The sequence below is a fragment of the Erpetoichthys calabaricus genome, chromosome 1 (genome assembly GCF_900747795.2).
Source record: "Erpetoichthys calabaricus chromosome 1, fErpCal1.3, whole genome shotgun sequence".
In the NCBI taxonomy this organism is placed as follows: Eukaryota; Metazoa; Chordata; class Cladistia; order Polypteriformes; family Polypteridae; genus Erpetoichthys; species Erpetoichthys calabaricus.
The window spans coordinates 351,961,399-352,087,392 of NC_041394.2; the positions used below are offsets into that span (position 1 = coordinate 351,961,399).

Here is a 125,994-nt window from a genome sequence, read left to right on the forward strand (position 1 = left end):
ATTCCATGTATAATACCTCGGTACATTAGTATACAACAATGTTCTCACAAATCAAAAAAAGCAGTCAGTGTTGTGTTGGGTGGTTGCAAGGCTACATTATACATATTGTCTTCATTTAAATATACATGTTGTCCATTTTCCAAATGTACACATAGGTGTACAACCATTGGATAACGTTCGTGGATATGAAAACGAAGCAAACGCCATACTGCTTCATTGCTACTAATGTACCGTCCCATTTGGTACTGTTATTTCATCATTGGAGGAGTCATTATTAACCTGTAGGACAGCCATGTCGCTTCCTTTGTTGACATATTTGCAAATGTACTTTAACGACTTCACAGAGATACAGAACTCTACATTTATGTGCGCGTGAAACATTTTTGAGAGCAAAGGAGAGTAAGGCACAACCCATCTGTTGTCGACTTCTACATCTTGATATTGATTATCCACCTTTAATTTAATAATTTCAGTGTACCCTCCATCACATGGTTTCTGTCGTCTGTATTGAGGATAACCATCGTCGGTAGTTTCTGTTTCCTGAATCATTTCCCTTGGGTAACGTTTAGTACACTTGTTGTTCTTGATGCATGGAGACCTTATGTTGATGGCACCACAGGGCCCATGGATCATGTGCTTAGATATGATCTCAAATAATACTAGATCATCCTGAGGATTCAGAAGCTCAACCGAAATACAGTAATCCCTCCTCCATCGCGGGGGTTGCGTTCCAGAGCCACCCGCGAAATAGGAAAATCCGCGAAGTAGAAACCATATGTTTATATGGTTATTTTTAGAATGTCATGCTTGGGTCACAGATTTGCGCAGAAACACAGGAGGTTGTAGAGAGACAGGAACGTTATTCAAACACTGCAAACAAACATTTGTCTCTTTTTCAAAAGTTTAAACTGTGCTCCATGACAAGACAGAGATGACAGTTCTGTCTCACAATTAAAAGAATGCAAACATATCTTCCTTTTCAAAGGAGTGCAAAGCAAGCAGTCAAAAAAAAAATCAATAGGGCTTTTAAGTATGCGAAGCACCGCCGGTACAAAGCTGTTGAAGGCGGCAGCTCACACCCCCTCTGTCAGGAGCAGGAAGAGACAGAGAGAGAGCCACAGAAAAACAAAGTCAAAAATCAATACGTGCCCTTTGAGCTTTTAAGTATGCGAAGCACTGTGCAGCATGTCCTTCAGGAAGCAGCTGCACACAGCCCCCCTGCTCACACCCCCCTACGTCAGCGCAAGAGAGAGAGAGAGAGAGAAAGTAAGCTGGGTAGCTCCTCAGCCATCTGCCAATAGCGTCCCTTGTATGAAATCAACTGGGCAAACCAACTGAGGAAGCATGTACCCGAAATTAAAAGACCCATTGTCCGCAGAAACCCGCGAAGCAGCGAAAAATCCGTGATATATATTTAAATATGCTTACATATAAAATCCGCGATGGAGTGAAGCCGCGAAAGGCGAAGCGCGATATAGCGAGGGATCACTGTAACTCTATCAACATGTGTAGAGCATATTTTTTCCTTTAACCATACCAAGATGTGAGCATGTGGAAGACCCCATTTTTGCCACTCAATTGAGTACATCCAACAGTTTGGCTGTCCGTAGATGTGGCTTTTTGTAATCACGTCCATCAACTTGAGCAACTTTAACTTAAATACTCAGGCTGTCAAATCATGTTGATCAGCTGGTGACTGACCACTGAATAGTTCTTTTTTTAATCTCGGACCATGTTGGATTGCAGGTGAAAGTTATGAACAGGTCTGGGCATCCATATGCACGAACATATGACATAGCGTCCTATGCATATTCATGCATGTGCCTCGAACTACCTGTATATGTTGCCAGTAAAATCACCATTCTTCCGATGTTATTTGCAACTCCATCGTTAGATATAGCATCTCTTAAATGAATGTAATCGTCAACACGCAGCTTCTTCTGATTCATCCGGATGAATAAGAGTCGTTCCGATTCTACTTTGGCATACATGTCGACAATATACTGATGGAAGAGCTGTCTGCAGAGTAAAATACTGTTCAGTTGACCTGCTCGAATCATTATGCGGTATGCATAGTAGTCCATGGCTGAAATTTTTTTATTTGTAAGAGCTCCAGTCTTGACATTAATTTGCTTTAAATTAAAGTCATACCCATCTTCTCCTTTGGAAAAAATTATGGGATATTGCAGAGCATCGTATGACCTGTGCGTTTCTGAAATACGCTGCAAGTCTTCTTGACGTCTTTGAAGGACAATGTCTCTGGTGCCGACATGTTCTCCGACCAATAAAATTGCCACTTCATTAATGGTAGGTGTGTTAAATCTTCACTCATGCTCACTAACTGGAGTTTTATCTGCTCTAATGATTAATTTGTATTGATCTGTCGGCATTCTTTCGAGAGCGGTCTTGAACATTTTCACTAACTCATTATGTTCATGCATAATTTTTTGGATGTCAAGAACAATTTCTTTTTTTGGCACCAGGAATTGTATCACAACGTAATGTTGCTGCTTCGTCTTCACTCCCAAAAAAATACATTTGGAGGAATTTGTGGCTCTCATCAGGCAACGGCATTAATGACCCAATTCTGTGATAGATTTGCCCCCGTATTTTAAATGTAGGCATAAAGTCAGACTCTTTGGTAGCAGTCGTGGTGCCAAAGGATGTCATCTGAAAACACGAATTGTATTTCCTAATGTTCTGTAGAAAATGAGTTGAATGTGGATTTGCGCCAGAAATAAGAGACAACAGTGGTTCAGGTGGATGGCTTAAAGGTGTTAATTTCACCTTGCTGTCTGAACAACACATCCCACGTGATTCAAATTTAAACTTCTTTGCTTGGCAGTACTCACACACGATGTCCATTTCTTCTATTGTAACTTTTGGATGTAGGCAATAACCTTTTTCAATGTTATAATTGAATCCCTCCATATACAGACCCTGACGGCTGTGTGACGTGGTAGCCTGTGAATACTGCATCCGTCGAATTTGATTCTGTTCAGCACGTTGTTCGGGTGTTTGTGAGGCCCTCAGTTGTGATTGTCATATACGTTGATCAGTGAGCCTTCTCTCTCGATCTGCTTCTGTCTCACTTTCTCTGTGTAACCTGACATTTTATCAATGTTGATGGTTCCTCAAGTTCCCCAATAATTTTTTTTTTGGGGGGGGATTTGCCCCGGTATTTTAAATGTCGGCATAAACCCAGACTGTTCGGTAGGTGCCGTGCTGCCAAACGATGTCATCTGAAAACATGAATTGTATTTCGTAATGTTCTGTAGAAAATCAGTTGAATGTGGATTTGCACCAGAAATAAGAGACACAAACGGTACAGTTGGGTGGCTTAAAGGTGTTAATTTCACCTTGCCGTCTGAACAACATATCCCACGTGATTCAAATTTAAACCGCGCCTCCTAGTGTCCACTTTGTTCTTGCAACCTCTTACAGCTCGGCGGAGTTGACAAGTGGAAAGAAGCAAAGCAGTTTTCTTCATGTCTTCTACTATGGTACTTAGTATTACTTGTTTTTAATATCAGTAAGTCGGGGCACAATTTTCTGGGATAGATCGGCGTGTTTGTGTTTACTTCTTTTCAGTATCAGTAAGTTGGGGCGCACTTTTATGGGATAGCTCAGCGTGTTTGTGTGTACTTCTTTTCACTGAGTGATTAATAAACCGCGCCTCCCAGCGTCCACTTTGTTCTTACAACCCCTTGCCGCTGAAGGTGGTTTACAGCTCAGCGGAGTCAAAAAGTGGAAAGAAGCAAAGCTGTTTTCTTCATGTCTTCTACTATCAAGTACTGGGAATTAAAACAAAGTTACAATGTGGCAGTTTTGTCTGTCTCTCAGCACTGGTGTCCAGAGAAAAGGGCTGGGAGAGGGAGACTCGGGGCGCACTACGTAATACGTAATTTCCATATCGCGTGGTCATACATATTTTCCGTTTCAAACCCGAATAGAATTTTATATATATATATATATATATATATATATATAGATAAATATTTGGATAGGAATATGAATAACAGGCTGGTTAAGTTTTCAGGTGATACTAAGCTAGGTGGATTGGCAGTTAATTGAGAATCTGTTGAATCATTACAGAGAGACTTAGACAGCATACAATACTTGGGCAGAAATGTAGAAGACGAAATTTAATGAAACAAAATGTTAAGTACTAGGGGGTTTGCCCCCTGATTGCTTCGCTTGCTGACCCCCCCTAGCCTGCGCTACCCACCAGCCACTTGGCATCTCTGCCGCTGGCATTCTAAAGAGGGGGGCTGAACGCATCCCAAGGTGACGTGGACACTCCTCCGAAACCCCCTCTTAAACGGTGATACAATTGGAAACAAATAGTTTTTTATTATTATTTATTTTTTTTTACCTCCTGTTTGCTCGATCAGTTGCTGCTGCCGTACTGTGTGATCTGCATCTTGTGCAGCGCTTTGAACATTGAAAAGCCTGTACAGCAGCTGTCCTACTCTTTTATTTTCGGTCCCAGGTGTGGTTAAATCTCTTGGCACAAAGTCTCGTCTCACAGGATGTGAGTTCTTGATATTTATTTAGTTTATAATTTAAAAATTAAATAAGAATCTGAAAATCTAACAATGTCACATTAAAGTTCGATAAATTCTGAAAAGAATGATACCAAACATATATATGTAGGTTTTAAAATAAGCCCAATTTAAAGTGTGACATAAAAACATCACATAAAATAATTGCACAAAATCATTGCACTTTTAGGCTTAGGATTTTATATACTGTATAGAGAGTAGATTTGGATAGGAATATGAATAACAAGCTGGTTAAGTTTTCAGATGGTACCAAGACAGGTGGATTGGCAGATAATCAAGAATCTGTTGAATTATTACAGAGAGACTTGGACAGCATACAGGCTTGGATAGCGGGGCTGGCTCTATGCTGGGGCAAGAGGGGGCAATGCCCCTTTAAACAAATGGCCTGCCCGCTTAAATCAAACTTTTAGAAGTTGAGAAAGAAAATAATAGACTACCCACAAACTGAATATGTACAATATTTAGTACAGTAGCTGAAAAATCCACTGGAAAAGGCACAAATGAGATGATAGAGCGAACAAGAGGTGAAACCTTTCCCTCCGTGCTCTGTTTGTGCGCAGGCTCACACAGCACTCGGCAGAGATCCCCCACTCACCCTCTCCCCAGCTAAACATCCAATCACTGTTAGTATGCAATTGACCTGGTGTCAGGTTTCTCAGTAGGCAGGGCAGAGCAAAATGAGCTGTGCAACAGCGGAAGGCTTTGAGGAAGCTGCGAATCTCTGTCGTCAAAATCATAGTGACTCGTGAGATACTTAACAACAACTAAAAAATACATCTATATTTGTACAGTCAATGGGGGACTAGTCCATTGTTCTTCTCACAGTTTCAGTCAGGTAGAGAAGTGTTTCTTCTCGATCCCACAAGCACCACTGTGAGCCTGTCTGCTGCATAGAGCCGACTGGAGGACCTGTGTCTGTCAGACCCCGACACAAAACCCCGTCCCAGCTTTCAACTCTGCACTCAACAGTTTTCTCGTTTCATATACTTATGTAATGACAGCGATTATAGTAAAGCTTATTCACTTTCCACTCCAGATTCCAGTAGCAAACAAAGGGAAAGTTAATGTAGTGAGATGCTTCCTTTTTTCCAAGCTTATAAAAAGTGATGCTGCTGCTGTTACATAAGACAGCAGCTAGTATGTCTACTCCTGTGGCATCAACAGGCACTGCTTCTCCTGTACCTCTGCCAACAATTGCTGCCCCAAAGCAACCCGCTCAGCTACCCAGTGATTTAAATAGAAATACACCATCCTAGCCAAAACTGGGTAGTTACCCCAAACGTGTATTTGGTGGTACGACATTAAGATCATTCAGTCCTGCCTGGAACTACACACGACCATGGCTGGAGTACTCTGCAGTGCGGGACACATGCTTCTGTTTCCCCTGTTGGAAATATGGCAGCACTGTTAATGAGAGGGATGTAGTTTTTATCTTAACTGGTTTTAACAACTGGAAAGCAGCACTTGATCAAGACAAGGGGCTACAGAGGCATGTGTCCAGCCATAACCATGTGCATGCTTCAACCATCTGGACTGAGCATAAAAGCAGAGAGGCCACAGGAGGGACTGTGGATTCAATGTTGGTTGGTAAAACACAACTTGGAAAAAACAAAAACATTACTATGTCAAGAGTATTGGTAGTGCTATAAGGTTTCTCTGTGTAAATGAGTTGGGGCTCCATGGGACTGCAGAAACCTTGAGACATGATGCAGCGGGTAATGATGATGACATTGCTTCAGGTATTTTTCTAAAACTGATTGAATATACCTTAGAGAAGGATGAGAAGCTAGCAAGCATTGCTAAGGGTATCCCAAAAAAATGCAAATTATCCAAACACTGGCTGACATGGAGCTTGGAGAGGTCAGGAAAAAATATGAAAGTGCTGATTCTGCCAGGTTTTGCCTCAAAAGTGATGGGACCAGGGATAGGTGCATTGTGGAAAATTTGTCTGTGATAATACGGTTTGTCAGAAATTCCATGCAAGAGGAGCATCTTATTGGGTTGCTTGACTTGCAACAACTTGATGCAGAGTACCTCACCTCTGAGATACTGTTCCACCTTTCTGATGCTGGCTACAGTGCTGACAGTATACTTAGCCAGTGTTATGATGGGGCTTCTGTGATGAGTAGGGTTAGAGGTGGTGTACAAGCTCTGCTCCAAAAGAGGCTTGACAGATATGTCCCATACATCCACTGCTACAACCACCAACTGCACTTAGTGCTTGTGCATGCCATGCAGAGTGAGCCTTGTGCAAAAAGATTTTTTAGCCTATCTAGTTCACTCTACAACTTTTTTCACCACCACTATGTGCTCAATAAACATGATTCACCTTGTCTAAAAAGGCTGCTTGAGATCAGATGGACAAGCCACTATGAGGTGACAAGGTGCACTGTGGACAATCAAAAACAAATCCTTAGTATCCTATCTGAGATGACAGAGGATGATGATGCTACAGTTGACCTGTGCACCGAGGCATCAGGCCTGCTATGCTAAATTAAGAGGCATCACTTCTTTGAGATTGGAAAGTTGCTAGTGCGGGTGCATGGTGTCTTGAAACCAGCAAATGCTATTCTACAGTCTCAGTCAGTTGATATATGCAGTGCTTCTGAGGTTGTTAGTGCAGCACTGGACTCCTTAAAAAAAAAAAAAAAAAAACATCCGTGAGGATGACTATTGGGGAGTGTCATCTCCTGCTGAGGATGAGTCACATCCAACAAAGAGAACAATGAGCAAACACCTGGGTCAAAGTGTTGTGCTCTCAACTTTGGGCCATACAGACTCTGGTGACCCTACCATTTCCCCCCATCAGTCTCTGAAAAGATCCCTGCTCAACATCCTTGACAGGGCCATTTCAGAAATGGAAACTAGATTTTCACACAAGAATATTGACCTGATGAGAGCCATATCTAGTCTTGCACCCAAATTTAGCACATTTCTAGATCCCACCCTGTTGTACCTTCTGGCTGTGATGACTGGCACTGTAGCAGATGTAAGTCTGAAAAATGAAGTTCTTGTGGCAAAACAGATGCTGCTCAAAAAATGTTCAAAGGAAACAGACCTGTCCACTGTGTGTAAACTCCTGCAGGAGTACAAGGAAGCCTTTCCTGAGTTGCATAAATTGTATGCAACAGCCCTGGTAATTGGTGTGTCTTCAGCATCGTGTGAGAATTCCTTCCTGAGTGTTGTTCCTAACCCCCTATTGTCGCACCATGTTACATAAAATAAAGAGGAATTTGGTGATCTTGGCCCATGAGAAGTCCATAACAAATAACTTGGATATGGATGAATTTGTAAGAGTTTTTGCAAAGGGAAACAGGAGACTGTTGTTGTAGAGTGGACTGAGGAGAAAGGAGAGTGGAACTGTTCAGTTGCAAACAGAGTTCAGTTGCTTGCAAAACAAACAAGTTTAAAACAAAAAGACAAAAAAAGAAGAAAAAAATTAAAATGTTCTGTTCTAAATCTGCTGTGTTCTACAAATTAGTTTGAGAATTGTAGGAAAAGACATGGGGAATTGATTTTTTTTTTTTAATTACTATGCCAACCCTTTTTAGTTTTGTAAATATTGGCTATATTGAGAGGTCTTATTTTATTCTTACTTTATTTTGCAAATTTATTTGAAAATTAGGCCATCCAATTAAGATAAATTTTATGTTGTTGGTTGTAAAGATCTGGATGGATATTTTATTTTTTATTTTATTTTTTTCTTATTCTATTTTTCAAGACTTGGTGAATTGATTTTTTTTTTAAATTTATTTATTTATTTATTTTTATAACTTGGCCTACCCTATTTAGTTTTGTTAATATTGGAAATAGTGAGAAGTGTTATTGTTGGGTTCGAATATATTTGATATAGGCCATTCAATTAAGGTAAATGTCATGTTTTTAGTTGTTATAATCTGATGAGAAATATTTTATATTTCAGTTTTCCTCCTGAGGGATTGCCACCTTATCGTGGTCAGGGGTTTGTCTGCCTCAGTGACCCTAAGAGCTACACCAGCAAAAGCTTAGCCTTCAGGTGGGACACCCAAGTTGGACAGGTCTTGGGGTAGAGGCCTGACAAAGTGCAATCCAATTACATGACAAAAACAGTTATCCAGAGCACCCCCACCACCACCCCACCCCTTTACCACCACCTCCATCGCCACAATGTGCCCCCTTCACATTTCTGTCTGCCCCTCATATATGCCCGTCTAGAACCGGCCCAGTTGGGTAGATTTGTGGAAGACGAAATTTAATGTAAGAAAATGTAAAGTATTACACATAGGAAGTAAAAGTGTATGGTATAAATACACAATGGGCGGTCAGAAAATTCTAAGTACACTTGATGAAATGAATTTAGGAGTCATAGTGGACTCGTCTCTATCAACTTCCAGACAGTGTTCAGAAGCAATTAGGAAGGATAACCAAATGTCAGTTTATATAGCGCCTTGATGTGTGGAGTACAAGTCACAGGAGGTTATGTGGAAGCCTTATAACACACTGGTGAAACCTCATCTGGAGTCCTCTGTGCAGTTTTGGTCTCCAGTCTACAAAAAATACAAAGCAGTGCTAGAAAAAGGAAAGCTAAGTCTAGGGGTGAGAGGTAGAATTATCATAAAAGATTAAATAAGTTCAACCTTTTCAGTTTAAACACATAGAGATTAAGAGGAGGCATGACTGAAGTGTTTAACATCATTAAAGTAATTAGAGCAGTGGAGCCAGGCTGTTACTTTAAAAAGAGTTCAACAAGAACATGAGGATACAGCTGGAGACTTGTTAAGGGATAATTCCACATAAAGATCTCTAGCCGACTAAAAAACCCAGCTAAGTTTCCCACCATCGATGAGATGGTGATTGATTTATTTTTTCACTAGGGATCCCAGGAACGCACCCAGCCTTGGCCCGATTCACACACACACTCCCTCGCAGAGACAAAAAAGCAACCAGTAATAGAAATTAAAGAATATTAAATGAAAATGATCCTACCCCAGTTTCCTTTATGGCGATATACAATAAACACGAATTCAACAATAACAAACCACTAACAAAAACCACACACGATGAAGTCCATGAAAACGGCAACTGATGAAATGAAATGATGGCGGTAGGTAGTCCAGAGATGAGCACGCTGTATATGAATGTAAAGATCAGTCCTACTGGTATTTCCTGATGAGATGATGATGTGTCAATGGGATCAGGAGCACTCCTTTATTTGTAGGATGACAATAAATCCTCAGACAGTCCTCATGCAGCAGGAAGACAGCAGACAGTCCATATACCCAAAACAGGAGACAATGTCTAGGACAAAATGAGAAAATACAAGTAGCAAAACAGGAAAGCAAACAGATGGGCAACTCCAGACACCAAACACAAAAGACTTTGTCCTCTGTTAAACTGGCCTCCTTTTAAATGTTGCACCTGCCTCCTTGTCCCCAGCAGCCCCTGCATCCTCAGCAGATGACCAATCAAAGCCACTGCAGGGACTGCTGGGAGTTGAAGTTTCATTCCCCAGTAGCACCGCTACACACTGAAGAGTTTTTCTTCACAGAAAACAACAGCCACCATTACCAGGTAGTGTGTTGGAAAGTAGGATTTTTTGGGACTTTGAAAACTCAAACTGATGTTGTTTTAGAGAGGTTAGGTGGATCAGATTGGCAAGAGTTGTGGGGCTGAATGGCCTGTTCTCATCAGATTTTTTGTAATATTTCCAATTTCTGTTTAGTCAAAGGAAAATAATTTTGTAAGGCTGTAACTTTGTCCACCTTTCCTTTCTCTGTATGAAGATGGGGTCTACATCGTTTGTATGAAAATGTGCTATATAAATAAATGTTATTGTTGCTGTCCCTGGCTGTTAGACTGACGTCAAGGTGACTCACACACACTCAATTTAAGAAACTGAATAATACCCCCAGGCTACCGGCTGCAATACAACCCGAAAGATTATCGATCTTTTCCCATTGCTTAACAGTCAGAGACGTGCTCTTGTCATGGAATTAGACCACTTTTTTTTACTCCAAACCCACCTTTGCACATTGTGGCCAACAAGTTCTTTTTTGAATTCATCAGTCCACAGGACTTGTTTGCAAAATGCATCAGGCTTGTTTAGATGTTTGTCTGCAAACTTCTGATGTTGAATTTTATGGTGAGGACACAGGAGAGGTTTTCTTCTGATGGCTCTTTCGTGAAGGTCATATCTGTGGTGGTGTCGCTGCACGAGAAGAACAGCACATCACCACTCCAGAGTGTGACTACAAAACATCTTCATGAATCTTTAGGGGTTTTGAATTGCCTTTCTAGAAATCTTATGAGCAGTTCTTTTGGAAATTTGTTTTTCCAGACTGCTAACTGCCATTTCGTAACGCTACAAACTGAGGAAATGGCTCCTTGAAAACTATTTGCTGTCTTCTTGTAGCCTTTTCCTGCTTTGTGGGCGCCACTTATTTTATTCCTCAGAGTGCTAGGCAGCTGCTTAGAGGAGCCCATGGCTGCTGATGGCTGGGACAAGCTGTGAGGAGTCTGAGAATTGATACAGCTTTGAAATTTGCATCATGTTGCCATTTCTAATGATGATTGTGAACAAGCCAAAGCCCTTAAGGAGATAATTTTAAGTCTGACATTGGGGTTTGGGGGAGAGAGGGGGGTTTAGAGTTATGAGACCTCTGATCACTTGGCGTGCCCATACACTAGTGGGGTACTTCTTCCTTTTCTCATACTACAAAACAAAAATAATACACGAATCTTGTTTAAATTGCAGAAAAGAATGGTTTATCTTTAACTCTGTAGCCTTTGGAGATCAATTCATCTTCTATTGACTTAACTAGTCACAGTCACAGTTATTTTGATCCGGGGGTCCCCACACTTTCGCATGTCACTGTATATGAAATGTCACGAAAGTGTACGTCCAAAAAGACCCATCCTCTTGCCAGTGTATATTGTGCATCCAAGTTATAGGACTTAAAGGATGGAATCCTAAACTTTCTACTATATAAAATGGCCGAGTATCTAAAATGATAAATTGCAATTATTTTTGAGGGATACTGATTTTTTTTGTCCTGTCCTGATCATATTTCTGGTTCTTTTCAAACAGTGCCATTACTGACAGCTAAGACACATTTGTTTCCTTAGTGGTTTTCCTGTTTTCACTGCATTGCTGAAAGTCGATGCGCTCAGCCGAGTGTTGTACCTACAAGTGTCTCATCAAATAAGTTGCTCCAAATGTCTTTACTTTAAATCCACCACAGCTAACACCTAAATTTTTCATTTTAAACTTCACATATAACATTCCTATCACTTTTCAGGTACTTTAAAATATTTCCACACAGCAGTTATTTTCTTCACCACTTACCACTTTCCACTTTGTGCACTCTGTCAGTGCTGCGTGTGCCCTCAGATTAAAATATTCCATGTCAAGAAATCGGTAGACCAGTCAACCAGCTAGAAGCCGATTTCACAGTAAACGGCAAAAACTGGGCAATTTTAATTCAAGGCTGATTAATTTGCCTAACACAGCAATTCTCAACCTTTTTCCCTTTGTTAATCCCTTCAAACAACTGGAATAAATTGGTGAACCCCCTGTGTAGTCATTACGATATAGTAAATGAAACAATAAAATTGGATTTGTTTATTAAAATTTATTTTCCATATCGAATAATAAGTGATTCTTAATGAAAAACCTAAACATAACTATAAAACATTTACAGATAAATATTAATAAAACTAAGGTTTATCATTGTACGCTGGATGTTTTGTTTCAATGTGTCTATGAAGAAGTGATGGTTTTAAACTGCTGTTGTCAGACTTCATTACAAATTACACAAAGCAGTTTAGGTTCTGAGTCATCCCCGGTAAAATAAAAACCTATTCGTAAATAGTCGCTGTCATATTTTCGTTTCTTCTCTTTTGTCTTACTGTGTTCACCTATTTTTTCCCTTCCTTTCAGTCTGGAGAGACATTAGCTCACTACAACTTTCAGTATTGTCACCCTGTGTTGGTACCAAATCAGGAACTGAAGTAGAAGAAGAAGCAATTGATTGCTCATCCAGCTTTTTGTCAGACTTGATGAAACTACCCATTTTTAACCATCGATCCATAATAAAATTACGGTGTAATAATTATTCACTTTTGATGTGCACACGTTTAAGTAAAAAGTCTTTATCGTAATTTATTTACACACACTTTGCACTACTAACTTAATAAAATCACTCGTGGTTCTTAAGCGCGTCATATGATTCAATTCGACTCTACTCTCCCTTGTCTGATCATGGCATTTTTATATCGGCAGACATTATTCTTGTTCTTTCAAGCGCATTCGGTATTCTCAGTTCGCTGAATTGGAAGTTTCCGGATCATACATGAATGTACGCGCATCGCCAGTGGCGTAGCGTTACAGATTGTTACCTGTTGAGACTCGACAATTTTACGGAATCTTCCATTGCAATGCGTAAGTGACTGAGGTGATATTCATGAATTTGACATTTTAATTGATTTGTTGACCCATTTTTATTATTGTATTATTAATAGTACTGTGAATATATTTGCCTACATTTAATATTTCGTTTTATTTTTTACGTTTGGGATTTAAAATTCCGCCTTTACAATATTTTTTTGCGAACCCCTCTTATGAAGCACGCAAATCCCTGGTTGGGAATCATTGGTCTAACACTACTGTTTTAGTTCAGTTGTATTTATTGTTTATAGCGCTCTTCATTGAGTTTAGTCTTGGACTGCTTGATGTTTGTAGTCATAACAGAGATAATAATTCCATACATGAACACACATTGGAGCAAATAGACAGGAAAACCTGGCAAATTTTAGTTTACTCAACATAAATAAGTCCTGACAGTAGATACCCGTAAACATTATAATGGTGAGTATAAATGTCACCATTGTGTCACAAAGATGACCAGTCCTGGTGTCACCTGCCACTCCCCTATAGAGCTGAAACACCAACAGCTGCACTCTTTCTCAGTTTTCTCATCTTCTCATTTTTCTGTGAGGTCACAGCAGCTTCTGTAGGCCTGGGCACTGAGGCGTCACTCATCCATTGCTCTCTTTTCATTGGTGATTTAAAGAAGCCATTTTGATGTTTGTTTTGGTGTAAAATGGTTTTAGTTTAATTGTTTATAAATGTGAGGACACATTCTGATTACTGAAAGTGCCTTTTTCATGCTTGGCAGGGCATTCTGCTTTATACAGTACTCTCTGTAATGGCTGAAACAAAGAAACATTTTTCTTTCATTTACCCCTTTTACTCAACCGATTAAAAAATTACAAATTAAGTAATTCAGATGAGATTAAAGTCTCATTACACATTTTCATTCAAAGGGGATTTGTAAACATTTCAGTCACACCCTGTAGAAATTACAGCAGTTTTTCTACATGCCCCTCCCTCTCTATTTCAGGACACCATAATGTTTGGGCCATTTGATGTCAGAGGAGTTTGTGATTCCTCAGATGAGTTTCATTGCTTTAGTCTTGTAGTCCTAAAACACCTAAGACACCTCAGCTTGCTTCTACCCTTTGGAGTTTGTAGTGGCCATTGTTCAACATGAGGACAACAGCTGTGCCAATGATAGTCAAAGAAGCCATTATGAGGCTGAAAAACAATAATAAAACCATTAGAGACATCAGTAAAACGTTAGGATGACCTAAATCAACTGTATGGAATATAAATAAGAAGAATGCACAGGTGAGCTCAGTAATCACAAAGGGATAGATAGGCCAAGGAAGACCACCACTGCTGATGACAGATGTTGCTGCAGATTTCATTTTGATTACAACTTGCACATCCTGATAGTAAAGATATTTCATGTACAGTTGTCCCTTGACTTACAAACTCAATTCGTTCGCGAGGGCTGGTTGTAACTCAAGTTGGTTGTAAGTCAAGACTATTTTTCCCATAAGAAATAATGGAAATACCCATAATGCGTTCCGAACTTCCCACTGCAACACTTACTTAACCTTTTCATAATAAAAAAGGGTTGTATAATGTGCATAATTTACCAGAACACCAATAATTTTTCTAATGTACTAACTAAAAAGTTATAAATAGTGCCTAAGCTAGATTAAGCTAGGAGTATGGCGGCGTGCATGGTCGCAGCACCTCAGGGCTCTCCTTTTCAGTGCACATTTTTGTTGTTTTTGTACTTTTTTTTCTTGCATGTTTGTGCACGATCGGTTTGGCAAACATCCGCTACACCCATCAGAACCTTATATACATCAGTGTCCAGAGCCAGACATCTGTTTCGAGTGTTTTTCATCACACGCACAACATCCCAGACAACATAGCGAGGCCAGCGGGCTCTCCGTGGATTGTTGTCAGGTCTAGGAGACGACGCAGACGGAGGAGGGAAAAGAAGCAGAAGCTGGGCCGCAGATCCGGCGTTATGCCAAGACTAAAGAAACAACCATACAAGCACTATGCACAATTTTTTTTTTGCAACTTCTTTGCATCTTTTCGCACCATTTGTTTATTTGTTTATTTACTTGTGTTCTACACATATGTCTGCACTGAAGGCGCTGCTTTTAATCTCATTGTACATGTGTATAGTGACAATAAAAGGCATTCTATTCTATTCTAGAAACAACAATTTCATACTGTACTCACCATTTATTTTGACATTTTTGGGCTGCAGGAAAGGAAGGAGGTGGAGAATGAAACGGAAGGTGGTTGTTTAGAAGGAGCCTCCTTATGCAAATCTTTTCTTTGTAAAATTGTCGAGATGGTGGATTTTGCTGTACATATTAGTGAGATTGGTCACATGAACAGCACTCTCATATTTCCACACAATTTCCTTCTTCGTTTCAGTTGTGATCACTTTCTTTACCTTCGTTACCTTCTCTTCCTTCCTTAGCAATTATGTGTCTTGCTTGTATGGTCTTAGTGAATTGGTAGTTTGTTTATAATCACGCAAGCGGATACACGTGGCCGCATTCGGGTCGTAACGCAAGATGTTGGTCGTAAATCAAAACAAAAATTTTGGTCATAAATCAAGTTGTTCGCATGTCAGGCCGGTCGTATATCAAGGGTCGACTGTATCTCTGTAACATCTTAAATGTAGCATCCGATACAGATGGCATGATGTGGATCAGCGTGACTGAGAGATTCTTTACCGGTCAGGCAGTTCAGACTGAAAAGCCGCCATCGCCAAATAACCCACAGCTGTTAAAACCTGTAAGAGAACTGAGATTGTGTGATTTCTGTGTGATGGTCTCTGTAATGACAGCACATGTTCAGCACACACTTCAAAGAGGATGACAGTAGGGAGTCTAAATCAGCTTAGAATTCAGTCATCATCATAATCCAAAATGTCACTGTGATATATCAAAATTCACTTCTTGTGTAGCCTGTCAAGCAACAGAATGTGAAATGAAATGAGATTTTCTGTTCAGTTTGTTTGTCCACCAGGTGTTACTAAAATGCCAACACAAAGTCTGCATGGGACTTACAAATGCTCAAAACTTGCTGTAACTTTAAGCCAATTTAAACGCCAAGTTCTAGTTTTAGAAATCCGAACTTTTGTGTGAGAATTGGCTTACACATGTTGCCGAGCATAAGGAAGTTTTATACATGTGGCCCCACTAAGTGGTTGTAATAGAAAACGTAAAATTAACAAATTGAGTATGCTTTCTATGTACGACTGAAGTTTTATAATTGCTTATGCTTATCAAAGGTTGTTCCTAATTTCAGCCATCATGTATTTAATGTGAGTTAATGTTAATAATAAGGCTATGGTCTGAAAGTTAAGCTTTTTTTTCCCCTTTTCTTTTAAACTTTGTACAGGAAACAAAGATCAGTGCAGTTTGGAATCTGGAAAAGAATTCTGTGGCAGGAGTGCTCTTCAGATTCACACGGGAGAGAAGTCATATTGCTGTACTGAATGTGGTAAACAGTTTTCACATATGAAGAGTCTGAAGAACCACACTAGAGTTCACACGGGAGAGAAGCCGTATTGCTGTAATGAATGTGGTAAACATTTTACACAAATGGGCCATCTTCAGGTACACACTAGAGTTCACACTGGTGAGAAGCCATATTGCTGTAATGAATGTGGTAAACAGTTTTCAGATAAGACAAGTCTGAAGTACCACATTAGAGTTCACACTGGTGAGAAGCCATATTGCTGTAATGAATGTGGTAAACAGTTTTCACAAATGGGCCATCTTCAGACACACACTAGAGTTCACACCGGTGAGAAGCCATTTTGCTGTAATGAATGTGGTAAACAGTTTTCAGATATGAGCAGTCTGAAGTACCACACTAGAGTTCACAGAGGTGAGAAGCCATATTGCTGTAATGAATGTGGTAAACAGTTTTCAGATATGAGCAGTCTGAAGAACCACACTAGAGTTCACACGGGAGAGAAGCCATATTGCTGTACTGAATGTGGTAAACAGTTTTCATATATGAAGAGTCTGAAGAACCACACTAGAGTTCACACGGGAGAGAAGCCATATTGCTGTAATGAATGTGGTAAACAGTTTTCACAAATGGGCCATCTTCAGGTACACACTAGAGTTCACATAGGAGAGAAGCCATATTGCTGTACTGAATGTGGTAAACAGTTTTCAGTAATGGTCCATCTTCAGAGACACACTAGAGTTCACACCGGTGAGAAGCCGTATTGCTGTAATGAATGTGGTAAACATTTTTCACGATTGAGCAGTCTTCAGAGACACACTAGAGTTCACAACAGAATTAAAAGGGTAGCAGTTCAAAAATCAGTCCAGAAAATCAACCACCCTTCAGGACTCGAGAGTGAGGTTCACTCCTGTCCTAAAAATTAAGCAAACTAAACTGTTGTTGACAAATTAATCTCTGAGAGAAGCCATATTGCTGATTGGAATGTGGCAATCAAATCTGTCAGGAGGAGTTCTCTTCAGAGACCGACCAGAATTCACACCGGAGAGAAGTACAACTGAACTGTCCTGACTAAAGAATGAGGTTCACTCCTGCCTGGACAGTAAGCACATGTAACTGACTGGAATCCATCCTACTTAGTGTTGTGTCAAAAACCAATCAACACAGAGGAGAGTTTATATCCATTTTCCATTTCCAGAAACTAAATAAAGAACAGGGTTTCGTACAAACCGCTTCTCACCAAAGCCCCTACAGCTTCCACCATAGGCCTAGTTCTGTTTTCATAACATACGTATTACATATAGAACTCTTTACAATATATTATACACTTTTCATCAGAAAAGAACTCTTTACAATGTACATAACCTCACATAATAAATCATAGTTCAGCTATATAATATATATTTTTCTATAACAAAAAATAAAATAACATGCCTTTCCAAAAACTAACTGTAGCACCCCTCTGCTCTTACTGAGGGTTCTTACCCGAGTTGTTTGTTTTCTTTTTTCTTTCTTTACTAACTTTAAATATAACCTTTTACATTAGTGTTCTCAGCACAACTGTTTCAAGGAACAAACCTTTGTTACTAATGTAATTTACATTACTCTATTATTAATTGTACAATTCGTTACTAGACCCCCCCATAAGGATACTATAGCCACCTGCCAAACGTGATTTCCTTTTTCTTTCTTTCTTTATATGGCTTAGCCAGCCGTTATTAAAAAAAATAAATAAATAACACCAAAGTTCAATGGTTTGGTTTAAATAAATTAACTATTTACATATATACATAACACATCCATACAAAAGTATAAACTTAAATAATCCAAGAAATCTATATCAGTGTTGAACCAGCAGTCCTTTCTTTGAATGCAAAAATATCAATAAACAAGTACAATCCCCTTATTAAACCTAAGCTGGCAAACTAAATTAAAAGAACCAAACAAAAGATGGGTAAAAGGAACCACAGCTAAGCGTTGCAGGCCTGTTACTTGAAGGTGATTGCGACGTTACTCGGCGACGGCCTCTTATGCTGTAATAGAGCAGACGGGTCTTGTTTTCTGGTTTCCAGCAGATGTGTGTCCCCTTTTGTTTCTTTCCTAGCGAGTATCAACTATCAGCAATAGTTGGTCAGCTGTAATAATATCCGATATTGGCAATGTAATCCAATGTTTGCTGATGTCTTCCATGTTCAGCGTTTCACGGACAATGCTCTCTAGCTCACCGGTTTAGTGTTCTTGACCAATCTGTCCAAACACCATCACATTCACGTTTTCTGTCCCGACTGTTAATTCCGTGCTGGAATCCGTTCTTTTTGGGGTTTTTTTTTCTTCTCTTTTTAAACTCCACGCTGATGTTTATCATGGACTGCTTTTCAATCCTCGCTTTCAGCGCAAAAGCCCAGTTCTCTCCTTTCTTTTCTCGCCCCTTCTGGCCTCTGACCCCCGCCATTCGCTACTTTCCAAACCAATAATACCAGCATTTACTTTTTACATTTAAATCCTTAGAAATTACATAATACTTTAACAACATGTACAATAAATTTAACTGTATTAATCAAATTTATATCACACCATTGCTATTGCCACCTCATAACTTGCGTTTTAAAGGATACAGAACCAAAAAAAAATGAACAGGGTGCCATACAAACAGCTTCTCGGCAATGCTTATTAAATAATAAATCAAAACACAAACTATTAATACAATATAAATGTAAAATAAAAATGAAAATCCAAAGTATCCTTATGGTCATGTTGTACACCATGCTGAATTATATTAAAATGCTGTGGCAGCGCACTAAAAGAAGAAATGCTGTTGTTTTTTTTTTGCTTTTGATTATAAAACATACAAAGACTGTATATAAGAACTTGGGGGTTGGGGGCACATTAGTTATTTAACACTTGAGAATTACCAAATAACATTCATGTCAAATAAATAGAATAAAATTAGAAAAGGCTTGGAGAGAGCAGACTTACCTGTACAGCATCCACCATCACCTGAGGGTGCCTGCAGTCTGTGTGGAGTCACATTAATTAGCAGTTGTACTACAAAATACCATTAGTATGAAACTAAGGACACACAAACAATTGCTTTTGAGGAAATTCATAACTAAAATCTACAAACAAATTTAAAATCAGAATACACTTTGCTACACATACACATGCCAAGAAAATTTGGAGGAATTAATCTCGAGAAGCCATATTGCTGTACTGGATGTGGCCGACGAGTCTCACAAACCAGAATCTTCAGGGCCACTAAAGATTTCAGACTGGGTGCCACCTCCAGAAGTGGGCTTAGTTCGAGAAGATCTACACCGGGGGTATCAACCCCTTTGTCTTGGCGTACCACCCCAAAGAATTTCAATGTTCTGAAGTTCCCACTTTTTAGTTTGGTGTTAAATAGTTTTACATAATAACAGTTCAGGAATTAACAAACGGTGGAATTTTTTTCCCCACCCAGAATAATATTCTTTCAGAGAGCTTTCATAAGGTACTAGCAATGGTAACCTGTCAAAGGCGTGTTTTAGAATGAATTTCAAAAGGATTTGATATGTTATGACTGATAGGCACTGATAGTGTGGGACCAGGAGGAGGTCACTTCACCTGCTTGTGCGAATAGTGAAAAAACAAAAGAAATGTAAGCAATTGTGTCTCACATGTTGTAAGTCGCCTCGGCGTCAGTCAAATAATAATAATAATAATTACAAGAAAGTTTAGTAAAATAACGCCCTCGGCCAAAAGGGGTTTCCTGTTCCTTAGAGACTTTGCATTCTGCACTCTTGATTTACTTACAGTGTGCTTTCTTGTTTGTTGTTGTAAATTGTTTGTTGCTTTGAATAAATTACAAAATCCTCAAATTCTCCTGTCTGTCATCTCCAGTCATCTGACGGTGACTCCTGCACTCGGCTTTCTGTTGGCCAAACCCTGTGAATTAGCACATTTTTCAGAGGTCCATGAAGCCCCTCTTTTACATGGTCTATCGAGTCGGAAGCTGAACAGACTGACTGAAACCAAAATGGCCAAGGCAGTGTGTGCGGAGGAGCCTAACCTCATCTCTAGTGAACTGGGCATCGATGTAGAAGAGAACATCTGAGCTGATATCTCCACATTCAGCCAAACCCCAAGTCACACACTGCAGAAAACCCATCTGTGGGTGCCGCTACGGCCTTTCAGACAACGGCTCAGTGCGGTAAGCTTGAAGTGCTCGGCCGAGGCTGCTGAGAGATGAAGATTGCATCTCACCTTTCAGACTGGGATGTGAGATACTGTCCTTAGAGAGGTGACGTGTCCTCCATCGTGAGCTCCAAGGAAAGTGCTGGTAGCAAACCGAGAAGTGCAGTTAAGTAACTGATCAGTTAAATCGGCAGCAACACATGCAGTGGATGTAAAGCTTTAATCCGACTCTGTTTTTTCCCCCATCGAGAAAAGTGAGGAAAAGAAACACACTGAACTGGAGGAGATTAGGATTTTGTATTTAATGAGCAATGTAGTGAATTTAATTTAAGTAACGTTACCCAGCACTGTTTTCTTGTGAACATTTGATATTGTATTTGGGATATCATCTCTGGAATGAATGGTGGAAATAAACTCTCTGCCTAAGCAACTGGATGAATTAAGTCAGAAACGCAATAATGTCTTATTTTTCTTCTTCATGTCGTTTTAAAGACAGAATTATTGACATAACTAATCAAAGTGCCGACTAATTTTCATTGTTGTGTGGCTCAAAATGAAAAATAAATAAAAATCCTACTTTGAGCCATTGACTGATTAGTGTTTCACTGTTTGTTCATTAGTTTCTGTTACACAAAACTGTTCAATAAACAAACTAAAATGGAGGTAAAATTCAGTTACAACGAACTCCCAGGGACCTACAAAAATATTTCTTTGTAATGAGATTCTGTATTTGTTACTGTAGTGCTTTCTTTAACTTGTGTCCAGGCATCTGCAATCATTTCAGTAGCTTCTTTCTTGTTAATTTTAATCTCCTGCCTATAAGTTATGCTGATAATTTTTCTCGCCATTTCCTTGCCATAATACACTTTCAGAGTGCGAATGATGTCCAAATCCAATGGCTGAAGCACTGCTGTGCAATTGGGTGGGAGGAATTCAACGCGAACATTATCTAAATGTGGAAGCATGTTGTGTGCAGCACAGTTATCAATCAGAAGCCGAATCATCCTTTTCTTCTTCATATTGTGAGGTTTCTGAACACTTTTGGGATTCCACCCAATGACATGCTGAATTGCATCCGAAAGCGCAAGAAAGTGGAAGATTGTTTGTCTGTTGCTGGGGCAGGTCAACAGCAGGCTCACAGCACTTCAGTGAAGCGCCACAGAAGCAAATCGTAAAAGATCGGGGTCGCGCTATAAGTCCCTTCTCTTCCACCCCAAAATAACAGGCTTAGTCTCAGTACTTTAGCAAAACCGACTTTGTTCAGCTTGAAACGGGAACGGCACACTTATTTATTGTATTTATTGTCTCCTATGCACAGACTCAACAGTCAGGTAGGGTCGTGGTCAGGTCAGTGACCAAGTAATCCTGTTATCTCCATTTACAATGTACCTTCTTCTAACCTTGCATCACCCATTGAGATCTTTTCTGTTTCCTTTGGTGGAGAGACGCAGTATAGTTGTGAACCTGATGTTGCCCCATACAGACACAGAGATCACACTTCGGGACGCTCTTCGGCGTGCTGTCTAGTTGGGGGAGATCCCAAGAGAGTTTACAAACCTCACATTTTCTTGAATGAGTGCCACATTAAAAGGAATGTTTCTTGAACGAGCATCACTGAACCGCATAACGGCTTTTTCAACGTCTTCAAATGCAGCAGTTCACATGTGTTTGCAACTCAAGATTTTTCTTTTTTTTTTTACTTGGTCTTTCAAGAAAGTTGATGATGGCGAAATTCTGAATTCACTGGTAATGTCTCTTTTCTTTTTGACACAATCGAGAGCTGCAAAAATTTTTTTTTTCTTCTAATATGAACTGTTATCGTTTTTCTTGTCTGCCGTTTCTATAGGAGGGTGACGATGAGTTAAAATGCAATGGATGTTTTTCAAATGTTGACGAGCAATAAGCAAAAGGTATCACTGAAAACTGCAGGAAACAAAAACAGCAAAATTTAAAAAAAAAAAAAAAAAAAAAAACAGTACGTGGAAAGTTCGAAGAAAGAAAAAAAAATGACAATGTTTGTGTTTGGAGATCGTTATGCACAACTGAGCTGCGATCACAGAACTAATTGCTTTGTGGACGATTCATTCAGGCATTTCAAGGTCTTTTGTGCACTTCGTTGTAATGAAGTATCTGCTGAATGTACTTCATAGTAATGAGATTTTTATAGACTCGTGTCATATGGGGAAACTGTAGGGACCATAAAAATACTTTGTTGTAATGGAATTTTACCTGTAATTTAATATACATAGGCAACTAATTATTAAAACTGTTTTGAATTAGAAAATAATCAGAGTTATGTCTGCTTTACAGAAAAACATTAATTGCTTGAAGGAAATATGACAAATTGTAATTACTACACAGTGACTTTCGATTACAAATTTGAACTAAGCGATTAATTGAAATTGAATTTTTTAATCAGTTGTCCTCATGCAAACACATCATTTAGAACCATTACAAATGATGAAAATCATAAAAAAAAGTGTACAAAATACAAAGCCGTTTCTTGCTCTATGAAGAGACTACAGAATCAGAGGGCCATCGAAGCCACTAAGGGCCCCCCAAGCTGCAAGTTCAGCCTCAGTATATTTGGGGAGTCTGAACATTACCTGTCTGTTTGTAGCCAGCTCAGCCCTATCATGTGTTTAATGAAGCACTTCTATGCGTAAAAATTAAACATTTGATTTAAACAAAACTCAGCTGCAGTAGCAGGAAAGCTTTAGCTTGTGTTTGTGGGGTAATCAATTCAAAATCAATAATTATCACTAGACAGTCGTGTCGCGCAATGAGTGACGTCTACCGCCAGGTATGATGGGAAGACTCACTGAGAGTCGGGAGGAAAATAACGGAGTGAAAGTCACATTGATACCTAAGATGGCATGAAAAACAGCTTATCAGAAAAAACATGAAGGGGGAAAATGTGAACAGAATAAAGATAAAGCATTTGTTAACAATGACGCAGTGGATCAGAGGTGGGAAGTAACAAAGTAAAACAGCTTCGTTACTGTGCTTAAGTAGAATTTTTCACGTAGGTTTTCTGTATCTTTACTTGTGTGTTTTATTTGTTTGAGACTTTTTACTTGAACTCACTGCATTTCAAAGGGAAAAAATATGTGCAGCCAACAATAAAAATAAATAAATAAATAAACATCCGTAACTTACTATGTTTCCAATAATTTTCTGTGTCCGAAAAATAGGGCAATATAGGTCAGGTAATTGTAATAAATTATTCACATGCATATGGGAAATTTAGGTACTATCCCATAATATTTATTTGCACATTATATGTCTTTGATTTCTGCGTATATAAAACATTAAGCGCACGGGAGAGAAGCGAAAGGAACAGCAACTGTGGTGATTTAAACAGCGAGGATATCGTCAAACCAACGTGAAGCAACGCTGGGCTTATTAATGATATCGAAAATACAAGGAGGTCTGAAAATACGCCCCTTACAAGTGGCTGGCGCACAAACGAGCCTTGGTGAATGAGTCGCCTTTTGTCTCAGCCATAAAAACAAGAAGTGATGGCGTTGAAAATTCACCTTTCAATCTTAAAGATACACATAGAGGTGAGCGTGTGGACATGAACTGTAAGAGAGGAACAACTAAAGAGCTTCTGGTTGTGTAGGAATAGTTGGCATTCGCAGCAGGATGTCGATTTAAAACACTTTCATCAAAGTTGAGAGGGTGGGCTCTAACACACCCTCTAGTTATTGATTGGTAAATCGACTTCTGTAGATTGGCTATGCCTAATTCAACATGGCTGTGTGTGAGATGGAAGTAAACGAGATAGCACAAGAATTAATTAAAAAAAAATGCTTACCACTGCCGATTAAATTGATTCTGCCGAAGATATCATGTATTTCAGAGAGAGAATTGAAGACATATCGGAAGAAATTACAATGTTGGAGGCCCTTGTAGACTCAGATATCGATTAAACTATTTTGGAAATATCCAATACTATACACCTGCAGAGCCACGGCACCACACGTCACTGCAGTTACAGACCCGGAAGTGACGTCTCCGTCGTTTCAGGACTGACTTCGTAAAATTACTTTTGGAAGGTTTTGGCAAAGCCCGGAAAGTAACGTCGGGTCAAAGACCCGTTTAGAAACCAAATAATACTCATCATTGTGAAGTTCAGAGGGTTTCTGCCATCACGTTGTGTCACACACCAAACTAAACAATACAGATCGTTTCTGTGAAATACACTATTAACATTTACGTTGTGTTCGGGTCTGTGGGAACCATTTAACATATCGACAAAATTAAAATCATCAAGATCTGTGTTAATTGAAAATAGTTTTTCGTTTACAATCATACGAACTATACAATATAATTATAATGTTTACACCACGTTACAGTTTAGTAAAACGTTAATAATAAAAGTGATTACGTTTTTTAAAATGTACTATGCATTTCTGCAATATTGTTCTAAACCAATTTAGAATAAACATTTAAGCCAATCTAATATTTTTAAACATGTATGTGAAGAAAACGGCAATACATATTCCACACTGAATTATGCAATATATTAATTGCCTTATATAGAACTGCTCTAGTTTTTGTCACTTATTATTATAAACAATGGGCCATCAAAAGAAAAAAAAATGAAAATACTAATAAGAACACAATTTATTTATATAGCACCCTGCCCAAAATTCAAAAAGAACAACTGGACCTATATAACATTGGTTACAAATAATATCTTCACTAAATAAAGATAAATACAGGATATACAAAACATTTAAATAGAATAAAAGACATTAATGCAGACTAAAATACAACATATAATACTACAAAAAAATCTTGAGCAAATAACTTAAATTGCGATAAAAATTCAAACCCTGAGTACCTGGACAGACAGAGGGGGTAAACTGAAAGAAGGGGCAGAATGTCAGGTCTGTTTAATGTCCTCCTATACAAATGAGTTAAAACAAATGAATGGAGTGAGCTGATGTCATTAATGTCGGGAGGTCATTCCACAGTCAGGGCGCTATATACAGCTGAAGGCCCTGCTGTCGCCCACAGAGTGCAGGTTAGTGGGGGGCACAGAATGAGAGGACCTTAGTGGGCAGGTCAATAATAGAATTTGATATTCAGTCCTGTAAGACACAGGGAGCAGTGAAGTAGCAGTGACTTACAATAATCAATGCAGGATGTGATAAAAGCAGGGACAAGTTTCTCAGCATTAGAAAAGGAGAAGAAGGAGCAAACATAAGAAATGTGACACAGATGGAAGTTTCTTAATGTGGCTTACATGGTGAAATAAGAAAAGCAGGAATCAAAGTGACACCGAGATTCTTTGCAGTAAAAGAAGGTCTGATGAGATCATCACCAAGAATGGCTGAAGCGTTGCTTGTTTTCTTAAGTTACACTTTAGTGCCACTTTGCAGGAGTTCAGTTATGTTGCAATTTCATTTTAAAGAGTTTTGCTCTGTTCAGGTTTTAATTTTACTTTAATTTCATTGAGGCAAGTTGTGAGCTGAGAAAGCTGTGATGAAGTGTCACTTTTAACACTGAAACAGATCTAAGTATCATCTGCATAAAAATGATAAGCCAGTCCAAAGCTATGAATAACTTGCTCAAAGGGAAGCACAGAGACACAGAAGAGCAGAGGATGTCATTTCATTAACAAAGGGAAGTCAGATGGAGGAACTGCTATGATAAATTAAGGCATGATGGTTACCCTGGACATGACATAAGCTGCATGTCCACAACGCCGTTTGCAATAACTTTTACACAAACTGGGACAGTAGCTCCTCAATTGGAAGGTAACAATGCTCAGCACAATAAGGAAAAATAATCAGAGCTCTCATTTCAACTGCTGGCCACACAGAATAGGCCAGTGAAGACCTTCACGTTTGTCTAAACAAATGACACATCCTTGGTGAACAATGCGATCTGCACTGGGATAGGAGATGCCATGGCCAGAAATGATAATGGACTCCTACAAAAAGAGGAGTGGAGAATTTAGACAAAACATTACGCTGGATGCTGGCCACATGCAATTTTTTCAACATATTGAACATCTCATAAAAAATACTTTTGTCATCTCGACAACCTTGAACAGGGAGAAGGAGACAGAGCCTTCTTGAGGAGCAGGGTAAACCACTGGTGACACCTCACATGCTACTGGGATGACAAGTGCCAAAGACCCCAGCATGCACAGCCATTGTGTCGATTCAACAGTCCAATCCACAGGGGAACCAATGATGGCACCAGTAGTGTGTGTGTATAGTGAGTGTGTTTGTGTGTCTCACTGAGTGAATTGTACAGTTATTACAGTATGGTGTAGAAAATGAAAATATTCAGTTCTGCTTGATAAATAAATAGAATGTGATCTGAGAGTAAAGAGTAAACAGGTTATTTTTTATTTTTTATACATTGCTTGTTAAAATAAAGTGACCATCTGATTTAAAAAAAAAGTCCTTCAATAGCACATACGTAGCAAAAATGTAATCATAAATTGAGATTCAACACAATTATTTTTCATGCTTCTCAAAGAAAATTTAAAATATGATGTTTGTAAACTACTGCATTTGTGAAGTGTGAGGGGATATCCAAAACTATCATTGAGTGTATTTCAGTAATGTGTGTAGTGACTTCTAAAACCACAATATTACATTAAAATATACTGCTCAAAAAATAAAGGAACCCTTTTTAATGAGAGTATAGCATCAAGTCAGAGACACTTGTGGTCTATTGATCTGGTCAGTGAAGTAGCAGAGGGGCTTGTTCATCATTTTCAGCTGCTTTGGTGCACTAGAGGGGGGCTCAACAATGAGACGACCCCCAAAACAGGAATGAATGAATGGTTTAACAGGTGGAGGGAGCCCACTGACATTTTTCCCTCCTCATCTGTTTTGTCACTCATTTTGCATTTGGCTATGGTCAGTGTCACTACTGAGGCGATACCTGGACCCTACAGAGGTTACACAGGTAGTCCAATTTCTCCAGGACAGAACATCAACATTGCCAGAAGGTTTGCTGCGTCTCCCAGCACAGTCTCAAGGGCATTGAGGAGATTCCAAGAGACAGGCAGTTACTCTAGGAGAGCTGGACCGGGCCAGAGAAGGTCCTTAACCCATCAGCAGATCTGGAGAAACAGGATGAGCACTGTCAGAACATACAAAATGACCTCCAGCAGGCAGGCCACTGGTGTGAATGTCTCTAACAAAAAGAAACAGACTTCATGAGGGTGGCCTGAGGGCCCGACATCCTTTAGTGGGCCCTGTGGAGCTTGATTGGTATTTGCCATAGAATACCAGAATTGGCAGGTCCACCACTGGTGGGCGCCCTGTGCCTTTCACAGATGAGAGCAGGTTCACCCTAAGCACATGTGACAGATGTGAAATGGTCTGGAGAAGCCGTGGAGAACGTTATGCTGCCTGTAACATCGTTCAGTATGACCGGTTTGGTGGTGGGTCAGTGATGGTCTGGGGAGGCATATCCATGGAGGGACACACAGACCTCTACAGTTAGACAACGACACCTTGACTGCCATTAAGTATCGGAATGAAATCCTTGGACCCATTGTCAGACCCTATGTAGCTTATATCATGTCCAGGGCAACCCTGATGCCTTAATTTATAATATAATAATTAAGTTATCTTAATTTTATAATAATATAATCTTATATCACAGCTCCAGCTGATTCAAAACTCAACTGCAAGAGTTCTGACACGAACCAACAACAGCGAGCACATCCCAGCCATCCTGCTGCACCTTCACTGCTCCCTGCGTCTTACAGGACTGAATATCAAATTCTGTTCTTGACCTGCCCCCACTAACCTGCACTCTGTGGGTGACAGCAGGGCCTTCAGCTGTATATAGCGCCCTGACTGTGGAATGACCTCCCAAAATTAATGACATCAGCTGACTCCATTCATTTGTTTTAACTCATTTGTATAGGAGGACATTAAACAGACCTGACATTCTGCCCCTTCTGTCAGTTTACCCCCTCTGTCTGTCCAGGTACTCAGGGTTTGAATTTTTATCACAATTTATGTTATTTGTTCAAGATTTTTTTGTAGTATTATATGTTGTATTTTAGTCTGCATTATTGTCTTTTATTCTATTTGAATGTTTTGTATATCCTGTATTTATCTTTATTAAGTGAAGATATTATTTGTAGCCAATGTTATATAGGTCCTGTTGTTCTTTTTGAATTTTGGGCAGGGTGCTATATAAATAAATTGTGTTCTTATTAGTATTTTTATTTTTTTTTCTTTTGATGGCCCATTGTTTATAATAATAAGTGACAAAAACTAGAGCAGTTCTATATAAGACAATTAATATATTGCATAATTCAGTGTAGAATATGGATTGCCGTTTTCTTCACATACATGTTTAAAAATATTAGATTGGCTTAAATGTTTATTCTAAATTGGTTTAGAACAATATTGCACACATGCATAGTACATTTTAAAAAACGTAATCCCTTTTATTATTAACGTTTTACTAAACTCTAACGTGGTGTAAACATTATAATTATATTGTATAGTTCGTTTCATGAATGTAAACGAAAAACTATTTTCAATAAGCACAGATCTTGATGATTTTAATTTTGTCGATATGTTAAATGGTTCCCACAGACCCGAACACAACGTAAATGTTAATAGTGTATTTCACAGAAACGATCCGTATTGTTTAGTTTGATGTGTGACACGACGTGATGGCAGAAACCCTCTGAACTTCACAATGATGAGTATTATTTGGTTTCTAAACGGGTCTTTGACCCGACGTTACTTTCTGGGCTTTGCCAAGACCTGCCGAAACCTTCCAAAAGTAAGTCCTGAAACGAAGGTGACGCCACTTGCGGGTCTACAACTGCGGGTCTACACTCCAATTCAGGTGACGCAGTTCCCTGCTCTGGACGTCCACCCTTTGACATTCCAGCCGAGTCGATAGAACACTTTCTGTTATGCGGTTTAAAGGTACGACAGATTGCAGATCTATATGATGTATCGGAGAAGACAATCACAAGGGGAATGAGCCAGTTTGATATACGGTAAGCTGCACTGGCTGTATTAGTTTAGATACTTTGACATGGAATGCCTAAAGCAGTGCCAACTAATATTTTGAGCTGAATATTTGACCCTTGTTTTACGAGTATAAAGTCAGATGCATATTCGCAGCTACTTTTTCAAACAACTTTACAGCTCTGATCAGTGGCAAACACGATACTTTCTTATCTACCACACTGATCTGTGATATTTAGCATGCAGGCAGAAGGCTTTAATCACTTTTGACCATCAGACGTTCAGTAGTTTTATGATAATGAGCACCCCGATTTAACACTAACGCAACTGCAATTTAACCGAAGTGTGCTTCTTGTCAGAAAACTGTCACAAGTTAGATGGCCCAATGCGATTTAAGCAGTTTGAGCCACGTTTTGCAGATAATTTAACTAGTTTACCCACATTGAACTAAGCAAAATCTAATTTACAGAAAGGATGTCTTTTACTACAAAAATGATAAACGTTATGTGGTCAAACCCTTTAACGTGTCTGCTCTCACAGATTAGAGCTGTATAGTTGTGTGAGTAGCCAGTCAAATAACTTAAGTCTCATATTTTTTTATTTTTCAGTGTTTCAGACCTTTATTCCCAAATCTCAGATGACGTGTTGGATGCCATTATCTCTAACATTCAAAGGCATCACCCAAACATGGGATACAAGATGATACATGGCCATCTGAAATCACAAGGAGTACGAGTCCCAGGTATTTTGTATTTATTATTCAGTAGCTGTTGTTATGAGTTTAAGATTTTGCCATCAGCAAACTAGATGTAGAATTTACCCCAAAAAATGTTTTATCTATATAGATGCCAGGGTGCAAAAATCAGTGCGCGGAGTGGATCCAGAGGGGTTATGATGAGATCTTTGAGGCTGCGTACATTGAGACGGCGTCAGTATTCTGTTCCTGGACCCAATTGTCTGTGGCACATAGATGGCAACCACAAGCTGATCAGTTTAGGTTTCTTTATTTAGTCATGTTTACACAAGAAAACATGAAATTTGCCTTCTCAGTTGCATCTAATAACAGGTAACAGACAGAATGAAATAAAACAGACAAATAGAAATAAGATAGGTTAAGGTAAGGCAGTTAGATAAAACATATTTACACCAAAAAAATAAATAAATAAAAAAAAATAAAAAAAGGTAACAGGATATATATCAAAACCTTAAACATAATCTCCGATATTTCTTATTGAAAAGTCGTATGGCACTAGGAAGAAAGGAGTTTCTGGAGCGATTTGTGTGGGTTTTCAAAGCAACTATCCTTCCTGATTTACTGAAGTTTAGTTCTCCATGTAATGGATGTCTGTCATCAGTTGAGATGATTTCCAGTTTCTTTAGCATTGCCCTCTGACACACAGTAGTCAAATCATCTACATCAGCCCCAATAACTTTAGCTGCATACTTCGTAATCTGCTGGAACTTTTTTGATTTTTGGTTTGTCAGACTATTAAACCAGGCAATGAAACTGAAAGTGATCACAGACTGGATCATACTGCGATAGAAGGACAACATGAGGTCCTCGTCTACTTTAAATAGTTTGAGTTTATGGAGGAGAAATAAGCACTGGTAAGCTGCAGCGGTCATAAGTACACGTCAAATAGGGAAATATTAACCTTCCAGTTTTCTAAATCAGTTACCAATAGGCTTAAGTATAGTGATATGCTGTAACAAATCCAAATTTACAGTCAACATGCAGTTACTCTAGTTGATTTCATGTCATTATATATTGCTTTTATCATGCTTAGTATACATATCAGTCTGCTGAATCTGCTAGTATTTATCCTGAAAATGTTTTCCTCGTCCAGGTGGAGGTCTGTGGTCCATGGGGGAATAGATGGTTTTAGTCGGCTTCTTGTATACCTAACAGTGTCAGCTAATAACCGTGCTGGCACAGTCCTGAGTAGTTTTCTTTCTGCTGTGGCACAACTTGGCTTACCATCTAGAGTTCGATCAGACAAGGGTGGAGAACTTGTTGATGTAGAAGAACTCATGGTTCAAAGAAGAGGAGTCAATAGGAATTCACACATCGCAGGAAGAAGCGTACACAACCAAAGGTGTATATATATAATTTTGGATATTCTGAATATTGTTATTGTGCTGTAAGGATAGCTTGAATAGTCCAAAGGTCTTCTATAGTTGCAGCTGGCCAGAGTTAAAGAACTGGAGCTCTTGTTCCAAATCTGTCGGCCTAAAAATGAGAGACTGCCTTCTACATCTTAAGTCTCTCATTTTATCCAATAACAGCACTCCACAGGATATTACAGAGAGTGTGTGGCTGCTTAAGTGGTCTAAATTTCATAAGTTTAGACTTTTAATTCAGACTATCTCAACAGTTTTTCTTTTTCACCCATCAGAATTGAGAGGATGTGGAGAGATGTGAATGAGCATGTACTTGACATTTTCTACTCCATATTTTTCACATTGGAAAGACAGCAACGTCTTGAGCCAGACAATGAGCTTCATTTGTTCTCACTGCACTGGAATTTCCTTCCATTAATACAAGGGAACCTTAACTCCTCCTAGAATGCCTGGAACCACCATGACCTGCGAAGTGAAGGAAACCAAACTCCTTTACAGCCAGCTATGGATGGGACGCATGGCACAAGATCTAGATGACTCCACAAAGGTACTGATTGTAGTTTGCAGTATACTGAAATTTTCTGTACAATAACACATTCATGGAATCTAACAAAAGAATCTGGATTCTAGGGGGGGAATGAAATTTGATATTGTTCCCATTTCTGGGGACAACTGTAACCAGGAGATATCGTCATGATCAGTTTTCAACAAACTTCAGAATAAAAACAATGACTAACCAGTTGGGAGTTTATACTTGTGGAAAAAATATTAATACAAATACTGTATTTAACATCAGTGTTGTATATTTTCAGGTTGACATCAATTACGGAGTTGACTGGGTTGGACCTCATAGCCACCATGGCAGTGTGTCTGTGCCCTGTGATCTCACTGATGCAGAAGCTGCCTCATTGCTTGCTCCAGCAGACAGCTGTGACGATGCAGTGGCCAATTATGTTGAAACTGTGCAACTTATTAGAAGCATATTCAACTGATTAAGGTGACAGTTTTGGACTTTTCTTTTTTTTTTTTAAATACCCCCCCCCCCCCCATGTGTTGTCCTTATTTCATGCGACTGAATTATCTGTTACCAAGCATGTATATTGTCCTAGCAAGAGAACAAAGACTGATTTGTGAAGAATAAGACACTGAGAAAAGACTGTGTCCAAAGAATATTTTATACTAATATTAAGCTTCAGTAGTAACAAGGAATTGCATAGTACAGCTAACCGTTCGAAAGTTACACAACTGTCCTGTAAATGAAACACAAATCAAATGTGTGGATAAGAAGCATTTCAATGATCAGACAAGGCCAAAACCAGAATAAACACTGCTAACTGAAGCTTCACGTGAAGTCGCAAAGTCTGAGGAGCTCTGGAGGTGTGCTGGTATCCTCAGTTTATCAAAACATGTGGCTGATGTTGTACAGGTACCAGTTGATAGCTCAACATTAAGCTCCTTTGGCAGGATCTCCCATCCCACCCAGAATTTAAGGAGCTCAGCCAACTCTCTTGATGTTGCTGCAAAATATGTGAAGTGTAAGAGATGATTTTTATCAGGAGGTATTGCCTTCCTTGACACAGAGCAAAATATATAAACATACCACTTTCAATTAACATTCTCAAGAAACCTGCAACCCGGCACTTGGTTTCCACACAGAACTCTTCATCATTGTCATCGCTACAAGCATCTGTCGGCCAGTTAATTCTCTCTAGAATCATCTTTGAAGAGAATATTCACACAAATGAAAATCACAAACTGCCAAGTTGAGTAATTCGCTTGTTGCCAGACCCAGTTAATATGCCTGTTCTGAAAGATTTAAATCATCCTGAAAAACGGCTATCTGAAAGAAGTTATAAATACAGTAGTGCAAAAACTACAACTTAAAGATGGGTTACCTCTGGTGTGTAGTCCATGTCTTTTGCCCTGAGGAACATCAGGGGAACAACATCTGCCCATAGAATACTTTCCTTAAGGCCACATCTGAACTGTTTTACCTGCCGTGTGGTCCTTCTAACAACTTGCAAAAGCAACTTTAATAAAATGTATGAAATCAATAGTAGATTTTATGCAACATTAAAAAGTGGATTGATGTGGAGAGAGGAAAAGTGATGGGTCACTCGAGGGAGCATCATAAATTCACAATAATGAGAAGGAGTTTGCTGAGCTAACACTCTCTAGAGAGCAGAAAATGTATTATGTTTTTGACTTTTATAAGTAAAAGTCGTGTTGCTATGAATCACAAACTGGCTATGTAACATACTGTATACATCAACTTAAAGCATAATTTCAACCATATATATGTTTTTAAACTTACAGCATGGAGCAACATTGTATTGTGTAGCCACCTCCTGTTAGTTGTGGATACAGCTGGCAGATCCCACGACAGGGCAAGGTGTGATATTTTATCCTCCTGGTCTGCTGGAAGTGCTGTATCTCCTTGCAGCTAGATAATAAAAAAAAAAAATACAGGGAATAGTTATTGGTGATATAATGTAATATTTAGTTATTCAAATAAACAGAAAAAGAAAACAAACTTAATTTATCAATGCTTTTGAGTAAATGCAAAAAAAAAAAAAAAAGTTTGAGTTTTAGCACATACTAGTTGTATTGTGGCTCTGTAGTCCCGGGGGTATTTTTCGTACGTGGATTACTCCTTTAGCCAGATGTAATTGTTGACGATTTGGCCTGATCCTGGATCTGTCGGTTTTTCGAAACTCTTGCTGGATGTGTTGTCATAGCAGCACATCCTAATCCTCAAACCTGCTCGGAGCTTGTAAACAAGGATTAGCTCACACACTTAATCAGTGTCCGTACATGGAATTTGTTCAGTCATGGCTTTGCTGTTCAGGAATGAGTGACCAATTGATATCGGTGCGCAAATTATAAGAAGAGAATTTCATACAGAGAGAGTTTTGCGCGATCGGCAAGATCCTTTATTGCTCCAGGAAGAAATTCTTTTCGAAAGATACCGCTTTAGCCGAGGGGGAATATTGTACCTCAAAGATTTATTAGCACCTTATATTCGAAGTCAAACTAGGAGAAGTCGGGCTCTCACAACCACACAGACAGTATGCATTGCTTTGAGGTTTTTTGCAAGCGTCACTTTTTTTTATATATTGTAGGCAATGCGTAAAATCTATCTAAAAGTGCAGTTTGCCAGGCAATTCGTAAAGTCTGTTTGGCTCTGAAACATTTCCTTCAGGTTTTCATTGTGTTTCCTGGACACCTGCGTGTGCAGACAATAAAAGAGGCGTTTCATGTCATTGCAGGTAGGTAATACACAGGTAAAAACACCCACAGTTCTATAAAGAATCTCACAATCAGCCTAACATTCTCATTACCATGATTTCCAAATGTGATTGGGGCACATGGGACTGATCAGAGTGGAGTTTGATCAAACATTTGGAAAATTGACCTCTCCTCCAGCCCTAATACGCTTCCGTAATAATCAGACACAGTGTCTTCGTCAAATATTTGACCTTTGTCAATATCTTGTTGGTCAGACACAAGTTCTAGGGATATGACATTCTCTGCAACTGACTCAACAAAAAGAAAGGGCTATATGGAACATACCTATAGCACACATGGAGGACAAATATATGCAATGACCATCCTTTACCTGAAATGAAGTGACCACTGCATCCTGCCACTGGTTCTGAGGAGGAGCTTCCCCCTGGAATGCCCTCAGAAACAGGGCAATGGGCATTTTGCTGGAGAGCCAACTCTTCTGCAGGGGTTAGGTCTGGACCGCGTGGACCTCCATGTTTTTTGCTTGTCTGCCTTCTTATTAGCTTTAAAATTAATGTTTACATTATATATGATTTTTTATGTCAACAATTCTTTAAATAGTTCTATACCAAAGTTTACCAGTTTGAAGTATATTCTTGTACTTCACTTTAACCTGTTCCCATGTTCTCCTTGTGCTCACGTTTGATTTGGAATTATGACATCTTTATATATAATCTTCATTTGGATCTTGATCTTTGTTTGTCCGCGAATTCCACGAATGCGTAGACCACCTTCCAGTTTAGTACGTTGTTGTTACTCACTGATGTCAACAATGTGCCGGAATAACGAAAGGGGTGGTGGACAGTGTTACGCTGGTTAGCTCCTGAGGCCTGGTTAGAGAATGAGATTGCCGAAGATAAAAGGTACGTGCCCACGTAACATATGAATGAATGAAAGAAAGACAGTGGGTAAAATGAATGACAACGTAACAGCACGTTCCGGAAATTATTATTGTTACGTTGTAGCCGGTGAGTGCTGCGCATCTCACAGTTGTACCCTGGCTTGCTCACATGTCAGTGAAGTGATCTCTATTTATGCTTTAAAGAGCCTGGATACCTATGTGTCCCCCTTTTATAACCATTGCTCCGTGTATATTGCCTTACTCTTTGGATTGCCACAAAGCAACCTGTGAGATTGGAGAAAGGTTGAGAAGAGATCGTGAGAGGAAACGACAGCATCGTGAAAATGAGACGGACTGTGAACAGAGAGAAGCAGAAATGCTCCTCCACCACCACATAATTACTATTTGGACAGTGATTCCAAGTAGGCTGTTCCTATCAAATCAATGTCCAAGGGTTTTGTTTTCTAATTTTGTTTCCCTTATAAAAAATCATAATGCTGTGCGACGATGGGCCCAGTTCACGACTGGCAGCCGTGTTTAAACAGGGAGCCCTTCACAGACAACTTTAACACGTGCAACGTAGTTGGGCGCACATGGCTAGTATTAAATAATAATTAATCTGACACATAGGAAATGAAACGCTGCATTTAGTAAGTACAATGCACACTACTTAGCATTAAATTTGCCGGCCACTTTTTGCCAGCCGTCTTTTCTGATTTGGGCTGCTTTTGCAGTGTTACCCCTTGTGCGTATTAAATCTTGAAATTCTTCATGTCCTTCAAATAAAAGTTCCTGCACCGCTTGTGTGAAAAACAAATGTGACCGTTATTTCGTCATTTTGTTACAGCCTATCAAAGACTTGCTGATCATGTTTTCTAGACTCAATATATATGGGCTTTTCAATCAGGGCGGGCGTGCGCATTCATCTCGGATGATTAGATCCAGCTAGATTAAAGTACTACACCGCTGCGTTTGATAAACCGACTTATCCTGAATGAGTTTCACCGGCATTAACTCATCCAAGATTAGGCATCTGATCTCAGATGATTTAAGCAACGTACGAAAAATACCCCCCAGGTCTGTACAATCGTCAGTTGCCAACTCTAGTTGACCTCCAAGTAATAACATGTATGATAGCAGGACTCAGCCCAACAAGACAAAGCCTATCCTGCAAGAAAGAGGGCCCCAATATTCTTGCAGCTGCTCTCAATGAGACACTCAGAAGTGCTTGGGATCAGGTGGTCAGGCTTTTCTTCAAACAATGATGTTCCTGCTACATTTCCTGATAAAGAACAAGCACAGCAGTTTAAAATCATCCACATTATGAAGAAACAAATAACCAGGAAATAGAGAAAAACATGTGTCACACTCACCAATAATTCATATTGAAACCAAATTGAACCTTTCCCAGCAGTGTGCTAAAAAAAATGTCGCACCACACCCTCTCCAACAGCCACGTCTCTTACATTAATGCCATCATCTATATGCTACACAGATCCCTCTCTCACTTGGACAGAGGCAGTGGTGCTGTAAGAATTATGTTTCTAGACTTCTCTAGCGCCATCAACACAATCCAACCTCTGCTCCTTAGGGACAAGCTGACAGAGATAGGATTAGATTCATACCTAGTGGCATGGATCGTGGACTATCTTAAAGACAGACCTCAGTATGTGCGTCTTGGGAACTGCACGTCTGACATTGTGGTCAGCAACACAGGAGCGCCACAGGGGACTGTACTTTCTCCGGTCCTGTTCAGCCTATATACATCGGACTTCCAATACAACTCGGAGTCCTGCCATGTGCAAAAGTTCGCTGATGACACTGCTATCGTGGGCTGCATCAGGAATGGGCTGGAGGAGGAGTATAGGGACCTAATCAATGACTTTGTTAAATGGTGCGACTCAAACCACCTACACCTGAACACCAGCAAAACCAAAGAGCTGGTGGTGGATTTTAGGAGGCCCAGACCCCTCATAGACCCAGTGATCATCAAAGGTGACTGTGTGCAGATGGTGCAGACCTATAAATATCTGGGAGTGCAGCTGGATGATAAATTAGACTGGACTGCCAATACTGATGCGCTGTGCAAGAAAGGACAGAGCCGGTTATACTACCTTAGAAGGCTGGCGTCCTTCAACATCTGCAATAAGATGCTGCAGATGTTCTATCAGACAGTTGTGGCGAGTGCCCTCTTCTACGCAGTGGTGTGCTGGGGAGGCAGCATAAAGAAGAGGGACACCTCACGTCTGGACAAACTGGTGAGGAAGGCAAGCTCTATTGTTGGCATGGAGCTGGACAGTTTGACATCTGTGGCAGAGCGAAGGGCGCTTAGCAGGCTCCTATCAATTATGGAGAATCCACTGCATCCACTTAATAATGTCATCTCCAGACAGAAGAGCAGCTTCAGCGACAGACTGCTGTCACTGTCCTGCTCCACTGACAGATTGAGGAGATCGTTTCTCCCCCAAACTATGCGACTCTTTAATTCCACCCGGGGGGGTAAACGTTAACATTCAACATTATACATAGTTATTGTCTGTTTTTCACCTGCATTATTATCATTCTTTAATTTAATATTATTTATTGTATCAGTATGCTGCTGCTGAAGAATGTGAATTTCCCATTGGGATTAATAAAGTATCTATATATCTATCTATGTTATCACTCACACACAGGACAGAAAAAAACAAGATGTTCTCTAAGATGTGTTCACTGTACCAATGTCCTGATTACCGTCCAGGTAACTGGGGAGGCCCAATTTTGCTTTCTTTTATAAAAGTAAAGAAGAGATTTTTCACGATCTTCCTTGCTAACAGTTATATCCATTTTCAGAACAAGTGGTATTTCATGTTCATTATCTTTTAGCAAAGCCATTTTAAAATCCTTTGCTGCTTGCCGTGGATCACTTAGGTTTTTCCAATCTGTGGAAAAATAAACAGCATACGTCATTCTTTGCATAAATTTTTATACAATGCATCCTAAGACAAAAACTTTTGTAAAACTCAACCCAAGAACATCTGCAGTCATTAGCTCCCGTATCTATGAAACAAACCCATTTTCTCCTTCAAATCATCTCCAGTAATGTCAGGGTAAGGTTCTGCACTGTTTGCGGTACTTGCTGAGGAAGATGGTCTGACTTCAGTTGCTGTGTAGGTGAGAGTTGGGAATGGTTGACTCTGCTACCACTGGCTGTACACGCCTGATCAGAACTCCAAAACATGAACATTAATCTAATTTCAAACAACAGTTTACAGTTATAGGTTAATACATGGAAGCACTGTACAGTGGACCCTTGACTTACGAACTCAATTCGTTCGCGAGGGCTGGTTGTAACTCAAGTTGGTTGTAAGTCAAGACTATTTTTCCCATAAGAAATAATGGAAATACCCATAATGCGTTCCAAACCTCCCACTGCAACACTTACTTAACCTTTTCATAATAAAAAAAGGGTTGTATAATGTGCATAATTTACCAAAACACCAATAATTTTTCTAATGTACTAACCAAAAAGTAATAAAAAGTGCCTAGCCTACCAGAAACAATTTCATACTGTACTCACCATTTAATTTGACATCTTTGGGCTGCAGGAAGGAAGGAGGATGATAATGAAACTGAAGGCTTTTTAAAGGCTTTCTTTAACTTGCGCTCAGGCATTTGCAATCATTTCAATAGCTTCTTTTGCGTTAATTTTAATCTCCTCCTGCCTACAAGTTATTCTGACGAGAATTTTTCTCAGCATTTCCTTGCGATGATACAAGGAACTGTTTCTGAACTCTTCTGAGACCCCCCCCCCCCCCCCCCCCCTCCCCACTCAATGGGAACGACATGCTGAAGTGCGTCCTGAAGCGCGATTGCCGCGACTGTGGAAGCTTGCTTGTCCATTGCCGGGCAGGGATATCACATGCATTAACAGGAATGTTTCTGTTTGTTTACAATCGCGCAAGCGGATACACGTGACCGCATTCAGGTCGTAACGCAAGATGTTGGTCGTAAATCAAAATAAAAAATTTTGGTCGTAAATCAAGTTGTTCGCATGTCAAGCCGGTCGTATATAAAATTGAGAATGAGCTGACATACCCTTTACAATTATGCCTGTGGTCTTTAATGAGGGTGAAGGGGAATGCTTGTTGACATGTTATACATGAAACCGGGGGTCCAGGTGCATTTTGAGGATTAACATCCTAAATAATAATAATAATAATTAAAAAAAAAGCACAATCTTGTAATTTTGTGATACACAGATAACATCCCAGTGTCTAAAATGATAGGGTCCAAATATACAAGCTTTCGATGTATCTGAATTTTAAAAATGTGAAAGTTCCTAATTGATCATATTAAAGTAAATACACGACATACAGAGAGATGTCCTTTACTTATTATTTTCAAGTTATCTAAAAGTTTTCCAAGTTGAGGATCTGTAATTTTTTTCATTTTAAAAAATGCTTCACAAATTCTTAATTGCATGAGGGCCAGAGTGCTAAAATGAAACTTACAGCATTAACAGGTAGACATCTTTGCAGAGGATGAATATAAATTGTTGCTTGTCCAATCCTTGTCTCTGATGCTTTTAAATATTGCACTGTGTATCCCTCATTTGGACAGGGAATAAGTTCCAAATTTCTGCACCGTGTTGTCCCTGCAATTTTTAGGAGCTCAAACCCTCCGGCATCTGTAAGCTTGGGGAAGCTTTTTGTTAAGGACTTCTGGGTCAGCTTCATTTCCTGTGCAACAAGCAAAATAACATAACGCAGGCTAAATATGAAAGGTTCCAAAGTCCTGCTCTAAACCTGGCACTGTCACATTTGCTTTGTTGCTCTGTCTTTAACCAACTGTACAAGATGCCACTCAATTTGATGATAGTTGAACAAGAAAATCAAACATTTCTTGGTTATTCCTTGTGCAGGCAGGGTAACAATTTGTAATGTGAACAAGTATGGGTGTATTTCATCATCTACTTATCCGGTGCTTGAGACCTAAAAAGAGGTCCAGCAACCAGGTGCAGGGAAATGGAAGAATGCAAGAAGACTGACTTTCCAGTTTGAATTACATATCACACATTTTACTTACCCATGTCATTTCACATTAATGATCTTTTCACACTGCTGACATTATTCTGCAAAACCAAAATTATTTCTCTACTTCCATACTTTACATTATGTTAACTAGGCTACTTATTTGTGGTCTAATAACATTACATACCTGTGAAGGAGATCCTCTTTTCTCCAAGTCCAGAGGCAGCAAGGCTCACTTTTACAAACACACTTGGTATTTTGGTAGAAGTCTGGTCACTTAGACAACAGAAATTATGTGTGTACATTATGTGATGTACTAGGCTTGGAGAAGGCATCCTTCTGGTAGACCTAAACTGCCTCCTTGGGTTGTTTGAGCCCCCATACGGGGCAAATAGCCGTGCTACCTCTGCTGTTAATTAAAAGAAGCAACACATTTAATTTTTGACATGCAGCAATATAGTTGTTTACAAGATAAAATTGAATGTGTTCAATAAATGTGCTCATCACTGTATTTCTTTCACTGCAACACTGAAAGCCCAGTGAAATGTAGAGGGGAATCATCCTTTCTGGAATGTGGGCATCCTGTTTGGAGGATTATTAAGGAAAGCTAGAAGTAGCAACATACTACAAATAACAGATGTAAATGGACAAAGGATGAGAAGAGAAGTGTAAAACTGAATCAGGATACCAGGAAACACTATATACAAAAATATGCTCACTGAACTGCAAGGAGCCACAAGCCTTAGAAAGAGAGAGAAAGAGAAAGCAGAAATCAATATTTAAAACCTAATTTAAACAGTAATCATGGGGGGTGGTGAAAAACAAAGAAAGGTGTTGTTTAATTATGAAAAAGGAAAACAAAAAAAAAAACAGAAACCAATTGTATGAAGAATACAAACTGAAATGAAAATAAATCAAATGTTTATATATAAAAAGTGGTAGAAAAAGGCAAAGGTAGTTAACTAACAATTACATAGAATAAAAAATTAAAAATACAATTACATGAAAAATATAGACAATGTAATAAGAAAATAGAACATATTGGTAAACATTGAAAAATAATTAAGAAAAAGGTAAAAAATGAAATACTGTACAGTCACATATAGAGAAATCAAGGAAAAATACATGCATACCAACATAGGAAATTAGTAACAGAAAGCTATTTTATTGCATGAAAAATTAACTGTTTCCACAGTGTTTCTGCTGTGTACTAAAACAAACATTTGCAACAATATATGTATATGACTAACAAACCGTTAAGGGGAAAGAAAAACAACTGTCCATATTATACTGTAGTTTATTATCCTAAAAATCCACATCCTTTGCATCAGATTGAAATCTGCATTCTCAGTCTACCAAAATCACTTGACAGTCGGTGAAAACTGCTTTTTAAGATGGCCACCGCTCAATGATACTCATTGTAACAAAGTTAATGTAAAGAGGCGCGTATGTTTAAAAAATGGTGGCTCAACCCAACTATTGGGCGATATTCACAAAATATTTCTGTTCGATTTAATAGCTCTTCAGCTGATCGAGCGTAGAGGAGGTAAAAAAACACCTGTTACTTGTTTCCCAATGTATCACCATTTAAGAGGGGTTTCGGAGGAGCGACCGTGTATCCTTGGGTTGGGTTCAGCCCCCCTCTTCACAACGGCATGTAGCGCTGGCAGGAGGGGGGGGGGGTGTGTTTGGGGGAAATATGTGTGAAGGGGTAGGCGAGCGAAGTGAGCAGGGGGCAAAGGCCTCTAGTTGTTAATAAAATTAAGTGGTGGGCTGAGTGAGGAAAAGTTAACATGACATTCTTATTTCAATTAAATTGTTGGTGATCACAGTTCCCGGTGTGTGTACACGTTGGTGTACATTAACAGGCGGATATCCATTTCTTTTTTTCCCATGTGAGAGATGTTAAAAATAATAATAAAAAAAGACCCCAAAGTAAATTGAGGTGTTCCCCATTTTTTTAGTTTGTTAAGATTCTACATACCATTTTATTGTAATAACAATCACTAAAGGAATTTATTTGTAATCTAACGTAGTGGTCCCTGGTGATTTTACATTTGATCGGGTGCTGTAACATTGGAGAGGTATAGCAGAAAAAGAGATGAAAAATCCACCATCATGTTTATGATTTATATGTGCTCCGAGTGTCCCTATGTGTGACTGTATTACTTGTTTGAGACAACAAGGCATTCCTTTAAGTAGTACAATGACATAACGAAAAATTTAAAGTTTAAATAAATAAAAAAACAGGGAGTACCCCAGTTTACTCTCTGATCTTTTTTATTACCATATATACTAACGAATAAATCAGGTCTTGAAACCTGAAAAATCCATCATAAAATCAGACCCTGACTTATACGCCCGTTCATAAAATACTCTTACACAAAATACACTTAATTTTTTTTTTTTTTTCATCTTCTTGCCCAGGGCCGGATTAAGAGCTTTGGGGGCCCGTAGCACATTTCAAATTTGGGGTCCCTTTTGGTCTGCATCATCTGAAGTTTAGATTCTGAACAGTTCAAACCGGACTAAATAATTATTTTACTCTCGATTATAATAAGAATCTTATAATATTTATGTGAATTTTATGTGTTGGGCCCCTAAAGTTTTGTTGTGTAAGAAATTTACAGTTTAAAAACGTAAGGATAATATTTTTAAAGACCAGTTTTTCAATGCTACACTTTTTCATTAAATATTGGGTCCACCATTTGGCATATGCTACATGTGCCTATTGGTTAATCTGGCACTGTTCTTGCCTCCTCCAATCTCACATCAGTTTCTCAGGCGCATTGAATTTTGTCGCAGCAGTGCAGTTAACAATTTATTTCCTACTTAAATAACGTTTAATTTAAAGCCAGCTTCATATTTTCTTCTGAACGCTCCATCGTAGATACGGGATGCTCTTACGATAAAGGTGTATGAGGGTGTGAGATACAAAAAACACAAATCAGTGTAAACGTTGCTTCAGAATAGTTTGGGTATTACTGAGTGTTCACGTAGGCACGAGAGAGAGAGACAGAGGTTAGGAGCACACGCTGATACAGCGCATTGACGCACCTCCACAGAAAATAAAGGCCGAGTGCTCCGTGGTTACTCTCTCAGGTCGGCTTTAGCATATCGTAATCTCTTGTACCAACAGCGTGAGTTTTCTTCATTCGACTTGTACGACTGACATTATAAAATACCAGAAATTTTACAGTAAAATCAACTCCTGACTTATCAGTATGCACTGTCAGTTAATGAGATCGTTATATTTTCATGTGGGATATCCATCCATCCATCCATTTTCCAACCCGCTGAATCCGAACACAGGGTCACGGGGGTCTGCTGGAGCCAATCCCAGCCAGCACAGGGCACAAGGCAGGAACCAGTCCTGGGCAGGGTGCCAACCCACCGCAGGACACACACAAACACACCCACACACCAAGCACACACTAGGGCCAATTTAGAATCGCCAATCCACCTAACCTGCATGTCTTTGGACTGTGGGAGGAAACCGGAGCGCCCGGAGGAAACTCGTGTGGGATACTCGTTTTCAAATATTGTTTAACAATTGAGACTGCAATTAACATGAACAAGTGTCCTTATAACTGTTATTTTTTAGATCCATAACACACAGACAGACAGAGAGAGAAGTCACTAGTTATATAAATAAACAAGGAAGGCACTGTATAATAGATATATAAAAAACAGCTAAGGGGATAGATAGATAGGAAGGAAAGGCACTATATGATAGGTAAATAGGGAAGCTGCTATCTATATTCTTTTCGTGTTTGAAACGGAAATTACGTATGACCACAGAGGAACAGGAAAAACATTCTTAATAAACCTGATTCTTGCCAAGATACGAGTGAATAGTGACATAGCTCTGGCTGTAGCGTCATCGGGAATCGCTTCGACATTAGTAGATGGAGGCCGTACAGCGCATTCGGCATTGCAATTACCATTAAACCTCGCTCACGATGAAAATCCAATTTGCAACATACGCAAGGGCTCTGGAAAGGCAAAAGTCTTGCAACATTCAAAGATAATAGTTTGGGATGAGTGCACCACGGCACATAAAAGAGCTTATGAAGCCTTGAAACAAACAATGCAAGATCTCAGAGATCCTACCAAAATAATGGGAGGTAATGTCATTTTACTTGCAGGAAATTTTTGTCAAACATTACCAGTTATTCCACGAGGGACACCAGCAGCTGAACTCAACGCGTGTTGTTTAAAATCCATGCTTCTCCCACGGTCAGTTATATGTCGCGTGTTCTCGGGTAGGTACACCAAAAAATGTATACATTTATGCACGTAATGGGCAAACAAAAAATGAGGTATACCCGAAGGCACTGCAGTAGTACTTAATGTATCTTTACTTCTTAAACATTAATGTTTTACTGTTTAGCAATGTATACGCTTCTTATATGTTGTTCAAATTCTTTTAGCAAAATACCAGTAATGGCGCACTGCATGATAACGTGCAGTGAATACACTTGACTTGAGCATTCCTAGTATTCATCCTCTTTCTCTGTACGTTTAGTATTCATTTGCTCAGAAGTTGATGCGCTTCCTGAGCAGATCTTTTCTCCACCCTAGCGGCCCACTGCTTCTCTTTTGTCGGCATCTTTTCACGTTAAAACTGATTGTTAGTTTTTGTGTTGCAATTACTTAGTACATTTTCTTTAACCTTTCACTTAATCTGGCACTTAAGTCTTCAATCTGCCTCAAGAATGATTAGCGAAGGTGGTAAGGAATGAGAACGGCGCTCGTACGCATCCTCCGCACGGCCGCCGTGCTGCGCGCTGCCAAGAGTTGATTCTACAATAAAATAAAATAAAGATAAAAACAGTAATAAAATCATAACCCCGAAAGCGAATAGTAGACATGACGTAGTATATGTGTACCAGATTTCAAGTCAATAGGTGAAACGGTTTGCGAGCTTCAGGTGATTTAAAATCCTGGACAGACAAACGAATAGCCACGGTAGCGTATTATAGAAGAAGATTTTACTATTTAATAATTTATATTTATATGCAATGTGCTTTTATTACTTCATATTCTCATATGATAATGATGTTAATAATGTTGTTTATATTGATTTTTATGTTATTGTAAGTGCTCTTTATTTGTTGAAAAATAAAATTGGCAATTAACAAACTTATTTTATAAATACTACCCTAAGTTCTTGTCAATAAGCCGCGGCTTATCTAAGGAAAAAAGTTGTGAAAATGAAAAAATAGAATATCGGCTTATACATCCATCGCGGGGGTTGCGTTCCAGAGCCACCCGCGAAATAAGAAAATCCGCGAAGTAGAAACCATATGTTTATATGGTTATTTTTATATTGTCATGCTTGGGTCACAGATTTGCGCAGAAACACAGGAGGTTGTAGAGAGACAGGAACGTTATTCAAACACTGCAAACAAACATTTGTCTCTTTTTCAAAAGTTTAAACTGTGCTCCATGACAAGACAGAGATGACAGTTCTGTCTCACAATTAAAAGAATGCAAACATATCTTCCTCTTCAAAGGAGTGAAGCAAACAAATCAATAGGGCTGTTTGGCTTTTAAGTATGCGAAGCACCGCGGCACAAAGCTGTTGAAGGCGGCAGCTCACACCCCCTCCGTCAGGAGCAGGAAGAGAGAGAGAGACAGAGTTTTTTTTCAGTCAAAAATCAATACGTGCCCTTCGAGCTTTTAAGTATGCGAAGCACTGTGCAGCATGTCTTTTCAGGAATCAGCTTTACAAAAGATAGCAACGTGAAGATAATCTTTCAGCATTTTTAGACGAGCGTCCATATCGTCTAGGTGTGCAAACAGCCCCCCTGCTCAATCCCCATACGTCAGGATCACAGATAGTCAGCGCAAGAGAGACAGAGAAAAGTAAGCAATCTAGCTTCTCAGCCATCTGCCAATAGCGTCCCTTGTATGAAATCAACTGGGCAAACCAACTGAGGAAGCATGTACCAGAAATTAAAAGACCCATTGTCCGCAGAAATCCGCGATATATATTTAAATATGCTTACATATAAAATCACAATTTAAATGACCGCTACGCGCTCGTGTTGACTCGGCGACGCCCAGAGCAGAAAGAACACGCTCCGGCCGCTCCAACCGCGCCATGCGGGGAGTGAGAGAGACGGCAATATCTCACACTCTCTCCCCCCCTTAAAGAAATTAAATGGGCGCGAGTGAGACCACTGACCTCCCTCCCTTCTATTAGTTATAGGTTATAGTACGTTCGGCTTATCCATGAGTCCGGCTTATCTATGATACGATTTTATTTTAAAAATTCGTATGATTTTTGGTCTCCGGCTAATACATGAGTCCGGCTTATAGACAAGAACTTAGGGTACATTTTATTTTTTTCCCTTGCACTCAGTGAGCGAAGCCACCGGGTAATCGGCTAGTATAATAATAAAATTACTGTTATTACTATATAGATAGACAGGGAGTTCTCTGTCAGACCGAGAAAGCACTACTAAATGAAAAATGGTACAGCCTTTTTATTAATCAACAGATACTTTAGGAAGGCAAGCAGACAGTGAGAGTACATGTAGATGTGAAAATCACTAGACAGACAGACAGATAGATATGGAAGGCACTGTATAACAGATACAAAACTGTCAGAAAAAAAACAGGGTATACAGTAAATAATAAACAGGCAAAGAAGCCACTAGATAGGTAGATAGACAGACATGAAAGGCATTATATAAGACAGATAGATAGGAAAGGCACTATATACTAGGCAGAAAGGGAAACCAAAAAGTAATAATAATATTATTACTACATAGACAGACAGACAGGGAATTCACTGTATAATAGGCAGACAGCGAAGGCACTATATAAGAAAACAGACAGAGAAAGCACTAGACAGATATCAGCATTAGCAATATATTAGTTTTATTATATATAGTGTGTGTGTGTATCTGAGATTTATGTCAATAAAATAAATGAAAAGTGATTCAGTATGTTTATTATTCAACACACGCTGCAGGAAAGCAAGAAGGCTGTTAGAGTACATATAGATCTGAAAGGCACTAGATAGACCGATAAATAGGAAAGTCACTGTATAATAGATGTGGGATGCTGTTTTTAAAAAAAATAAAAATTGAGACTGCAGTTAGCATGAACAAGTGTCCTTATAACTGTTCTTATTTTTAAGTTCTGTAAGACATACACTGTCAGACAGATCACTGAATAATGCACAGTCAGAGAAGTTACTAGATAGATAAACTGGGAAGGCACTGTATAATAGAAGATATAAAACTGTCAGGAGAAAAAAAAAATAGCTGGATGGATAGTGTGGCACCGACGCCCAGGAAGACAGGAGGAGGGCTCATTCCTCCTCCAGACCACGAGGGGGTGTCCGCCCTGGTTGTATTGGGGGGCCACTGGTACAGGGCTTGGAAGCCCAACCCTGTAGGGGCCCATGGTCACCGCCAGGGGGTGTCCCCCTGCCTGAAGGACCCTGAACCCCAGTACTTCCGTCACACCAGGAAGTGTTGGGGGGAAGAAGAGAGGGAACACCCGGAGTGCTTCCGGGAGGACAGCTGGCATTTCCGCCACACTGGGGCGTGTCCGCGGGATTGCCGGTGCACACCTGGAACACATCCGGGTACGGATAAAAGGGGCCGCCTCCCTTCATTCGAAGCTGGAGTCGGGTGGAAGCAGGACAAGGTGCAAGAAAGAGGCGGTCTGAAGAGGCAGAGTGGCTGGCCTGGACTTTGGGGAAGATTGGGGTTTGTGGCACTTAGTGGACTTGTGGACATTTGTAAATAGTAGGTATTGTAAATAAACGTGTGTTGGATGACATGAGCGTGTCTGCCTGTCTGTGTCCGAGCCAGATGCCACAAGAGATAGATGTGAAAGGCACCATATGACAGGTGCTGCAGAAAGGCAAGCAGGCAGTGAGAGTACATTCACATGTGAAAGGCACTAGATAAATGGATAGATAGGGAAGGCACTTATATAACAGGCAGACAGAGAAGGCACTAGACAGGTACATAACAGTGTTAGCTACAGTATATAGTCGTTTATTACAGATTATCTCAGGGCACAACGTGAGCTACCACAGCTATGCTGATGACACACAGCTGTATTTATCAATAGCACCTGATGACCCCAAATCTTTTGATTCGCTAACACAATGTCTAACTTGTATCTCAGAATGGATGAATAGTAACTTTCTCAAATTAAATAAAGAAAAAAACGAAATCTTAGTGATTGGCAATAATGGATACAATGAGGCTATTAGAAATAAACTGGATGCATTAGGATTAAAAGTCAAATCGGAGGTAAAAAGCTTAGGGGTAACCGTTGATTGTAATCTGAATTTTAAATCGCATATTAATCAGATCACTAGGACAGCATTTTTTCACCTAAGAAACATAGCAAAAGTTAGACCTCTTATATCATCGAAAGATGCAGAGAAATTAGTTCATGCGTTTGTTTTCAGTCGGCTAGATTACTGTAACGCACTCCTCTCAGGACTACCCAAAAAAGACATCAATCGTTTGCAACTAGTGCAGAATGCAGCTGCTAGAATCCTTACCAGGAAAAGAAAATCCGAACACATCTCTCCAGTTTTGATGTCACTACACTGGTTACCTGTGTCATTCAGAATTGACTTTAAAATTCTGCTTATGGTTTATAAAGCCTTAAATAATCTCGCTCCATCTTATATATCGGAATGTCTGACGTCTTATATTCCAAATCGCAACCTCAGATCCTCAACTGAGTGTCTCCTTAGAATTCCAAGAGCAAAACTTAAAAGAAGTGGTGAGGCCGCCTTCTGCTGTTATGCACCGAAAATCTGGAATAGCCTGCCAGTAGGAATTCGCCAGGCTAATACAGTGGAGCACTTTAAAAAACTGCTGAAAACACATTATTTTAACATGGCCTTCTCATAACTTCACTGTAATTTAATCCTGATACTCTGTATATCCAATTCATTATAATAACTATTCATTCAAAATCTTTACTAACCCCTACACTCTCTTCTGTTTCCTTTTCCGGTGTCCTGTTGGTGGTGGCGTGTGCCACCACCATCTACCCAAAGCACCATGATGTTCCAACAATGATGGATGGATTAAAAGCCAGAAGTCTGTATGACCATCAGCATCAAGTGACTCCGTGAGAACCCTAACTACAAAGAGGACTATTTCATTTATGTTAGGTAGAATGCCCAGAGGGGACTGGGTGGTCTCGTGGCCTGGAACTCCTACATATTTTATTTTTTTCTCCAGCTTTCTGGAGTTTTTTTTTGTTTTTTCTGTCCACCCTGGCCATCGGACCTTACTCCTTTCTATGTTAACTAATGTTGTCTTATTTTAATTTCTTATTCTGTCTTTTATTTTTCTTCTCTTCATTATGTAAAGCACTTTGAGCTACTTTTTGTATGAAAATGTGCTATATAAATAAATGTTGTTGTTGTTGTTGTTTTGTTTTATATATAATGTATATGTATTTTACAACTCGGAGAATTATGACAAAAAGAAATACATTAAATCATGTATCAATCGACACATGCTGCATGCAGGCAAGCGGGCAGTGAGAGTGTAGATAGATGTGAAAGACGACAGATAGATTGTATTGAACAGGCAAAAATAGCGACCACTTGATAACAGTGTTAGCTTTTATCAATGAAAGCATGAATTAATCAACAGAAATAACCGCGATCGACATTTTAAACTTAACGATTTACTTAAGGAAAAAAAAGAAAAACGCTCCAGCACATCTATGAAGGCAGACGCTGCAGGCAGGCAGGCAGAGCGGCGAAAAGCGCAGAACAGTGCCCCCTGAAATGGAGGAAGCAGAAAATAGATCACATCGGTAGTGGTTTAGCACTACCATAGAGGATGAACGGGAGATGGTTTAGGGAGTTTTAGCTAAAGAATATGTGGCGGACACGCGGGGGCACCCATTGTGAATTGTCACCCAAAAGAGTCTGTTTTTTCTTTTTTTTTCATTTAACGGCAAATTCCACCGTGGTCTGAGAGCGAGCAAGGTGACAACACTAGTAAAGATCTATCAAAAGGAAATGGGCATCATGTTTTATGTCTATAACAAAAAAAAATATTTGAGTGACGATTTCAACTGTTGTTGTAGTTGTTAATAGCGGGTTTAGCGGTTTAAAATTTTTAAATATTAATCAGGTGGAATGTGTTCTTACTTTGAGCATTTGGGGAGGGCTACACGGTAAATGTGTTAGTAACTGGGATTGCGCCTCTATAACTGGAAGATTGCTTAGGAATGATACAGACTGGACAACTGTCATATGTGTTTAGGAAATGTTTTACTATTGCACTGTGCTGTGACTAAGACAACTTATTCCTGATCGCCTGTCCGGACCTTGAAGATGTGTTCACGAGGGAGGGATGCTGTTGTTAAAAGCAAATGCTTTTTCGGCAGCAGGTCCAGATGTGTTTATCCCGCTGCTTTTTGTTGTTGCCTCAGCACTCAAGAGGATATTTAATGCCGACCTTGATACATGCACTGCTCACTTCAAAATGTTTCTGTGACATTAGTAAGTAGTAACTTAATCATATTAAGAAAATTGGCTAAAACTCCAGGATCTAATTCTGCTTTTTTTAGACGTGGATGTACTGCAGCATGTTTAAAAAATGAGGGCACAACTCCCGAACTAATAGAATCATTGATGATGTCTAATAAGGGTGGGCCCAACACATCAAAGGCTTCCACTAAGAGACGTGGTGGTACAATATCCAGAGGACTGGGGGCTGGTTTAAGGGTGTCAATAGTTCTTTTTAGCTGTGAGAGTGAGACTAGATCAAAGGATTCTAAGACAATGTCATGATTAACAGCAGAAAGTTCATAGCCCGTTTGAACAATGCCATGGCGGATAGTATCGATTTTGCTAACAAAGAATGATAGAAACGGCTCTCATGAATGAACAATGCTATTTGATCCCATCGCAGAGTGGGGGTGATTGGCCGCATTAATTGAACTAAATAAGACCCTAGGATTCTTTGAGTGACGGGAAACTAAATCGGCAAAGAAATTTTGTTTCGTTATCTTAACTTCAGCCTGGAAATTGAAAAGAGAAGTCCTAAAAATCTGTTTAGAGACAATCAATCCATCTTTTTTCCAACGCCGTTCAGCTGTTCGACAGGCACGGCGCAGTGATCGGGTATTTTCATTTAGCCAGGGAGCAGGTCTACCCTTATTACTGCGTATCTTGGGCGGAGCAATTGAGTCTAAAATTGTTTTATAGGAGGAATTAAATTTTAAGACAGAATCATCGATATCATTATTTTGGTCATGCACATAAAGACTAGAGAAAATGGTTTTAAAATCAGATATAATAGAAGAATTTAAAAAGCGCAAGCAGCGTGGGGGACAGCTATTAGTAGGGACATCGACAGTAATATTCAGGTCTATCATTATAGAAAAATGATCAGTAAAGGAAACATCAAATAAATCAATATTATTCACTGAGATATCACGAGTTAGAACGAGATCGAGGGTGTGACCAAGAGAGTGGGTTGGCGTATTAATATGCTGTATAAAATCAAATGAGTTCAAAAGTGATAAAAAGTCGTTGACCAAAGGTTGCGATTGACAACAAACGTGAATGTTGAAATCACCAACAATAAGAACTTTATCATGAGAGAGGGTGATATCAGCCAAGAGATCAGAGAATTCAGAAATGAAAGTTTCATTAATTACAGGAGGTCTATAAACTACGGCAAACATAGAGAAGGGGAGCTGCACACTTCGAAAAGTTGGAGTTCAAAGCTACTAAACGGACCACTTGTAAGGCTCCGACACAAGAATATACTTTTAAAAATAGTGGCAATGCCCCCCCCCCCCCGACGAGTCAGGCGAGGAGAGTTTAAAAATGAGTAACCTGGTGGAGTCAAGTCAGTAAAACAAGAAGAGTCACCATGTAAAATCCAAGTCTCAGTGATGAAGAAGAAATCCAGATTATTTGAGGTAATAAAGTCTTGCAGAATAAAAGTTTTATTAGACACTGATCTCACGTTCAAGAGAGCAGCCTTGATAGATGAAGAGCTCGTTGCAGGATGAGCACGGGTGAGCGTGTGAAGATTAGCAGCGTTTACTACTCGATTGCAGGCCGAGGAAAAGTGATGCTGTCTTGAAATGGAGAGATTAAATCCGGTGTCCAGCGCCCATGAACCAGTGATGGAGTCCTGAGCAGGAGAAGATGGGTCATAAACGACTCGCAGGCATCGGGAAACAAAGCTCTGTGACTTGAGTCGGCGTTGTTTAACTGCAATTCCTGCTTTTTTCCCATGACGGCGGTGTGTGCGTTTGCGTCTCCGAGGGGCATTCAATTCACTGATACAGGTGAACACTGGTGTCCAGGTGAAGAAGTCAGGAGATGAATAAAACAAAGGTGGAGGTTCACAAAAAATCCAACCAGGAGATGAAAATTGAGAGGAAAGCAAGCCAGAAAATATGTTTAGTAAAGACTCACGATCATAGGACAGTGGCAGTTGGATTAAACTAAAACATAAAAACAAAGTTAAAACATAGACTAGAGAGACGAGCAGACGGCCAGCCACACCAGTCGGTGTCATCTTTTAATTGTCACACACACACACAAATTATATATCAAACAATTATGATATTAATATTTTTTGTGTTTGAGAAAAATATAATTAGAAAAACCCACAACTTTAAAAATAAAAATAAATTAACAAACAATGAAGACTCACTAATGTGCTTATCTTGAGGTATTGTATGTATGTTATCATCCAGTTGATGCTCAGAACCAGCCAACTGTATTTAATTTCAAAAGCAACAGGGGCGCGGTGGCACTCAAACATAAAGAATGCTGGCAGTCACCTCTAGTTCGCCCTCTGGTGGTCGTTCCGAGTGTCAACTGGATGATAACAGGCATACAAGACCACAAGATCACCTCCCACCCTACCCGGAAGGGGGGTTGGTTATGGGTGATTTCACCCTACAGTATTTTTAGTTGACCAATGAGAAACGTGTACCAAGTTTCATGAAAATCGCTCCAGCTGTTTGGACGTGATGCTGGAACATAGATAGATAGATATAAAGTCACTGTATGTATATATATATATATATATATATATCTATATATATATATATATATATATATATCTATATATATATATATATATATCTATATAAATATATATATATATCTATATAAATATCTATCTATCTATATATATATATACACTAGTCATTTAGCCCATTACAATAACGGCCGCTAGAACAGTAGTGCATAAACATTAGTAGGAACAGTCTATATTAAATGGCAAGGGACTTTGACCTCATTCTTTTTGTTGGTCGTATTTTTCTTTCTTTCAGCCTTTCTTTTGTTGATGTTTACTTGCTGAGCTGACCGTTCTTCGTGGGCTGCCGCCGTGTATTGTGTGTCTTTAATTTTCTGTGACAGTAATACTGTCTTGTACGGCTCTATTCAATAAGGGCACGCACAAAAAGGCGAGCTTCAAAAGGGCGACCTCAATTGAGTGCGGCGAATAAAGGCGTTCGTAGATAATTTAGTTCAAATGGCTCTGGAATATGTGAAGAGCAACAAAGGAGCAGATCTTTATTTACGTGCGCCTTTATTCGCCGCACTCAATTGAGGTCGTCCTTTTGAGGCTCGCCTTTTTGTGCGCGCCCTTATTGAAGGACACCGTCTTGTACGTCCGCTGGCTTGTACGTCCGTAATATACCTTTAATTTTCTCTGGCGGTAATACAGGCATGCGTGTCGGTAATATGCCTTTAATTTCCTCTCGCAGTAATACTGGTTTATATTTCCGTAAAACGCCTCTAACTTTCTCTGACAGTAATATCGTGCATTGCACCACGACCTGCGCATGCGCACTTCACCAGAAGACACCCACACACGGACACCTATATATATATATATACAGTGGTGTGAAAAACTATTTGCCCCCTTCCTGATTTCTTATTCTTTTGCATGTTGGTCACACAAAATGTTTCTGATCATCAAACACATTTAACCATTAGTCAAATATAACACAAGTAAACACAAAATGCAGTTTTTAAATGATGGTGTTTATTATTTAGGGAGAAAAAAAATCCAAACCTACATGGCCCTGTGTGAAAAAGTAATCACCCCCTTGTTAAAAAATAACCTAACTGTGGTGTATCACACCTGAGTTCAATTTCCGTAGCCACCCCCAGGCCTGATTACTGCCACACCTGTTTCAATCAAGAAATCACTTAAATAGGAGCTGCCTGACACAGAGAAGTAGACCAAAAGCACCTCAAAAGCTAGACATCATGCCAAGATCCAAAGAAATTCAGGAACAAATGAGAACAGAAGTAATTGAGATCTATCAGTCTGGTAAAGGTTATAAAGCCATTTCTAAAGCTTTGGGACTCCAGCGAACCACAGTGAGAGCCATTATCCACAAATGGCAAAAACATGGAACAGTAGTGAACCTTCCCAGGAGTGGCCGGCCGACCAAAATTACCCCAAGAGCGCAGAGACGACTCATCCGAGAGGTCACAAAAGACCCCAGGACAACGTCTAAAGAACTGCAGGCCTCACTTGCCTCAATTAAGGTCAGTGTTCACGACTCCACCATAAGAAAGAGACTGGGCAAAAACTGCCTGCATGGCAGATGTCCAAGACGCAAACCACTGTTAAGCAAAAAGAACATTAGGGCTCGTCTCAATTTTGCTAAGAAACATCTCAATGATTGCCAAGACTTTTGGGAAAATACCTTGTGGACTGATGAGACAAAAGTTGAACTTTTTGGAAGGCAAATGTCCCGTTACATCTGGCGTAAAAGGAACACAGCATTTCAGAAAAAGAACATCATACCAACAGTAAAATATGGTGGTGGTAGTGTGATGGTCTGGGGTTGTTTTGCTGCTTCAGGACCTGGAAGGCTTTCTGTGATAGATGGAACCATGAATTCTACTGTCTACCAAAAAATCCTGAAGGAGAATGTCCGGCCATCTGTTCGTCAACTCAAGCTGAAGCGATCTTGGGTGCTGCAACAGGACAATGACCCAAAACACACCAGCAAATCCACCTCTGAATGGCTGAAGAAAAACAAAATGAAGACTTTGGAGTGGCCTAGTCAAAGTCCTGACCTGAATCCAATTGAGATGCTATGGCATGACCTTAAAAAGGCGGTTCATGCTAGAAAACCCTCAAATAAAGCTGAATTACAACAATTTTGCAAAGATGAGTGGGCCAGAATTCCTCCAGAGCGCTGTAAAAGACTCATTGCAAGTTATCGCAAACGCTTGATTGCAGTTATTGCTGCTAAGGGTGGCCCAACCAGTTATTAGGTTCAGGGGGCAATTACTTTTTCACACAGGGCCATGTAGGTTTGGATTTTTTTTCTCCCTAAATAATAAAAACCACCATTTACAAACTGCATTTTGTGTTTACTTGTGTTATATTTGACTAATGGTTAAATGTGTTTGATGATCAGAAACATTTTGTGTGACAAACATGCAAAAGAATAAGAAATCAGGAAGGGGGCAAATAGTTTTTCACACCACTGTATGATAGATAGATATATCGATAAATATCTATAGAGATAGATAGATTACCTTTTAAAGGAGGGGGTGATTGTAAACCTTGTTTTCACTGCATAAATGACACTTATTTTCAAAAACGTTTATTAAAACCTGTAGAAAATAATTAAAAATTACACATCTAAAGAGGCAACTAAACATAACCATATGACACCTACAATTAAATTCTGAAATCACAAAAAACAGCAAAAATCAAACATTATCCAATAATACTTCCTAACGATCTAAACACCACAACCCACAATACAGTTCAGATGGATGAGACTCTCTGCCTTGTGTAAAAGGGCACAGGATGGCCCTCCAGCTGAATGTTATGGTGGCCCAACCCTCTGATTCTCATATTTTAAGTGGACATGGAACACAGCTAAACATGAATACATTAAAAAAAAAGAAAAAATCTGCCTTTGATCTGTAAGTTTTCAGCTTGGTTAATTTTCCTTCATTGAGTTCAACCCCTGAAACCCCCCATTGCTTGTACTTCCTGTTCTTCTCCAGGTTTTTCCTGTAAATCCAGGTACAGTCACAGAGGCCTCTTGAACGGTCCTTTACTTTATGGTTTCACATTCCATCCTTTGAACAGCATAAAGAAAAGCAAATGTCAACACACCGATACCTAAATGTAATTCTATGAGATGTCATACATTAATGTTATCCATGTGCCATGTGTGTGCCGTTTCAGTAGACAGACGTGTTCACATTACAGTGGGACACAGCAAAAGAAGAGGGGGGAGACGTATCCAGAGGCAGGACGAGAGGAGGAAGGTAAAGAGAGTGGAACTGAGGGTAGGAACTTTGAATGTTGGCAGTATGACTAGTAAGGGGAGAGAGTTAGTAGATATGATGGAGAGAAGGAAGGTTGATATTTTGTGCGTGCAAGAGACTCAATGGAAGGGGAGTAAGGCCAGGTGGATCGGAGGGGGATTCAAATTGTTCTATCATGGTGTGGATGGGAGGAGAAATGGGGCAGGAGTAATTCTGAAGGAACAGTATGTCAAGAGTGTTTAGGAGGTGAAAAGAGTGTCAGACAGAGTAATGATTATGAAGCTGGAAATTAAGTTGGGTGTGCGATGGATGAAAAAGATGATTTCTGAAGTGAGTTGGATGAAGTGATGAACAGTATACTCAAGGGACAAAGTGGTGATTGGAGCGGATTTCAATGAACATGTTGGTGAAGGGAACAGTGGAGACGAGGAGGTGATGGGTAGGTATGGTGTCAAGGAGAGGAATGAAGAAGGTCAGAGGATAGTGGATTTTGCCAAAAGGATGGAAATGGCTGTGGTGAATATGTATTTTAAGAAGAGGGAGGATCATAGAGTGACGTACAAGAGTGGAGGACGATGCACACAGGTAGATTACATCCTATGCAGAAGAGTTGATCTGAAGGAGATTGAAGACTGCAAAGTGGTGGCAGGGGAAAGTGCAGTTAAGCAGCATAGGATGGTGGTCTGTAGGATGACGTTGGAGATCAAGAAGAGGAAGAGAGTGAGGGCAGAGCCAAGGATCAAATGGTGGAAGTTGAAAAAGGAAGACTGCAAGGTTGAGTTTAGGGAGAAGGTGAGACAGGCACTGGGTGGCAGTGAAGAGTTACCAGACAGTTGGGTAACTACAGCAAATGCAGTAAGGGTGACAGCAAGAAGGGTGCTTGGCGTGACATCTGGAAAGAGGAAAAGGAAACCTGGTGGTGGAATGGGGAAGTACAGGAGAGTATACAGAGGAAGAGGATGACAAAGAAGAAGTGGGATAGAAGGGGGAGAGATACAGAAGGTAGTAAAGAGTACAAGGAGATAAGGCACAAGGTGAAGAGAGAGGTGGCGAAGGCTAAAAAAAGGTGTGTGATGAGTTGTATGAGAGGTTGGACACTAAGGAGGGAGAAATGGACTGGTGGGCTAGACAGGGGGACCGAGCTGGGAAAGACGTGCAGCAGGTTAGGGTGATAAAGGATAAAGATGGAAACGTACTCACAAGCGAGGAGAGTGTGTTGAGCAGATGGAAAGAGTACTTTGAGAGGCTGATGAATGAAGAGAACGAGAGAGAAAAGAGGTTGGATGATGTGAAGATAGTGGAGCCGTTGGTCCAGATGACATACCTATGGAAGCATGCAGGTGTTTAGGAGAGATGGCAGTGGAGTTTTTAACCAGATTGTTTAATGGAATCTTGGAAAGTGAGAGGATGCCTGAGGAGTGGAGAAGAAGTGTACTGGTGCTGATATTTAAGAATAAGGGGGATGTGCAGGACTGCAGTAACTACAGGGGGATAAAATTGATGAGCCACAGCATGAAGTTATGGGAAAGAGCAGTGGAAGCTCGGTTAAGAAGTGAGATGATGATTAGTGAGCAGCAGTATGGTTTCATGCCAAGAAAGAGCACCACAGATGTGATGTTTGCTTTGAGGATGTTGATGGAGAAGTTTAGAGAAGGCCAGAAAGAGTTGCATTGTGTCTTTGTGGACCTGGAGAAAGCATATGACAGGATGCCTCGAGAGCAGCTGTGGTATTGTATGAGGAAGTCGGGAGTGGCAGAGAAGTATGTAAGAGTTGTACAGGATATGTACGAGGGAAGGAGTGACGGATGCATTCAAGGTGGAGGTGGGATTACATCAGGGATCTGCTCTGAGACCTTTCTTATTTGCAATGGTGATGGACAGGTTGACAGATGAGAGTAGATAGGAGTCCCCGTGGACTATGATGTTTGCTGATGACATTGTGATCTGTAGAGATAGTAGGGAGCAGGTCGAGGAGACCCTGGAGAGGTGGAGATCTGCTCTAGAGAGGAGAGGAATAAAGGTCAGTAGGAACAAGACAGAATACATGTGTGTACATGAGAGGGAGGTCAGAGGAATGGTTAGGATGCAAGGTGTAGAGTTGGCGAAGGTGGAAGAGTTTAATTACTTGGGATCAACAGTACAGAGTAATGGGGGTTGTGGAAGAGAAGTGAAAAAGAGAGTGCAGGCAGGATGGAGTGGGTGGAGAAGAGTGTCAGGAGTGATTTGTGACAGACGGGTATCAGCAAGAGTGAAAGGGAAGGTCTACAGGATGGTAGTGAAACCAGCTATGTTATATGGGCTGGAAACGGTGGCATTGACCAGAAAGCAGGAGACAGAGCTGGAGGTGACAGAGTTAAAGAATGTAAGATTTGCATTGGGTGTGACGAAGATGAATAGGATTAGAAATGAGGACATTAGAGGGTCAGCTCAAGTTGGACAGTTGGGAGACAAAGTCAGAGAGGTGAGATTGCATTAGTTTGGACATGTGCAGTGGAGAGATGTTGAGTATATTGGGAGAAGGATGCTAAGGATAGAGCTGCCAGGGAAGAGGAAGACCTAAGAGGACGTTTATGGATGTGGCAAGAGAGGACATGCAGGTGATGGGTGTAACAGAACAAGATGACAAGGACAGAAAGTTATGGAAGAAGATGATCCGCTGTGGCAACCCCTAACGGGAGCAGCCGAAAGAAGAAGAAGAATGAATTCAGGGTCCCACTGTGAGGCATGCACCCACAGATGTTTTTATACTCAATCCAGGCCACATTCAGGTTTTTGCGTCTCTTGCGGCACCGAGTGATTATTTCTTTTGTTCAAAATGACATACAATATATTTTTTATTTTCCTTCTGTTTGCACACCCTGACTTACTTTTTCACTCATCCATAAACTAGTGTTGGGATGTTAAGTACTCAAATAAGAAGTCGGGTATAACATCTGCACCCAGTGGATTTTAGTGGGAGTGGAACTATTGATAGTCTTATTGATTTGAGTCATTCTGGTTGCTCTTCTACATTGACCACTGCGCTGATCTTCCCTTGATGCTTTTTTAAACTTTTGTTGTCACTTTCAGTCTACGGTACTTCCATTCCTCCATTTAACTCCTCCGTTTATTGTTTGTATTTTCCTAGCTGAAAAATCGGTTGCGTTTGAGGACATTTCACTTCCAGGTGATAATTTTCTAGTCACATATTTTTGGATTTGAGCCTTCATGTTTTAATCTGTTTATGAAAATATCAGTATTTTTCTTTAAAAATATATTCAATTTGGCTGCTGCTACATTCACGGTGGTAAAGTAAATGCTGCTTTTTTCCATATTTGTTTTTTCTCTGTTCTTTGGGGGTTTCTTCTAATTTCTACTTACTACAATCGGAGACAGTAAATTTGGGTTAGTTATCCAATTTGAAAATTGAGATTATATTTCTAAATCCCTGTTGTAAGCAAGCCAACCTAGTATACCCTTAAGTTAGAAATTTGGGATCAGTTTCATAGAAATACCAGTACATGATGTCTTCTTTATCTTCAATTGACCACTAGACTGGCGTCTAGTCCTCTTAATATCTTACTCATTATACACTTGATCCTTTCATGACTCTGAAGAGTCCACTTGTGTGGAAACTCATTCACGTTCCAAACAGCAATGTACTCCTCTCCAATTAACTTCTCCAAATTTTCTTGGTGTGCTTACTATTAAGACAGGAGGGAACCCTCACTCTTGGGTCAGGACAGTTCAGTTGTACTGCTTTATTTCTTACTTCCTTCCATAGGTTTACAGTAAGCGTTGTGTGCAGGTCACCACTGTCTTGTGTGGACATGATTAGGTGTTCACTTTTAGTCATAGTTAACCCCTTATGAACATTCCATGGGTAAATCCTTGTCCACCTGGAGATATTCCAGAAGGGCTGCATCTTTAACACTATGTTTATGGTCTTGTCAATTGTTTCTTCTCTTCCAGTGGTTTAATTTTTTTAAATTCTTGTTCCTACTATGTAGCATCCATCTGTGCACAAACTGGTGGAGTTTCTGCCATTCATTTTGTCAAAGCAGATGAGTAAGTTTGAATACGGAGGTCGTCTTCGGTTTACTTGATTTGTGTTTAAACACTTTTTCTACATTTGGTTCCTTAGAGTTTAATAGGGAAGACTGTAGTCCAGTTTGCTAACCTAGAAGTGCAGTCAATTTCAGTTAGGCCCATACCGCTTTCTGATGTTGGGATATAATCCCTAAGAATACACCGGTTCTGGTAAAATTGTAATTAGGCAAGCAGCAGCTTTCTCATCTTGTCTACTTTATAAATACCATTTTTTACCAGTTGGTTATTCCAAAACTGTTGGAGAAGACAGACTGCAAATTGATTTTTAGTTAGGACTTTGTTACAAGCAGTGAGGGAGTCCTAGTGTGAATTCTGTTGTGTTTCTGAAGATCACTACTGCTACGGAATCGTTTTTCACATTCCAAACAAAAATATGGCTTTTCGCCAGTGTGAATTCTTGTGTGTTTCTGAAGATCACTACTGCTACGGAATCGTTTGTCACATTCTGAACAGCAAAATGGCTTCTCTCCAGTGTGAATCCTTGTGTGTTTCTTAAGAGAACTGCTGTCACAGAATTGTTTGTCACATTCCGAACAGCAAAATGGCTTCTCTCCAGTATGAATTCTTGTATGGGTGTGAAGATTGCCGAGATGCGAGAATTGTTTGCCACAATCCGAACAGCAGTATGGCTTCTCTCCACTGTGAATTCTTGTGTGGGTCTGAAGATTGCTCCTTTTCAGAAACTGTTTTCCACATTCAGAACAACAATATGGCTTCTCTCCAGTGTGAATTCTGGTGTGCTTCCGAAGATCACTACTGCTACAGAATCGTTTGTCACATTCCAAACAGCAATATGGCTTTTCCCCAGTGTGAATCCTTGTGTGGATCTGAAGATTACACTTTTTTGAAAATTGTTTGCCACATTCAAAACAGCAGTGACGTTTGACTCCTGTATAAAAAGTTTAAAACGAAAAAAAGATTATTTTTCAATCCTCTGTCTCAATATTGACATTAAGACACAAAATATAATAAATGCTAGTTGAAATTATGAACAAGGTCAGATTAAAATCCACAATAAAAATGCACTCAACTTGATCATTTTGCCTGTTTTGATAATGAAGACATCAGCAGAATGACCGTTGTCAAAACGTTTCAGTAGTAAAAGAAGCTGATCACATGTGATTGATCCAACTGACAAGACTATTTGGTCACATTTTGATAGCTATATTACTGAACTGCACCTGTCATAGTCTCAATATAATATTTAAAATTATAGGACACTCATTTATCTATTGTTATCTCTGGTTATAATGATATTGAAGATCAACAATATGCCGTGCCAAGCATGTGAAATGCATGTTTAACCTCCTTAAATCTTGTCTTTCTACTGTAAAACATACAAAACACTAAAAGTACAAAGTCAGAAGTGTAGAAAGTATAACACAAGCAATAAAAATGAATAATATAAATAAGGCTAATATCATATATGCTGTCAAAATGTGTCATTTGTATGGTATATCTTGAAGCACACAATCCAACATCACAGTCAGAACAATAGTAGTGCGATTCCTTGCAGATTTTCTTTCCACACTGATCAGCTTCTGAACAGCACACTGCACAGGTGCGATTGACACGAGTGTCACTTTCAGATTCATCAGAATCACTTTTGATTTCACGGTCTGTTTCAGTTTCACTGCCTGAAAACAGATCCACCTCATTATCATTGCCAAGAGCGTGCTGCACCTGGGCTGCTGAAAAACATTTCTTACGAGACGCCATTATGAGGTTAGGAGAAGACTTGTCTGCACCGTTGCCTGGATAACACTCGGGCCTGTCGCTTACACAAGACATGCCTATATGATTTCCCGAGCAATGCTTGGCCCTAACGCTACTGGTACAGCCCAAGTGATGTTTGGGTCGAACGCTGAGGATAAATCCACTGAAATCCAAAATGAAAAAAAGTAAAATAAAAAGAATGGATAGAGTGGAATATTAGTTAATGTACAGGCAAAGATCAGGGAGAAGAATGAGAGGAAGAGAAACACAGGATCTCGGCAATCTTTCAATTGTTCTTTTTTGTCTACTGCTCCTGTTAAATGTGGTGCTCCTCAGGGATCCATTTTGGGTGCTTATTTATTTTCTACATATCTATCTTCACCTTACAGGAGCTACTTTTAGGAAGTTTAATGTTTCTTTTCACTTTTTATGCTGCTAACATGCAGGTTTATATTCCTGTGTGCAACTCTGCAGTGAAATGGTTGCATAGCCATCTTGAAGAATTAAGATCGTGGATGGCTGACAATTTTCTTGACCTCAATCAAAATAAAAACAGAAGTGCTGATAGTTGGTCCTGCAGCCAAAGTTCAAGTTGGATTTAAATTTCTTGGCACTTTCGTAAACCTCAAGTTCAGAATCTTGGGGTTATTTTTTGACAGCAGCCCCACTTTGGAGAAACAGATTCATTCCATGGTCAAGAGTTGCTTTATCTTTTAGCATAAGGTAAGCCTTTTTATCTCCTTGAGATCTTGAGAAAGCTACTCCCGGTTTGACCTTTTCTCGGTTTGATTACTGCAATTCATATTCTGGTATCAGCAAATCCCTGATACGCAAGTTGCAGTTGGTTCAGAGCAATGCTGCTTGTTTTTTTTAGTTGGGACAGGAAAGCTTGCGTCTGTAACTCCAATTTTAGCTTCTTTACACTGGCTGCCAGTTAATTTCAGAAATGACTTAAAAATTTGCTGCTGGTTTTGAAATCTTTGCACGGGCATACTCCCACCTATCTATCTGGTGTGTTTTATACCAGTCATCCAGACAACTTAGATCTACTGGTCCCTTGAACTAAATGCAGAATTAACGGGGACAAGGTTTTTTCAGCCTCTGCGCCTCGTCTGTACAATTCTTTACCTTATTACATTAAAGAGTCACCTTCAACCGATTTGTTTAATATGAGATTAAAAGCTCCATTTCTATTCTCTAGCTTTCCGTGATCTTCAGTGATAATAGTAAGTCTATCCTCTTAGTCATTGGTTTGTTTAAATTTACTGTTGGTTGGGTTATCTTTTATTGTATTTTATTCTTCTTATTTCTATTGTATGGTTACTTTTCTGCGTAAAGAACCCAGCCAGAGGGGATGCATAAACCAGTGCATTTCTTCGGGTCAATCCCAAGACTTGACAGATGGGGAGGGTTACGTGAGAAAGGGCACCTGGTGTAATTTTTTTCCAGAAAAATATACAGACAACAATACAAATTTCCATATTGGATCATTTGAGGCCTGGGTTCACAATGGCTGCCAACAGGGTGCTGGGGAAAACTGGGCTACTGTTGGATGAAGGAGAAGAAGACGGGGAAGGTGTGTCCTGAGGCAGGAGGAAGGTTGTGAGAGTGGATGTAAGAGTAGGGATTTTGAATGTTGGCAGTATGACTGGTAAAGGGAGAATTTTAGCTGATATGATGGAGAGAAAGAACGTTGATATTTTGTACATGTAAGAGACCAGATGGAAGGGGAGTATGACCAAGGGTATCAAAAGCAGGTTCAAATGGTTCTACTATGGTGTGGATGGGAGGAGAAACGCGGTAGGGGCTATCCTGAAGAAACAGTGTGTCAAGACTGTTTTGTAGGTTGTATTGATGGACAGAGTGTTGATAATGAAACTGGAAACTGAAGGTGTGATGATGAATGTTGTTAGTGCATATGCCTCGCAAGGGTGTGAGATAGATGAAAAAGATTTCTGGAGTGAGATGGGTGAAGTGGTGGAGACAGTACCAGAGGAAGAGAGAGTGGTGATTGGAGTGGATTTCAATGGGCATGTTGGTGAAGGGAACAAAGGGGATGAGGAAGTGATAGGTAGGTATGGTGACAAGGAGAAGAAGGTCAAATGATAGTGCATTTTGCGAAAGGGATGGACATGACTGTGGTAATGTAAATATGTATTTTAAGCAGAGGGAGGAACACAGGGTGACATACAAGAGTGGAAGATACATATAGGTAGATTACATTCTATGCAGGAGGGTCAGTCTAAAGGAGACTGGAGACTGCAAAGTGGTGGCAGGGAAAGGCGTAGGCAGGCAGCATAGGATGGTGGTCTTTAGGATGATGTAAGAGGTCAAAAACAGGAGAAGAGTGAAGGCAGAGTTAAAGATCAAATGGTGGAAGTTGAAAAAGGAAGACTGTAAGGTTGAGTTCAGGGAGAAGGTGAGAAAGGCACTGGGTGGCAGTGGAGAGTTACCAGACAGCAGATGTAGTAAAGATGACAGCAAGAAGGGTGCTTGGCGTGACATCTAGACAGAGAAAGGAGGACAAAAGAAACCTGGTGGTGGAATGGGGAAGTATAGGAAAGTATACAGAGGAAGAGGATGGCAAAGAAGAAGTAGGAGAGTCAGAGAGATGAAGAAAGTAGTCAGGGGATAAGGTCTAAGGTGAAGAGATAATGTGTACGAGGACTTATATGAGAGATTGGACACTAAGGAAGGAGAATAGGACCTGTACCGATTGACTAAACAGAGGGGCCGAGCTGGGAAAGATGTGCAGCAGGTTAGGGTGATAAAGGATAAAGATGGAAACATACTCACAAGTGAGGACAGTGTGTTGAGCAGATGGAAAGAGGACTTGTGAGAGGCTGATGAATGAAGAGAATGAGACAGAGAGAGAGAGAGAGAGAAGGTTGGATGATGTGGAGATAGAGAATAAGGAAGTGCAACTGATTAGCAAGGAGGAAGTAAGGACAACTAACAAGATTATGAAAAATGGAAAGACTATTGGTCTAGATGACATGCCTGTGGAAGCATAGACGTGTTTAGGAGAGATGGCAGTGCAGTTTTTAACCAGGTTATTTAATGGAATCTTGGAAAGTGAGATGATGCCTGAGGAGTGGAGAAGAAGTGTACTGGTGCTGATATTTAGAATAAGGCTGATGTGCAGGACTGTAGTAAGTACAGGGGAATAAAATTGATGAGCCACAGCATGAAGTTATGGGACAGAGTAGTGGAAGCTCAGTTAGGAAGTGAGGTGATGATTAGTGAGCAGCAGTATGGATTCATGCCAAGAAAGAGCACCACAGATGTGATGTTTGCTCTGAGGGTGTTGATGGAGAAGTTTAGAGAAGGCCAGAAGGAGTTGCATTGCGTCTTTGTGGACCTGGAGAAAGCATATGACAGGGTGCCTCAAGAGGAGCTGTGGTATTGTATGAGGAAGTCGGGAGTGGCAGAGAAGTACGTAAGAGTTGTACAGGATATGTACGAGGGAAGTGTGACAGTGGTGAGGTCTGCGGTAGGAGTGACGGATGCATTCAAGGTGGAGATGGGATTACATCAGGGATCGGCTCTGAGCCCTTTCTTATTTGCAATGGTGATGGACAGGTTGACTAATGAGATTAGACAGGAGTCCCCGTGGCCTATGATGTTTGCTGATGACATTGTGATCTGTAGTGATAGTAGGTAACAGGTTGAGGAGACCCTGGAGAGGAGGGGAATGAAAGTCAGTAGGAACAAGACAGTATACATGTGTGTAAATGATAGGGAGGTCAGTAGAATGGTGAGGATGCAAGGAGTAGAGTTGGCGAAGGTGGATGAGTTGAAATACTTGGGATGAACAGTACAGAGTAATGGGGATTATGGAAGAGAGGTGAAAAAGAGTGCAGGCAGGGTGGAATGGGTGGAGAAGAGTGTCAGGAGTGATTTGTGACAGACGGGTATCAGCAAGAGTGAAAGGGAAGGTCTGCAGGATGGTAGCGAGACCAGCTATGTTATACGAGTTGGAGAAGGTGGCACTGACCAGAAAGCAGGAGACAGAGCTGGAGGTGGCAGAGTTAAAGATTTGGCACACAAACATCTCAACCACACTAACGTTCATTTGAGACATTGAAACAGTAAAGTGGCATGAAACCATTGATCCCGTTTGTCTTTCGCTGAGTCCTACCAGGCTATGTTACTAATCTGGGTGTTTCATTGACATTGTTTGGTAAACATATGACAATCCACAGGGTATACCAGGTACTCAATCTGACAAGTCTATGTGCTGGGGATTGAGCTCCTCTGCACTGCTATGAAGTTCGCTCATTCATCCCAACTTTACTCCTCCTGATTTTTTTCTGTTCTTATCCTCCATAACTAACCTTATGCTTCTGTCATAGAGATTTGGGGATTGAATGTAGAAAGTGCAGGTATAGTCAACAATCCCTAAGTGAACAAAAACTTCTACCACTCCATCTATCTAAGGAGGATGGGCCAGGCCTTTACACAAAACTAAAGCTTTTACAAGATGGCAGGGTCTTCTCTTAAACTCGCACTCCCACGCTCACACAATGCATTTCTATACATCCCAGAAGCATTCCTTCAAACACAACACTATTTGGGAATGACGCCTTAGAACGGAGAATCTCATCCACAGTTCCGGAGGGTCGTAGCGGTTACATTCTCCAATTCCATAAAAACATTCTGGACAGTTTAATAACCAGTGGCTTGAATCCTTTCACTGTTGCATATGAGCTCTAATCTTATGAACAAATTGCTTATATTACACTTGTTAATTCAACAATTTACTAAAAGAAAGAAAACAAATCTCCACTTTTCAACATAAAAATATTAAACCTTGCGACATTTTCAAGTTTCACACTAAATATGCAAGATCACCTTTTCAGGCCAATACGCTCCCCCTAAAACCTCAAATGTATTTTTGTTTGATACTTACTTATTTCAGAACAATTTGAAGGCTTTGCTTGACCTTCCTGAGTTCCAACAGATGAAATTTCCTCAGTCTGGTTTACGTCAGACTGTAATGATTCAGACCTCATCTTGACGTCGTCACACCGCAAAATTTTATGTTTGTGCATCTCGATGCTGAAAGACATCTCTTCAGCCTCTTCTTTAATGCCCACAGTTACCAGTTCATAATCCTCATCTTTAATGCAGAGGTTCTCCTGGTTAGGGTTGAAAGGCTCCCCTTCACAGTCCTCTTCCTTAATATTGACAGTCCTTAACTCCATTGTATTTGTGTCAGCCTCACACTCCTCCTCTTTCACGTCCATTTTGATGTTCCAGTAAACAGCAGCTGCTTCTTCCTTCCTGTTGAAAGAACACAATTTAAGTTCCAGCAAAACTGCAGCATTGACCTATAAGAATATATAAAGGGTTGACATCAAGTCAGACGTTTAGAAAAACTCTGTGTTACAGCACACTGACAGTAACTCACCACTCTTTATAATGTCCTGACAGCGAGCTGGCTGGGAAACATTTAAGCAGAACTGGGAGATGAGTATAAGTCAGCAAAAACGGGTTCAAGCCAGGAAATTCTAAATAGTAATAAAGCAAAAACATCAGATAAAATTTGAGTCAAATTTGGGTCAAAAAATCAAACGAAACCTGCAAGGAGACTTTAACAGAGGCTTTCAAAATGGCTTTACTATCTGCAGATCGGATAAAGAAATGAAGCCCTAGCCAGTCGTTTATACCCATCACACAGAAAACAAACAGGTCACAACCCCTGAGGCCACGGATCTAACGACGGGTACTCAAAATGTCAGTCATCAGGAACCTTAACTCTTTTAGGGCGGATGTTGACTTTTGTCGACAGGAGGGGTTGAAGGCGAATGTCGACAAAAGTCGACATCCAGGGATAAAGGGCGACAATCAGCTGTTAATGGCGACAAATCTCACTGTCACGTCACAGGCATTCCCTCTGTGCTTGGAGGAATGCTAGACTCGTTGACTCGGCAAATAAACATTGCGTGTGCGTGAGTTGCGAAATGTAAACAAAGGCAAGATGGCACCGACATGTGAAAAGGCAGCGAAGCAAGTGCAGAAAAGAAAACACTTGGCAGACGTTGTTTTGCGCATTAGCGCGGAGTCGGACTCTTGATTTTTCAGAATCGGACTTTATTGGCAGTGATCAGGAGATCGAGCAAGAGAGTTAGAAGCAGGCATCAGCTGATCAGACACCAGCCGATGCCGCGCCAGCGGATCTGCTGCCAGTTGAGTGCCTTCGCGCAGCCGATGCATCTACGGCAAGGTTCGCGTGGGATAAATACACAGACATTGATCCGTTGAGAGCCGATATGGCTACCGGAGTTTACAAGACGGCATGGCTTGCTTTTGGACACGACAGATCACCAGCTGCTGTACTTCAGGCTGCTCTCTCCTGATGCTGCTTTTCAGCTACTGTCAGACGAGACAAACAGGTAGGCAGAGAGTTTTTTTGAATCGCGGGCTGCGTTTGCATCGCATTCTCGTTTTTCAAAGTGGAAACCCACAACGAAAGACGAGATGAAGCACGCTGTGGCATTACAAATAGAGATGGGACAGAACTGGTGATATAACTTCAGGGAGCATTGGTCCAAACGTGTTTTGTCCCCTGGTGGCTTAGGTACGTGCTGCTGCAAAGTTTTATTCACTTCTGTAATAAACAGAAGCAAATCCCATGGGGTGAGCCAGGCTATAATGCCATACATAAAGTTCATAAAGTTTCAGAAGATGAAAAGAGGTGACAATACGGTTTTCATGCAGGCAGAAAACTTGGTGGCAGTGGCATGGCACGATGGCAAATGGGTGACTTGTCTCTCTACAGTACACACTAACAATATATGTTAGAAAATGCAGCAACAGACAATTGAAAAATAGGCACCAAAACAACACATAGAGAATTCAGGTTCATACAACATGCAAGACAGTAACATTTGTCAAAAGTAAATATTTTTTGTTGATTTGATATGTTAAACAATTGCTTTGTGTTCTTTTTTAAAAAATGTTAGTTTTTGGAAAAATATTCAGCCCTGGGAGAAAAGAAACAAAAAAAAAATTAGCCCTAAAAGAGTTAAAAATGGTGTCAAGACATTACAAAAATAAAAACACAGCATCTAAGCCTTTAGGAATTTTAGGCAACTAATAGCAGAAATAACAACAATGTATTTCTTGTATAACCCAAATGTACACAAGGAATGTCTCAATGCCTTTACACACCCTATTTTTTTACAGCCTCCTCTAGCCTTGACTCTGAGACGAAAAGAAAAAAACTCCCAAAAAGGAAGACATCTTGGGAAAGGCAATTCACAGAGAGAGAGAGAGAGAGAGAGACACCCCTGTTCCATGCAGGTTGGGCATGCAATGGGTTTCCCAAAAAAAAAAGGGTAAATACAACACGCAAAACACCACAAGGAATCCTTGACTACAAGAAAACCCCAACTCTAGTACAAGAAAATACCAAATCAAATCATAAGACATAACAAATTATCAGGTGTAAAAGAAACCTAGAAGTGGGGAAGGCGGCTGGAGGAGGACCACCTCATACTCTTGTGGCCCATCAGTATAAATTACTTGGCTTACACATATTGTGGTTAAAAGTACAAGTGCTGGATGGCAGCCCACCAGATTTGCTTCACATATTCGTTTAACTTAAGATGTGTAATTACAACTTGGTGCAAACCCAGGAACACCTTGGGTCATGTGGTATTAAGGTGAATTTACAGGGCGACAATCAAGCTGTCCTTATTTTGATTGCAACAATATTTTGTCATCATTTAACTCTTTTGGAATCACCATTAATTCTACTGAATCAGCCCACAATCTGTGTTATCTTTGACTCTGTAATATGCGCTTTACATGATACACTAAAGTTGTCCAAATCATGTTTCTTCCATCATAAAAATGTTGGAAAATTAAGGTGCTTTCTAAATAAACAAGATTCTGAGAAATTAATTCATGCATTTATTTCTAGTAGAATTGACTACTGCAATGCGGTGTTCACTGGATGCTCAAACTGTTCTTTGTACAGACTCCAGTTAATCCAAAATGCTGCTGCAAGAAATATTACAAGAACAAGAAAATACGAACACATAACTCCCGTTCTTAAATCCTTACACTGGCTCCCGGTTAAGTTTAGGGCAGATTTCAAAATCCTCCTTTTTACATATAAAGCATTAAATGGCCAAGGTCCGGCTTACTTGTCTGAACTTATTATGACTTACAAACCTGAGCGCACATTAAGATCTCAAGATGCTGGTGTGCTTATGGTTCCAAGGATTAATAAAATAACAATGGGAGGTCGAGCTTTTAGTTACAGGGCCCCTAAACTGTGGAATGGTCTGCCTGCTACTATAAGAGATGCCCCCTCGGTCTCAGCTTTTAAATCCCGGCTGAAGACTCACTACTTCAGTTTAGCACACCCTGACTAGAGCTGCTGATTAACTGTGCAGACTGCATCTCTGTTGTTAGTCATTAACACTAAAACATAAGTAACATGATAGTTATAATTTGTTACTAAACTTCACCTATTCTGTTTCTCTTCTCGGTACTCAAATGTGGCACTTGGTGCCACTGCCCTCCTAAGGTAAAGTCATCTCTGATGGAGGATCACAGGAATCATCAGGTAGAGAGGTCCCTTCATCAGATTGGCTATCCCACTGCTGACTCAGCTGGAATGGCCAATTGGCTGAGGTCTCCAGGACCCTAAACAAATCCAAATCATATTATGTGATATCTTCTACTGTTCAATTCTGCTCCATACTTGTAGTATTTTTACACTGTATTGAGGATTTGTTCTGTTCTGTGTATTGTATTGTATTGACCCCCTTCTTTTTGACACCCACTGCACGCCCAACCTACCTGCAAAGGGGTCTCTCTTTGAACTGCCTTTCCCAAGGTTTCTTCCATTTTTTCCCTACAAGGTTTATTTTTGGGAGTTTTTCCTTGTCTTCTTAGAGAGTCAAAGCTGGGGAGCTGTCAAGAGGCAGGGTCTGTTAAAGCCCATTGTGGCACTTCTTGTGTGATTTTGGGGTCTACAAAAATAAATGGCATTGTATTGTACTGTATTTTAGACAGCATCATTCACAGCTACTGCCATCACAAAGATTTTAAATACAAAAATCATAGCAGCTAATGGGGTGGTGGGGGGGATGAGACAAACAACAAAAACAGATATGAAGAAGAGTTGGAATTCAACCTCACAAATTTATACAGAGAGCGACAAAATTAGTATTATAGGTCAACGGTCCAGAGCATGTACTTTGAATAATTAAAGGGTTTGACTCAGTTAAGCTAGTAGGTTAACTGCAGGGCTGGTGGCCTGCTACAATGGAGCGTGAGATCATTAGAAGGAATTAATGGGATCAGTGCTTCAGGAATCACTTCCAGGCACAGTACAAGCAACAGTCTTTTTATAGAAGCTCCGTATTTGTCATGATTTTTCTTACTGAATGTATTTGTTAGATACTAGTCTTATTTAAAATAAGAGTTGACCTGGCTTGTTCACTATTAGAAATTGGATAAATTGATTCACATGGATTGTCACACATGTGCATATGGGAGACAGCTTACGGGCTCAAATAAATGAGTTTCTCAGCCAGGTACGGGGTTGGCACTGTCCTCTAACACTTTCTCCTCTTTTCCCTCTGCAAAGCATCAGAGGAACCCATGGCCTAAAGACAACACTTTCAGCTCTGGTCTCCTTGAGCCCGACTCTTCCTGCCTACAGACTTTAGAACTTCCAGCTTGAACTCGGGTCTATTGTTACACACGTGTGCATGGAAGGCAGCTAAAGGCTTCAAAAAAGGATAATTCCATGCTGGACATGGGGATGGCAGAGTGCACTGATCCTTTCTCTCCGCTCGGGCCCAAGAACACCACTTCCGCTTCTTGCCCGGACGACATCACTTCTTGTTCCAGCCCAGATTTAAAACTGCCGTGATTTTTGCCTGCCTGTTCTGTTTTGGAGTAATGTCTGTAAAGACTTGAATTGAAAATCAAATAGCGAAAACAACTGTATTTTAACATTGGTCAATGTTTTACTAATGCTAGCTTATAATGTCATGAACCTCTCCAGAAAACGTGGTCTTTGGTTTGTGAGTCATTGCTGAACTATCATGGCTTCTCTGAAGTGTGCGTCAAAACCGCTAGTGATCAGTGAATGGTACAGGGTTATTAGGGCTCATGGAAACGAAGACTAAAGCCAGACGTAACATGTGAAAATATCATTTTAATTAAAATAAAAATTACCGTTAAAAATAAAATGACACCTTTTATTGGCTAACTAAATAGAAAGATTAAAATATGCAAGCTTTCAAGGCAACTCAGGCCTCTTCTTCAGGCAAGATGTAATACATTGTAATTAATATGCTAAAATATAATACATTATAATTAATACATTGTAAGACTTGATACATTGTAATTAATACATTGTAAGACTTGATACATAGTAATTAATACATTGTAAGATGTCAAATTGTAATTAATACACTAACACATAATACATTGTAATTAAAACACTGTAAGATGTGATACATTGTAATTAATACATTGTAAGATGTGATACATTGTAATTAATACATTGTAAGATGTGATACATTGTAATTAATACATTGTAAGATGTGATACATTGTAATTACATCTCACCTGAAGAAAGGGCCTGAGTTATCTCGAAAGCCCACATATTGTAGTCTTTTTAAGTAGCCAATCAAAGGTGTCATTTTGCTTGACTTCACACTACATCCATAATGGCTAACACGGTACAATACCCTAGTACTTCAGTTAAAAACAAAATAAAAAGACAATAATGCCAAAGTAACTAAAACAAAATAGAAGTAATGGTAAAATCAGAATAGTTTTAGTTTTCTCTTCAGTTCACACTTTTGACTTCCTGAGAGAGACACTGGCTTACTAAAAATGGCCTTGAATTAAGTAACTCATATTTGAGATCACGTACTCCGTCATTGTATGTTTTTAGAAAATACACATCAGGGGCCTCATGTATAACGCCGTGCGTAGAACTCACACTATAACATGGCGTAAGCACAAAAGCAGGAATGTGCGTACGCACAGAAAAATCCAGATGCAGGAATCTGTACGTACGCAAACTTTCACGTTCTTCCACTACATAAATCCCGATCAGCGTGAAAAGTAACGTACGTGCACGCGCCTTCTGTCCCGCCCCAACTCCTCCCAGAATTACGCCTCTTTGAATATGCAAATCGATATAAATAACCTTCTGTGAAAAGACAATGGGAAAAGCACAGGGGAAAATATAAGAATTTCAGCGAATACCAAGTGGAGGCAAAGGAAAAACGTACTATTTGTTGTTTTAAACAGTGATATAATCAACAAAAGGAAGTTGATTGGGTGACAGAGTGTCGGAGACACTCGAAAGCTCAAGTTCACAAAGTCACACAGTGCCCGAAATAAAAAAGAAATCACATATCAAAGTCGCAGTGAAAAGGCGAGTCGTAGCCCACCGTCTGAGTGTCATATGAAAGCTTATTAGGGTACAGACAAAAAAAAAAATAGGCACACAGTGGGAAAAAAGCACGAAATGTCAACTTTAATCTCGAAATTTCCACTTCAATCACGTAGTTTATTTTGCCATTAAAGTAGAACATCATAAACTTCATCTTAAAATCGTTTAATTTACTAGTTTCTCAAATCCCATTGTAACTAAAGTGGCACATTAAATCCTTTGTTCTGTATTTGATCTTCTATGTGTGTGAATCACTACCTGCTTCTTAAACGGCTTTCTCTTTCTCCGGCAGGACACAGAATCCATTACATTCATGATATTACAGCTCTCTGAATAATTAAAATACTGAGATGTATATGTGATATCTTTTTCATGATAGGAATGAAAGCATGTTATTAAACATGGAAACACGGTGGCGCAGTGCTTGTTCATATCTCACGCATGCGCGACCTTCGATGAAATAATTTATCACAGCACTACTGTCTCTTTCAAACGTACTAACCTCCAATTCCTGTCCTTACTTTTCTTTCTCCAAAAACCCAATCAGCTATATAGATGTGAAGCCATCTGTAAGCTTAGAACGCCAATTCTTCAAAACTTTTAAGGAACATTGAAATTTCTTCGTAGTACATGTTTAATTATTATATCCGTCTATCCTTCCAGTGTCGCGTCAGCACCAGCAAGAATACAACGCAATGCAGGAACAATCCCTGAATTAGCTAGAGCTGCGGCACCGTGTCCTCACGTGTTTAATTATTAATAATACAGGTTATTTAAATGAAGTTAAAGTTTTATCTGTATAATATAAATCAACATATTTTGCTGCATTTCATCTTAAAAATTATATCATCATCATATGTAAATATGCGCTTCATAAAGTGGCGCAGGTTGTGCAATATTATAACTGTAGTGCAAGTTTACAGTGAGGTGATTGTACTTATAAGTACAAACAGTTCTACAAGGAGCACTTGATGGACTGATTGAGTGCGTTTAGAGTTCTTGGGATGAAACCTTTTCTAAACCGCGAAGTCCGTACTGGGAAGTCTCTAAAGCGATTGGCCGTGGCTGAGGCAGTGCCTGCTTCATGCTGTATACCGATAATTCTCTTTCTGATCAGCTGCTGCTGTGATTCCCCACTCAGATACAGTGATATAAATACTCCGAGTGGTGCAGTGAGAGTAATATGGAAAAAGATGATCTGCTGTGGCAACACCTAACGGGAGCAGCTGAAAGAAGAAGAAGATGCAGTGAGCGTAACAATGCTAAAGCAGTTATGGTATTTGGAATACTATGGCTATTCCCTGGACCATTATATTGCAGCAGGTTAATTACAATCAGATGCATTACACTAATAAACAATATGCAGTTAGTTTCAGTGTATTTATAAAGCCGCGTCAGGAATGTGGAGCTAAGCAAGAAAGGGTGACGACACAGGAACAGTAGCACTGCTTTGACGCTGGGTGCCGCCAGTCTGCAAAACCGAGCAGAGAAATTGCGTATGCCAGGGTATGAGTTACCATGGAAATGTGTGTGGCTTTACACCAAGTTTAGGTTTTATACATCGCGATTTGAGCGTGGAAATGGGAGTACGCAACATTTCTGTGCATACACACCGTTTATACATGAGGCCCCTGGTCTTTTCTCATACACTTGAAAAACACAAAAGCTAAACTGAAACTAGACGGGCTCTTGGACCGTATCTTTATATGCACTCAATGGTCGTCCGGTGGCAACTTCTAACTTCTTCCTCATGCTACTGTCAGTCCCCTATGCTTTAAGTTCCACATATGAGCTGTGCCCCACCATTTTTCTTTTTACCGCAGATTCCCCAATCAATGACAACGACAGGTTTAGAAGTGCCAATTCAACATTGTCAAATGTACCTTCATCTCCAGGGGTTGAGGGACTGGCCATCGGTGTCAGGATCGGGAGGCTCTGCTAAGACGCTACTGGAGGAGTCAGACTGACAGACGTGTTTGTTCTCAGGTGTGAGTTTTGATCGTCTCACACAGCAATTTCAGCAGATGCACTGACAAAACTGGGCGATCCTGTGTTGTTCTTACAGCACAGCTTATCTTCTTGAGATGACATTTGAAAGGGTCACAGCAAGATTTCTGACGGAATCTAAACAACCTCTGTCTACCAAAGACATTGTGAAAATGTATGCTGCTGCTGCTGCTCCACTAAAGATGAGGCTTTTATCTCCACCAGGTAATCGACAGCATCCATTATTGATTGATTACACCTGAACGATTTGCACACCGCACTCCGTTTTGATTAAAGCAGGGCGCAGCATTGGCATTCATTAGCAGCCACATTGGGATGGGCCTTTTTCACAGCAGCCATTTTGACATGCAATAGTCTGGCAAGCACATGCGTCATACTAATGACATCAGTGTAGCATAACTGTAACCTTAATTAGTGTTCTTACTTACACCTGTGCCTGCAGTACTTGTTTACGACAATATGGCTGCTATGAAGAAGGCCCAGTAGTGACAAGAAACCACCTATAAGTAATGATAGGTCAGCAACGACTCAAAAACCAAAGACCACATTTCCTGGAGATGTTCATGACATTAGTAAAAAAAACAAAAAACAGCAATTTTCTATTCAAGTTTTAATATTATAATCACTTATAACATGGTAATTTTTCATTTCGGGGATAGCATAGTATTTAAGTAAAATATAGAGGTGGAAAAGAGCTTTGAAACAATATGAGAACCATTTCTGTGCAACTTATATTTAGGGAGATGTAGCCATAATTCCCCTACCAATAAGTTCAAACTTTGTTAGCTTAAATATCCCTTAATAGTGATCCAAGCAAGAGCGGCATTTGGGGGTGGCAAGTGGGGCGACTGGCCCAGGCATCGCTTTTGAGCGGATTAAAAAAGCGGAACTTTTAAACAATCTTCATATATAACTTTAATCACAAAAGCACCAGACATACGCGCCTCTCATCACAGCGCTACTGTTTAACTGTTATGAGCGTGAGACGCACGCGCAGTCAAAACATTACTCGAACAAAAAAAAAGAAACCATCCAACCAGAAAAGAAACCCGACAACGTTAAACCGAAAGGATTTGTGCCCACTACACAGCAATAACGCCTGCTCGTTTTCCAGTAAAATAACACCGTTTATTTCACTGGCTGCTCTGAATCCCAGGCCAGGCAGAAAGCCACCGGGAAGGTTCCCGCTGATTATAAACGTCAGTCCGGCTCTGTCTTTTATCTATACATATCTAAATAAAAAAATCACTTCGGGGATTAAAAATGAAATGATCCTACAATACATGTCTCGCACAAATACTCAGTTTGAAGAGTTCATATACACCCTACGTAACTCAATGGAAAATTAGATCTTTACTTCAGCTGGATAAAATGTGTCTTTCCGAGGAGGTGTTTGTGGAAATTTATAAGAATAAGGTTATTGTTAAACTGTTTACCGGGCATGCCGGTTGACTTTTACTGTTATTTTAATAGATGTGAGGAAATAGGCGGAGGCTTACGTTGGGCACTTAATCGCATTTTGTGTTTCACCTTAAATCGTGGAAACACAATCAGCTTTTTTGGCATATTTGCTCTGTGACGCTGATCGGAAAAGGAGGTTGTGTATGTGCTTTGTTTATCTGATTGATTTTTTTCGACGCAGCGGGCGTACTGCTTTCGCGAGTGTATCTACAAGTTAAATGTGTGCTACGGTAGGCGTTTAACTCACCAGACAGATAGATAGATGATCGACCTATCTATCTAAGGCAGTTTCTCCAAATTTCAGTCTCCTCAAAATTCGGCGATCCCACAGTAAACATGAAGTGAGGCCACCCGATTAACAGTAAATGGCGAGTACATTGGGGAACAGAGAAATGCAGTCGAAAAGAATCAACAACACTCTACTTGCCCGAGTTTCGAGTGGCGTGTTGTAACACTGGATGAGGAGAGAAACAAAATCCACAAAGTGCAGACCCGAAACTGGAACTACTTACATTCTGTGTCTGGGTGACGTGATGCCTTTAAAAAGTCTGCTCGCTTAACGGCGAGGTTCCACTGTTTTGTCCCCTTCCTTCGGTTTACTAGAAGAGACACGATGCGCGCGCCAACTTTAGTTTTCGTCGCCTTTGATGAAGTCACAAGCGAGGCTTGTCGGGTATTGTCTGCCGTTTACGTGCACGCGCGTTCGTGCACTCTTGTGTTTCCAGACGATTACGTCATTCTGGGCGACGGAAACACAAGCCACGCTGTTGTATCGCGTTAGAAAGAACCAACTCACCGAGAGGAAGAGGGTAAGTATTTGTGTTCTGGGCATAACACTTTATGATTGTGAGAGGCTTTTATCTGCTCTACTCGGTTATTACATCAGAGGCGAGCAGCGCATTCTTGTAAATGAACACCCCTGTGGCGCGCGTGTCTTTGTTGTTTATTGGTGTGTCCGACTCACTTCTCATGTTCGAGTGCTATTTCTACTTCACGTCGCCTCGACACAAACCCACACACTCTTCATTTCTTTCCGTGTCTTCTTTCAGTTGTGTCCTTCTTTAATCGCCAAAGTCGACAGAGCGGCGTTTCCCCACACAGCGCTTTGTTTTCCACTTTTCTTTCTCTTCTATCAGTCCGCGGTATTCAGTTTTTAAGTTTGTGACCTGTCGGCATTTGCAAGAGCAACGGGGGGTTAATCGGTCTTTAAACTTCTGATTAGAAAAAGAAACAGACAAACTGGAGAGAAGTCGGAGCGGATGCAAGCTGAGAACGAAAACAAATATATAAGGCGAGAGAAAAGTGTCGTGCTGGTATTCCTGCGCGGAAAAGTCTACATTGAATGTTCGTATCTGTTAAAGACTGGCGTCCAACATCAGTTTGTGTGTATTTATATACACGGCACAACATTCTGAAGCTGTTTAGTCCAATGTAGACAGCGTACATTGGATTAACAATTATGTTTTTTTTTAATCTTTTTCCCCCCACATATGATACGGGTTAAAACTGTTTTGGTGCAAAAGCCCAAAACCAGTAATGCCTCTTGATGATTAATAGAGAGGATAATAGACGATTGTTGCAGGTGTTTTAACTTCCAGCAGAATTAATTTTACGGTCTGTATGCAGCTGTGGTAATGTGCAGCATTGACATTACCAGAAAAAAAAAACAATAATTGGGGTTGTGTCCTCTGCAGGGTTATGAGAGAGGCATTTGTTAGGAAAAAAAGGACAAAAAGTATGAAGAATAAAAGCTTGCCCTTTTGTCCAATAAAAAAGTGCAGACATGAGCGTCCTGAGCAGACATGAGCGTCGCGGCGGCTCAGCCATTGACCGACCGGGGTGGCGTTATCGGTTTTCCACTTGTGCCTCCCGCGACCTCATAACGCTAGACGAGTGAGAGAAAATGTGAAGCGTCGTAGTATCTGCTTAACGCGGCTTAAAAAGGGGATTCCGTATCGGCAATAGCTCGGGGAAGGAAAGGAAAAAAAAGTGCTTTCAGTCTTAGGAGAGAAGCGCAGTCGCGTCTCAAAGGCCGGCAGAGCTATGCGCGCGTGCGCCGGCTGCTCGCACTTTTATAGTAAACTAGCCGACGCCCGCCGGCGGTGTAAGATTAGGAACGGAAAACGGTGAGAAAAGAATTCAGAAATAAATACTTCTTGAAAGACGCAGTGTGCATATAGAATTTATGGCCAAGCAGGATTACATGTGAAAGTGATAAATAAATCAGGCTTTCCCAATTTACGTACAATAGCCATGGCATCCTGATAGTTTTGTTGCATGTACTGTGAGCTGCGAAGCTAATCCATCCATCCATCCATTTTCCAACCCGCTGAATCCGAACACAGGGTCACGGGGGTCTGCTGGAGCCAATCCCAGCCAACACAGGGCACAAGGCAGGAACAAATCCCGGGCAGGGTGCCAACCCACCGCAGGACACACACAAACACACCCACACACCATGCATACACTAGGGCCAATTTAGAATCGCCAATCCACCTAACCAGCATGTCTTTGGACTGTGGGAGGAAACCGGAGCGCCCGGAGGAAACCCACGCAGACACGGGGAGAACATGCAAACTCCACGCAGGGAGGACCCGGGAAGTGAACCCGGGTCCCCAGGTCTTCCAACTGCGAGGCAGCAGTGCTACCCACTGCGCCACCGTGCCGCCCGCGAAGCTAATCGTACCCCCAAAAGATACAGACGCCCCTAGGAGACATAGACAGGCTACCTTCACATTTCTCCTTTCCCTTATGGCCAGCTCTGTCGCGTAATCTGCCTCTCGCGTGGTGCTCCGCCTTCTCAAAAAGCCTGTACGGGCTTCTCTCAGTTTGTTAAACTGATTGCTTGCATCTCCTTATCCCTCTCTCAGACATTCTCTCCTCCTGGGGAAACTGCCATCTCTGAATTGTCATGGAGGAGCACGTTTAAACTTTTGAAAAGGGACAAATGTTTGTTTGCAGTGTTTTGAATAAAGTTCCTTTCTTTTCTACAACCTCCCGTGTCTCTGTGCAAATCTGTGACCCAAGCGTGACAGTATCTTGGACTTCCAGGGGCCTCATGTGTAACGCCGTGCGTAGAGCTCACACTATAAACATGGCGTAAGCACAAAAGCGGGAATGTGCGTACGCACAGAAAAACCCAGATGCAGGAATCTGTACGTACGCAAACTTCCACGTTCTTCCGCTACATAAATCCCGATCAGCGTGAAAAGCAACGCACGCGCCTTCTGTCCCGCCCCAACTCCTCCCAGAATTACGTCACTTTGAATATGCAAATCAATATGAATAGCCTTCTGTGAAAAGACAATGGGAAAAGCACGGGGGAAAATATAAGAATTTCAGCGAATACCAAGTGGAGGCAAAGGAAAAACGTACTATTTGTTGGTTTAAACAGTGGTATAATCAACAAAAGAAAGTTGATCGAGTGACATAGTGTCGGAGAAACTCGAAAGCTCAAGTTCACAAAGTCGCACAGTGCCCGAAATAACTAAGAAGTCACATATCAAAGTCGCAGTGAAAAGGCAAGTCGTAGTCTACCGTCTGAGTGTCATATGAAAGCTTATTGGGGTACAGACAGAAAAAAAATAGGCACACAGTGGGAAAAAAGCACAAAATGTCAACTTTAATCTCGAAATTTCCACCTTAATCACGTAGTTTATTTTGCCATTAAAGCAGAACATCATAAACTTCATCTTAAAATCATTTAATTTACTAGTTTCTCAAATCCCATTGTAACTAAGTAGCACGTTAAATGCTTTGTTTTGTATTCTGTGTGTTCCTCTATGTGCTCTATGTGTGTGTGAATCACTACGTGCTTCCGTTCTTTCTCTTTCTCCGACAGGACACAGAATCCATTACATTCGTGATATTGCATCCCTCCGAATAATTAAAATACTGAGATGTATACGTGATATCTTTTTCATGATGATAGGAATGAAAGCATGTTATTAAACATGGGAACACGGTGGTGCAGTGCTTGTTCATATCTCACGCTAGAGACTTGCTGCGCCATGTGCGACCTTCGATGAAATAATTTATCACAGCAGTACTGTCTCTTTCAAACGTACTAACCTCCAATTCCTGTCTGTAAGCTTACAACGCAGATTCTTCAAAACGTTTAAGGAACATTGAAATATCTTCGTAGTACATGTTTAATTATTGTATCCGTCTATCCTTCCAGTGTCACGCCAGCACCAGCAAGAATACAACACAATGCAGGAACAATCCCTGAACTAGCTAGCGCTGCGGCACAGTGTCCTCACATGTTTAATTATTAACAATACAGATTATTTAAATGAAGTTAGTTTTATCTGCATAATATAATCAACATATTTTGCTGCATTTCATCTTAAAAATGATATCGTCCTCATATGTAAATATGCGCTTTATAAAGTGGCGCAGGTTGTGCAATATTATAACTGTGGTGTAAGTTTATAGTGAGGTAATTGTACTTATAAGTACAAACAGTTCTACAAGGAGCACTTGATGGACTGATTGAGTGCGTTTAGAGTTCTTCGGATGAAACGTTTTCTAAACCGCGAAGTCCGTACAGGAATGTCTCTGAAACGTTTTGCCGTGGCTGAGGCAGCGTCTGCTTCATGCTGTATACCGATAATTCTCTTTCTGATCAGCTGCTGCTGTGATTCCCCACTCAGATACAGTGATATAAATACTCCGAGTGGTGCAGTGAGAGTAATATGGAAAAAGATGATCCGCTGTGGCAACCCTTAACAGGAGCAGCTGAAAGAAGAAGATGCAGTGAGCGTAACAACGCTAAAGCAGTTATGGTATTTGGAATACTATGGCTATTTCCTGGACCATTATATTGCTGCAGGTTATTTACAATCAGATGCATTACACTAGTAAACAATATGCAGTTAGTTTCAGTGTATTTATAAAGCCGCGTCAAGAATGTGGATCTAAGAAAGAAAGGGTGTCCACGCAGGAACAGTAGCACTGCTTTGACGCTGGGTGCCGCCAGTCTGCAAAACCGAGTGGAGAAATTGCGTACGCCAGGGTATGAGTTACCGTGGAAATGTGCATGGCTTTATGCCATGTTTAGGTTTTATACATCGCGATTTGAGCGTGGAAACGTTTGTATGCAACACTTCTGTGCGTACGCACCGTTTATACATGAGGCCCCTGGAAATGTTGACGGTAATATGATCATTTTGTCTACATGAACGTTGTTATTTTCAGCGTTTGCTTGCAGTGTGTCTGATAGTTCCACGTGCAGATCTTGTTGATGTAACCTGAGATAGTTGAGATGCGCGCCCTCTGTTTTAACATATGCATCTACGACGTACTGTTGGAATAGTTTGCCGCTGGAGTGCAAAATACTAAATGTATTCCTCATTGCTAATCTGTACGCGTAAAATTGGCATTGAGTAAGCCTTATTTGCTTGGTGGTTCTTTTATCGGGAACATGTTATAAATCTTTGTGCCAGCCAATGTCTCCATAAGGGAATAAAAGTGGGTAAACCATAGGATCGCAATTCATATTAAGCGTGGAAATCTGTTTACAGGAGTTGCCTATGGGAAAGATGCAAATGTCCCTTTTCGGCAGGCGTTTCTCCATCTTCTCCGACGAAAATCGCTGCAACATCAGTGTAACATGTTGGGGCATTGTATCGTCGTAAATTCTGCCCAGGGTTTTCCTTGAAAACCATTTGTGCAGATGCTGTTGGATTGGACTGAGCGATTTCATGCGTGTGTTTGTATGATTTAGCAAAGGGGTTGATTGTTCTGAGCATGGAATCTAGCTGGAGAAGTACATTTTCGCTGCATGCAGAGTTTGCTTTACAGTAATCCCTCCTCCATCGCGGGGGTTGCGTTCCAGAGCCACCCGCGAAATAAGAAAATCCGCGAAGTAGAAACCATATGTTTATATGGTTATTTTTATACATTTTAAGTCCTTATAAACTCTCCCACATGGTTTATAAATATTCCCCGTACAGTTATACAGCATAAACCCTTTATATTCTCTTAGTTATTAGGTAAGATTTGTTGAAATTATGTATGTAAACACAGTTTATATACTACTCACAAACATAGCAATTGTTAGCATCTTCCGTTGGCGCTTCGGCATGGCCCCAGAAGCAGTAGCAGGAGAAGATCACTTTGTAGACATAACGAAGAGCTTGACTACAGTACGCACAAAGAAAAACGTTGATGCTGAATGAGTGAGATGAGATGAGATGCCAGCTTTAAGCCAAATCGAATTCTGCGCTCCCTGTCGCTGAGCCAGTCAGCACCCAGGAGCTTAACCGCGTGCTCTGATTGGGTAGCTTCTCAGCCATCTGCCAATAGCGTCCCTTGTTTGATTTCAAATGCGTCCCTTGTTTGAACTCAAATGGGCAAATCAACTGAGGAAGCACACGTACTGTAGACTGCAGACATCCGCGAAGCAGTAAAAAATCCGCGATATATATTCACACATGCTTACATTTAAAATCCACGATGGAGTGAAGCCACGAAAGACGAAGCGCGATATAGCGAGGGATCACTGTATTTTGTAAGCGTACTTCAGTAGCTTGCGCTGTTTCAAAAACATTCAACTGTCCATATCTTGGAGAGGTAGAAGTGTTAGCGTATAGTGGAGAGAGTTGGTGATAAATTTGCCCGTGTATTTTAAAACAGTATGGTCCGTGGCCAGGAGTTTGAGTTATCTGTGCACCCATGGAAGCAAACACTAGAGAAGAGTTGTATTCTCGAATGTGTTCACGATAATTTTTAGCTTCTGGAGTTTGCTGTGTAAGAAGCTGTTGTAAAGACACAGGTGACTCCCGCAAGGGTGGTAAAGTCACTTTACTGTTGTGGCAGCACCTCGAGTACTTGTTGGATGTATTACGCTCAGCAGGCTAGTACAGTGCACGACATGGAAGACGACGAATAGGAATCGAGAAATGCCGTGTCGGCTGCGTGTGGGCGGGACAGGTTTTGAAGTGGAAGCAGGACGATCCAGTGGCACCTCGGTTGACGAACGTCTCGGTACACGTACAGATCGGTTTACGACCAAAAAGTTCGCCAAACTTTTGCCTCAGTTCACGACCACACACTCGGTATACAAACAAGCCAATTTCCCTTTCGGTTTGTACGTGTTCAGTCTCTCCCTGTGCAGCGAGTGAGCAAGACAGAGAGAGCGTGACACACACACACACACACAGGAGTGCGCAAGAGAGAGGTACACACACACAGGAGTGCGCAAGAGAGAGGCACGCATGCAAGAGGTGTGCACACACACACACGAGCACGTCCAAGAGAGAGAGGCGCGTGCGAGAGAGGCACACACACACACACACACACACACAGAGGAGCGCACTAGAGAGAGACACAGACACACAGGTGCTCCAGGAGAGAGAGAGGAAGGACTGGACGCGTAAGGTAGAGAAGGCTTGTTTTTGTTTTCACTTCTATTTACAGTGATCGGTTCGTAGCCTGCATTGTTGCAATGTTACTTTTCTTGGTGGTTTATTAAATTACGGATTTTTCAAATGTTCATTTTTTTCCCTGTGCTTAAAACTCATTAAAAAAAAAAAAAGTGTTTTTAGCCAGCGGTTGGCAGCGCTATAGGACAAATTATTGCAGTGTTAGTTTTCTCTGTTATTCAATGTTTTTACATTTAGTTTACTATTACGCTGTTCATTCTATGGTTTAATTAACTATATTTGTGCTTAAAAACTAAAAAAAATATATATTTACATACAGTTCGTACGGTCTGGAACAGATTCATTGTATTTACATACAATTCTATGGGAGAAATTGCTTCGGTTCACGACCAAATCGGTTTACGACCAGAGTTTTGGAACGAATTATGGTCGTGAACCGAGGTTCCACTGTATATATAAGTGACTGTGCGGGGCGAGAGATGCCACTCTTCGTAGACATGTTCACATAATCGTGTGCCCGTGGATGGATGACATTCGACGGCTTAATTGGTTGGTGTGAGGGTGCCGAATACAAAAGAGAATTTCTGGCCGGGGGTTATTTGGTAAAACTTTGTTTTGAGTTTGCCGAGCACTGCGGCTTGTGCCCTGATTATTGTAAATATTTTTTCTTCTTATGTAAATATTTCTGGATTAGCTTTTGTGGAGGTATTTATTGGGTTGTGGTTAATGGTACACTGTTTATTTTTGTATATACACTTTTTCTATATTTTGAATATTCTTGTTTTTAGGTAAACCCTTTATTGTACACTGTTTAGAGGAGCCGCTTCCTGACTTGGATTACTGCGGAGGAAGGCGGCTTTATTTTTGATTTTTGTGTATATATGGATTTTCATTAATTTGTGTGCATTTTTCTTTTTCATTTGAGACTTTCAGTCAGCACTGTAAAAACTGTAAATAGTCATCATTTTTGGGCTCCGTTTTATAACTGTTTTGTGTGTCCTTTGCTGTATTGGGCTGCATATTGATATATTTATATTTTCCGAAGGACGTTATTTTTGTTTTTCTATAGGTGCAACCCTATAAGTAAAACCCAACCCTATTGTGTCTGTGTGTCCCTGTCTTACGCCATCATTCTGGTCACGCTCATATTAGACACCTAGAGTGTAGGCCGGTGTCCCCCAATTCTCACCAGATGGGGTGTCACGGCCTTGCCTGTGTGATTTTTTTTTTTTTTGTTGTTTTTTTCTTCTCACTTTCTATAGATGCTTGGGTCTATCTATCTATCTATCTATCTATCTATCTATCTATCTATCTATCTATCTATCTATCTATCTATCTATCTATCTATCTATCTATCTATCTATCTATCTATCTATCTAGTGGAATGGCAAACCTAAATGAGCTTGTTATGATTGTGGATATGAATTCAGGTGCCCAATGATGGCTTACAGTTGGTGCCCTGCACAGTTTCCTGCTTGTGTTTGCATTGTACTGAGGCCAAGTTTGCCAGGTCCTTAAAAATGCATAGCCCAAGGACAGCTTAAAAAAATCTGCAAATGTGCCCCAAAAATGGACCAATACCTGAGGCAGATAAAATGCCACCCTGAAAAGTGGGGGTGGCGTCCGATCAAGAGGGTTAGGTGCACACCATAAAAGCCCTGGGGATCCCGTCATGAGATGAATGATAGAAAGGGTGTATAGCATCACACAATTGTTCTCCCTGGGAGATTTTACAATCATTAAGAACATATATACATGCAAATGGCAGCGGGAAGAGTGCCAGACGGATGACAAATATGGTAAAGATGAAGTGAAGGTGGGTTGAAAAATAGCCCAAAATAAGTTGCTTTTTTTAAAAAAAAATTTAGCCCAAAAAACCACAACCCACAAAAGATCTAATAAACCCCTCAACCCAGGCAGATGACGATCTTTAAATAGCCCACTTGGGCAAGAAAACAGCGGACCTGGTGTGAGAGAAAATTTAACTGCTTGCAAGCTACAAAGGGTTAAAAGCTGGCAAAGCAGGTTATTAATAGAGGTGTCTGTCAGAAGACAGGGTGCAGTAAGCTGGCCCAGGACAATTTCCTTTTTTTTTAGGACTGCATCTGTTAGACACAGGAAAGGTGACCTTTCCTTCTTTAGAGTCCATCTGACATGTACACAAAACAGAAACCGTTGGCCGATTTGCACAACATAAGATGAGATGCTTAGATAAACGATATTATGCTTAAGGGGAAAGATATTAAAAGCTGATCGAAAAAGGAGAACTTTGTTCTTCCGCTTTGCAACGCATGAATCCTATATACTCGTCTGTGACTGGATAAAAGCTGATCGATTGAACTACATCCCGACTTCCTCGGAGATCTCCACCCACACTGACAACGCTGAAAGGGAGTTGCAAAGACATGCAAGTTTGGTGGAATGGCATTGGTGAATTGACCTAAGTGTGTGTGATTGTGCTTTCACCCAGTGATGAACTGGTGCCGTGTCCAGTTGTTGTAACTGCCTTGCGCTCGAAGATTGCTGGCATAGACACCCGCTGCTAAGCAATTCTGTCTTGGATATGTGAGTTAAAATGGATGAGTCAAAGTTTACTGGAACAGCTTATTTTGGAATAAAAAAGGGATAGTTCTACATTGTTCACATTAAGTTGTCATAGGCATTCAATGGGTCTCCTTTAAATGATAGGAATCCATTAATTAAATCTGGCAGCCTTCTTTATGGCACTTTTACTTTTAAACTCTATTATCATCCAACCTTGTAATGGCGGTACAATGAAGGATGTCATAGGAGTTCAGGTCAGGGCAGTTAGAAATGTACTTCTGCAGTAGGGCAGTTCACAGTTCAACAAATTAAAGCCCTTTGAAACATATAATGGGAACAAGGGGTTTAAAATCTGTTACAACAGTCAAACATAATGATTGGCTGACCAGGTAGAAAGGTGACTGGGCTGCAATTTCATGATTTTTAATCATTTATCAGGTGTGGGATATGGCCGGCCTGTCACCCTGGCCAACACCCCCAGGCCACCAGATGGAGCTGTCCCTGCTGCATGGAAGTGCCCCGAATACCAGCAGGGAATCATGGACAATGGAGTTTTCCTTTACAGCCCTGCTGGATATCACAGGGGCCAACAGATGACGCTGCAGGGAGGCCCAGAGAGTTGTTTGTGTCCTATAACCCGGAAGTTCGTCGTAGGCAAGTTCCGGGTTGAAGAAAAGGACTTTTTATCTGACCCGGAAGTGATAAGAAATCACATGGACTGTAGGATGGGAAACACTTCCGGGTCAGGGAATATAAAAGGACTATAGGAAATCCCAGACGTCGAGCTGAGCTGGGTGGAAGGAGGGCAATGCGTCTGAGAGTGGAGGATTGTGTATTGGTTATTGTTTAATTAGATAGATAGATAGATACTTTATTAATCCCAAAATTCACAATTATTGATTATTACTGAGTATTGTGGAGAGGAGGGGGCTTAGTGCACTTATTTATAATAATAAATATTATATTTGGACTTTTACCTGGTGTCTGACATCTAGTCTGAGGGTTCAAGGGGTCACGGAGACCTTAATCTATCACACAGGCAAAGGTCTTTGTCTAATCTAGCAGCAAAGATCAAAGGTGTCTATTATCGATGACACGTGTCACCCTAAGCTAACAAACCCTTTATATCCCCTGCTTATTTTTTTCCTTTGTGGTCGAAATGTAACATCTTATTAAAGGAAGAAACGTCCTCTAACAGGACAATGCAGTAATCAGGCAGGAGAAAAGCTGTTCATGGTGTCTTTTAATGACTCCTCGGCAAAATGCTTTGGAGGGAGAATACATCAAAAAGCAGTCTGTTACAGCCTGGCTAGAATGATCAGAGAAACAAAGACTAGAGGTTCATTTTATAAACTACGGAATTTACATGCCATGTCAATCAATGCAGACATTTTACTCTGGTTGGTTCTTTGGTTTACATCCAAATGATTTATCTTAATACATAATTAGCCAGTCTCCTCACTCACTCACTCATGTCCGTCTGAAGCCGAATGCGCAGTCGCCTTCCGCGCAGCTGCCCGAAAAACCTTACGAGACCGACATCGCGGCAGGCGACGGATTTACGGCCGCAAAAATTCAAAGAGAAAGGCGACTTCGATTAAAGCTCTAGAGGCCTGAAAGGCGATTTCGACTACAGCTCGAGGCCTAATTACGCATTCATTCAATACACCTATATCAGGTTTGTGGTGCTTATACTTATTATATATTATACTATTCCACTCGTGCCTGTTTCATCTTACGTTGTCGAAACGGGCTCTTTGTCTAGTATAAAGTAAAACTCCGTTATATTAGATTCTGGTTCTTCTTATACCTTTTGAGATGCGCCACCACCCTTGAGATTTCTGTGTATGTAACAACTGTCCATTCTCGTTGTTTACAGGACATCTGCTGATTTCTTAGTCATCCATCAGTACATTTTGTATATTGCATCAACCTTTCTTCCGGTACATTCTTTATGTACTTGGCCATCTCAGTATTTTTCCTAAACCAATTCTTATATTTCAGTGTACATTTTGTTGTTCACTTGACCTTTATCTCGTTTCCGACATTTATTAACCCTTTATGCTATTTCTTTAAGATGAATGCCATGTTACCCTAAAATAATTCTTCCACACCTTTCACATACCGCGTATTCCAGCAAGTTAAGTTGCACTTTCACCTGCACCTTTCTGACATGCATCTGTGTCTTAACACCATCTTGAGGCCTTACTTGAGTAAATTTTCCTCCACATATTTCATAACACACTTCTGAGACTCCAGCAACATTGTTTATTTAATCGTAGCAGTGAATACTGCTAACCCACCACTTTACGAGATGCTCTTCTTCCAGCGTGTTGTGCTGTCACTCCACTCCCAGTGTTGTTTTACTCCTGACAATTTGATGTGAAGAATGAGGAGCCGCTGTCAGACTGCTATGAACCGAAGGCGGAGTGGCGGCTCTGAGGCTAGGGATCTGCACTGGCAATCGGAAGGTTGACGGTTCGAATCCCGTAAATGACAATAGGGAGTCTGCTCTGTTGGGCCCTTGAGCAAGGCCCTTAACCTGGAATTGCTGAGTGCTTTGAGTTGTGAGAAAAGTGCTATATAAATGCAAAGAATTATTATTGACTTGACAAACTTTAACTGAGAGGCTTTTGTAAAATGAAAATGTTTTTAGACCTGAATGATTCAAGTTTTGATGGAATTAAATCCTGTTCTTTCCACAGATAAAAAGAAAAAGTTGCCATTTAATATAACATTTAGATGGATATAAAAGAGGAGATGTGTGCGGCTGACATAAATATCATGGAACAAAGGACTATAAATGTTAAGGAGGAGGACTGTGAGTGGGAGTATGTCCACCCTAAACAGGAGAGTCTGGGCATTAAAGATGAGGACTGTGAACTGGGGTCAGTGGACATTAAAGAAGAGGCTGAAGAGACGTCTGTCAGCAGTGCGACTGACATCCATACAAATGTGGAGAGTGTCAAGGAAGACGACCTTCATTATGGACATCAAGATGATGCAGTGACCGCGTTAGCCTCTAGTGAAAGCACACACTCTTCATCTCCAGAGTCCTCTGTTAATGTGAAGTCTGAATCATTGCAGTCTGACACAGAAGAGAGTGAAGAAACTTCATCTGTTAGAACTCGGAAAGATCAGCCGCTGCTTACAAAGAAGTCCAGAAAAAGTAAGTGAAAAATAAAAAGATGTTTTAAGGTTAAGGGTTATCCTCCTGAAGTGGCAGTCTTGAATTTTTTAAGGGAAACCTAGAAATACAGTGAAACTGATGAGTGTTATTGTGTGTTTGATGTAGTGTGAAAGTTCCTTTGTGATGTTGTAAGTTTTTAGCAGTTTGCTCTTCTTCGTTTAAAGTTAGAATGTTACTCAAACACTCTAAGCCTGGAGTCCCGAATGAGGCACATTGCCTGCAGTGTGAGGTAATGTGGCGCATTTCCACGAAGGAGATCTGCCTCATTGTTGGAGACCCGAGTGGCTGGACCAGGCCAAGGGGTCGCCCACGTAACACTTGGCTGCTGCAGATAAGAGGATCATTTCCAAAGGGTGAGACTGGACCCCGTGTCTGCCTGGGGGGTGGCCAACCGGGATCCCAAGCTGTTTCATCGCGTGGTGGGTGCGGCAACACGCTGTACCAGTGCACGCTCCCCAACTTGACTTGACTTGACTTAAGCCTGCCTTTGATAAAGAGTGCTACACGAACGCGCAGTTACAAGGACATTAGTGAATCCTTTGGGATTCCCTGGATTTCTGTGTTAGTTCTCCCTAATATTGTGGTCTGATGTTCACTTCAGTCCCAAAAACAGATAAACATATTCATCTGAAACATAAAACAAACAACTGGACTACTACTTCTTCTCAGTCCTGCACACTTTGTTTAAACATTCACAGTCTAGTCTGTGATCCCCGTCTTTATTAACTGGTTGACCCTCCTTCAGCAGCAATCACCTCCAGCAGACATATCCTGTAGCTGCTGGTCAGCTTTCTATTTTAGCCCATTCATCCTTTCCAAAGGACTTTGATTGTCCAATCCAGAGCTGCAGTTTCCTTCTGATTACACCATCCTGTTGTTCATTTCCTTTTTTGTTTTGTAACATGTGTTTTATTATTTAGTATTCATTTAAGCTTATAAGTAAGAAAGGGCTGCAAGGCAAGTAACAATAGAATCAATATGGTATGGTGTATATACTTAATCAGGTTTCAATTTCTGAGTCGTCTATATCTCCATTTGTAAGATACGTACTTGTCCTCCAGACATTTTTTTACCATCTTTTACATCATATATTTACTCATACTGAATGTTAAAGCCTTATAATTATATTTTAATGTTGCCTTCTCCTATTGTAAAAATGCTCTCAGATGGGAGTATGTTTTCACTGCAGTGGCACAGGCTCTCTGTGTAAATAAAATAATAAAATAGTTCCTTGAAAATAATTTTTTTTTGTTTTTTTTTTTCCTGAACAGTTGGCGCAGCGAGGGGCTCACACGTGACTACTCCAGAGCATTCGAAGGGAGGACAGTTGACCAAAAGAAATAAAAAAGAAGGTAAGCTGAAAATGACTCGTTTTTATATTTGAATTCTTCAACACCCGATGTGAGTACTCTGGACCACCGCTGACCATTCCTTTAAAAGTGTGGTGAGGATTTGTTGTATTCTTGTACTCTTTATTGTGGAATTGTGTCACAGTTACCCAGCCATACCTGCATCTCTCTGATATAAGTAAAAAAAAAAATACGTAAGTGGCACAAATAATTAGCAAAAACTAACAGAGGAAGGAAAAGAATGAAGGTGCAATGAATTTGCATTGGTGATTTGAAGGATTATTTGACAGAAATAAATGGAATTATTTGAATGAAAGAGTAAAGGAGGATCAGGTTTGAATGTTAGAAAAATCCTAGACGAGGACAGGCCATTTAGCCCAACAAACTTCTCCAGTCCTATCCACTTAATTCTTCCAAAATAACATCAAGTCGAGTTTTGAAAGTCCCTAAAGTCTTACTATCTACAACACTACTTGGTCTCTTATTCCACGTGTCTGTGGTTCTTTGTGTAAAGAAAAACTTCCTCATATTTGTGTGAAATTTCCCCTTAACAAGTTTCCAACTGTGTCCCCGCGTTCTTGATGGACTCATTTTAAAGTCACCGTCTCGATCCACTGGACTAATTTGCTTCATAATTTTAAACACTTCAGTCAGGTCTTCTCTTAATCTTCTTTTGCTTAAACTGTAAAGGCTCGGCTCTTTTAATTTTTCCTCATAATTCATCCCCTGTAGCCCTGAATCAGCCTAGTCGCTCTTCCCTGGACCTTTTCTAGTGCTGCTATGTCCTTTTTGTAGCCTGGAGACCAAAACTGCATCCAGTACTCCAGATGAGGCCTCACCAGTGTGGTATAAAGCTTGAGCAGAACTTCCTGTGACTTGTACTCCACACATCAAGGCGCTATATAACCTGACAGTCTGTTAGCCTTCTTAATGGCTTCTGAACACTGTCTGGAAGTCGATAGCTTTCAGTTCACTGTGACTCCTAAATCCTTCTCATAAGGTGTACTTAGAATTTTCTGACCGCTCACACTTTTACTTCCTATGTGTAATTCTTTACATTTACTGACATTCATCTGCCACAAATCTTCCCAAGCCTGTATGCTGTCCAAGTCCTTCTGTAATGATATAACGGATTCCAAATTATCTGCTAATCCACCTATCTTGGTATCATCTGCAAACTTAACCAGCTTATTACTTATATTCCTATCTCAATCATTTATATATATTTAAAATAGCAGCGGCCCTAGCACTGACCCCTGCTGGTCACCACTCTTAACATCGGCCAGTTCTGATGAGGTTCTTCGCACCATCACTCTGCTTCCTGTGTCTGAGCCAATTCTGCACCCATCTACAAACATCACCCTGAACTCTCACTTCTTTTAATTTGTTGCCCAGCCTCTCATGTGGCACCTTATCAAATGCTTAATGAAAGTCCAGATAAATAATCTCATCTGCTCCACTGTGATCGTATCCTTTTGTTGTCTCCTCATAGAATTCCAGCCTGTTGGTAAAACACAACGTCCCTCTCCTGAGCCCATGCTGACTGTTCCTAATAACTCCTGTCCTTGCCAGGTGTTGCTCAGTCTTACCCTTAATAATTCCTTCCATTAATTTTCCTGTGATGCACATTAAGCTTACTGGCCTATAGTTGCTTGGATCTGCCCTGTCACCCTTTTTATATAACAAGATGATATTTGCCGTTTTCCTGTCCTCATGAATCTCTCCAGTGCGCAGTGACTTCCTAAAAATGTGTCAAAGGTTTATATCTGTACTCGCTAGCCTGCTTTAGATCTTGAGGGTAAATATTATCAGGTCCTGGTAATTTGTTTGATTTCAGCCTACTTAATCTGAACAGCACTTTTTCCTCTACAATTTCCAAATCACTCAGAACCTCAAGCCAAGTTAAAAAGTTTAATTATCAAGCACATTTAAGGCCATGGAAGTGGTTTCCAAAGTGCTGTACATGAAAGTAGAAAAATGCAAAAATTAAAAAATTTTATAAATATCAAACCGTAAATAAAAAAAAAATAAACAATTGACAAATAATAATTTGTAACACAGTGAGAAGTCGAGCAAAATTATGCCTTTTATAAGCTAACTAAAAAGATTACAATATGCAAGCTTTCAAGGCCACTCAGGCCCCTTCTTCAGGCAAGATGTAATTTGTAACACATAAAAGCACATCATGAGCAAATAAAAGCCAGGGAGAGAAAGTATGTTTTCAGCAAGGATTTAAAAATTGACCGCATTGGAGCTGATCCTATCTGAAGTGGTTGGCTGTTCCAGAGCCGAGGAGCAGTCACCGTAAAAGCATGATCGCGTCATTCCTTTCACCTTGATCATTGTAAGATCAGTAGAAACTGGTCAGACGATCTCCGGGATCGAGAAGGGGCATAAGACTCAACGAGGTCAGAAAGATATGGGAACATTTAAAAGTATGCAATAAAAATTAAAAATCGATTCTAAGATTAGTGGGAAGCCAATGAAGTGAAGCTAAAATCGGAGTTATGTTTTCACACTTACTTGACCCTATTAAGAACCTCATAGCAGAGTTTTGGACCAACTGCAGGCGTGTGAGAAGAATTTGACTGACACCACTGTACACTGAATTAGTGTAGTCAAGGCAGAATGAAAGAAGAGCATGAACAACATTTTCCAAATCCGCAAAGTAATAATTCTTTGCATTTATATAGCGCTTTTCTCACTACTCAAAGCGCTTAGCAATTGCTGGTTAAGGGCCTTGCTCAAAGACCCAACAGAATAGAGTAAAGAAAAGGCTTTATTTTTGAAATGATTCTTAACTGGAAACAGTCAGTTTCTTATGACAGAGTTTATCTGCTTATCCCGTTTTAGTCTACTGTCGAGGATAACACATTTAGTAGTCCCTTTTACCGCTGGGAGGTTATCCACTTCCTCACATGTTAAGACCTCAGAAAAGCATCTGCTATGTCATTAACTGAAATAAATGGAAGAAATACAGGATGGCGCACAAAAAAACGAACCAACTCCAACATCGATGTACGTTTCTTAGCCCATACACGAAACGAGCAACGGGGCCCAATTCTTTTTTCAGTTTGCAACTGACCCAGTCTTACACCACTTCTTCACCATTTCGTGAATACTGCTCTTTGCTGGTAGGTTTATGCCAGGAAACGTCTGTGTGAAAATGTCCCGCGTTTTCTTAAAAGAACCGGTAGACACATATGCCTCCACTATTCCAATCCTCTGTTGCAGAGAATACATCTTCTGGATCTCCTTTCGCACGTCTGTACCCTCCAGCTCACAGCTTCCTTACTAATGCACCGTTGGGGCTGCTGACCCCGTCGCGACAACAAGGCTCCTCAATCGTGACGGCACCCGCTTATATAATAACTTGAGCCAGCCAGTCGGAGATGGTTCTGTTTTCATGTGCCACCCTATCATGTGTGGTGAAAAGAGAAAGAATAGTATTGAGAAAATGAAAAGGAGAGAAGAATTATGGAAAAAAAGCAGGCAGGCATTGCAGAGCTTCTAAAAAAAAAAATTAATACGGAGATCTCGGAAAAGAAAAAACTGTAATGATAGCTCAAGTTTATCCATGTGAGGACTCAGATGATGATTAGCCTCTGTCTCCATATGACCCCTCTGACTTAGACGTGGAGAACTCAACTCCTGCAGCTCGGCTATCCAGTGCTTGCAAAAAAGATGCTGAGAGGGGGAGATAAAAGGAAAGGGAATGCCGATCCTTGTTGTTGGGTCGTCTCGTGTGGATGGTATTAAAAAAAAATAAATTAAAAATTAAGAAAAAGGTGGAGGTTTCATTCCTCCACCTGCATGGAAAACAAGGAAACAAGGGATGAAAAGGCAGGAGTTTCAAGTTCTCCACCCTGGGTACCCTGTTTAAGATGCCATCTAAGACAAGTCACTCCTCAACTGGTGTTTGAGTCCTCAATTTTAAAACAGGGGGGTTCAGCCTTGCCCTGGAGTTCGATTGTAAGCATGCTGGAATCGATGATGAAGGTTCAATTTCCCTTAGAGCAGGGTTCCGCAATCTATAGCACGTGGAACGATTTTCAATGGCACTCTGATTGAATTGAAATATTGTAAAAAATTCTATTTTAATTACAGCACACGCGTTTGCGCCTTCACCTACGTCTTCCGTATGCGACTTGCATGTAAATGGAAACCATGTGTTCAGTGCAGGCCGTGGTACATTAAAACAAACCTCTTGTTATTATTAAGTAATATCTTTTGGCTGCTCCCGTTAGTGGTTGTGACAGCGGATCATCTTGTTCCCTTTCTTCCTGTCCTCTACATCTTGCTCTTTCATTTATTATTAAGTAATATGCTGCCCTATAATGACTCATAAAAGACCAAAAGTTGATGTTTGCTATTTTCAAGACTCTTGGATGAATGAATATGGATTTGTACAACAAAAGGATTGTGTTGTGTGTGTGCGTCGAGTACAAAGACATTCTCAAACTACACATCACTCCACGTTTAAAAACTCTAATGAGAAAAGTGAAGCTATAAAAAGGGCTGTTTCCGGCTTTAAAAAACAAACTACCGTCATCCCTGACCTATCACGGGGTTTACGTTCCAGAGCCCCCAGCGATAGGTGAAAATCCACGAAGTAGCGACCTTATATTTATTTTATTATCTTAATAATACATAATTCGTCTGCCTCCTCACTCACTCATGTCCGTCCGAAGCCGAATGTGCAGTCGCCTTCTGCGCCGCTGCCCGAAAAACCTTACGAGACCGACATCCAACCCCAACATCGCGGCAGGCGGTGGATTTACGGTCGCAAAAATTCATAGAGAAAGGCGACTCCGATTAAAGCACTAGAGGCCTGAAAGGCGATTTCGACTACAGCTTGAGGCCTAATTACGCATTCTGATTCAATTCCGCATTCATTCAATACACCTATATCAGGTTTGTGGTGCTTATACTCATTACTATTCCATATTGTACTGGAACATTCATCATTCAATATTATACTATAGGCCTGGAAAATTCATCAACTAACAGTACAAGCCTGTACAGTAAAGAGTAAAGCAGACTACAATCATTACAAAACAACTTCTTTGTTACTTATCATTTGTTCTTCATACACTGCTCACACAAACTCGTGCCCGTTTCATCTTACGTTGTCGAAACAGGCTCTTTGTCTAGTTTATATATATTTTAAGGCTTTATAAACCCTTTCCACACTCTTATAAATCTTACCACCTTATTACGTCCACTTACAACTCGTTTTGTGCCCTGGTTAAAGGACACTGCAGCCGTAGATCTTATATTCTTTTCCTCCTTTTTAAATAAAACATATCCAAACCTTTTACCTTTTTGGCAGTCATTAGCATCTTCTGTTGGCACTTGGGCACGGCCCCTGAAGCAGGAGCAGATCGATTTAGAGCCATAACGAAGGGCTTGACTATGCACAAAGATAAACACAAAAGAGCACAAAAGTTAACTCTTTACAGAGCGAAACACGTTGATGCTGAATGAGCGAGACGAGACTTCCTGGTTAACGCAGCGGAATTCAATTCGGCGCTCTGTTGCTGAGCCAGTCAGCACACAGGAACTTAACTGCGTGCTCTGATTGGGTAGCTTCTCAGCCATCCGCCAATAGCGTCCCTTGTATGAAATCAACTAGGCAAACCAACTGAGGAAGCATGTACCAGAAGTAAAAAGACCCATTGTCTGCAGAAACCCATGTTATATATTTAGATATGCTTACATATACAGTAAAATCCACGATAGAGTGAAGCTGCAAACGTCGAAGCACATAGTGAGGGATTACTGTACTTATGTTAGTCAAATAATTGGAACCAAAACTAAAGCCACCAAATGTAGTTATACAATTGCTTTGCATTAACTGATTTAATCATTCTTGATTATTAATCATATTAGAATTCTTAATCATTTTTTCTTATTCAAACTATGTATTTTGTATTGAAAAAACTTGTAATTTATAATTTGTAATACAATTTTTTTATAAATGTGTTGAAAATGAAAATTTGATGAAACATTCTTTTCACATATGATCCTATGTATTTTAAAAATACTGAATGACCAATAAGATAAGATCCAGTTATAATGGGCTTCAAAAATATGCCCATTTTAACCGGACCAATTTTGATACTATACAGTGCATCCAGAAAGTATTCACAGCGCATCACTTTTTCCACATTTTGTTATGTCACAGCCTTATTCCAAAATGGATTAAATTAATTTTTTTTCCTGAGAATTCTACACACAACACCCCATAATGACAACGTGAAAAATGGTTACTTGAGATTTTTGCAAATTTATTAAAAATAAAAAAACTGAGAAAGCACATGTACATAAGTATTCACAGCCTTTGTTTGCCATGAAGCTCAAAATTGAGCTCAGGTACATCCTGTTTCCCCTGATCATCCTTGAGATGTTTCTGCAGCTTCATTGGAGTCCACCTGTGGTAAATTCAGTTGATTGGACATGATTTGGAAAGGCACACACCTGTCTATATAAGGTCCCACAGTTGACAGTTCATGTCAGAGCACAAACCAAGCATGAAGTCAAAGGAATTGTCTGTAGACCTCCGAGACAGGATTGTCTCGAGGCACAAATCTGGGGAAGGTTACAGAAACATTTCTGCTGCTTTGAAGGTCCCAATGAACACAGTGGCCTCCATCATCCGTAAGTGGAAGAAGTTCGAAACCACCAGGACTCTTCCTAGAGCTGGCTGGCCATCTAAACTGAGCGATCGGGGGAGAACGGCCTTAGTCAGGGAGGTGACCAAGAACCCGATGGTCACTCTATCAGAGCTCCAGAGGTCCTCTGTGGAGAGAGGAGAACCTTCCAGAAGGACAACCATCTCTGCAGCAATCCACCAATCAGGCCTGTATGGTAGAGTGGCCAAACGGAAGCCACTCCTTAGTAAAAGGCACATGGCAGCCCGCCTGGAGTTTGCCAAAAGGCACCTGAAGGACTCTCAGACCATGAGAAAGAAAATTCTCTGGTCTGATGAGACAAAGATTGAACTCTTTGGTGTGAATGCCAGGCGTCATGTTTGGAGGAAACCAGGCACCGCTCATCACCAGGCCAATACTATCCCTACAGTGAAGCATGGTGGTGGCAGCATCATGCTGTGGGGATGTTTTTCAGCGGCAGGGACTGGGAGACTAGTCAGGATAAAGGGAAAGATGACTGCAGCAATGTACAGAGACATCCTGGATGAAAACCTGCTCCAGAGCGCTCTTGACCTCAGACTGGGGCGAAGGTTCATCTTTTAGCAGGACAACAACCTTAAGCACACAGCCAAGATATCAAAGGAGTGGCTTCAGGACAACTCTGTGAATGTCCTTGAGTGGCCCAGCCAGAGCTCAGACTTGAATCTGATTGAACATCTCTGGAGAGATCTTAACATGGCTGTGCACCGACGCTTCCCATCCAACCTGATGGAGCTTGAGAGGTGCTGCAAAGAGGAATGGGCAAAACTGGCCAAGGATAGGTGTGCCAAGCTTGTGGCATCATATTCAAAAAGACTTCAGGCTGTAATTGCTGCCAAAGGTGCATCGACAAAGTATTGAGCAAAGGCTGTGAAAACTTATGTACATGGGATTTTATTTTTAACAAATTTGCAAAAACCTCAAGTAAACTTTTTTCACGTTGTCATTATGGGGTGTTGTGTGTAGAATTATGTTGGCACGTGGAATAACATTGTAACATAGGTTCAGCACAACATCACTGAAAGGCTGCCAACCCCCTGCGAGTGTTCAAGTTAGTCAAAAGATTTTAGTCCCTTCAATAGAAACTTAGAGAATCCACGGTTTGATAAAACCTTAACAGCATCAAATTGAGTGTTGTTACCTAATCCTGAAGAGAATGAACATGATTATGAACTGCTAATATAAGTAGCTGCCAGTATAAGAGACTGGAAAATGTAATACTGTACTGAGCTGAAGGAACTGACTGGACCAGTCCACGTCCTTGTGATAACACGGCTATATCTTTGCATGAGTTGAGCAAATTGTTTTATCATGTAATCGTCTATTTTCTGATATGTATCAATTACTTGTGAATGTTCTTGCCACTTAAGACTGCAGTAAAGTACAGAAAATGTTTTGGTCTATCACACCCGAACTAGGAATTTATTTTTTACTTTCTTCCTTTTTCAGCTGCTCCCGTTAGTGGTTGCCAAGCGGATCATCTTCTTCCATATCTTTCTGTCGTCTGCATCTTGTTCTGTTACACTGATCACCTTGCATGTCCTCTCTCAGCACATCCATAAACCTCCTCTTAGGTCTTCCTCTTTTCCTCTTCCCTGGCAGCTCTATCCTTAACATCCTTCTCCCAATATACTCAGCATCTCTCCTCTGCACATGTCCAAACCAACGCAATCTCTCCTCTCTGGCTTTGTCTCCCAAACATCCAACCTGAGCAGACCCTCTAATGTCCTCATTTTTAATCCTATCCATCCTCGTCACACCCAATGCAAATCTTAGCATCTTTAGCTCTACCACCTCCAGCTCTGTCTCCTGCTTTCTGGTCAGTGCCAGCGTCTCCAACCCATATAACACAGCTGGTCTCACTACCATCCTGTAGACCTTCCCTTTCACTCTTGCTGATACCCGTCTGTCACAAATTACTCCTGACACTCTTCTCCACCCACTCCACCTTGCCTACACTCTCTTTTTCACCTCTCTTCCACAATCCCCATTACTCTGTACTGTTGATCCCAAGTATTTAAACTCATCCACCTTCACCAGCTCTACTCCCTGCATCCTCACCATTCCACTGACCTCCCTCTCATTCACACACATGTATTCTGTCTTGTTCCTACTGACCTTCATTCCTCTCCTCTCTAGAGCAGATCTCAACCTCTCCAGGGTCTCCTGAACCTGCTCCCTACTCTCGCTACAGATCACAATGTCCTCAGCAAACATCATAGTCCAAAGGGACTCCTGTCTAATCTTGTCTGTCAACCTGTCCATCACCATTTCAAATAAGAAAGGGCTCAGAGCCGATCCCTGATGTAATCCCACCTTCACCTTGAATGTATCCGTCACTCCTACCGCAGACCTCACCACTGTCACACTTCCCTTGTACATATCCTGTACAACTCTTACATACTTCTCTGCCACTCCCGACTTCCTCATACAATACCACAACTCCTCTCAAGGCACCCTGTCATATGCTTTCTCCAGGTCCACAAAGACACAATGTAACTCCTTCTGGCCTTCTCAATGCTTCTCCATCAACATCCTCAGAGTAAACATTGCATCTGTGGTGCTCTTTCTTGGCATGAAACCATACTGCTGCTCACTAATAATCACCTCACTTCTTAATCGAGCTTCCACTACTCTTTCCCATAACTCCAGGCTGTGGCTCAGCAATTTTATCCCCCTGTAGTTACTGCAGTCCTGCACATCCCCCTTATTCTTAAATATCAGCACCAGTACACTTCTTCTCCACTCCTCCAGCATCCTCTCACTTTCCAAGATTCCATTAAACAATCTGGTTAAAGACTCCACTGCCATCTCTCCTAAACAACAACCACCTTTATTTCTATAGCACATTTTCATACACATTATGCAGCTCAAAGTGCTTTACATGATGAAGAAAGAGAAAAAGGTCAAAATAAATAAAAATTAGAAAAAGGGAACATTAATTAACATAGAAAAAAAAAATAAGGTCCGATGGCCAGGGAGGACAGAAAAAACAAAAAAACTCCAGATGGCTGGAGAAAAAAAAATAAAGCCACGAGACCACCTAGCCCCCTTTAGGCATTCTACCTCACATAAGTGACCTCAATCAGTCTTAATGGTATTCAGGGTTCTCATTGAAGAACTTGATGACGACGGTCATGTGGACTTCTGGACTTTCATCCATCAATGTAGGGACATCATGGGGCTTTGATCAGGTGGTGGTGGCGCAGATCGCCACCACAGAAAACCGGAAAAAAAAAACGAAGAGAAAGTAGGGGTCAGTACGGATTTTGGAGCCACCATGAATAATCATGATAATTAATTGAATATACAGAGCATCAGGATTTAACTAAGATGAAGTTATGAGAAGGCCATGTTAAAGTAATGTGTTTTCAGCAGTTTTTTAAAGTGCTCCACTGTATCAGCCTGGCGAATTCCTATTGGCAGGCTATTCCAGATTTTAGGAGCATAACAGCAGAAGGCCTCCTCACCACTTCTTTTAAGTATAGCTCTTGGAATTCTAAGCAGACACTCATTTGAGGTTACGATTTGGAGTGTAAGGTGTAAGACATAAAATGGAGCAGGTTATTTAAGGCTTTGTAAACCATAAGCAGTATTTTAAAGTCAATTCTAAATGGCACAGGTAACCAGTGTAGTGACATCAAAACTGGATTGATGTGCTCGGATTTTCTTTTCCTAGTTAAGATTCTAGCAGCTGCATTCTGCACTCGTTGCAATCGATTGAGGTCTTTTTTGGGTGGTCCTGAGAGGAGAGCGTTACAGTAATCTAGTCGACTGAAAACAAAAGCGTGGATTAATTTCTCAGCATCTTGCAATGTTATAAGGGGTCTAACTTTTGCTATATTTCTTAAGTGGAAAAATGTTGTCCTAGTAATCTGATTAATATGTGATTTAAAATTCAGGTCAGAGTCAACAGTTACCCCTAAATTCTTTACCTCCGTTTTGACTTTTAATCCTAATGCATCCAGTTTATTTCTAATAACCTCATTATATCCTTTATTGCCAATCACTAAAATTTCTGTTTTCTCTTTATTTAATTTGAGAAAATTACTATTCATCCATTCAGAAACACAAGTAACATCTCCATGCTTCCACAGGTACAGTGCTATGTAAAAGTTTCAGGACCCCTGATAAAAATCACTATCACTTAACACTAGAATTACCAGAGCCAACGAAAAAACTCGTAAATCTGGCCCACCTTAAATCCCTTCACACCTCTCCGTCAGCATCTTTTGTCTTGTAAATATGTTGATAAGCTCAAGCAGCAAGCAGCCTGCTATTCCATCCCCCCCACCACCTTAGAATGGGCAAGAAGTTCTCCCAGTTCCTGGGAGTGAGCTACCCAGAATTGTCAGGGGAAATAATTTGATGTGTGTGTTGTGTCTACAACAATCTTTGTAAACACATCGTTAAACGTTTTTCATGTTTTAGTAATAAATAACACAATATAGACATGATCTGTATAATGTGTGAAGGCTGATGCCCAAATATCAAATAAACACTTTCACAAAAGGTGCAAGTACAATATGACAGCTTCCGTGGTGCACGACTTATAATCCGGAGGTCGTGAGTTCGAAACCAGCTCCCCAGCAAATTTACTATTTAGAGTAGTGAGCTGCTCTTATCGTTAATAGTACACAATAAAAACATACATTTGATTTGTGTCTGTAACAGCCGCTGTAAATTTATAGCACTTGTAAAAGTTGACGTTTGTTTTCACTTTTATTCTCTCAGTCATGATCATGATACAACACCCACCCCATGTCCCAGATCTGACGCAGTTACTTTTTATCTGAAACTGGGAATAACTGTAGGTGTGAGTGGAGTTTTGAGACGATGGAACTGGAAATCCTCAGATCTGGAGGGATAAAAGCTGACACACAAACGCTGGTGAATCGGCCTTATTCATATCTCACCGTCACTTGAATTTTTTTTATTCAGTTTTACTGAGTGTTCCTGCTCACGCTGAATTAGTACGCACCTTATGGTCCATGATGTCAAAGCTACACTGACAAAAAACAGAGACATAGGTATATATGATATTTGGAATAACTCATTTTATGACCTGTATAGTACATTTCGGAAAACATTGTGGTATTGATGCAGCGTTATTCATATTCATTCGCACGCCTTTTTGTGCTTGTAATCAGTGACCACGTCTTTATTTTTCGATCTTGCCCATGCAGTCTCCACTTTTTGCTGTATGGTGCTGTTTCTTTTGTACTCCTGGATATGCAGAGGAAGGAATAGTACAGAGAGGTCAGTTCAGTGCTATATGCTACCATCAGATTCAAATGTTAACAGTTCCAACACCCAAGGACCGTCCTTTCTATGTTTAGGGCACGAGTACCTGTTGCAGTGTACACACTTCTCTCTGTGCTGTGTTACTATTACACTGAAGAGGCTGGGGAAGCGGCGGTCTTGGAACAGAAGCTTGGCGATGTTGCATCCTCTTTTGTTTTATCCATCGCTTTTTCTTTTAAGAAGCGATGACGAAGCTCCTCTGCAACGTGAGCCATGAACACTCTTCTTTTCTCAGTGGCCCCCGTGCATGCCTTATACGGTACATGTGCGTTCATTGCAGCCGAGTCAAGCGTGTTATAGCACAAGCAACCGGCCACGTGCGTGCTTCTGCTCACACTGAATAAGCTCTTTCCTTCTGGTACACGATGTCGGCAAGCACCGGGCAATGTCTTTACTTCCCTTGCTAATCCGTTGCACTTCCTGATTCACTATCTCGCCATCATCCAACATTTTCTCTCTCTCATTCTCTTCATTCATCAGCCTCTCAAAGTACTCTTTCCATCTGCTCAACACACTCTCCTCACTGTATGCTTCCTTCTTTATCTTTTATCATCTTAACCTGCTGCTCATCTTTCCCAGCTCAGCCAGTTACAGGTCCTTTTCCCCTTCCTTACTGTCCAATCTCTCATGCAACTCCTTGTACACCTTATCTTTTGCGTTTCCACCTCTCTCTTCACCTTACACCTCATCTCCTGTCTCTCTGATTATCCCACTTCTTCTTCTTCGCCAACCTCTTCCTCTGTATACTCACCTGTACTTCCCAATTCCATCACCAGATTTCTTTGTCCTCCTTCCTCTGTCCAGATGTCACATCAAGCCCCTTTGTAGCCGTCTTCGTCACTGCTTCTGCTGTCAATGCCCACCTATCTGCCACCCTGTGCCTGTCTTACCTCGTCCCTGAACTCCATCTTAGTCTTCCTTTTCCAACTTCAACCATTTGATCCTTGATTCTGACCTCACTCTCCTCCTCTTCTTGATCTCCAACATCATCCTAAAGCCATCATATGATGCCTACCTACACTTTCCCCTGCCACCACTTCGTTGTCTCCAATCTCCTTCAGACGGACTCTTCTGCATAGAACATAATCTACCTGTGTGCATCTTCCTTCATTCTTGCACGTCACCCTCCCTCTTCTTAAAATATGTATTCACCACAGCCATGTCCCTTTCGCAAAATCCACTACCATCTGACCTTCTGCATACCTACCCATCACCTTCTCCTCTCCTCTGTTCCCTTCATCAACATGTCCATTGAAATCTGCACCATTCACCACTCTCTGTCCCTTAGGTACACTCTCCACCACTTTATCCAACTCACTCCAGACAACAATACAATGCGGACAATAATACAGATTTCCATTAATTTTTTGTATAAATTTTGAAAATAAACATTTTTCTGAAAATGGTTACAATTCTAGTATCTAGTGAAGTCAGGTGGCTCAATTAAACAGTTTGTGATTTGTTTGACTCCCACCAGAAATAGAGGAGGTAAGCAGTGGATGAACCAAGCCCTTAAATCTTATGTTAACCTACTGACAATTCAAGTTACCTCATATGTCCCTTTTCTGCCTTTCCAGGATTGTCAATTTTCCCCACACGGCCATTAAGGTAAATAAATCAATAAATTAAATCTACTGTATATAATAAAATACTCAGGTCTCTGTGTCCAGTCTTCAGAGCAATGTGATTGGTCAGTTGGCTTTGGTGGTGCGACAAGAGAGGAAGTGAGATGCATAAAGAGGAGTAAAGGCATATGAGCTACGTTCAGAGAGTTAGGTTCAAAGGCAGCAAGTATAAAACCGGATAGGAGGTGAGAAAGGCGCCTCTAAAATAATGACACTCTGAGAAGCAGGCCTTTTGGGAATGTAATCGAGATGGAGCGCCGATGAAGAGATGTTAACATACAGTGATCCCTTGCTATATCGCGCTTCGCCTTTCGCGGCTTCACTCCATCGCGGATTTTATATGTAAGCATATTTAAATATATATCGCGGATTTTTCGCTGCTTCGCGGGTTTCTGCAGACAATGGGTCTTTTAATTTCGGGTACATGCTTCCTCAGTTGGTTTACCCAGTTGATTTCATACAAGGGACGCTATTGGCAGATGGCCGAGAAGCTACCCAGCTTACTTTTCTCTCTCTCTCTCTTGCACGGACTTTCTCTGCTCCTGACGGAGGGGGTGTGAGCTGCCGCCTTCAACAGCTTTGTGCCGCGGTGCTTCGCATACTTAAAAGCCAAACAGCCCTATTGATTTGGTTGCTTTTCTCTCTCTCTCTCTCTGACAGTCACTGCTCCTGACGCGCACTCCTTTGAAGAGGAAGACATGTTTGCATTCTTTTAATTGTGAGACGGAACTGTCCTCTCTGTCTTGTCATGGAGCACAGTTTAAAATTTTGAAAAAGAGACAAATGTTTGTTTGCAGTGTTTGAATAACGTTCCTGTCTCTCTACAACCTCCTGTGTTTCTGCGCAAATCTGTGACCCAAGCATGACAATATAAACATATGGTTTCTACTTCGCGGATTTTCTTATTTTGCGGGTGGCTCTGGAACGCAACCCCCGCGATGGAGGAGGGATTACTGTATAGTCATGTGAGAAAGAATGTACACCCTCTTACAGTTCTATGGTTTTACATATCAGGACATAATTAACATCTGATCCTTACCAGGTTCTAAAATAATTTAAATATAACCCCAGGTGTAAAACAACACACAACCTATTCCACAGTGTCACTATTTATTTAACAAAAAAGTCAAAATGGAGAAGGCATGTGTGAAAAGTTAAGTATACCCCATGATATAATAGCTTGTAAGCGCACCTTTAGCAGCAATAACTTGAAGTCCATCATTTTCTGTCTAATTTCATCATTTTTTGGTATACAGAGGAGTTCCTGGTCAACTTAACGACTGCAAGGTGCTCAGGTCCTGTAGCTGAAAAACAAGCCCAAATCATCAGCCACCATCATCACCAGTGTGCTTGACAGTTGGTATGAGGTGTTTGTGCTGATATGCTATGTTTGGTTTTCACCAGACATGGGGCCTCGTGTATAAGGCTGTCTGTAGAATTCACACTAAACCATGACTTAAGGACAAAGTAACACACGTGCACATGCCTGCCGTCCCACCCCGACTCCTCCCAGAATTTTGTATATTTTAATATGCGAATCAATATAAATATCACCTTCCCCGTTCAGTGTTTGATTAAAACACAATGGCAAAAGCACGTGAAAAAAAATTTCAGCGAATGCGAAGAGGAGGCAAAGAAAAAGGTACTGTTTGTTGGCTTAAGCAGTGGTATAAGCAACAAAAAGGAAGTTGATCAGGTGACACACAAACTCAAAAGGTCAAGTTCAGAAAGTCGAACAGAAAAGAAGGTCAAATATCAAAGTCATAGCCCACTGTCTGAGTGTCATACGGAAGTGTATTAGAGTACAGAGAAAAGAAAAAAATGTTGAAATGTCCATTTTAATACTGTAGTTTATTTTATCAATAAAGTAGAACATCGTACACTTGATCTTAAAATCAACGTTTAATCTACTAAAGTTTCCCTAATCCCGTCGTAACTAAAGCAGTACGTTAAATGCTTTGTGTTGTGTGTTCTTCTATGTGTTCTATGTTTGTGGGTCACTAGCTTCTTAAACGGGCTTTCTCTTACGCTGACAGGACACACAATCCATTACATTCATGATATTACAGCTCTCTGAACAATTTAAATCCTAAGATGTATACTTGATATCATTTTCATGATGAAATGAATTAAAGCATGTATTAAACATGGGGGCATGGTAGCGAGATTGTTCCTGCCTCCCGCAAGATGCTTTCAGGGACGTTCGCGACCCTCGATAAAATAATTTATTGCAACAGTACTATCTCTCAACCCCAATGCAAGTCCTTCCTTTTCTTTCTCCATTTAATGGATTGCCACACAGTCAGCTTTGTAAGAAATCCTTTTACTCTCAAGTTTCCTCACAGAACGACCGGAGATGGGTATATGCATACTCATAAGACCTCCACTGGGTGCCTGTAGTTTAAGTTTCTTCTAGTGGATTAGAAAGTTGCCTCAATGTGATTTAGAGGTGCAAAGCAGAAGTCTAACCATTATTTGTGTGTGTTGGGTACCAGACATTTATTTTTAGTATTTGTCCTTTTTAGATACTTTGAATTCAGTGCATGAAGGTGTACCATCTACTGACTGTGTAGACTTACATGATGACTTCAACATTCATGACCTCTAACAGGAATGATGATAACATTCTGTAGTTTAGTTAACAAAATGTGATCATTAATCTTCTCAATTGCACCTATCACGTGTGATCTGTTTAGTGTTTCTATTCCAGCTTCTTTTCTAAAGTAATTGTGCTTGTGTTGGGAATATCTGGAAAACATTTGTTGCGTAAGGAATGCCATTAAACTTGTTCTTTTTCTCTTTTATATTACAATTGCTTATTCAAACATTGTTTATAATTTCAACCAGCATGTATTTAATGTTGTGACTTTATTTCTTAATCCACTGCTCTAATACAGACATTAACTTTTATTTTTTATTTTTAACTGAACACAGGAATCAAATACCATTCCTCTTCACAGTGTGATGAAGAAGTCGGTAAAAGGCGTAAACTTGGGAGCATCCACACGGCAGAGAAGCCATATTGCTGTAATGAATGTGGCAAACAGTTTTCACAAAGAGGCCATCTGCACACCCACAAAAGAATTCACACAGGAGAGAAGCCATATTGCTGTTCTGAATGTGGCAAACAGTTTTCACAAAGAGGGCATCTGTACACCCACAAAAGACTTCACACCGGCGAGAAGCCATATTGCTGTTCTGAATGTGGCAAACAGTTTTCACAAAGAAGCTACCTTCAGAGCCACAAAATAAGTCACATGGGAGAGAAGCCATATTGCTGTAATGAATGTGGCAAACATTTTTCACGAAGAGGCCATCTTCAGACCCACAAAAGAATTCACACAGGGGAGAAGCCGTACTGCTGTTCTGAATGTGGCAAAGAGTTTTCACAAAGAAGCCATCTTCAGATCCACCAAAGAATTCACACAGGGGAGAAGCCATATTGCTGTACTGATTGCGGCAAACAGTTTTCACAGGGAAGCTACCTTAAGAGCCACAAAAGAATTCACATGGGAGAGAAGTCATATTGCTGTAATGAATGTGGCAAACAGTTTTCACAAAGGAGCTACCTTAAGAGCCACAAAAGAATTCATACAGGGGAAAAGCCATTTTGTTGCTCTGAATGTGGCAAACAATTCTATCACAAGAGTGGTCTTCGGAGCCACAAAAGTATTCATATAGGAGAGAAGCCGTATGGCTGTAATGAATGTGACAAACGGTTTTCACAAAAAAGGAACCTTCAGCTCCACCAAAGAATTCACACAGGAGAGAGGCCGTTTTGCTGTAATGAATGTGGTAAACAGTTTACACAAAGAAACAACCTTAAGAGCCACAAAAGAATTCACACAGGAGAGAAGCCCTATTGTTGCTCTGAATGTGGCAGACAATATGCCTCTTTAAGCAATCTGAAGAGACACACTGCACTTCATGTGAGACAAGGAGGAAGCCTTGAAGGAGTAAATTGTCAGGTGAAGAAGGAAGAAATTTAACTCTCCCAGCTATTCAAGTCTTTATAAGTACCTTTATGTGGTGGGCTTGATTGTATAAGATCCATACCCAGTCTCATCAAGGTAAACCTACTGTAAGGCTTTAAAAAGAATCCAAGAAAATAATTCATTCTGGGCACTCTCCTCGGATAAACTGGTGCCCACCCTCTGCCTGAGCACCGTAGAACAAAGTAGGCATCGCCCATTCAACTAGGCCTTAGTGGCACTCCAGGCCTGTTAAGAAAGCAGATTTATCAGGGATGCAGGCATCCAGCTGCACCTCCGCCATTTGCATCTCAAGCTAAGGGACTGAACTCCAGCTTGTACCAGTATCTGCCTGAACATCTTCTGATAATAAAAGTGTAAATCTGATGTTAAGTTGACATCTTTCCAGAGGCCCCTCTGCAGACTTCTTGAGGCAGAAGGCGCAAAATAAACTCAAGCAAGAAGAGCTGTAAATTGATGAATGATGACTCTGAAGGACAGAAGAACTCGCCCATGAGAACACACTGATGTTGTAACTGGAAGCAACTTTAATCCAATCAGGAGAAGTTACACATTGCCTTCAAACTAGTTACACTCATCCCATCCTGGATATTCTCTGGACACACTCACTGAACTCCTTGGTTATTCTCTCAGAGAAAGGGGGGACTCTTCAAAATGACAGAAAACGTCTGAATGTTAAAGCTGATGAGACGTTCTGTGTTTGGGGAGCAGAGAACTGACGATCTCTTTCTCATTTTGATAATCTCTCTGCCAAGCCAAGCCGTGGGCTGAAAAGGCTTAGAAGGGAAGGGAATGTCATCATCTAAACTCTTGTGACAGAAAGACTAATGCTGTTTGTGAAGTTGCACATGACACAACAAAGGGCCCAAGAGCAGAAAGCAAGCGGAGAAAGTGGCATCAACGAACACCACAAACAAAGGATCATGAACAGTAGGAGTGCACTCCAATGCAAGGAGGATCCTCCACTTGAACTTGGAGAAGGAAAAACTCCACAGAACATCAGACATCACTGTTAAAGACTTGGTGTCATAAAACTATTTATCTGTGCCATGATAAATTAGAACTCTAAACATCAATTAAACAGCCAGCCTCTCTGTTATATGTTCGTCAGTCTAGTGTGTCTGCATCCTGTCTTACATGTCAAAATATATTATGTAGTTATCACATTTCTATAATCCTTGTGTTTAACAATAAATTGTATTATCCTGTGCTTAAGTTGCCTTAAAATAAGTCTTAATAGCTGGTGACCTGCCTCCTACAAGAAAGGTAGGTAAGGGAAAGAAAGTAGGAGCCTTACCGAGTTATTTGAGTAATTACCAGAAAAGATTCATAATTATCCAAATTAAAAGTAATTGTTCCAATTCCACTGTTTGTTGGAGTCCCAATGGGTGGGTGTTTTATTTACGATCAATTCCTACATCCTTTAGGGTACAGTAGGTGATGGAGATAGTGGTAGTGCAAAATCTTGAGATGATGACTTGCAATGTGGTGTCAGTACAGATGCACAGTGTCACTGGCCCCACCACAGTGAAACTTTGGACATAATATGTGATCCAGACGCTGAATTTGTCCATGTTACTGCCCAGAGAGACAAGTTACATCATCCTGGTTCATGTTTATTAACTCAGCAATATAAATGGTTCACTCTGTTACAAATATTCTAATGATGAACCATTCTGACCCTGGAATGCTGAGAATTCGTAAATGTCTACCAGCATGATGCATTTGTGGACACCACAAGCTGGATCTGCTCTTCAAGTTTCAATACATCTTCTTATATAATACACTACTGTAGCTGTCCGTTTGTATGTCCAGGATTTTAAATCACTTGCAGCTCGTAAACCGTTTGACCTATTGACCTGAAATTTCATATACATATACTACATGACCTCTACTGTCCACTTTCAGGGTGATGATTTTTATTACTCTTTTTATTTTATTGTAAAATCAATTCTCGGCAGTAGGCTGGCCATGCGGCGCATGTGTATACGCGCCGTTCTCATCACTACCACCTTCGCCGTCACTTCCTCTACCTCTTCGTATCTTAAATCATTCTTGAGGCAGATTGAAGACTTAAATGCCAGTTTAAGTGAAAAATTAAGGAAAATGTACTAAGTAATTGCAACACAAACACAGACTTAATCAGTTTTAATGTGAAAAGATGCCGCCGAAAGAAGAGAAGAAGAGGGCCGCTGGGGTGGAGAACAGAAGAGCTGCTCAGGAAGCAGCAAGCGCATCAACCTCTGAGCAAACAAATGATAAACGTACAGAGGAAGAAAGAGGAGGAAAACTAGGAGTCAAGTGTGTTCACTGCACGGTATTGTGCAGTCTGCTGTTACTGGTATATTATTTGTAAAATACATAAAAATCGGGAGTGGTCTTTCCTCGACTTTTTCATTTACTCATATATAGGGATGGATATTTCAGGACTAAACCACAAGACAATGATTATATTTTTATATTATGTACATTAAAGAAGCATTAACAACAAATCAAATTAATAATATATTGAACAGTTATTATAAAAGTAAAGTTGAATAAATCAGACTCTAGAGGAATGCTTAAGTCAAGTGTATCGTGCAGTGCGCCAATACTGGTTTAAATCTAAACCGGTGGTACAACTGGGGCAAGTCTGACCAGTACACTGCCACCTACAGGCCTGTTATCGTTGGCAGAATCTCTCATTAACCAAGCCATACACTCTTAGATGTGGTTGATGGTGGTTTGCTGGTTATATTTAGATTCTTCTTGAGCATCTGCAAAGTTTTACTTTCTCCTTTAGAACAAACAGACAATACTTCATCCATCTAAATCCTTGGCGGTTGTTTAAGGGTTTCTGGATGTTTCCAGTTTTAAATAGCTGCAAGTTTAGCTCCGTGCTTCCCTATTCCTCCTCCTAAAATATTATAACCCAACAATAAAAGTGAGTCATTGTGAAATTCGAGGCATTTTCATACTGAATTAGTTTGGACCTTTTATTTGAACTTGTGTAACTTCCCTGATAGTTCGGTTCGTTTAAGTAGACGTGAACCTGCCATTGGCACTCTGGTGCAATCCACAACAAATGGATTAAGGACCTTTGGTATGGGTGGTCTCGGTGTGATGCCAAGCATGAGGTATGAATGTAATTTGACAGTGGACCAATCTCACTACATGAAATTCTGTGGATTATGGGTGAAATTGTGTATGCTATGCTAGGCACACTAAGCTCTTTAGTAATTACAGAATATCATTCACAGTAGTATGACTCGAGGGTTAATGTGGAGCATTAGACAGTTTCTCGTCAGAGATTAACAAAGTATATCAAATTCAAAACAATAGAAAAGTAAAAATAAATATGCATGTAGGTACAAATGTAACACGATTCACACAGAACAACTTGCACAATTCGTCATCCAATCAGAGGACCCCTGTCACCTGTTTCAGGCTTGCAGCCTCTCATGTGTGATGAGACAGCATGCTTTATATTAATAAAAAAATTTAATAAAAGGTTAAATCCACTTGTGATCAGGACGATCAAAACACATACAGAAGTGTTGAGAAGCGATTAGCACTGCCCTGGAAGTCCAGTGGTCAGACCCCCTAATCTTACACCGTGAAGTGATGTGTGCAGGTGGACATCCATCCAATGCACACACTAACTTCGCCATACGTAGTAAATGTTAATCAAACCAAGCATTCCAAAATTGAACAATTTTATTGAATATTTATAAGAGTTAAAATGGTAGATGTCATGGGAGATAAACTAAACTGAAGTGATGTTTCATATGGTGATAGTCTTGCTGCGTCCAACGTATAATACAGGCATATGAAAAAGTTTGGGAACCCCTCTCAGCCTGCATAATAATTTACTTTCAACAAAAAAGATAACAGTGGTCTGTCTTTCATTTCCTAGGAACATCTGAGTACTGCGGTGTTTTCCGAACAAAGATTTTTAGTGAAGCAGTATTTAGTTGTATGAAATGAAATCAAATGTGGGTCCCCTTGTCATTTTGCTGATTTGAATGCCTGTCACTGCTCAATGCTGATTACAACACCAAATTGGTTGGATGAGCTCAGTAAGCCTTAAACTTCATAGACAGGTGTGTCCAATCCTGAGATATAAAGGTATTTAAGGTGGTCAATTGCAAGTTGTGCTTCCCTTTGACTCTCCTCTGAAGAGTGACAGACAGCATGGGATCCTCAAAGCAACTATCAAAAGATCTGAAAACAAAGATTGTTGAGTCTCCTGGTTTAGGGGAAGGCTACAAAAAGCCATCTCAGAGGTTTAAACTGTCAGTTTCAACTGTAAGGAATGGAATCAGGAAATGGAAGGCCACAGGCACAGTTGCTGTTAAACCCAGCAGGTCTGGCAGGCCAAGAAAAATACAGGAGTGGCATATGAGCAGGATTGTGAGAATGGTTACAGACAACCCACAGATCACCTCCAAAGACCTGCAAGAACATGTGTCTGCAGATGGTGTGTCTGTACATCGTTCTACAATTCAGCGCAATTTGCACAAAGAACATCTATATGGCAGGGTGATGAGAAAGAAGCCCTTTCTGCACTCACGCCACAAACAGAGTCGCTTGTTGTATGCAAATGCTCATTTAGACAAGCCAGATTCATTTTGGAACAAAGTCCTTTGGACTGATGATAGAGTTCTTTGGTCATAACAAAAAGCGCTTTGCATGGCAGAAGAAGAACACAGCATTCCAAAAAAAAACACCTGCTACCTACTGTCATATTTGGTGGAGGTTCCATCATGCTGCGGGGCTGTGTGGCTAGTTAAGGGACTGGGGCCCTTGTTAAAGTTGAGGGTCAGATGAATTCAAGCCAATATCAACAAATTCTTCAGGATAATGTTCAAGCCTCAGTCACAAAGTTGAAGTTACGCAGGGGTTGGATATTCCAATAAGACAATGACCCAAAACACATTTCGAAATCTACAGAGGCATTCATGCAGAGGGAGAAGTACAATGTTCTGGAATGGCCGTCACAGTCCCCTGACTTGAATATCATTGAAAATCTTTGGGATGATTTGAAGCAGGCTGTCCATGCTCGGCAGCCATCAAATTGAACTGGAGAGATTTTGTATGAAGAATGGTCAACAATACCTCCATCCAGAATGCAGACACTCCTCAAAGGCTATAGGACGACAGCGTCTAGAGGCGTCTGTTATATTTGCAAAAGGATGCTCAACTAAGTATTGATGTGATATCTCTGTTGGGGTGCCCACATTTATGTACCTGTCTAATTTTGTTATGATGCATATTTCATATTTTCTGTTAATCCAATAAACTTAATATCACTGCTGAAATCCTACTGTGTCCATAAGGCATGTCAGATATTAAAAGGAAGTTGCTACTTTGAAAGCTCAGCCTATGAGAAACAGAAATCCAAAGAATTAAGAGGGGTTCCCAAATTTTTTCATATGACTGTATGTCCATCTGGAAACAACCACGAGTGAAATGTGTTTAAAAGTGGGTGGGAACAAATACACGGCTTACCGACTGTCACATTTCTAAACCAATCCAACACCTCATGAAGACGGTACTCATGATGTGGGCAGCGATCTTGAACTGGAAAGAGCAGAGGTGCGCTCGTCAAACTGGGCCAACAGACAGCAAACTTTTGATTATGGCAAACTTACTTCAACTGAATAAAGTCATTACTGTGGTCCACGGAGTTCAAACTTTCAATATCTGTGACCATGCTTGAGCTCGGTGTTCTCAGTGTTAGACTACGGAATTGTTATTAATGCTCTTCTTTTTGCGATAGATAGATAGATAGATAGATAGATAGATAGATAGATAGATAGATAGATAGATAGATAGATAGATAGATAGATAGATACTTTATTAGTCCCAAGGGGAAATTCACAAATTGTAGCCTATGATTAACCCCCAGTGTTCATAAGAAGTCAGCGCTGATGGTCTACTAAATTCAGAAGGTCACTTGTTGTCTACCATACTTACATAACGGCGTCTTCAAATAAGAAGATGTGCTGGTGACCACTTCTGAGGGTACGTACAGGCGGTGGGCGTCTGACAGTCTGCAGGCCCTCATCACAGATGTTCCCGCTGCCCACCTTTTTTTGTTCTTTGCAGTTAAACCTTTGACCCTCGTCTCCTGCTGTTCAGAGCAGACACTCCAGTTTGATGCTGTGGTGCCTCTCTGGCTATTTTGACCTCCCTTTTAGAAAAACATTCACACAGATGTTTCAGTGACATGTTATAATAATGTATTCTTTATAAGGTGAGTAACAGACTTTTGATAGTGCTTAACACATATTAGTTGATGTAGATGAGTAGTTACCAATATAGTATCACATATTACACGTTATATTAAATGCCCTTAATAAGTCATTAACAAACATGATATGCTGCTTCTTTACAACTTATATAAAACCTCATCTAAAACTGAAACTAGATACAGTGTTTTTATGTATGTTTTTATGGAAAGTTATTAGCTGATTATACTTATGTTACTCGTTTTTTAGATATTTTTTTTGCCATCATATTTTTCTCCACAATATTCCACACATCTGCTCGTGCACATCCCTTTAACCATCGATTGACTTTACCCACTAGATGGCAGCAAAGACCATGAGATGAACTGCGTGTGTCTCATTTCTTTAAGGCACTCCATCATATTCAGGGTGTCCTCTGCTGCAGTAGTTCACAATGGTGTTGATTACCTGGGGGTGACTCGGCCGAATAAGTGTCGCGAGAATCAGCTTAGTTTTCTAATCGAGGCTCAATTGGTTCCCCAAATTCAAAGTGTTTCTTATTAACGCGAGACAGCCGAGGCAATCTTGGATGACCTGTGGGATTTAAGGATCTGTCAGAATTGATCGTCGACAACATCTGTACTGGTGCAACATGACACAGAGGAGAGAGCAATATCTGTGGACTGAGAAACTGTGACTTGGTGTGAATGTGATGGGATGCAATGGTGTATTATGGCACGGTTTGGGACATTTTGGAGTTTGACATCTCCCAATTATAAATCCTGAGATGAGACTTTTTCAGAGATAAGTTCAAGTCCCGCCCTCCTCTCCACCATTTTCAACCACACACACGGTCCTCTCACCTCCCATTCGTGTGAATGCTTTTGTCAGACACAGTTCCTGCTCTCTCAGCTCTTATACATTTTAATGTTTTCCTCACTTTACGTTCCCAATTAAAGAAGACGTATTATGTCCAAATCTTGTTGATGAATTTCATCTCGAAGGGTTATGAACAAAACAAATAAGCACACGGGCAATCCTATCACCGAGAAACGCTGAAGTCAAACAAATTAATGGGAAAAATGTCTCTCAGTTACACGGCAAATTGGTTAAATGCGTATCCATAGACTATGCTGAAACAGTTGGTGGTGATCATGTGGAAGATGAAAACATCAACTTACAATATCACGAAGAATATCTACAACTGATAACACTGTCCGGTCTTCCACCGGCTGAATTACTGTTAAAAGAAGGATGTATCCTAGAAAGGTAATGTAGTACATCTTCAGGGGATAACATTAGACACCAAAGGAGATCTTGATATGCCATTCGTATTAAAACGTTAAGTTTCCCGTTAGAAGAGCTTTTGAAAAGACAATTAATAAATCACAGAGACAAATATTCGAAAAAGTTATTTTATTTAATAGAGAGAAGGAAACGAAATTCACTCAGGGGTAGTTATACGTCGCGTTGTCACGATGTAAGTCCAAACACGGCATCAAAACTCAATGTGATGTTGACAAAAATGTAATTCAAAAAGTTATTTTTACTTATTTGTTACAGTAAAACTGTTAGTTTAAAAAGTGTGTGTTAATTTCAAATCCAAACAGAACGAAATCGTATAACGCAATGAAAAATAATGTTTTTTAAAAAGTTTCCCTTGAACTGACTGATTTGTTTGTAAACGTATTGTAGTTTGCAAGCGTCAGACTTGAAACACGTAAACTAATCACGTATGCAGCAGCGAAGTGAAGCGCATTTGGCAGCAAGTGACAATGACACACAAGAAGGTGCTCCAGAATGACTAAAATATGTTCATATGGAAACATGTATCGTGCATTTAGCAACCAAGAAGAAAGCTGCAGCTTCTGCCATGGGTACGATGCCCTGGTGTCCTCCTGATTAGTGTTCTCTCGTCAGAATGTGTGATGCGACTGGCCACACTCGTCCGTGACATGTAAAAGGACTGACATGTGCATTGATGCTGTAGGATTTACATGTGACACAGTGTCGCAGTGCAGTAGCCACAACGGCAGGGGTGGGCAGATTGAGTCCTGGAGGGCCGCAGTGGCTGCAGGTTTTTGTTCCAACTCAATTACTTAACCAGAAGCCCTTATTGCTCAAGTAAGACTTCTGCTTCACTTTAGTTGTCTCGCTCGTTAAGATTTTGAACCGTTATTGCTTATTTTAGTCTTAAAACAGCTGTAGTCTTGTATGTATTTATCATGCACTATTGGGTTTATATAAATTCTTGGAAGAAAAGTGAAGAGAAAAAAGGGAAGCACTGAGAATAACTCGTCTGTTTTAGACTTCAGATCATTTGGATGATATCCTTAGAAAGGAAAAAAATCTAGGATATGAGAATGACTTGACATGGCAGAGTTAAAGCACTAGCAAGACATGAAATTAAATAATTGATAAGGATTGGTTTTAAATTAGGGCGGCACGGTGGCGCAGTGGGTAGCGCTGCTGCCTCGCAGTTAGGAGACCCGGGTTTGCTTCCCGGGTCCTCCCTGCGTGGAGTTTGCATGTTCTCCCCGTGTCTGCGTGGGTTTCCTCCCACAGTCCAAAGACATGCAGGTTAGGTGGATTGGTGATTCTAAATTGGCCCTAGTGTGTGCTTGGTGTGTGGGTGTGTTTGTGTGTGTCCTGCGGTGGGTTGGCACCCTGGCCAGGATTGGTTCCCTGCCTTGTGCCCTGGGATTGGCTCCAGCAGACCCCTGTGACCCTGTGTTTGGATTCAGTGGGTTGGAAAATGGATGGATGGATGGTTTTAAATTAAGCAACTGGGTTGGAACAAAAACCTGCAACCTCCAAGACTGTGTGTGTGTGTGTGTGTGTGTGTAAAATCAACTCTCCACCCCCCAATTTTTTTTTTTTTGATACTACGCTACATATGGAAAAATGAATGCTCGTTACGAGAGGACTTTTATAAATGCGCCATCCCGCTAAGTTCTCTTTGTTCGCTGCGAGAAGTGAAGTATTTTATATTTTATTTTATTTTTATAGGAGAGGACTTCTAGTGAAAACCCATTTTACCCTTTGGTTGAATTTTTGTTTCCCACAAGGTTATTAGACCAGGGTTGGACTGGCCATTATGGCATTTGGGCAATGCCCGGTGGGCCGCGGACTTTGGTTTGGTCATGGGCCGGCCGTTCATAAATACATTTTATGTACTGGTTACTGTTTGACATTAAAATTCATTTTCTTTTTTTTTTTTTTTTTATATTTTTATTTTATTAATTTTCATTGTAATCATTCCATACAAACAGATCAATTTATAACCCAACAAATTTGAAGACAAATCAAACCCCACCCCTGAGAAGGAGAGCTTAGCTAAAGGAAAATTTCTTTAAGCTTTTTAATAAGGCAACATTAGACAAAAGAAGGGGAGAAGTAAATATCTATATAAATAAGAGATGGAGAAGGGAGTTAAATGCAATAATAGTTATTTCTCTTATTCTAAAATAATATTGATTAAATCCTGCCAAGTTTTGAAAAAATTTTGTACAGATCCTCTAACTGAAAATTTGATTTTTTCCAATTTCAAATAATATAAAACATCAGTTTCCCACTGACTTATAAGAGGAGAATTAGGATTCTTCCAATTTAACAAAATAAGTCTGCGTGCCAAGAGTGTAGTGAATGCAATCACCGTTTGCTTGTCCTTCTCCAATTCAAGTCCATCTGGAAGGACACCAAACACAGCTGTTAGTAGGTTAGGAGGGATTGTGATACTAAGGCTGTCTGAGAGGCACTTAAAAATTTTTGTCCAAAATGATGTTAGTTTGGTGCAGGCCCAGAACATGTGACCCAGTGAGGCAGGAGCTTGGTTGCAGCGCTCGCAGGTTGGATCCTGGCCTGGAAACATTTTGGACAGTTTTAAGCGAGACAGATGAGCTCGATATATAATTTTTAGTTGAATAATTCTATGCTTTGCGCATATAGAACTCGAGTGAATTCTCTGCTTTGCTACCTTCCACTCCTTTTCTGATATATTGATTAAGAGATCTTCTTCCCAATGTCCTCTTGGATCTTTGAAAGGTAGGGACTCTAATAAGATTTTATATATTGCGGAAATAGTGTTTGTTTCCTCGGAATTGAGCAGTATTTTTTCCAGCATTGTGGAGGGTGCAAGGTGGGGGAAATCGGGCAATTTCTGTTTAACAAAATTTCTAATTTGAAGATAGTAAAAGAAATGTGTAGCTGGGAGGTTAAATTTTGAACGTAATTGTTCAAAAGATGTAAATATGTTGTCTATATAAAGATCTCTGAGCATTTTAATCCCAAAACTTTTCCAGGTATTAAAAACTGGATATACTTGCGAAGGTTGAAAGAGGTGGTTCTCTTGCAGAGGTGCCACTGATAAAAGATTTTCCATCTTAAAATGCTTCCTAATTTGGTTCCATATTCTGAGTGAGTAAAGCACAATTGGGTTATTAGTATATTTGCGATAACTTGCATTTATTGGAGAGCAGAGCAGGGAATATAAAGAAGTACTACAGGATTTTACTTCTATTGCAGACCAAGCCTGGGTATGTGCATTTATTTGTGTCCAGGTTTTTATGGCTTGTATGTTTGCTGCCCAGTAATAAAACTGAAAATTAGGTAAAGCCATGCCACCTTCTGCCTGAGGTCTTTGTAGGGTCGCTCTTCGGATACGTGGGTGTTTTGAGTTCCAAATGAATGAGGTTATTATTGAATCTAACTGTTTAAAAAACGATTTATTGATATATATTGGAATGTTTTGAAATAAAAAGAGAAGTTTAGGAAGGATATTCATCTTAACAATGTTAATTCTTCCGGCTAGAGTGAGATGAAGGGTTGACCATCTATGCAAGTCTTGCTTAATTTTTTCCATACAGACGCCAAAATTTTGTTGATAAAGAGCTTTATGTTTACTTGTGATATTTACCCCTAGGTATTTAAACTGATCTGCTATGGTAAAAGGTAGGGTGTCTAATTTAATATTATATGCTTGTGAATTCACTGGATAGAGTATACTTTTATTCAGATTAATTCTAAGACCAGATATCTTTTGAAATTCTGTTAGTGCTGTTAAAACAGCAGGGACAGTGTTTTCTGGGTCCGATATATATAAGACCATATCATCTGCATATAGAGAAATTTTCTGTTCCAGTCCTTCTCTGACAATCCCTTTTATCTGATAAGAATTTCGGCAGTGAACCGCCAGTGGTTCAATAGTGATTGCAAACAACAGTGGCGACAAGGGACATCCTTGTCTGGTACCACGTTCTAGTTTAAAGTAGTCTGAGCAAATTTTATTAATACAAACTGAAGCTTCTGGACTGGTATACAGTAGTTTGATCCAAGCACAAATATTCGGGCCAAACCCAAATTTCTCCAATGCAGTGAAAAGGTAATTCCATTTGATCATTGTCAAATGCCTTTTCTGCGTCTAATGATAGTAATATCTCTGGGGTGTTTGATTTTGCTGGTGAATATATAACATTAAACAAGCGTCGGAGATTTGAAGATAGATGTCGGCCTTTAATAAATCCAGTTTGATCTTGTGATATTACCGAGGGCAGCACTTTCTCCATCCTTCTAGCTAGGATTTTTGAGAGTATCTTAACATCATTATTCAGGAGTGAAATTGGTCTATATGATGCACATTGTAACAAGTCCTTATTTTGTTTAGGAAAGACGGTGATTAATGCTTGTCGAAATGTTTGAGGTAGTATTTGGTGGTCTTTAGCTTCTGTAAATGTTACCAATAAGAGTGGAGCTAGCTGAGTGGAGAATTTCTTATAAAACTCTACGGGGTAACCATCAGGGCCTGATGATTTCCCGCTTTGTAGTGACTTTATAGCGTCTAGTAATTCTGTTAGCGTTAGAGGTTTATCCAGTTCCTCAGCACTTAAAGCATCTATTTGTGGTATTTGTGAATTATCCAGAAATGCATTAGATTGCGTGTTGTCTTCTTTGGGCTCAGTGGAATATAAAGACTTATAGTAATCTCTAAATGTGTGCATTATTTTATTATGGTCGATGATTTCTTCTCCATTCTTGTTGGTGATTACTGGTATTGCATTGTGAACTTCTTGTTTATGAATTTGTTGAGCTAAAAGCTTATTAGCTTTTTCTCCGTGTTCATAGTAATGCTGTCTAGACTTATAAATAAGTTGTTCAGTTTCTTTAGTTGTTAAGATATTAAGTTCTGTATGCAGGGCCTGCCTTTTCCTGTGAAGAGCTTCACTTGGACGCCTGGCTTGTTCTTAATCTATTCTAGTAATTTCATTTCTTAGCTCTGACACTTTCTTGGTTTCTAATTTATTTCTATGGGAAAGATATGAAATAATCTGGCCTCTTAAGAAGGCCTTTAGAGTTTCCCAGAGTGTTCCTGCAGAAACCTCTGTGGACGTGTTTGTCTCTAGGAAGAAGCTGATTTGTTTGGATATAAATTCTGTGCAGTTCTCGTCTGCCAATAAAAGAGGGTTAAGACGCCATCTGCGAGGTGAGTATGAGGGGCTTATTGATTTTAGCTCCAAGACTAGAGGGGCATGGTCAGAGATAACAATTGTGTCATATTTGCATGATTTAATTGTAGGCAAGAAATTATTATCTATAAAAAAATAATCAATTCTTGAGTAGCTATAATGCACTGGTGAGTAGAACGAATATGTTCTTGAGTTTGGGTTAAGAAACCTCCAGGGGTCTGATAAGTTGTGATCATTTAAAAACTGTGTGATTATCTTTGCAGTATTGGATGTCGTCCCCCCTGTCACAGGAGTCCTATCTAAGAGTGGATTTAAAACACAATTAAAGTCCATCCATCCATCCATTTTCCAACCCGCTAAATCCAAACAGGGTCACGGGGGTCTGCTGGAGCCAAACCCAGCCAACACAGGGCACAAGGCAGGGAACCAATCCCAGGCAGGGTGCCAACCCACCGCAGGACACACACAAACACACCCACACACCAAGCACACACTAGGGCCAATTTAGAATCGCCAGTCCACCTAACCTGCATGTCTTTGGAGTGTGGGAGGAAACCGGAGTGCCCGGAGGAAACCCACGCAGACACGGGGAGAACATGCAAACTCCACGCAGGGAGGACCCAGGAATCGAACCCAGGTCCCCAGGTCTCCCAACTGCGAGGCAGCAGCGCTACCCACTGCGCCACCGTGCCGCCACAATTAAAGTCCCCAGCCATTATAATTTTATGAGTGTTCACATTGGGAATGGATGCAAATAGATTTTGCATGAATTCCTTATCATCAACATTGGGTGCATAAACATTTATCAAAATCATTTTACTGTTATATAAGTTGCCCATGACCATCACATATCTCCCTTCAGGGTCTCACATATCTCCCTTCAGGGTCTAAAAATTCATTTTCTAAACTACTAAACATTATCTGTCCGGTACTGTGATTTATATAGTCCTATTACATCATCAAGTTGTTTCAGTTGTCAGAATGTTGCAGTGAAAAATTTGGTCAAAACTGCTTTTTGCCGATTTCTGTTTCGATGCCGCAACATTTTGTTTAGCATATACATTATTGCAATTTATTTGATCTCATATCTAGTATTTAAATTCTTCGGTACTAATAATTAGTTTAGATTATGTGTTATGCATTTTATTGTTCTCTGGTCGTAGGCGTGAGCGATAATTAGTGGTCTTCAGCTGCGATTATTGGTATGATGAAATGAAGTTATCAAGCACAGGATAGGAATTATTCATATTAGGACGGAACATTTATAGTTTAACGTTAAGTTAGTGAACAATTTCAATCATGTGAGGGTTTCATTATAACCTCGGTTATAATTTATCCACATTGTAAATGAGCAGTTTGATTATCGAGTTGAACATAATTGTTTCATACCTGTAATCACTTACTTTGCTTTAGGCCGCCTAACCGCCTATATGGGTAATTATTTGGCAGTGAATTAAGTCAAGTTCTATGAACACCCACTCATGACCTCGTCCTTGTATTATTGTCATTCATTTCAGCATCTCTTGCCAAATATGGACGAAGCAAAACAGACGAGGAGAAAAGGTGGGGCTCAGAAAGAACGTGATCGAAAGAAGGATGCCCGGGCTGGTTTTGAGACCCAGTCCGCCCCTGTATTAGACACGTGGCCACAAGGGGTGCATTAGCTTCGCAATTCCTCATTCACAGCTTTGTAAAGTACAGCACTCGGTCTCCAGTATCGCGCTGAATAAGGCACATCGCTTCTTTTTTTCAAAGGGGATCCCACATACCCACCATGACTTAGCTAGCCCGGATGTTTGCTGCCATTGCCCGGCTTCTTACCATGTACAGTAGTATCAATGGGGCAGACTGTCCAAGCTTGTGTTGTACCTGCAAGTGTGGGTGCGATCGTTCTCAATTGCTTCATTGGCCTTCTGAGGTGCTGTGCCCACAGAGACAGGGGTATATATACAGGTCAACACGAGAGAAATCAAAGAAAAGAAGGTTAAAAGATGTGAAAGGCAGGCTTAGCAGGAGGGTCTGGCCACCTGAAAGGAGGAAGCAGCACGAGCTGGGGCCCCATGATGCAGCGTTAGCTGTGGTGCTCTATGGCTAGTTCGCCACACTGAATATTTGTTTGAAGTGTGGCAAGCAAGGCAGGTGCCCACCCTATGCTTCTGAGGTGAGAAGAAGTGAGTGAGAAGGAAGAAGGAAGGAGAGCCGACCTCGGACGGTCTGACTGCAGTGTCTGGAGGCGGCCAAGATGGGGTCTGCATAAAGGAGCTCGTGGCTGCTGAGTCTCCACCGGCTACACGAGCAATGAGTGAGCCAAGGAGAAAGAGAAGAAGGTGGGCTGAGATCGGGAGGAGTCAGTCTGCATTTTAACCTCGGATTATTAATGGATTTATTTATTATCTTTATTTTCACCTTTTATTGGATTTTTATGGATTTATTTATGTACTCTTTTTGAACACTGCACTATTGACACTTTTTTGTTGTTTTTACTTTTAATAAAAGCACTTGAGCACTTTTTTCCACCATCCTCATCAGTGAATTGTCCTCATTTGTCGGCTCATCTCGGTCAGAACTATCGACGGTGTTGGTTCCGTAGACTCTCATGTTGGAAACGGAGAGTCTGTAGTGGACCGGCATCGTCACACAGTTTCTTAAGCCCTTTAAGACATTTTTTTTTCACGCATTGTTAAGATGGCCCTTGCTTTACCTGATAGCATGACAGCCTGAGAGGGTTTTTGTTTTCATTTCTAATGTTTGTAAAGACTTGTTTAGGAAACACTGAGTTACTCGCTGGAGTTAAATACAGAGTCAAGGGGAGCAAAGATAATTAAGTTTGGAGATTTTGTGGTCATATTTGCCAAAAGCACAATCACACAATCAATTTTGTTTATGGGAAATCTGCCTAAATACACAAACAGGAGATGATATAAACTGTCGTGATATAATGTATATCAAAAATGCCAAGGGGTTTTCTTTCCAAACTTCATTTGTGCTGATTTTATAATTATTTTTATTATATATTAACATGCAGGGACGTGTTGTCATCATGCAAAGTAAAAAAAAAATAATATCAAATCAATGTGTCCACTGGATTGTGCTGTAAATTTGCTTTCTGTATGATTCCAATAATTTTGATCATTTTTATAGTCAGAATCGCTGAATTGGCGCATTTCTTGTTCAAATACAGGGGAGCAATGCGAGGTGCGACAGCGACGAGTCTCCCCTCACCTTGGACTGCGCTCTCCGTCACACGCGGGGCTGATCATGTGGGCAGTTGGCGCGTGCCTGTTGCTGTCTCTCTGTATGTCGCCAACCTAAGATTTGCAGACACGTCTGTTTTACACCTTGACTTTCCACAGTTTGGCTAATATCTTTGATGAATGTGTGTGACATATTTAGTCTTGTTG

The 125,994-nt window shown here is 40.4% G+C and overlaps 3 protein-coding genes and 1 long non-coding RNA gene across 4 annotated transcripts in view; 2 read left to right on the forward strand and 2 right to left on the reverse strand.

Annotated features, from left to right (window-relative positions):
* The window catches only part of LOC127527442 (zinc finger protein OZF-like), a 34,706-nt gene extending 17,225 nt beyond the window's left edge, over positions 1-17,481 (forward strand). The window contains exon 3 of the mRNA XM_051926206.1: positions 16,327-17,481. Coding sequence (XP_051782166.1) covers positions 16,327-17,330 — 1,004 coding nt within the window. The 3' untranslated portion in view covers positions 17,331-17,481. The remainder of the gene's footprint in view (positions 1-16,326) is intronic.
* LOC127527891 (uncharacterized) overlaps positions 1-20,742 on the reverse strand; it is a 406,786-nt gene extending 386,044 nt beyond the window's left edge. Inside the window, exon 1 of the long non-coding RNA XR_007935066.1 lies at positions 20,453-20,742. This is a non-coding gene — a long non-coding RNA (uncharacterized LOC127527891). The remainder of the gene's footprint in view (positions 1-20,452) is intronic.
* A 35,752-nt stretch (positions 20,743-56,494) lies between these two features.
* Positions 56,495-78,474, reverse strand: LOC114642991 (gastrula zinc finger protein XlCGF17.1-like). The gene is made up of 4 exons (XM_051927248.1): positions 78,349-78,474; positions 67,841-68,214; positions 56,815-62,101; positions 56,495-56,784 (listed from the first exon to the last, which is right to left on the reverse strand). Coding segments are annotated over exons 1-3 (996 nt in total). The 5' UTR covers positions 78,351-78,474; the 3' UTR covers positions 56,495-56,784; positions 56,815-61,481.
* A 101-nt stretch (positions 78,475-78,575) lies between these two features.
* LOC114668753 (gastrula zinc finger protein XlCGF57.1-like) lies at positions 78,576-111,343 on the forward strand. Its single transcript, XM_028824672.2, has 4 exons — positions 78,576-78,645; positions 90,474-90,937; positions 92,230-92,310; positions 108,863-111,343. The coding sequence occupies exons 2-4, from the start codon at positions 90,511-90,513 to the stop codon at positions 109,915-109,917; spliced, it is 1,563 nt and encodes a 520-aa protein (XP_028680505.1). The 5' UTR covers positions 78,576-78,645; positions 90,474-90,510; the 3' UTR covers positions 109,918-111,343.
* Positions 111,344-125,994: the final 14,651 nt, after the last annotated feature.

Excerpts from the sequence above, each read along its gene's own strand:
- LOC114642991 (XM_051927248.1), bottom strand. Across the intron at positions 62,102-67,840 it reads TTCAAATTGTTCTGAAATAA|GAGTCAAACGTCACTGCTGT; the intron begins GTAAGTATCAAA and ends CTTTTTATACAG.
- LOC114668753 (XM_028824672.2), top strand. The coding sequence starts at position 90,511 with ATGGATATAAAAGAGGAGATGTGTGCGGCTGACATAAATATCATGGAA. Across the intron at positions 90,938-92,229 it reads TACAAAGAAGTCCAGAAAAA|TTGGCGCAGCGAGGGGCTCA; the intron begins GTAAGTGAAAAA and ends TTTCCTGAACAG. Across the intron at positions 92,311-108,862 it reads CAAAAGAAATAAAAAAGAAG|GAATCAAATACCATTCCTCT; the intron begins GTAAGCTGAAAA and ends AACTGAACACAG.